We start from the raw sequence: 108824 nt of genomic DNA on the forward strand, positions 1-108824 counted from the left end.
TCACCTCAGACATATATTTTCTTTTATCATCTTCACTGTGAAATACAGGCATTTATGAAATTAGGCTTTTTATGCATCAATTTTTTGTTTTCAGACTTTCACTTAAGGAATCGGATAACAACGTTTGCCTAGTATTTTTGGGACATAGAGCACATCAGACATATCGAACTGCATTCTGAATACGAGGTCCTTCTGATATCAAATAATTTTGATTTTTTTTTTAATCGCAATATAGGCCTAATACCAATTTTATGGCAGTTATTAAAAATTGATATTTTGTTATATTGTTGATATTTGACAGTCCTCGAAGTAAACTTAACAAATCTAATGACATGTAATTAAAGGTTATGTAGCTGGAAGCAAAAGCCGATTATCAATTAAAAATTTTGACCTTTCGTATTGTAGATATACATAAAGTTTCCCAAAAGACCTAACAATTTTACTTTGGGAATAAGATAATTATACATCTTCAATACGAAAGGTCAAAATTTTCAAATGATGGACGGCTTTTTCTCCCAGCTTATACTTCGAGGACTGTTAAATGTCAAAATATCAATTATGAATAATTGTCCATAAAAGTTTGTATTATATCGCGAATTTCAAACAATCTAAATCATTTGATATCAGAAGGACATTCCTCGATCGTATTCAGAATGCAATTCGATATGTCTGATATTCTCGAGAGCTCTCATGTCCCAAAAAAATCATGTGCAAATGTTGCTATCCACTACAACAACTTAAGTTACGATGTTCATGTTCACACTTTGCAATGTTTTATGGTTCAGCGAGCATGGTGAGAAATATAAACATGAAATTTCATGCATAACAAAAGTTGCACTTTTCTCACTTTTCTACTGACATTGGTTTTTTGTATGCATTAGGCTATCATTCGTAAATTTAACATGTTTTTAATTAAGACTCAACTTGCTGCAAGCGGAGAAGTAAGGGGCCACACCTGCACACCACTTCACAGAAATTTGCAACAAATCCTGCAGCATACCAGCTTGCCCAACCGTAGAGAAGAACTTCGGAGAAGAACTCTTGTCAACAGAATGCGGAAGAGATGCTTGGAGGCCATATCATATCGTACATGAAGGAGGACCTATTAAACAGTTAATTTCGGGTTAAAAGACATTTATAATCTGCAGCATTCATTAATTCCGGGATTAATTCATTCACTGAACCATAAAAAGTATTTAAAAATGCTTCTTTTTGATGAATTCGACTCAAGTTTTGTGTGTGTCCGTTTTTAAATCAGCATGATAAATTTAAAAGTTACGGGCAGCTGAAAATAGCTGAAAATATTGGAGTTTTTCAGTAGCTTTGTGTTTGATACATGATGAATAAAGACTAATAAAGCAACATAGCAAGTACGCTGAAGTGAGTAATTATCATTTATACATTGAATTCGGTGTGTGACGTGTGTGTGGGGGGGGGGGCCGTGAAAAGGGGGAGGGAAGGAGCCATTTACGGCCAAAAATAAGGTTGTCTCAAAAGCTCCTCTGTTGTTAATGCATGTGCAGAACGTGTGTTTTTGTTTTGTTTTCTTTTCTTTTTGTTTATTTGTTATTATTAGCTATTATTTTCATATGAACTGATGAAATATTATTTGACCCGATACAATTGGTTTGTATCAATGTTGTATATTTACACAAAATAAATCACAAATACAAAATGTATGATTTGAGTCATATCTTCTTTTATTTTATACTGTTCTCCAACGGTGTTATTTATACAAATTTAGAATGCAATTTGGTGTGTCTGATGCGCTCTCAGGTCCCACAAAAACACTGTGGCCAAAATGTTTTTCTTTCAAAACTGGTTTACTCACCTGCTCAAAGTGGAAATGGTGTTGAAACGCCCCCACATAGAAGGAATATGGTGACGCCATTATGTAACAAAATACGGTAGGCCTACACACCGAATTACTAAGCCTTATTTGGCACTTTTAGCCCATTAAGGGATGAACGTTTGGACAGTATTTATTGTGGGACATTAGAGCACATCAGACATATCGAATTGCATTCTGAATACGAAGAATGTCATTCTGATATCAAATAATTTTGATTTTTTGAAATTCGTAATGCAGGCCTAATACACATTTTATGGCAAATGGTTAAAATTTATATTTTTGATATTTAACAGTACTCGAAGTAAACTTTATAAATCTGATGATTTATACTTAAAGTGTATGTAGGTGGGATGAAAAGCCGACGATCAATTGAAAATTTTGATCTTTCGTATTGAAGATTTGTCCCAAAACACCAAAAAAAAAAGGTCTTTTGGGGAAAAAATCCATATCTTCAATATGAAAGGTCAAAATTTTCAATTGATCGTCGACTTTCCCCCCAGCTACATACCGGTACACTTTAAGAATATATCATTAGATTTATAAAATTTACTTCGAGGACTATTATATCAAAAATGTGAAAAATATAAAATTTTAATAATTTGTCATAAAATTTCTATTATATCGTGAATTTCAAAAAATGAAAATTATTTGATATCAGAAAGACATTCTTTATATTTAGAATGCGATTCGATATGTCTGATGTGCTCTCATGTCCCACACAAAATACTGTCGAAACGCTCAAAACGCTCATTCCAGATCCCTTAAGTTGACCATTTTCGTCAAAGTTTGCTCCCCCGAAAGTTGTGCATGCCTCCTCCCCACCCCTCAGAAAAAGTCCTGTCTACGCCACTGCCTCACTGCAAAAACAGCAGAGCAACCCTTAATAAACAATTGAACACTTTTAAATGGCTAAGCTTTCTACAGTGAAGGTAGGCCTATATAGGGCCTATGGATGTTAATTTATAACACGCATGGAAAATATGAAGTTGTTTATGTTAAGCCTATTATTAACACAAGATAGTGTTAAACTGCACACTTTTAACACCATATTGTTTTAGTGTTTATAAATTGACCCTATAGGCCTATCCGCCTATGCATACCTTCACTGTACAAACCTTAGCCATTAGGCCTAAAGTATTCAAGCGCAATAATTAGGCCTATATGTGTGTGCTTTATTATAGACTGTTGTTTTCTCGTTTACGGAAATTTAGAATTTTAGGCAGGCCTATTGGTCATTTCAATCAAAAGATATTTTTAAACAGACAATTTAGACAATTTTAATCCATTTTCATGTCAATAGGGCTTAGCCCTAAGCCTATTATGCCGTTGGTCTAGGCCTACACTCACGCCACTGCCTGTTGAGGCGACCGGGGCGGGGACACCGAGAACCAACAAATTAGGGACGGTAAATTGGGGTAAATGGAACGCTTAAGCAATAATTCACTTTCTGTGGTCGGGAGGGTATCCATATATGATTTTTGTTTGTTTCAATAAGTAGATAATATGTTTTTACAACTTGTTTTAACAGATAAACTCCCATTTTGAGTTCATTTCTTATACTCGGTCCAAATACATACATCGTCATGGTGTTCCAGTTACCCCAACAAATTGGGGTAAATGGAACAGTGGGGTGGGTAGTTGGAACATGGGGCATTACTTGCAAGGAGCCTACATTCATAGCTATATTTACATTGAAAAGACATCAGAATATTTTATTTAACATATATTTTGTGACTAAACAAAAGAATAACAACAATAATTTTGTTTTCATGTGTTTTTTTTTATAAACATGGTAAAATACCACGTAAAATACACTTTCTTATGGTAGGGCCTATACATAACAAACAAAAATGTTTTTCAGATTTTTAAAAAACAATAGGGAGCCTAAATCTACCATGAATTAGTTATTTGTAGTATACATGTATAATTTCATAATATTTAAACCAATTAGTAAAAAAATATTAATATATTATGATATTTGAAGTCAGTCAACCGTGTTCCATTTACCTCAAGTGGATCTGTTGTGGGGTAAATGGAACACCAAACTAATTAATTAGCTAATTAGCATATTAATTTGCATAATTTCATCATTCAAATCTGATATTTTATTGTTTAAAACATTTATGTTATTGTAGATAACAAACATATTGCCAATATTGTATGACAACTCTCAGCACAACATTCAAATATTTAGGAATCAATACCCTTAAATTAGTAATGTTCACTGAACCGTAGCACCACTTCAAGGTCAGTGACAACATTTGAGATTTTTTTTCCACTCAAATACCGAGTAAACCCAAGTTTGGGGTATGAAACAAAAGCAGAACGTATGGCGTTGGGGTAAATGGAACACTTGGTATGATGTTGCCCAATTTTATTCTTGATTGAGGAAATTGTATTTTCAGCGTTCCATTTACCCCACCGTTCCATTTACCCCCAATTTACCCTAATTCATATGACCATGCCAGGAAGTAAAAACAAAACAAAATTGTAACTATACATAAAAATATTAAATTACTCGATTTTCTCGAAATCCAGGCGAAATCCATTTTCATTTCACCCCCTCCCTGTTCATTCCACACCCCCCTATCGACTCGCTGACAAGCAGACGGGCTGTAAATAGCATACCGGGTTGGGTGAAGGTACGTAAACACCGAATTCACGAATTTCCGGAAAATATTTCCTTTAAATATCACGTATTTGTGCGAATCTTAGTTTTACAGATGACAATTTATTGTAAATTTGTGTTAATTAAGTAGGCTGGAAATATATTATGCTTATATAACGTTGTAGTTTGCCGTAGGAAAGTAGCCTGAGTCCCTCGGCCCCGATCTCGAAACAATTCAAAATGGCGGAATAAAATGGCCGTTTCTCGTTCGGGGCCTGAGAACGAAACGTGTAAAAAAGTGGGGCGATTAATTCTTTTGTATTGTATTGTTTTTACGCAGGATCCTGCGTGCATGCGCAGTAGCTCAATATGGTTGACGCCTGCGCAATACTTGTTGTACGGCCATATATGGCAGCTGATACATGATGAATATTCATGAAATAACATTTTTTTGTGAGAAATCAGAGCAGAGACAGATCATCAGCTTGTCTGTGTAACCGTCCATAGGAAAAACATCAAAATATGTTTAATTTCAAACCAAGTTGTCAATGCTGAAACTTTGGCTGGAGAAGTTGAAGGTGACGTTGCTGGTGATCTTTTAGACTGTTTATTTGAAGTCATCGGTTGTTTTAGAGCAAAATAGGAGGCATTTTTGTGCCATGTATTCGGCGATCGGCATTTTCTTGATTTCAATTCACACCGGCATAGGCCTACCATGTTCATGAATTGGATGTGCACTTTCAACAAACAGCCTGATTCAACTACATGGATTGTACACCGTGATTTGTATGTTATTCATTGTCAGTGCAGCCTAGGCACGGGCTATTAAAGCATGTAAGTACTACAGATTCCAGAAAGCTACTCAGTCATGCACGGTCTCAAAGTCAAGACAGACAAAGAAATTCAACGGCAATGCCCACTGTGATGATCTGACTGGTACTGTCCAACACTCCTTGGTTGCTTGGCAATAGTAGAACCGTAGAAGTAGAAGTACAATGAAATAAGCCGGACTGTCGGTCATGTCAGTAGGCCTGTGCTGCACTCAAATGGCACAGCCACTTGACTGCTGAACATGTGAAAGTTCAGTACCAACCTGTCAATACACGGTAACTTGCCTCACCGAGAACTGCTGTGCAACTGCACGAGTCCTAGTCCTACATCATGTACATCAGACGCTGCACTGCACTTGAAATCGAATGGATGGTATTCTTCATGTTAAAAAGGTAAGTTCATGTCTTCATGCCAAATCATGGGTTGGATCTCACTCAATTTTACAAGACGAGACTCGATCCAAAAACGGAGTCCCAAAATTATGACTAGGCATAGCATGCCTAGGCTCGGGCTTCATGGCAAGCCTTAGGCTTAGCACCAAGTAGTATTCAAATGTGAGTAGGATAGGCCTAGCCTGTCATGATATGTTTTGCATGAATGTAGGACAAAATACTGGTCATGCTAGGCCTAACAGTAGTAGTAGTACCATGACTATGTACGGTACATGTAATCCTATTTACCTAACCTTTTCCAAGTCTACGGCTGGGCCTTGCATGCATTTCTCCATTTAGGCATTACACTTACCGTAGTCTATGGCTGGGCCCTCATGCATCGCATACACACATTAGTCTAAGACTGGACCTATTATACACACATCGTATCGTTATGTATGCATGGTGTTACACTTGCATGACTTGCTGTAGTCTACAGCCTAGCCGTGTACTATAGAGCGTAAGTTGCGTAACATTGTGACGTAAGTTACAAGCGTAAGTTACGTTTGTAAGTTACGTTGGGTAACTTAACAATGCAATGCAATGTAAGTTACGCATAGCGAAGTTACGTATGCTAGCGTGAAAGTTATGTTGCGTAAATTAACAACATAGCGTAAGTTATGTTGCATAACGTAAGTTACATTGCATAACTTAACAGCGCAATGCAACGTAAGTTACTCACCGTAAGTTGCGCAAAGCACCGTAAGTTACGTTACGTTTCGTAACGTAAGTTGCGTAAATTGACAATGCTGCGCATAGCGTAAGTTACGTCACATAAGTTGTGTGGCGTGAAGTTGCGTAACTTAGGTTACGCAACTTAAGTTATTCAACGTAAGTTACGTTGCGTAACTTAACAACGCAACGCAAGCGTAAATTGCGCAGCGCAACATAAGTTACGCATAGCGTAAAGGGGTGTCACGTTGCGTAAATTAACAACGCAATCTAAGTTACGCCAATGTAAGTTACGCCACGTAAGTTGTGTGACGTATGTTGCGTAACATTGTGACTACCGTACCGTTACACTATACTGACTACCAATCCCGAACCGCCCTGGGCCCACTCCAGACTGCACATTTATACATGACTTACAAACAGTATAATCTAAGTAAATTTTTATGACCCCCTATTGCGGGCTAATTTTTTTACGACTCCCTTATTTGAAGTCGAAAAGTTTTATGACCCCCTCCCGCCTACACAGACTGACAACAAATTATTCATCACCGCAACTAGTAAGGCGCGAGGCATGCAAAACTTAAATGTGAAGTGTGTGGAGCATGTTAAAATTTTGATCATAGGGTTAAAAAAGCGTAAAGAAGGTGCGCGGAGCGGGCAAAAAATTTGAATTATATATTATTTTGAATTAACTAAAGATTGTACGTACATTTTGAGCGTAAATTGAAAGAATGCACGCGCAGCTTGGGCAACTTTTGTGTCATCAGCCTTCTATTCTATTTTGGGGTAAAAATTATAACCCCCTCTATTTTTGGTCTAAAAATTCTATGATCCCCAGTATATTCATGACCCACCCCCTTTCGAAGAAAATGACAGCCCCCTAATATAAACAAACACACTGGTCATATCATAGAAACAAAATACACGTGAATCAAGACAGTTGAACAATTAATAAAATAAACAGTAAAAAAAAGTGAAATATTGTATTACAATCAATATTTTTTTTTTTTTTTTTTCCCACGTTCGTATTAAATGATGAAGGAAAAAAGGAAAAACAATGCATATTTTGCAAAGAGCTAAAGCATGAGGAGACAAGTGACAACTCAAAAATGCATGGAAAACGGCCTGGAAAATGATGTGTGAAATTAGAATGAATAAATATTCAGGCAATACAAATTTGTTTATTTATTTATAATTTCATGTCAAATGTCATGATTATAGTAAACAATGCAAATATTTCATTCATAATAAATTATAACATCCTTAAAAGGAAATGCTGTGACCACGTGATAAGAACTAATTAATTATTCATGAGCTAATAAATGCTCCAATTTTCGAACGCAATCGTTACCAGTCCTCACCTGCAAGCACAACCCGATGACCGTGCGTAAGCAGTTGAAGGACTGGTGGATCAAGTCTAGTAGGAAAGCGTCAATATGTCGCATTTTTTAACCGTGTAAACCTCATTCATCATTGTAGTATTCATGTATCATAACATGTATTAGGCCTACTATATAGTGTATAGTGAATCATGACAGTGTGATACGCGAATAATAGTATTAGTATTAGTACTCAGCATACTCTACACATTGTATAGTCTAACTCTAAGTAATAGTCTAAGGCTAAGTGGAGTGGTATACTGTTACTGACTTACAATGTTAAAATGTAATCTTAAAATTAAAGAAAGCCTAACCAAAAGTCCTGACTCCACCATCATGATGACCATGTTTGTGCACATGCTCATGTCCCGGGGAGGGGCTGGAAGGGAACAGGGCGTTGCTAGACCAATATGATTGGGGGGTGTACAGTATGTTTTGCTGACGGAAATATTTTGTGAATTGTTGAGCCAATTTTGTTTATAGCCAGGACAGGAATCTAAAAAGTGGGGGAGTCAAAAAAAATGTCAACGAATTTTCTTAATTAGTAACTATTATAACATTCACAATAGCTCTATAATATGTAACAACAGCACAATTTCGTAACACATTAAAGGGGCACTTCGTGATCCACAGCCTCATCCCCCCACTTTTCTCAAAAAAAGTTGAGATTTTTATATCACTGGAAACCTCTGGCTACATAATGTTTATATACAAAATATTTCTTGCAGATTAATTCGTTTTGCAAAGATATCGTGAAATTTGAATTTCGTTCTGGTGCACCAGAACGAAATTACAACGCATTGTCTATGGAGCAGTATAATACACATAATCATGCATAACTCGCATAAGCATAAAATCGGAATCAACTGAAATTTTGGGAATAGGCTTTTTTCGTGGATATGTACTGAAAAATGTCATAAAAAGAGGATGCTAGGATCACGAAATACTCCTTTAATTAATCTTAGGCCTATATATATATATATGGAAACAGGACGGTTCGCACCCTTTCAATTTCGGACCCGTGCACTTTCGCCCCCTTTCAATTTCGCACCCGTGCACTTTCGCCCCCTTTTTAAACCGCGGGTAATGTGCTGCTGTTGATTGATGATGCACGATCGATCGCTTCAGCTCGCGGCGGTACAGTGGGGTGTTGTATGTGTATAATATTGGTTGACTTTTGAGTGTTGATTGTCTGTCTGTGTTTGCAGTACCGGTACTGGGTCCAGCGTGTACAAAAGCAAATAGTATGTTGATGGACTCTCCGGTTCGATTGAATTTAATAGGCCTATATTATTACGATATATTAATGTGCTTCGACTAAAGATTGGTATTCATTATGTTTTTGATTTGTTATTTTGTTTTACTTAGGGACCGCTCATTATTTACAGGGGAGGGGGGGCCGGGAAAAATGTAGGGGGGGCTATGTGATTTTCACTTTAACAAACAGGGGGGGTTATGTGATTTTATATTTCCTGACAGGGGGGGTCAGGTGAAATTTAATATTAAATTATTTACTATGATTATGATTCACTACAATTTTTACCTCATATTTGGCCATTTTAGCCAGAAAAATGTCTACACCATATTTTGAGTTTAGCTTCAATTCGGCAACATTTTTGTGCGCTTCGCACGCATTTGTGTCATAAACTTATTCTCTCACCAAAAGGTGCTGGATTCACATAATACTTCAAGAAATCTTTCCAACCACCTCATGTCAAAAAAGAAATCTACGCCACTGTTCATCAGCACATTAGCCATATGGCAGAGTGGCAAGTCAGTTCCTCCCCTGCTCAGGCGACAGATGTATTGTGACAAAACTTATGATTGCATCTTCCTTTGGTCTAATTTAGACCCTAAATTAACCCCATTTTTTTAGTATCAAAATGCCAAATTGCCGCGCGCTTCGCGCGCATTTATCTCAGAAAAACCATTCTGTGAGTAGATCTGCGAGACACGAATCTCAAAAATGAGAGTTATAATTCCATCCATTCTTTAATGTAAATCATAAATATGAGTGCTAGGGCAGCTCCTCTGATGCTTGGAAAGTGCATAAAACTTGTATACTGTGAAAGCCCTATATGCATCATCCTTTGGAATGATTTCAGGGCACATTTTGTCCTCAATTTTGTTCATTTTAGCATTTTTGTTTTCGCGCATATTTGTCCAGGTAATGTTCTTTTAGTATCAGATCAGTGGGACGATTAGGAAATTCATTGCCCGGAAATTTTGGCTCGGTGACTCCGATACATCTCTCTTTGAATTTTAGCATTGAAATAGCATATTTTCTGGGGACAGCTTGGAAAAAACTTGGATTACAATTGTGGGGAGAGGGGTGTCTTCTATACGAAGAGCCAGAGGTAGCAATCATGTTGCCATGCCCAGGGGCCATCAAAAGGTGAACCGGCCATGGTATACCAGTACCAGCAAAATGTATTTCTTGATGTGTGTGGGGGGGTTACGTTTTATTTTTGGTGGCAATAGGGGGGTTATGTAATTTTAGATGCTGCTAATAGGGGGGTTGTGTAACTTTATGAACTCAATTTTGAAATCCTCCCGGCCCCCCCTCCCCTATAAATAATGAACGGTCCCTTAGGCCTATTTTATTTTATTTTATTTCATTTCTATTTTATTTTATTTTAAGCCTATTAATTATTTTTATTATATTATTATTATTATTATTATTATTATTATTATTATTATTATTATTATATTAATTATTATTATATTATTGTTATTAGAATTATGTTACCTTATTAGTACTTTATAATAGGCTATATAATTTAGTATTCAATTATTTATGGCCTATAAAGTATAAAATTTATATAGGGCCTAATATTGATATGGCCAAAAATATGATGGCTTATAATTTATAATTTTATCCCATCTTTATGTTGCGAATTGATCTTCTTTGACATGACACTAATGGAAAAAAAATATTTAGCAAATTTCTCAAAGACAAATGCGCACAAGCAAAACAAATGCCTGCAGCAGCTTTGCGATAATGCTGTGCCGACTTTCACCACCTTTCTTCACATGAGTATTAGCTGTCACTAGTCTGTGAAAGCGCCGGGCGTGACATGGGTTCAATCAATGCAATGGTAGCCTCACGGTGACTAGGCAGTAGCACGCATATATTAGTCCCAGAACACACCCGTGCGGATCGATTGCTTGACAAGTCTCCGGCCCGCGCGGCAGCGTGAATGTATAAAGTGTGACTCCTTCAACCCATTATGTAATGAATGACTTACGCGAAAGCGCCGGGTATGGTGTGGGTCCAATCAATGGTAGGGTACCGTAAACAGACACGCAAAAGTGCCATATGCCTCTTGACGTACTATCGTAATTATTCAGGAAAGTTTTCTGTTCGTTTTAATGAGAAATGTAAATAATGAACCAAATGTTTTAACTTTTATGTCTTTTAATGAATGATGTATTTTGTCTGTGTTCTTAATTAATTTAATATATATATTTCTACAAGTGTTACGTAAATTGTATAAAACAAAGAAATGTAAATACTTTTAATGAATTTTGATATATTTGATGTATGATTTTTTGATGTTTATGCATTTTTATGTTTTTAAAAAAATCCTTACATAATAGGGCTTATGTATAATTCTACAAATTGTTGTGTATATTGTTTTTATGACACAGAGCCCCTGTAATAGCAGATTTATCTGATAGGTAGCCCTGTATAAATATGGTTTTAATAAATAACATAAAGTAAATAAACAAATTTGTGGAAAAAATGCTATCAATTCTGCATTGTAAATGATTGACATTTATGTGTTCATGATTCATTTTGTTTACTGGCCTGTCAATCACGGACTCATTATGACGTTGCTTTATTAACACCACGGCACATCTTATATCTTAATCTGCTAAATATGCCGACAATTTTAAGGCGGGATGTTTGAACTTCGAAGATGTCAATAATGTAATATAGCATCTATTTCTTAGATAATAAAGATCGTGTAAAGGAGATGAATTTCTTTCTTTATTTTTCTTTTCTTTTTCCTTTTTTTTCGTTTTTATAGTGCATTTTTTCTTCTTTTTTTTAATCAAGAAAGCTGCTTTGTCTTTTGAACCCTGTTTTGTTTTTGGATGTTGCTGCACATAATAAACAGTTTTAAACAATCAATTTATTTCTATCAATTAGATTTGTTCAGTTCATCTTAATTTCTTTGGATTTCGTTTTTTTCTTTCCCTTTCTTTCTTTATTTCCTTTCTTTCTTTTTTCGTTTGCATGATCAGGCTATAAGGGTCCGACGCATAAATGACATCTATCTTAAAGGAGTATTTCGTGATCCTAGTATCATCTTTTTATGACATATTTTAGTAGACATGGTAGATATGCTTGAAAAAATCTTATTCCCAAAATTTCAGTTGATTCCGATTTTGCATTATGCGAGTTATGCATGACTATGTGTATTACACTGCTCCATAGGCCACTGTTGTAATTTCGTTCTGGTACACCAGAGCGTAATTCAAATTGACGATATTTTGCTAGACTAATTAAATCTGCAAGAATTATTTTTGGACATAAACATTATGTAGCCAGAGGTTTCAGTGGTATAAAAATCTCAATTTTTTTGAGAAAAGTGAGGGGATAATAATAATAATAATAATAATAATAATAATAATAATAATAATAACTTTATTTATACACGGTAAAACATGTTCAATACAATATTGATCTTCCACATGTCCGTGTGGATATTAAAACATTACTAAAATATAAAATATAAAAGTTTGTTAAAAGATAATTATAATGCAAAAATGTACATAGACTAATACAATATTTCACTAAGAGACAAAAAATTTATAATAAATGAATATGATAAAAATAATCTGCATTCATCCTCATATCATTGTTATCCTTCTTCTTCTTATTATTATTATCATTATATTATATTATTAAATAAACTTTGTTTATATTATTAACATTGTTATTATTATTATCATATTATTATTATTATCATCATATTATATTATTAAATTAACTTTGTTTATATGTTTTGTGTTCCTCCCCCATTGGATGTTGTGTCATACTTTCATTGTTTTTAATTTTATCCATTGCTTGTTGACACTTGTATCCTTTTGGATCCATCCTTTGGTCGTCAGTTGGAACAAATTTTCACTGTTTTTATACATATTATAAATTTATAATTAATAATTAAATATAAATTTATCATTATTATTACTATTTATTATTATTACTATTTTTATCATTGAATTCTAATTATTTCATTATTTTGGGTAAGCCTGCTGCTAAAATATCTGGCCTGTAATATATAGTGTGAAAAAAAAATCGTTTCTCTATTTTGTTATACAATATCCTTTCTTTCCTTCCTTCCCGGGTTTATAATGACTTAATAAGTGCATGCCCGACGGCCCCATACTACGCCGCACCGCCGGGAGTTCAAGCAATCGATCGTGCATCAATCAACAGCAGCACAATACCAGCGGTATAAAAGAAGGCGAAAGTGCACGGGTGCGAAATAGAAAGGGGGCGAAAGTGCACGGGTCCGAAATTGAAAGGGTGCGAACCGTCCAGCATTCATATATATATATCTAGCAATTTGCCAACAATCACATAGCGGGTCACATAGCTTTGACTACATTTGCCGACAATCACATGGTTTCGATGACAACAGTCAATTTTTGCTGACAAAATTGTGTATTGGGGGGTGTCCACCCCCCATCCCCCCCCCCCCCCCACTGAGGGGGAATGGTTCACTCACATACTAAAGTGGTACCCATGCTTATCACAGCATCTCAAAATTCGACCCTAAATGGCATATTCAGGGGTAGCAAATTTCCCCCTCCCCTTATTGGGATAAGATATTTAGAAATTTCCCCCCTAAATGGTAACATACTAAAACGGACCCCTAAATGACGGAATGTGCCGGAATGTGTAATTTTCTCACTAAATATGAGTACTAATAATGAGAATACACAGGAACTACATTGATTCCTTTCCTTTGTTTTGGTTTTACAATATGTAAATAAAAAAGTGACCCTTAACATTGAAGCAGAGATGGTAACAATTTTTGTAAGTCAAGTTCAAGTCACAAGTCTTATGTCCTTGTTGTCCACAACTTGTGAAGAATAAGCTAGAAGTTGGTACTACTTCATCATCCAAAATACTCCAGACATGCCAGACGAGTTTCGCTGGGGTTGGTAGAGAAAAAAGTAGAGTGAATGGTATAGAACTAAAAGAATATTTGAGAAGGTTCAGTTAAGTAGCTTTGTATTTGGTTGGATTTGAATACTGGGTAAGACCACTAAAGTTTGGCCATAGATAAATCATACATAAAAAGAACCCACCATAAAACCTGGAGATATTACTATACAACTTACATATTTTTCTTCCAGATACATCATCAATATCATTATGACTAGCCAGGTGCAACCAGCAACTAAAGTTTCTAATGTGGACATTGAAAGTCTTGAAAGTCTGTGTTTGCAACAAATTGCTAGAAATTTGAAAACTTACTGCTTAGAAGGTTAGTATAATATGCATTAGCCACCTTTATCTTGTATTTGTTTTGTTTCTTTGTTTCTTTAGACTTTCTTTTTTGTCTATTATTTATTTTTGGTTGTTAAGTTTTGTTTTGAGGGGCACCAGGTCGGTAAAATGGCTCCAGACTAAGGTCCATTAAAACCATTCAAAATTTGTTTGCAGTGGTAATTTTTCAAATGTTGACAATGTAATGGGGATAGGCATAGTATGAGAATAAACCATAATATTTCTTGACTAATATGCAAGAAATACTGTCTAAATCATTGGGTTGCAAAGAAAGATACATCTCTTTGAGTTGAAAGAAAAGATTTTTGACAACTCTGATCACGCAAGCATCAAGGATTTCGAGAGCCAATTTAGATAGTTTATACCATCTGTGAAGAATGTGTCTAAAGACTGACATACACGAGGCAATTTTCCAAGCAATTGCCAATTGCACACACCTTGCAACAAGATTGCTCCGTGTATTTTGGATTTGCAAGGAATTAATCCCCAGAGCATCAGGAAAATTAATCCCCCGAGAAACAGGCAAAAAAGCTGAGTGGACACCAGCTGGTCACTGCATTAATTTGGGAATGTGTAGGGACCAGCTTGATTCACCATCCACAACATGATAATGTGTGCACATGCTACATTATAATACAATTGTAGGCCTATGTTGTTGTTGTTGTTGGTGTTTAGCCCTTTTGATCTTAGGTTTCCTTAGCCTTTTCTTTATGGAAAATTGTATAGATATACAGGAGAGGATGGCAATCTTTTGCTTTCAGGACAACACATGAGCCATTTTGATATGATTATGAAAATCATTAACCACTACTTAAGTTTTGAGTATATCCCCAAACCTATGACCACGCTCAAGGAATTGCAAGGCCTCGCATTGCTTCGTGTATTTTGATCAATTGCTCAGCTTCATGGTCAGTGAGCACATAACTCAACCCCTAAGTAATGGGCCTTGCAATTGAAATTGCCTCGTGTATGTCCTTCTTCAGAGTAGTCAAACAAGTTTTCCTAATTTAACGTGTCAAATTTGAATTCTGAACTTTCTATGTACAGGTTTGCCTACCCTGTTTCTTCAGAAGCTGTTACCAGTCTTATCTGTCCATGACTTACATAGCTTACATCATGTCATCAAAAGTAAAGGTGAGAAAACAAAGGTAGCTGGGTTTAACACAAGGATCATTTGAGCAAATAGAATGATGAGAACAAGTTTGGTTCAAGTAATTCTTCATTCAGAATCACCATATATCCTACTACATATAGTTTCTTCCTGTTCTAGTTGATTTGAGATAGTGATGTTGGTATTGATGGTAGCTACCCTAGGCCCATATTGAGTGTTACACCAGTTTTCTTATTATTCACATGGCTTATATTTGTTGGATATATTGGGCTATTCCAGCTGAAATCCATACACCCCTATGGAAGACATGACCTTAATCTTCCACACAGGGAGTGTGAATTTCAAATGGGGTTTCATGAATGGGTGACTCAAATTGAAATCGATGCTAAAGTAATGGTAATAACTAAATATCAAAATGTCTGACTTCAGTGTGCGTGATTCTGATCATGTCACATATTTGACACAATCTTTTTGTGTGTGTGTGTGTGTTTACTGTCTTTATTAAGAAGACAAATTCTAGAAACCTTTCTGGTTCAAAAACAATGTAATCATACAACTACATTCAACTGCAGTAAGTAAAAATCTAAATATTTGCACACAGCGAAGCTTACTCCCGATTACAGAAAAATCTCATCCAACCATTACTCATCTTGCTTTCCTGTCAATAGGCCTAGATTCACAGCCATTCTGGTACAAATACTACACTGAAGCATTTGAGAAAGGATGGCAAGGGAAGAAGTGTTACTGTATCCCACAAGAGGGTCACCCAACACCAGACTGGAGACAATGTTATCTGGATCAACGATGCAGTATGCTACTCAACACACAGTTTATCACACTACTTATGCCAGGTGCTCAGCCTGTGACTCCTTCATGTAAGTTGAAGGGAAATGGCTGATTCACAGTAATAGACTTTGTAGTAAAAATATTTTGTAAGCTCAGTTTTGTATTATTAAATGCTGATTTTATGTGTATTTCCAGCTTAACTAATTAATTAGCAATTCCTCAAGGAGAGATACAATAGTAACATGTAATTGACCATTTCAGTTTTTTGATATTTAGTAGGTTGTATAAGAGTCATGTAAGGCAACCAGCAACTCATTTACTGTGCTTTGTGAGCAGGGTCTTAGCTAGAAATTGAGGGTTGCCCGTCATTTGAATAATTTTGCCTGTCCTAATTTGACCTTCAAAATATTTGCCAGACATCTATAGCCCATTGGGGTTCAAAGAGTTCAAATATGTGCTGATATGGCCTTGTGCTACAAATTGGGTCTACTAAAAAGGGCAATTAGCTTTTCAAAACATAAAATTTATGATATAGCATCTGTCAAAGGCATTAATTTTGCCCGTCCCAGGAACAAACTGGCCATCTAAAATGACTGCCAGACGGGTGGCTAGCTAAGACCCTGTTTGTGAGGGTCATTTTGCTTTACAAAATATAGAAATGAGAGTAAATGTTGCAGGAAATTTGGTTTTTAACTTCTCTTGGGAAATGAACTTGTCCAGTCCTGATAGTCTCAATGCTTATAAATTATAAATTTACATAAGCTGAGTTAAGTTAGGACTTCACTCATGCAAGCTGTAACAAAAAATAAAAGTTTATGCCATGGTATTATATTATGGTATGCCAGACTAGAATTTCAGCACAAAATATAATTCACTTAAAGATTCTTGTGAACAGGGAGGGGTGATGAAAATTCTTTCTCAAAAACACAGCAGTAAATCTGTAAGAAGCAAATGACTGCATCTTTCAGGGTCTTAGCTAGATATTGAGGGTTGCCTGTCATTTGAATAAAATTGCCTGTCCTAATTTGACCTTTAAAACATTTACCGGTACTGGACATCTATAGCCCATTGGGGGTTCAAAGAGTTCAAATATGTGCTGATATGTCCTTGTTCTACAAATTGGGTCTACTAAAAAGGTCAATTAGCTTCTCAAACATAAAATTTATAATATAGCATCTGTCAAAGGCATTAATTTTGCCCGTCCCAAGAACAAACTGGCCGTCTAAAATGACAGCCAGACGGGTGGCTAGCTAAGACACTGTCAACAATGATATTTTACCCCTGGTATGCTATATTTTGTTATCACTCTAAGTGCTACAAACATGCTGGGTAAGAGGCCACTAGCTACCACTACTGCCTGGGAGATAACAGATAGTTGCTTTGCCATACCATATGCTAAATGTGTGCTGCATGTTTGCATTACAGATTCCCAGAAGTTGACATCTCAAGCTCTCAAGCATCCCATGATAGACCCACAACAAATGAGATCCCAGAAAACAGTGCAACCAAATCCTGTAATACATCATCCAGAGTGTCTCAGTCTCCGTGCAGGCTCGTGTTCATTCCTATTGGATGTCCAAGATGTACAAAGCCACTTGTGTGCTTCTGTGAAAGAGCTTCAGATAGATCACCTGCAGGAAAAGTACACAGAGCAGGTAAGAGATGCAGAGAAGTGGATAGAAAAAAACCCCACAATATAACATGAGGAAATGGTCCTTTATTTCCCTCGCACTCCTTGCAGTTTTCAATCCAGGTTGAGTGCTGCAAAATAATATACTCCTGTTTTCTATTCACACTCTTAAACTATACTTTGTTCAGCTTATAGTTATAATTGGCGAAAAGAATGAGACTTGTGTCCGAGATCCTGTTTACCCAAGGGAAACCCCTGGTCTACCACAGTCTCAGTCCAAGTCCTGAAGACTATGTTTTCACTATCCTAGCTGCTATATATGCTAGTGTTTTCCAAATGGTCTTCTATGTTTACCATAAACTCCTCTGTTGGAGATCTTTTGAGCAAGCTACCTGCTCTACTTGACAGTCAGATAACACACTATTATGTATTGATATAGGATGGCTTTCACTCAGTTGGGTACAGCAGCTATGCGTCTAAAGTTTGTTTGGCTTATATAAGGTGGAAATTATTCGGCTTTTGTTAATGCGCACATCAATAAAGTCCCAACTCACGCTCGCGTATATTCACATAAACGTGCGCCAGTCACGCATTACGCAATGCACAACTAGCGTAAGCATTGCGCCCAACTGCGTGCTTACCATTATATATCAATACATAGTGTTATGAGTCTTATTTTTTCTGCCTTATATAAGCCGAACAAACTTTGGTGTAATGAGTAACTGCCACACGTTTATGAAAATTTACACAAGCATAATTTTGGACTCTATTGATACAAGTAACACTTTGGGTTGGTAAACTATTCTTTCTTTCTTTCTTAAAAAACAATAGTTTTTACCAGTTATAAGCTGAACAAAGTATAACAGATTTGGTTTTTTTAAAGTCTGCCATAATCTCATGCAGCTATGACAGTCTGTGTTGTCAGGGAGTGCAGCCAATCTGCCATCTGTATGTTGTACAGACAACTGACATGGGATAAATGCACCCCACACCCAGACACCCCCACCCCTATACCTGTGTATGACTACACCTATGTGTAACTACTGAAAACAAGAATGTGAAATACACAGTTATTATCCAACTGTGGACCAACATGTTTCATTTTTTTTTTTTTCATTTTAAAATGAACGTGGTTAAGTTTTTACTATTCAAGTGCAGACTCACCAAATGGCAGCAACTATGTTCATTTCTTATAGTGATTTACATCTAGGAACTCTAGTCGTGCGCAGTGCCTGTGTGTGAATTGTAATTGATTTCTTATGTGTGAGCCTTTGTTTGCCGGTGTTTACAAACCACTACCCCACTCCCACATACTCCCAGTCTCCCACCCCACCCCACCCACACAAATACACACATCAAAACATATTGACTGCAAACACTGGTGTTTATAGGGTTAGTGTTAGGGGATGTGATGGTTTAGTTTCAAAATAAGGAAAGATGGTATATCACATAATATATGATGTGAAGATGAATTTTGTTCCTTTTGTTTTTCAGGTTGGGCTACTTTTAACCATTCTACTAGGACATGGCATGATTGACAAATTAACTCTACGACACTCCAGGCTAGCACAAGTCGCACAACTCAAAGAAATATTACAGATATGCGCAGGACCACCGGAGGAAGCCACAGAAGCAATGGATACACAAGAATTAGTGGGAGAAGTGAAAAGTGAAAGCTCAGGCTTTGAAGGTCAATTCTCACAGGTCTCTAGGTGCAATGAAGATCCGTCAGGTAGTCTTCCGTTGAAGATTGCCAAAACTGATATGGAGATGCAAAAGTCCAATGCAAGTGATCACATGACACATGTTCAACAAGGTGTAGCGTTGCATCATGGGGCATGGCAGTCTTGTGCATCCACTGTGAATCAAAGCTCTGCTGGAAACTTGGAGGACTCAATGCCTGGTGTATGTGAAACTGGCAAGACTAAGCCAGAAGAAGATCTCTTTGATTATTGCTTCACAGAGCCAATCAAGGCACATGATGGCCATGGTGCACCACTCAAATGCCCATCTAAGCGACAGCCTCACTTCAGCATGCAAATCCCAAAGAAGAAGTATGATATGAGAAGCACACAGGACAGGACTAGACAGGGTATGCGTACAGGGTCTGCATTGATAGAGTGTCAGCTATGCCGGGCATTGCAATATAAAGCAATGCATACTATGAGAGCTATAACACATGTTGTGTTGTTGGGATTTACATTGGATGTAAGGGATTGCATTGCTATAGGCGATGTGCTGGCGTGGTGGGCGGTGCTCAAAGCGAGTAGAATTGGTGGATAACCGTAAGTAATTTAGATTCTTATTGGTCATTATGTATCAATAGTTTCGGTATCTAGCTTGCTGTGCAAATATACTATATTTTGGCCACCCTAAATCTTGAAGACAACCTTACATTTTTGCCTTGCTATGACCTGACCATGATGTACATGTACATGCCATAGTGGTTCAACGCATTTAATTATCATCAATTCATTGTGACTTTAATTATTATATTCAGTTTCCTTTTGAAGCGAGCAATCATTCCCCATTGTGTTTATTTGTTCTTGTGCAGGATGCATATAGCCCCATTATCTACTTTACACCAAGTATAAGAAATTTCACATATTCTTTTAATTTCAAATATTGTATTATTTTGGAGTTGAATCTGGGACCTTTCAGAAGCTCTTCCACCAGAGGCTAGTACTTAAAACCATGTCACCCAGCTTTAGGCTTTCTTTTTCTGTTTATTTGTTTGCTTGTTTTTATATGCTCTTTTACCATAATTTCCTATAAAATATATTTCAGTACTTAGTCCAGAAGCAACCAATGAAATTCTTCAAGGCTTAAAGAAAGGGGGCCAGAGAGGGCAGGCTCTGACTCATCTTATCATTGAAGATAATTGTGTGTGTGATATCAATGCTCCAGTATTGCTGCAGCTATTGGAAACATATCAGAGGTAAATATGTGTGGGGGTGTGGGGTGGGTAATCTGAGTATGTGTGTGATATCAATGCTCCAGTGTTGCTGCAACTATTGGAAACATATCAGAGGTAAATATGTGTGGTGGTGTGGGGGTGGGTAATCTGGGTACATTGCTGCAGCTATTGGAAACATCAGAGGTAAATATGTGTTTATGGGTAGTGAGGAAAGGGGTATAAACAAAAATAACAACTATTCTACACAGGTACACACCATCAGAAGATATTTCAATTCATTTGTGCAAAAAAATGCACACAAGAAAAATGGAAATATTGTGGAAAATTTCCTTGTTGTGTCGATAATAATTGACTATACACAGCAAGTACATAGTACCGCATAGACAGCATTTACATGTAGATGTATGTATGGGTTTGTTTCTGTTTGTGTGTATGTCTGTCTGTCTGTCTGCCTTCTGTAATGTGCAGAGTATATAAAACAACCATCGTAGAATTGTTTAGCCTGCGTAACATTTTTTATATTTGGTTTGCTTTTCTTAAGGAATGAGAGCAATAAGCTGCATACATTGAAGGTGCGTACAGCAGATCTTTTCTTGGAACCGCCGTTGTCTAGTTGGGATGGATCCAGCTATCCTACACCCCAGTCAATCATCTCACTACCATCTGGTAAGCAATGTGATCAGTATGTAAGGAGCAAAATTAGTATGATATTATTTGCATGATAGTTCATCAGTACAGTATTGGTAATCCATAAAGTAAGATTTTAACTCTTGATCTCAATACAAAAATATTTACCTCTGTAATTTCAGCTATTACTACTACAGCCTTCGTCAGCGGAATGACCCGATCTATGGGTCTATGACCCGGTCATTACGTCATACATCAAGAGTAAAAGAATAATTCTTTCTTTCTTTTTATTTGTATGAGATTGTTATGGTATACTCATCCTGATGATATCTAGTTAACTATCAACCATTGCTTTATATTATACTGACTCCCAGTATTGACTGTAGAGGTCAATATGATCAAATTGTGTGCAGTGTAAAGCTGTGTTTGCCACAGTCACTACCTGCACTCATCAAATTGCATAAGGCACTTACATGTTGTGGGGGTAGTTTATAGTTCTCATGGTATTCAGTGTGTGCAAATTACTATTACTGTAAAAATGGAAATATTTGCGGTACATTAAAATTTTTGAGCTTTTCACGCTCAATGCAGCTACCGCGAACTTGAAAATAAACACATGCAAATATTTTCTTTTTATGTATAGGTCTAAATCACAAATTTGAAAACAAGTGATATGGTTAAAAATCGGCAAAGCTTGAAAATTTACACACACGAAAATAACCACCTTTACAGTATGTGGGAATATAATGGAAGATGTTGAAAGCAAACTGATATTGAATCTCATTTGTCAGCTTGCTAACATCATAAGTAGCAAACTCTCTACCATTGGGTCAAAATAAGATTAGAAATAAGTTAAAGATTTAATTCTACCTCCAAAACAAATAGAGATAACATTACAATTTGTAGTTTGTTTGGATTTATTGAGAAACCTTCACTTGCAGCTAATTTTGATCATTATGTGAGCTTTCAATGCAACAAATCTGTGTCTTTGTCTGATGCTACTGACCGGGGCTACTGATATTGATACTTTGATTTGATATCAAAAGTCTTTATCTTTTTTCAATTGCTTTCTGACATGTTTTAATGCCCATACTTGTATATCTTTATTGGAACTTATCATATAATTATGTAGATAAAAACTAATTACTCAAAGCTTTACTATTGTTGTGTAAGTCATCAGGGTTAGTGGTATACCATTACCGTAAATGTTCGCCCAATGGCACACCTGGGCTCCTTTGCCTTGGGGTAAATTTCATGTACAAATAGAGATCCCTCCGCAAAAAATCCCAACAAGAATTATGAGGATGTGCCCTTATTTTCTGGTGGGATTTTTGATGGGAGGGCACTTTTAGTTTGTGTCGAAAATTCCAGTTGTGTCAAGGGAGCCCATAGCGCCATTAGGCGAAAATTTATGGTACATATCATTACTTTGTTTCACCTTACATATGGAGCGATCAAAATGCCAAAACTTTTGCATCTTTTTATTTTCAGCTTTGCAGCAAATCTTTCAAGGCATCCTTGTCCTGGACCTGAGTCATCAGAGCCTGTCTCAGGTAGCAGTATATGCTATCATCAATGCTCTATCACATTATCAATCCAAGATTGCACATCTCAAACTTGAGTCTTGTGACCTGAGAACAGACTCACTGGATCAAATCTTCCTCACTGCAAAATGTAAGTCACATGGGATCACATAGTTGAGATTACACTATTTAGAGAATAAACGATAGAAATTTTTGTTTTTACTATCCTCTACCGTGTGATAGACGACAGGCAGGTCCAATTTTGAGTAGTGTATGCCAGTGCAGCGTGATACATATGCGCACCTCTACATTACAAGTGTGTTACATGTTATCAACACTCATGATGGCGTGGGGTCGTCTACTGCCTGATAGATAGCACCCAAAATCATGCGATTGTTCAATAAGATTATGTGTCTAGACCAATCCAACTGACTTAAAGAATTGTTGTTATTGTCTGTTTTGTGCTTTTGGTTGCTTGTCAAGGCTACCAAGAACTGGATTTCACTGATACCAAGTGATAGAGACACATTCTCCAAGCACAAGTTAGTTGCGCATATAAATTCTTTTACAGTTGGAAATGTAGGGAGAAAAGATCACATTTTGCTTGTCATATGTACCCCTTTCCATTTAAAATATATGAAGACCACCTACATGAGAGGTTGTTTTCTAGATTTCCTGTCTACAAGCAGTAATGGCAGCATCCAGTGCCAGTATTAACACATTTACTAATTTAAACCTTTTAATATTTGATATACCTACTGGAAAGGAGAGAGAGTAACTATTTCCATTGATGTTGTTTGTTTTCTCTCTGGACAGCTTCTTCAAGTATGGAGACATTGAATGTATCAGGCAATATGTACACAGCTAACTCCCATACAGGACTGGTAGAGCTGCTACGAGATGGACGTCTCATCAGCTTGAACATTGCCAACTGCAAATTCAGTCTGCATGGTGAGTGTACAGATTACTCTTTTATATGAATCTGTAACTTTATCCCAATACTGTTTCTTCTTTCAAATATGGAAGGGATCAAATGTAAGCAATCACTGTAAAGCACCATGTGAAACCTAGTGTAAATGTGCATAGAACCGTATCACAGAAAATATCATTACTGAATCTATTTTGATGAAGTTGTTGACACAATTTAGTGTATAAACTGTGTAAATGATAAAACTATTATGGTTGTCATCTATGTTGCTTGATCACATCATATGTGACTGTCCACCTGGGCTACAACAGCAGCAATGTCAAGCTTTACAATATATTGCAGGTCTCTGTTACCTGTTACCAAGGTACCGGTAATTAAAAAATTGATTGAGAAATCTTTCATTGCAAGGTTCAATGGACCATGTCTCACAAACTTTGCCACTGTTTTGGCCCAAGTGTATATTGGACAGCCACATTTCTACAGGGATCTAAACTTCTCACGACATGATATGAATGATGGCAAGGAAACAGTCTCTGTTCAACCAGGACCTTCAGTTTGACAGGTGCTCTGCATCCTGAGCTTATAGTTGGATGAGGAAGAGCATGAGATAAATGGAAGCAAAAATGATGTGTACATTTGTGTTTTTTCCATTCTTTTTTATTATTCAGGATGGCAAGAGCATCTAGTCAATGAATTTGTGAGTGCATTGAAGAATACAACTCATCTACAGCAATTGCAACTCTCAGGAAACCAATTCAGTAAGTATCCAATCAGACTATATGTAGAAGTAAGCATTGGTGTAAGAAATCACCATAACTGATGAGAAATCTCTTAATTCTATTACTGCCGCAAGTGGTTGACTGTTAATTTCTTTTGCCACCTTTTATGCTATCATATAATCAAAAACTAACAAGAATTTTATCACATGGTGCATTAATTCACCATTTGCATCTCAAAATGAGGTTCTACTAGCAAAGTGCATGTTATTTGTTTGTACGCCTGAGTGTTTGCTTGTATGCCTGAGTGTTTGTTTGTATGCCTGAGTGTTTGTTTGTACGCCTTTCATACCCATGCTTTGATTACCACATACACCATGTGATAAAATTCTGCCATGCTGCAAGAAAAGTGTAAAAAGCTAAAATATCCTTTTGCACATGCATTTGCACGGAGAACCTTGTTTTGGTAGCATGAGGGCAGATCCATGCAAAAGATGTATAGAGTGCACTCTTTGTGAATACACAGTTAATGCTGCAACTTTATGCAATCTGTAAGATTCTGTATTGTTATAAAATGAAATAAATTATATTCATATTCATAATTGCAAGGTAATGACAAACACTAGCTGTGTAATTATCTTATAGACCAACATGTTGGTTTATTAAATTGTAATTAATACTGTAAATTAAACAGGAATCTTTTTGTGTTGCAGATGAGAATGATTTGAGAGTGCTTGCTCGCATCTTTGTAGAGCCCAGTGCAAAACCAAGGTCAAAAGGTCACAACCTTTGCCTAGATCTCAGGTAAGTCTAGAAATCAGACTTTTACCCCTTTGAAATGGATCAAACATGGTCAGAGTGAAATGGCAAAATTTGATCCTTTCTTCATCACTGCCTCTACATGTGAAGTGAATTGAGTAAGGTGTACCAATGTTTTTATTCATAAACATAAAAATCTTTAAAATATTAAAATAATGGCGCATTGTTTTCTGCTGTAGATCAAAATAGTAGTACATTGTTTCTATCTTGACATTCCAAAAGTGCCATCATAACATAGTTCATAAACCTGTAACAAAATTGAGGCTCACTATGTTATTAATACAACTTACTTTTATGTTGGAGTAACTGTTTCCCTCCACCACCCACGACCAATATTTGGCTTCAGTTTGAAAGTTATCAGGCCACCACTGATGGTTAGGTGTGGTGGTGCTTTTTGGTGAATCATTTGACCTAATATTTTCATACCTTGTTACTTTTCCTTCCTATAGCTTCAATCATGCTCTCAGTCCACAAGCCATGATTAAGTTTGCCAATACACTGAGATCTTCTAGAAACACTCCCAATCACATGACCTTGGAGCATCTTCGTTTTCATGCCAGTAATGACGGGGTACAGAATCAGGAGTTGCTGCGTGAGCTGCGACTAGCCATACCATCTGTGGATCTGTGGTCTCTGCATAGTGCATCTGACTATGATACATTCATAGCTGAACAACAATCACAAATGTGAACAGCCAGACCTCTAATAGGGAGCTCTATGGGAAAGTACAAGAGAAGATCAGACAGCTGTAGTAAGTCTGACGTCTAAATATAAATATATATATATATATCCTGTCAGATTTTTTATTATGATTCCCCTTGAGAAAACATGTGCAAATATGTTCCAAGTGATTTTAATGTTGTTTAATTGGCTCTTAACACTTGGATTTCATAACCATGGGCCATTGTATTGCAATCCTGCTTTGCTCCAATTCTAGTAAACATTTGTTTACAACATTTTACTTGTGCAAATGAAATGACAAGAGTTACTTGTGCAAATGAAATGACAAGAGTTTCAGAAAATATTTGCATACACCTCGCCATTATATTGTATTTGATTAATTTTGAGGCTTACTTGTTCAGTTGACGATTATGTAGGGTATCATGAAAGAAAAGCTCTTGATATTTTTGAACAGGTTTCTTGCAAAGGAATTCTGAATACATACATTAAAATCTTTTGTAATTTGGGTAAAATTTGAAATAGCCCCACAATATTAGGCACCTACTACCTTGGTTGTATAACACTGCTGTCACATGAATGAGCAAATTTGAATAGAAATGCCTTTTATAGAGATAATAAATTATTTTTGTATTAAGAATCCTATTATTTTTTTTTTTTTTTTTTTGGTGATAGCCAGTTTTCATTTAAACAATTAAAGATCAGTCTCTTAGATGATTGAACACATAGAATCAAATTTGGTGCAATGCTGTCAAAAAGGAAAGTGTACTGTGTTTGTCACATAAAATCAATGTCTACTTTACTCAAGCAATATATTGAGATGTATTTTACGTTTTTGCACTATATAAGCGTGACTTGATAATAATAATAATAATAATGATAATATATGTGAGATGTCTTTTACAGGCTGGGAAAATTGATATACATTTTTGATGACAATTACCATATTAAGACAACCACTCAATCCTTGAAAATGGCAAATTTGATGAATAAATATACTAATATTAGGGATATGCACTGTCAATACATTTGCCACTATAACGGTTTCCCATTTACTGTTGTGTGCACTCACACATGTATTGTCAATGCAGACACAAATCAATGCCGTAAGTCACATGGTATGCAGTACTTCCATTGTCCCGATTTAAACCTAAAACAGGTTGTTTCAAGAAATTCCTGATTCCACCAGAAAGCATTAACCAAACTCTCTCCTAATTGGTCAGTAAATAGAGAAGACTTTCCTTTATCAAGAGATCAACTTTTTTTAAAGAAAAATTTAATGAGATAAGAACTACAACATGTTGAAGTGACGCCATTCTGTGCATCAGGTCTTGAAACACAATTATTGATTCAGACAAGCAAACTTACATACTCATAAAATTGAACTATTTTTGAAGACCAAATGTGCAGGATGTTAAGAAATTAAAGAATGTTTAAGGTTGGTCTGAACCCTGGAATTATGGAAACTTTCGGGCCTCATAACTTCTAAATTGTTGGTCTAAAGTATATAAAAGTATACATATTTAAAATTGGCAAAGACTTGATAAGTTCATCTGTGAGGTCAAATTTGGGCCAAAATGGCACTTTGGCCCAAAATCTAAAAATAACGGTTTTGGCCCACTTCTTTTTGTGCACCGTAACAAAAAAATTCTTGAGCCAAAAGTTTTTTGAAACTAATTTTTGAAAACTAGATCAAAATATCTAGGACCCGTTTTTTCATTTTTTTGAATTTTGACCAATTTCACCAAAAATATTTGAAATTTGTGCCAAAATCGGGCTTTTTTATGATTTTTTTGAAAAATCAGCATTTTTTGACCATTTTTGGTGCAAATTTCTCAAAGTTAGTCGAAATTTAAAAAATGAAAAAGCGGGTCCCAGATATTTTGATCTAGTTTTAAAAATTAGTTTCAAAAAATTTTGGCCCAAGAATTTTTTGTTACGGTGCACAAAAAGAAGTGGGCCAAAAACCGTTATTTTTGGGATTTTGGGCCAAAAGTGCCATTTTGGCCCAAATTTGACCTCTCAGATGAACTTATCAAGTCTTTGCCATTCTAAATATGTATATTAGTTTGTAAATTAAATCTAATACTGGAACTAATTTTCAACTCACTTTGCTACGTTGCGTCCGAAAACATCGGACTTCGTCAGGCATCTGATCTGACTGGATGAATAATCTACACCAAGATCTAAATATGTATACTTTTATATACTTTAGACCAACAATTTAGAAGTTATGAGGCTCGAAAGTTTCCATAATTCCAGGGTTCAGACCAACCTTAAGCCTGCCAAAACCCATCTCAAATTATGCACTTTTGACCACCATGTGCATTTTAGATATGCTACCCATCATGGCTTCCATGCACACACAGTATATTGCTCAATGTAGTAAAGATAACCTTTGTGTTGGAGCAAATTTCTCAAAATTGGTAGTGATTAATGTTACCAAACTTATGTCATGATGAAATATAATCATATTTGAAGATAAAATGTGCTGAACTTAAAAGATTGAACAATGTTTAAGACTACCGCTATTCATTTGAAATAATGCACTTATTGTTCAGGATAGGAAGCTTCTTAGCCTTATATAAACTCCTCAACACAAGTAATCTATATCTCAGATTATTTGTGACATATTCATATCGTGTTGCAAATCAATGGATAGCTACATTATTTCCTTTTGCAATGACACCACATTTAAAACAATCACCCTTTTCACGGTTGAGTACACGTCTTCTGAATGTAGTGGGAACTCAAACAGAATGTGCCAAATTGACCATTATTCTGTGCTCAAACAACACTAGTCACAAACCTCAATACCGGGTGGAAAACCATACACAGCCACAACAGCCAAGCACCTCCTCCCATGCATGCTGCTCACCAACCTGGTCACACGTTGCTGTAGAATGGCATTCCATTCTTCAACCAGGATTCGTTGCAGGTCATTCAATGTTGTTGCATTGGCTACTCTGGCACATACAGCAAGACCAAGCTGGTCTCGCTAGTATTCATCGGGTAGAGGCCTGGGCTGATGGCAGGCTATTCCATTCTCTCGGCTCCCATATTCTGTAGGTAGTCGTTGACTACCCTGGCTCTGCGGGGGCAAGCGTTGTTATCTTGGAGGATTGCATTGGGTCTCAGATTGTGAAAATATGTGACGTGTCATGTCAAAAGGAGGCACTTTTGGGCAGGATCGTAAATGGAGAAATAGCCAAAAAGCTGCCCGGGAGTGATTTTTTCACAATTTGGGTTTGTTGCGAATTTGTGATGTTATTAATGTTTAAAATATTGTCTGACAGTTTCAGACCGGAATATAAACTGGCATCTTGTATTTTTTGAGACATTTTTCAAGGTGATTCCTACTCTCAACATTGCCAATAATATTTTTGTTTTTTTTTTTCTCAATTTCCAATTTTATAATACCATAACTTCGGAACAAAATATCTTCGCTTAGGAATGTCCGATTTCATTGGGAAAAACGACGTTGTGGAGCAAAATATCTCTATATTTAATATATGTAAAAACATCAAAGTTGATAACCTGCCCAAAAGTGTCTCCTTTTGACATGACACGTCACATACAGGCTGAGTCAAAAAGAAGTAAACTCATGTTTGAGGGGCTGTAACTCGAGATCTGTAAGGCATCTGCTAAAAATGAAAATACCACTGGAAAGAGCAAATTCTACACGTCTAAATTAAAAAAAGAATTGTTGCAATTGCTCACAGAAAACTAAAGTTATACTCATTTGAATACAACCACCCAACTTTCCAAACTTTTGTTGAGGAGTTTATATAAAATATGTCCCAGGTCTTATTAATAGGGCTTGAAATAAGTTCATACTTGCATAATTTTGAATATCATAAGGCCTGTATATTGTCCAACATCTATATTGTCCAGTGTGTAAATGTAATAGACAAAAAATACAGCATATTCAGCAACAGGCAAATATATGTTCTTTGTGTGCACTGAGAAATCTTGCATATTCTTGATGGCCAACAGTTTCAATGCATGTTTTGGTGCACGTGCTTCATGGATTGATTGACCCTCATTTACAGATGAGGCTGGACTTGGCCTGTTAGTGATTGGTCTGTATTTTTTAATTTATGGTAATGTATGAAAACATCCTACATTCTTCAGTCCACATTGTACTGTCCAGTGAAATAATAATGTATGCAATTTAATGTGCTGGAACCGGCATACGCAAAAAGTTTAACAATGCACTGGCTGTTATAAGACTAGCCAAGATACTTACCACTCAAAGAGTGCAGGCTGTGGTCTTTAAGATTATAAGTTAATGTCTAGCAATACTCTCTGCCTAGCAATACTCATACATGTTCTGTTTAATTATCTGCAGGAATTCACTCTTTGTGTTAGCAAGCAAGTAAGCATTGCACGGATTTATTCAAATAATTATGCACTGTACAGTCCAGTGGAATAATTATGTATGCATTTTCATGTGCTGGAACATTCTAATAATTATAACAGATTATAATTTAAGTTTTATCAAAAAACAGGGGTGGATTTCTCTTAACAGTTGCAACACAACAAAATATTGTATGTACATAACTAAAACTTGAGATTCTGTCAACAACCTGTCCCTGGCTGCACAATTTGTTTCCTCACCTCATAATGGCATTTATTCTGTTACTGTACCCATTTAATTATGTGTGGTCTTTCGTACAGTATCCATTTAAGATTGGGTATTAAATTGAGGAACAGGCAAGCTTTTTTACCAGTTTGAATTGCATGGTTCAGTGATAGAGGCATTCACCACATCAATCACTAAATTGTTGGTTCCTTTATATATTTTCATTTTTAAGGTAGGTAGGGTAATGTGTATAGGGTTAGGTTATAGAGGGACCGGGAAAACACCTGGGAAAGCATAATTTTAAATAGGAGGATCAGTGTCACATTAAGATACGAAGTTGTGTTCCAGAGACAGGTTGTTGACGGAAGCTCAGTATGCAAATTGTACTGAAAAGCCCATAACGTCATAACTCTTGATACTGACAAATAAGATATATGAATTTTCTTTTGAGAAAAGGATTGAATCCTTAACTAAGAGGGCAGCATATCAATTAAATAACAGTGTACTTATTGAGAATTTAGAGGGGTGGCATTGTACAGGGTTACCTGACAGAGCCATCTGATCCTCATCGTCTAACTCAAAATTACTTGTAACATGATATTCACAGATAAATAGCTGTAGAGTTCAAATATGATCAGGGTTGTCCTAACAGGTCAAGAATTCTGGAAAGTTGCCGGTCTAATGACAAAGTTGATAGCTCAGACATTTTTATTGTTCACTACTGATATAAAATGGTTTCATACTGGTAACTCAACAGTGTACTTACCTACCCAGGCATGTGGGCAGGTATGGGGTTACAGCCTTGCATATTATGATTTTAGCAAAATGCCAAATTACGGTTTACTATAAACCATCCATCTTTTGGTGATTCACCAAGTATGAGTAGGGCGGGGGTACTTGATTCAAGATGGGGTACAGATGAACTGCCAGTAGGTAAAAAAGATCAATGCAGAAATAATTTTTCACTCTTAAAAATTCACTGTTGACAGAATAAAACAATATCTGGGATTGTATGTGGATTCTATTTGGCAATATGCTGTGATCACGAATACCATAAATGTTCACCTAATGGCACACATGGGCTCCTCTGCCTTGGGGTAAATTTCATGTACAAAAAGAGCTGCCTCTAAAAATCCCAACAAGAATTAAGGGTACATGCCCTTACTTGCTGGTGGGATTTTTTATGTCTAAAATTCCAGTTATGTCAAGCAAGCCCATAGCGCCATTAGGCAAACGTTTACGGTATTATAACCATTTGCAATATCAGCTCTGGCAGAACTATATTGGCACATTATGTAATTATTTTGTAGAGGAGATTCAAAGTTATTAGAAAAAGTTATCTTGAGCACATCCTCTGCATCAGAGGAGAAGGATTTGTGAAGTAAGGAATAATGCATATGTGCAATCCTTAAGATTCTTTGTTTATAATATTTAATCATGTAAATCATATTAATAATTGCAACACAAAAACAAAAACATGTTGTATAATAATTTTATTGACCACCATGTTGGTTTATGTTATTACAAATAAAACTTGTATACACAGTTAAAATTAATATATGAATCTTGTTGTTTATTATTATACCTCAACCACTTCTATCAATATATAAAATAGATATACCATATTTCCTTGAATAAACGCCCCGGGGCATTGCATTTTCCAAACGGGGTGTTTATTTGAGGTCATTTTGAGAACAATAATTCCTGTTAAAATCATTAAGTAAGCTTAAAACTTGCGCTGAAATGACTATGAACTAGAAACACAGACTTCTGGTTCACTTCCGGTTTTCCGACCATGATTTTTGCTGATTATTGATGCTATTATCCACCATGTGAGCAAATTGGTAAGCTTACTACACAATAAAGCATGAAAATGTCGGCATTTTTTAAACATCTTGGTTGAAAAAAGTGGTGGGGGCATTTATTTGAGGGGGGCGACTATTCAAGGAAATACAGTATTTGCAAATATTTAAAAACGGAAGAAATGCTAAGCACGCCCACAATTCTTGGCATCTTTACTTTGCTTTCCAACATTTGTCGAGTTATAAACATGGTTTGCGAACAGTATTATTGGCATAATTTTTCTCTCACTCATCTCTCAACATACACACACACACTCGCGCTGAAAAAAATTAAAAATATAAATTGTGTTAATTAATATACATGTTAAACATAATTATTATGATACCATAGAATTTCATCTACAAGCATATATGCCTATATCCGAGTTTTTTCTTGGAAAAAATATATAAAAAGCAGACACCCTCCACAAAAACAATACAATAGATTGGTCTTACAAAAATACATGTTTGTACAGCCACCTATATCAGTAATATTTTTGCTCAAACTAAAAATAATGCTTGCCTTTCGTTACTCTCATATAAAAAAAACACCTCCTGTAGCAGCATATCGAGGGCTCAGAGCAAGAGTATCTTAACGCCAAAATTGCCATTTTGAGAAAAACCACGTTCTTGTAACTCTGTGGCGATAAGATTTTGTGGTGCCGAGTGCAAAAGCTAATGCAAACTCTATGGAACTCCACTGGAGGTAAGATGTTGCTCGGACACATTCGTTAGCCTAATTTTCAATTGTGTACTGTTTGAATATATACCATGGTGGAGTCAAGATTTTGTGGCTGTCAAATGGATGGTGTTGCAAGCTACATTTTCATACCAAAATCTCATTTTTGCCAAGAGTTATATTGTTGCACTGAGCCCTCGATATATACCTGTAGCAGGCACATTGGTGAAGGAAAGTATAATACCAAATAGTGAAATGCTGCATTTACAAGAATTTCAAATATTAATAATGAAATTATATAACTGACTGATTGAAACATATTCAGGCACTGATAAACAAAATTGTAGAATTAAACACAAATGAAATATTGCTACCATTATCTTGCAAAAATAACATAATACAAAAAAAGGCCACTTGTATGGAAGCCCAATAATATAATACCATTGGTTGTTAATACATATTGCTGGATTTGGAATATGGTTAGTTGGTTTGCATTTGTCCATATTAGTTAGCAATATTTACATCGGTTATACCTGTACATACTATCCCACATATAAATAACATTCAAATACTGTTAACATTTCGGCTAATCCTAGCATTGTGTAATACGTTACATATATTTGGTTTAATGCTAATATTCTTATACAAACCTTTGCACCATACCTCATTTCTGCAAAATGATGAATACCAGGTTACTATAAACTGTTCCTCTATCATCTTTGTTTCAGATGGACATTTTTGAAAAGACCATACATACCAGTCACATACAATACCTACATATTTTGTATAGCCCCTTCTCAAAAACTAGTGTATTGCATATATGTACTCACTCAATTAGCATTTTGTGCACATTTTATTACATTATTATGTTTAATGAATCCACGCGTGTGAAAATATTGGATCCAAAACATAATAATGATAAAATTGGATTCTTTACGCCCAATATTTATTGGTCTCGCTAAGAACTGTAAAATACTGGACTCGACTACATCTCATCCAATATTGTTAAACCATGGAGGTATATAAATAAATGGAGAATGATCGCCAGAATTCTAATCTCTTAAGTGGAGATTATCCGATTACCTCTATTCAATGAGTCACCAAACTTGAATGACTAGCCACTTCAGCCAAGCTATTGATCTCCACGATGGTTATGAGACTCTACCATGGTTCATTGATCGTCACTCCCAAAATTTCCTCATAGGAATTGACCCTACATTGACCCGTGCGGAAGGCTTGTAAAAGAGACTGTATAATGGCGTCAGCTAGTCAATTAGCTGTTCAAAGTCGCCAGTTTTGATAGCTTATAGTTTCAATGTATGATTGTGCGAAAACCCGATGAAATTTGGATGTTCTGTTCTCAAGTTATGAAACTGTTTTCAACACTAGTTGTGCCGTAACTTGACAAATATACTTAGTTTTCATGTTCATATATTAAGCTTTGAAGGGGGTCTGAGGGAGTTCAAATATAGTGCAAATGAAAGCAAAACGTTTTTACCTTCCGATTGTGAAAAAATTATGTTGGGCCAATTTGGGCCAATTGAGTTAAGAGCGAGTAAAATTTACGGAAGTACTTGAATTCAGCTAAAATCTTTTCATCATCATTAAACTTCTCATTTTATAATAAATAATTATCAGTATTTAGGCCTAAATGATTATTAATATTATTAGGGGCCATCATTTTCTTTGGAGGGGGGTTCCAAATAGGCCTATACGGGGGTCATAACTTTTGGAAAGAAAAATAGGGGTCATAGCCTAATTTAATTTTTCAAGAGTCATGACCAAAATGTAGGGGGTCACAATATAACAGGTATAGGCCTACAGATAGGGTGTTTATTTTATTCAAAAAAACTGATTTCAATGCAATTTTTTGGCGAAAATGACATTTTGATATTAAATTTTCTGAAACATGAGCACTTTCCAATAAACATTATAAGTAACTGCATTTAGCACCCCATTGAAATAAATGACCAGTGAAACAGACTTAACAATGTAATCAGCTTAGCATAATCAATATCCCCTGAAATTGCCTATTCAACAATAATTGGTCATAACCAACGTAGTACAAAAGATGCTTGGCTAGATCATTCTCCATTTATTTATATACCTCCATGGTTAAACTCATAGCTCAACCAGTAAATATAGGCTTAATTGATCCAATTTTATATCAAACTTGTGTGGTTTTTTGTGTGGACTTTTTTCATTTTACATGCAACGTCTATGGAGAATGAAGATTAGAGAATGCTGGAAAGGGCATTAGAGCCTCATATCATTTTAGGCACTTAAATGCCCATAAAAATAACCCCATACAACTATGTAACAAAATTTGCATCAGATGCTACTTGAGTTAAGTTCAAATATAAGTAAATACTTCTGCAGAGGGGGCTATGGCTAAAACAAAAAATGTCCTCCTATACCTTAGTGGTTATGAAACAAAGGTGCTATCACCCTATGCAAATCACCAAAAATGGTGAATATGTCACCCCCTATCATGTCTATAGTCATAATACAAAAGGACCCGTTTACATTTATCTTGAATTCATCATTATGCAGTGATCATGATGATACGATTGTTATGTAACTTTAGGCACAGCTAATTAGTATTCTCTGAAATAATCTATTACTAGCTTCAATACTGATGTATACAAATATATATGATTACTTGAACCTTGTACCTTCAGTCTTCAGTGGATAACTTCCTACAGCAGCTCATGGAACTAAACTGGAAGAGGGATACTGTGACCTCACAGTCGGTGCGGTGCGAAAAACTTAGATTTGGTGCTGTACATCAGGAAGGTGCAAGTAAAAAGTATGCTGAATGGTTTAGAGTGTCTTCATGCTGACCCTAGCACTGATTGAACTCTATTACCTCTGCTGGACGTACACAAGTTGTTCCAGGAGTGTTTTGGTTACAGTAAAATATGTATTTCAATTAAGGGAGTCTTTATGTCAATGTACCGTTTTTATAATTGGCAGCATATTGCAGATTAGGAGTAAATGGATGATGTCATATATTTATGAAGTTTGCAAAAGCTGAAAACATGCCAAATAGTGTATATGAAGCATCTGAGGTGTTACCAAATTCAATAGCCCTAACATTTTTAGATATGTCAACAATAATTGGTAAAATATTACAATCGACAAGACCATTGAACCATATTCAGCCTGGCTTGCAGATTTTATGAACTGTTCTTAATAATGTTATCCACTTACCACCTGATTGGCAATAGGCTGCCAATTATAAGAATAGTCTTAACATTTTCTGTAGTGATGTATCCCAGTCTAAAATAGAGGAAACGTTTGTTCCAACCAGATTCACTAAAAGTTGTCACTAAAAATGTTCATATGTGATATTTCAACAAGCAGTAACAGGGTTGTGTGGACAACTAGGGTCTTTCAATGAGAAGATTGACACCAAAAAGGGGTCATTGGGTGAAAAGGTCTGAAAAGGGGATTCGTTCAGTGAGACTTGGACAATTCTTTTGGATCATAATGATGATGAACTATAAAATTTGGCACATTTTTGATTTGAAAATTTCAAATAATCTTAAAATGTCATATATATTGCATATTTGAAAAAAAATATGTAACTTTTTTTTTGAAAATTGGGCCATTGGATGACAGTGAAACAAAAACAACATTGGGTGGAATGGATTCGAAAAAGGGGTAAGTGTGCCTGCACACCCTGTCATCCATTTTCAGTGAGTGCCCCCTCCCCCAGGACAAGAACTTTCAAGCTGATGGGAATTGCTTTTCTTTTTGCAATGAAATGTTGCCCTTGTTTGGGGATGTAATCATATCATGCAATGATTTGGCAACTGATGCTTAAAATGTTTTGTGACTTCTCTCTAGTTCGAAGGTTCTCTAGTCTGAAGGGTCGCTGGTCCGAAAACCAAATTAAGTTCGCTAATCTGAATGTTCTCTAGTCCGAATATAGAAAAAGGCTTAGGGTTAGTGTTAGGGTTAGCGAGCCTTATTCTATATTCGGACTAGAGAACCCTATTATAATTCAGACTAGCGAACCTTCGGAATGAGAGAACCCGATATTCGGACTAGCAAACCTTTCTCAGAATTCGGACTAGCGACTGGTAAATTACGTGTTCGGACTAGCGAACCTTCGGACTAAGGTTAGAGTTGTCAGCAAAATGTTTTGCATGACTTAACATGCAATGCTATGAAACATTAATTTGTTGTAGTAATTGGCAACATTGGACGAGTTGCAAGCATAAAACGATGCCTGTAACCTTTTTTCACTCTTTTGATCTAAACCAAGGCTTCTGGCACTTGGTGGCACAAAGGCAAACTGGAGTTCAATTAAACAAATGAGTCATTCATGTTATCATCTTCTAAGTCTTCTGGAAGCTTGACAGGAACATACATTTGGAATGTGTAGTCTTTCAAGTTGATTTGCTTCTGCAGGGGTAAAAAGAAAAATGATTTAGTGCATTTGTCCAAAAAATGACTTCATTTTCAAATAAATGTATTCTATATCAAATAATAACTTTAAATATGGCTAGGATTGCATGTTTTTACTTTTTGGGGATTTATGTGGTATTTTGTTTTAAATACATTACTACTTATCTGCTACTGTATAGTAGGATATTTTCGCTTTGTAAATTTTTTTGTGATTTTATCAATTCTGGACAGTTTAGTGGGTCTTTAATTTTGTGTTTCCAAATATATTCACATTAAATTATATGTGTAATAAACATTTTTGCTGGGTTAAAAATTTGCGGCTACCTGTTGGACCACGAAAAGCAAAAAAAATTAAACCCCCTATTAAACTCGCTATACAGTATTTAAAAAGTGTGATAAATTAAAGCAAATTGGGTGTTTGCAATGATAACCAGTCTATTTCTTACAAAATTAGATGCCGTTTACAAGCAGTTTCTGAACAACAATGTAAAGATTCGTGAAAACAATGTCATGATGCAACTGCACACAAAACCGTGTAATGCAATGAACATGGTCTGGGGTGTAGGCTGTTGTAAATACAGTACATTTGTTAAGTCAACTTAGGATTGAAAAGCTGTTGAATTGAATTTAGAATGTGTTTATTATCTTTTTTAAATTTAAATTTTAGCCAGTCATAAAAATCGGACAAAATGAAGCATAACCCTATGATAACTTATGGTTGGAAAAAAAGAGCTTTGCACCATGAAAGAAGTTGATAATGTCACCATCTATGGTCATCATAATACAAAAGGACCTGTTTATTGTCTCGCCTGAATGTTCAGGGAGAGACTTAGTAATCACTATGGTGTGTGTGTGTCCGTGTGGGGGTGCGTGTGTGCGTTCGGAAAAAGCTTGTGAACAGCGTTATCTTGAGAACCGTAAGTGCTATGATGATGAAACTTTATAGGGGTAGCATGACCAGAGGGTGTCGACCTGATTAGATTTTGGCGCAAAATATGGTAATTAAGTACCTAATTTGCATAATTTATGCGTAATAAGCAAAATACCTTGTGAACAGATTATCTGGAGATCCGTATGGGGTACAGTGGCGTAACTTGGTGGGGAGTAAGCGTGGCCAGATGTTCTCGACCTGATTAGATTTTCAGCGCAAAATATGCTAATTAAGTACCTAATTTGCATAATTTATGCGTATTTGATGCGTATCAAGCAAAAAAAAACCTTGTGAACAGCTTATCTGGAGATCCGTATGGGGTACAGTGATGTAACTTGGTGGGGAGTAGCGTGGGCAGATGTTCTCGACCTGATTAGATTTTCAGCGCAAAATATGCTAATTATGTACCTAATTTGCATAATTTATGCGTATCAAGCAAAAAACCCTTGTGAACAGCTTATCTGGAGATCCGTATGGGGTACAGTGACGTAACTTGGTGAGGAGTAAGCGGGGCCAGAGGTTCTCGACCTGATTAGATTTTGAGCGTAAAATATGGTAATTAAGTACCTAATTTGCATAATATATGCGTAATAAGCAAAATACCTTGTGAACAGATTATCTGGAGATCCGTATGGGGTACAGTGGCGTAACTTGGTGAGGAGAAGCGGTGCCAGAGGTTCTCGACCGATTAGATTTTCATGAGGTCAAAGGTCACATACAAGGTCAACTGAGGTCACCAAATCTTTTAATAATTAATTTTCAACTGTGCATCACATATCCCAATAACAGCTTGATCGGTCATGTAATTAAGGAAATATGACGACTTTAAGATAGTCGCTTTCTTTGTAAAGTGTAGCAAAGTAGCACTTTCAATGAGTGATAACTCGTAAAGGAAGCATCTTTCTGTTTTGATTTATTTGATGAAATAGTTCTTTGGTATTGCCAAATTTGATTTTTCAGCGCAACATACTTTTTCCAATTTCGTGAGGTCAAAGGTCACATACAAGGTCAAAGGTCAACTGAGGTCACCAAATCTTTTAATAATTAATTTTCAACTGTGCATCACATATCCCAATAACAGCTTGATCGGTCATGTAATTAAGGAAATATGACGACTTTAAGATAGTCGCTTTCCATGTAAAGTATAGCAAAGTAGCACTTTCAATGAGTGATAACTCGTAAAGGAAGCATCTTTCTGTTTTGATTTATTACTTTGATGAAATAGTTCTTTGGTTTTGCCAAATTTTTGGAAGGTCATTACGGGGTCATCCGAGGTCACTCAGGGGTCATCTGAGGTCAAGTTATTAAAAACTCGTATGGGCATGAAACTTGGTGGGTACAGTCATCATTTAAAGCCAAATTTTTGGAAGGTCATTTTGGGGTCACCAGGGGTCATCTGAGGTCAAATTAGTAAAAACTGTCGTATGGACATGAAACTTGGTGGGTACAGTCAACATTTAAAGCCAAATTTTTGGAAGGTCATTTTGGGGTCACCAGGGGTCATCTGAGGTCAAATTAGTAAAACTGTCGTATGGACATGAAACTTGGTGGGTACAGTCAACATTTCAAGCCAAATTTTGGAAGGTCATTTCGGGGTCATCTGAGGTCAAATTAGTAAAAACTGTTGGATGGACATGGAACTTGGTGGGTACAGTCAACATTTAAAGCCAAATATTTGGAAGGTAATTTCGAGTCACCAGGGGTCATCTGAGGACAAATTAGTAAAAACTTCGTATGGGCATGAAACTTGATGGGTACAGTCAACATTTAAAGCCAAATTTTTGGAAGGTCATTTCGAGGCCACCAGGGGTCATCTGAGGTCAAATTAGTAAAAACTGTCTTATGGGCATGAAACTTAGCACGAGGGGTACAGTCAACATTTAGAGCCAAAATTTTAGAAGGTCATTTCAGGGCCACCAGGGGTCATCTGAGGTCATATTAGTAAAAACTGTTGCATGGGCATGAAACTTGGTGGGTACAGTTACCATCGGCCAGATAATCGTGCCCAGCCGATAACCGCCAAATTCATTTACCTCTCTACCAACAGTTATCGCAAAAGCAGGCGGTCACAAAAGCAGGCGAGACTCGTGGTTCGAGAACCGCCTTGTAGTTATCTATGATTCATCAGTATGCAGTGATCACAATGATATGACAACTCACCTTGCCTGATCCTTTGAGTTTCTTCATCTCCTGCACCAGCAAATCAAATGTAGGTCTACTCTCTGGTCGTCGATGCCAGCATCTCAACATCAGATCATACAGCTCCGTTGTACAATGTTTGGGCCAATCCATACGGTGATGAGCTTTTAGTTCACCAGTGAGATCAGTTGTCTTCATATTTGGGTAGGGCATTCCACCTGCATTAAGATTTTCATCAAATTAATAAATAGGTCAGCAGATCTACCAGTGTGATGGGCTTGGGTGATTTCAATGTCAATGTACACAAGTCATGTAATCTTCAAATGCTAACAGGGGTAATGTTGAAAAGTTGAGTATTGTTTCCTTAGCAAGGGTATCATGTGTTTATTTTAGGGTAGGTAGCTAGTAACTTCCTCTCTCTCCAAGCAGTGCCGCCGACAAGGGGGGTTAAGGAGTGCGTTACCCCTGGACCCGGGGTCCTAGGGGGCACGTAAAAATAAAGAAAACATACCTTAATGGGCCATTAAAAGCAAAGAAAAGAGACCTCAGTGGGCCTGTGCGTTCATTTTACCCCCGGGCCCGTAATGGCTCTCGGCGGCACTGTCTCCAAGGAAATGTTTGCATAGTTAATGCGTACCAATCAATTGACCACATTTGATCAAAAAACATAAAAGACCAGTTTGCAATATATGGTATCTAAAATGCACCAATGACAGGGGTATACTCAGGACTGGTGGACCTGGGGTGGAGTGACTCCTAATAGACAAAAAATAGGCTGATTTTGAATTTTTTTTTGCCTAAAAACCTGGGTCTAGCTCATACTCTTGATTATACAATGTTAAATTTGACTAAGTTACTTCTGGTTTCATTTCAGGGGTCATTTGAAATAAACATATGTGACGTGATCAAGGGAAATGAGTCACATGTCGACCCTGGTCGAAAATGAGTTTTACATAGGATTCTAAAGAGGACATTTAGAGCTTTCAGAAACTGAAAACCCCATGTTGATATGATTTTTCTTTGCAAAGTTACATTAATTTATCAATCGCTGAAAACAATATAAAACAAAAGAATTTAAACACTTTCTTTGCCAATATCTCAAAATCAATATTAGCGACATCCGACTCATTTCCCTTGATCGTGTCACATATGGAGATTCATAATATCTGGTGTGCCCCTCCCTCACACTTTTGTTGACTCTGTTGACTTACCTAAAGTGGCGATTTCCCAAAGGACTACTCCAAAGGACCACCTGTATGGTAGAGAAAAGGAAAAAAAGTCATTTGAATAATTATTTACATTATTTATCTAAAGAGAATAATAATAATAATTTATGTCACTCAGTCAATACAATAGACCACCTGTTCAGATGAGTTTGAGAAAACATCCTGAAAGGATGTGAAACGTCACTGATATCACATATAAAAATAGTAAGTTAACATTTTATATGATAACTTTTACTACTACTACTAATAATACTAATAATTTAGCTCCTATCTTTAGCAGTAATCCTATATGGGATATATCCATCTTACTGTACTGTCACAATGAGGACCAGGACCAGATTAATGCACAACTATAATGAAAGACAAAGATAAAGAGAATTTATCGCGTCTGGCGTCATCTGTCAATCAAACTCGAGCACGGTTTGTTTACAAGTGTCGTGATGATGACTTGCTGAACAGCGGATTTATAACCGGGCGCCTTATTGTTAATTTTGTACCTTTCGACATGCAAACCATCTCAAAAGTTAGGTCTTTATAGTAGGAAACCTTCTTAACCGAAGGCACCATGTCCACAATGCCTAGAAAAGCTGCTTTTTGCCTTGTAAAAGTCACGTAATTTTTAGCCATTTGCTGCTATTCCTTTTCTCCGATCAGCACCAGATAGATCGGTCTTCCTTTCTGGCGCTGATTAACCTGTGTAAACCAATCAAGGATCGTAATTGACAGTGACATCAGACGCGATAAATTCTTTTTATCTCTGTCTTTAATTATAATTTCAGACACATGCAAGTACAATTGTAACATGATTTGGTCCATGTAGGCCAAAGGCGGCAAATTTGAAATTGAGATAAAGGCAAAAATACAGAGTTAAAAAACAATAAGCTACATAAAATAGACATCACAAAACTTGATAACTTTAGATCCTAGACCTTTGGTGTTTCCTGTATATGATAGCTTAATGTTTATATGAGCTAATAATTATAGTAACTCAATTGTCAAAAATACCTCCTTTGGCCTTTGTGGACCAGATCGTGTCATAATGAAAATATAAATAGTTTTACAGCATACCCGATACATGAAAGTTGCTGGGCAACAATCCCAATGTACAATAAAGTAGGCCACCCCTGTGCACCATATATCGTTTATGTTCTATTTTTATTAACAATACACAATGAAGCAAATCAATAAGACCCCATCCCTATATATATATGTTGTTACATGCATATGTGGTTAGCAGCTGCGTGATATTGATGTACTTACACATCACTCTTGTAGGTGTAGATCCCTTCTAATAAAGCCTCATATGCCATCCACCTGATCTGGTGTTTCTGTACAAAATAAACACATAATGTATTATAGATGTTGTGGCCACAGGAAACAGCTGTGCAATTTTCATGTTAATTATGATAATTGCATGCAACACTCAAACTGATTTTTTTAGTACTTCCATGGTCCAGGTATAATACATGTACACTGGTGATCGGCGATCTCTTCCCTTTTTTCTACGTGCCAATGACCAATGAGTCAACCGTCTTGTTGTCAAGGGTGTTGATCAGCCAATCAGCATGATTGCTTATCACTTCTGTGTTTACTCTTGTGTACGCTTGGTGCACAATACAGACCACAGAAGTAATAAAAAATTAACTTAAAGCAATAATGTGTGATTTGCATAAAAGAATAGATTCTTATTTAAATGTTTAACTGATCACATTATCCCCTTTTAATTTCGAGCCAAACAAATGAGGTATAATGAAGAAAATTGCGATTCATTCTATGCCTACAATGCATGTACTACACTCGCCGATCGTATTACATGTAACTGCACGGAGCATCGCACTCGACATGTGTACATACAAGCTGACATCCACGGTACATGTTAGCAAGTACTCGATCGTTGAACTCTGAATAAAACCAGGTCGACCCGGTTTTAATACAAAAAGTTACATTTTACTGTTATTAAAGCACCTCAGGCTTAGTCTTTTACGTGGTATTTTAGTATACCACTGGGCATTATAATTATGCAAAAAGTAGAAATCCAAGTAAAATTGAGGGCGTCGCTGTGAAGCAAATCACACATGGCTTTAAGGCCTATTTAAAAAACATTTGTATTACATTATTTTAAGCTCTGGAAAACTTCACTCATAACGTTATCAGCATTACTCATTTGGCCTACTGCTTTTTTTCAATAGTTTTAGTAATATTACAATGATTTTAAGTAGCCTAAACCTTTTTTAGAGTATTTTGTGGACATAAACTGTGTTAAATAGCTTCTGTTTTCAAGTATATTTTGAAGCTGTTTGCAGCTATAACTGCAAGAATTACTTGCTTCAATACAGTCATTGTGGGTTTAAGAGCAAACTGCTTACTCAATATACAACAAAACAGGTTCAATTGTTGAATTAACTTGCTCCTTGGGTTTTCCCCACCCATTGGGATCCTCCAAGTTCTCAAAAAGATTGACAGTTCACATGTTTATACTGTCAGCTGTAGTTGACAGGGTGCGGCCCTGGGTGTGGCTATGATTAAGCAGTAAAACCAAACAAACAAAAACCTGTTTATAACATCAAAGTATTAAACCGTCTTAAAATGTGTTACTTACATTTCGTGGTGCCCTAAATATAGCATAGTCTTGATATATTGGCACGTCTGTAGCAGCTCCAAAATCTCCTATCTTGGCTTTATTATTGAATGTTATTAACACATTCTTTGCACACAGGTTTCTGTGTACATACTGCAAAAAGAAATATATATGATGGTACCAATATTAAACCAGGTGTTGATACAATTTTAAAGTATGCATGGCCAAAAGAAAGAGGGATCAATTTCTTCTGTTATATTGTTTTCTGCAACATGAAAATGTTCAGATTTCAGGAAAGGTTTGGGAATGTACTCTCAAGATTCCTATTTCAGTCTTGGTTTTCATCCCCGTGGTGTGGTATCGAATATGTTTTAATGGGCTAACCCAGGCATGTGGCCTAGACTGCTGCCCTCAGTCGTCAACCGTCTGGATTGACGACTGAGAAAACTACTTGGAAAAAAAGTGACGGATTTTGCAACAGGATTCCTGTGGCATAGAGCATCTTGCAGTTGTGTCCAAATTGACCTTTTGACCGAGTTTGTTGTTTTTAGAAGTTCAGAGCGCGATCTTGTCACAGGGCGCGGTACAGCTGACACGCTTGATGCACGCTGGCGTCGCTAGTCAATCGCTTCTGGCGCACAACTGAAGTCGCATTGAATAGTTTTCAGAAGTCCGTCATGATATTGGCTGTAAGATAATCAGTCGTCACTACGAAGCATACACAGTACATGCGAAGTGTAGAAGGCTGATTGGAATTAGTCTACATGTGGCCATGGGAGCAGGGGTACACAGGATATGTGCTTCGAGCTTCCAAAATTTCAAAGGGTAATTTTACTGAAATCTAGGGATTTACCTAAAATAGGAAACCATATATCTGAGAATTTTTTCTTCAAAACATAGACCCATGTTTCATGGTCTTTTATTGTGTTTATACCCTTTCACAAGTTCCCTTTTGGAAAGAAATTTGTTACTGAATGTAAAATGCCATTCCTCTCAACTCATAATTACTAACACATTAATTGCATCCTAACAGCTATTGCACATATGCAAAACTGAGCATTTTTTAAACTTTTTCCTTATAGGGACAACAGCTTCCTTGAGATGAAACTCTTACCTTGAGTGCAGCCATATGTCGCATGCCTGCAGCTATATCGCATGCAAAATTGAGTAGTTCTTCTTGTGGTAAAGGTGCAAATGGTTCTTGGTCTCGGCGGCGAGCCCTGCAGCGGCGTAAGATGCGTAACAAGTCTCCACGAGATGCGTACTGTGTTATGAGACAAGATTGAGCTAAAAAGAACAAATGACAACATATTATTAGTGTTGCCATGATGTTACCATACTGTCTATGTATGTGCAGGAAATAATGCCTGGGATTTTTGTTCCTTTGTTTTTAATTATATGCCAGTGTCTGTTGCACTGTTGAAACACATATTGGTTATTATCGGGATAGATGTTTCACTAATAACTTATTATTTCTTGAAACTATTGTTGCAAAGTAGTCATGATTGGACATGTTTCCTATCAAAATCATTGTGGGCTGATAGGAATTTTCCTTACCCTGAACTTGGTTGAAATATTGTTATTTTTCTTGGATTCTGCATCAGATCCATCCCAATATATTTATGTTTGAATGTTAATCAAGATTTGATACGTTCATATACACTGGACCCTTCCCTAATTAGCCTACATTGTACTATCTATACACTTCCCTCACCACATGGGTATTCCAGTTGAAATCCATACACCCCCTATGGAAAACATGACCTTTAATCTCCCACACTGGGGGTGTCAATTTCAAATCTGCTACCTGAATGGATGACTATATTTGACATCTACACTTCCTGTGTTGAATATTAAGGTCATGTCTTCCATAGGGGGTGTATGGATTTCAACTGAAATAGTCCCATGACAGGGGGCCACTGCCCAAACACTTTCAATCCACCTTAAGATTGATTTATTATAGGGGTTTATCAATCAATTTTAAGATCAATGGAGTAAGGCTTTGTGAAACAGACCCCTGCAATTATAACTTACTTGCACTTTCTTCATTATTTGGTTCTTGGGTTCTATTACACATTCCCATTAGCCATAAGATGTTTGGATGTCGACCAAGATTAGCCATGACTTCAAACTCCGTTTTCAGCTCATCTACCGAATCGTTGTCATCTTCATCTGAAAGACAATCATAACATGTACATGTTAATTCAGCATGGATTTGCATATGTGACACAATCTGATCCATTCATACCAAAGTTGGACATCATTGAATATTAGAGTTATTACCCTCACTAACTTACTCAGTACCAAAGCTTTAATACTGATGTTGAAATCCATAAGTTTAGTTTCTAGCATACTTAGTTGAAGGTATGAACTTTTTATGTATCCATTTTCGTATGTGTTGCATTGTTTTGCTCCTTATTTTTGTCTCTATCTCAATTTCATTATTTGGTCTGATCAAGTCACATGATGCGTATTGCATTGCATGTAGTGATGCCACCAGACATCAGTTACGCTGTAGTACACTTTTCATGTAAAAGAGAGACGTAATGACCATCTAAACACTTTATTTGAGAGACTTGTAACCAGTGTATTGCTTTTTCCTCCTCACATTGTTCAATATGCATTATATAAATATGTAAATCAGTTTGGCCAGATAAATATGTGTGTATCCTGAAAAAGTTTAAAAGTTACACCTAACTGCAATGTTACTGATCTATTCCTTTGGTACTGTTGCTAGCCAGGTATATATCACATGTATATATCATGTTTGTGTGATGTGATCATTTATTAATGTTTCTATTGCTTTGGTACTGTAGCTAGCAAAGTACAAGTATACATGTATGCATGTATTGTAATATATATATTTTTTCACATGTTTTCTACCAAACACCATGTAATGGTGAGTAACTAAATGGTACATTGTGAACATGGATATTTATTATGGAGATGATAGCTGTGGCTTAAAATCTCGAACATTAGCTTTTATACAGAGAAAATCAATCAGTTGCAGGGGAAAGTTTTAACTTGTCATGCCTACCTCTCAATAATTTCACAATAACCTTTTGTTCCCCATCATTTTTAGATTTCAGCAACCCTTCACAGATGTAAGAAAACTGTCCACTATGCAGTAATTTGCCAATATTTAGGTCCTCCTCAGCAACCATCCACCCCTCTCTAGCATAGCGAACTTTCATGGAACTCACACCATCGGGAACAAGGAAAGATTCCTGGTTGAACTGAAATGAAAGATACAAAAATGTACATTAGACAAGGTAAAATAAATGTGTTATGTTCACTGCTCATAGCTAGGTCCTTTTTGGGGGTGCAGTGGCTCAATATCTTTGATAAATTATTCTTCTTATTGAGTCTTATTTCTCCATTATTCTGATCTTTAAATGAGAAAGTGTCTCCTCTATTAAAAAGCTTGTTCAAGCGCACCAGGGTCCAGCATTGTCACCGGTGTGTCCAGGATCTTTTCCTGCGGGGGGCTCAGTGGGGCTTTCAGAGTTATGCGGGGGGCTTAATGGCTAAAATCACCAAAAAACGGCTGATTTTACATGATTTTTAACAAAGTGCGGGGGCATCAGCACCTAAAGCCCCCTCCCCCACCCCCCGGACACGCCACTGATTGTGGTGCAAAAATCACACCCACCCTTGTTCTCATTCAATTATTGTTTTAGCACATTATTGCAACCTTTATAGTACAGTACTTTAGAGAACATGATACACTTTTACTTCTCCAGTTATGTTTATTGTTTATGAAAGGAGGATTTCGTGATCCTAGCATCTTTTTATGACATTTTTCAGTAGATATCCATGCTTATTCCCCAAATTTGAGTTGATTCTGATTTTGCGTTTGCGAGTTATGCATGATTATGTGTATCACCGCCCATGGCTACTTTTCAAATTTGCCGGTAGGCCTATATTTGCTAAACAAATTAATCTGCAAGAAAATTTTGGTACATAAACATTATGTAGCCAGAGGTTTCCAGTGGGTATAAAAATCTCAACTTTTTTTGAAAAAAGTGTGGGGATGAGGCTGTGGATCACGAAATGCCCTTTTAAGATGATCATTACTAATCAGTGTGTCCAGGATTAAAACTTGCCAAGGGGATTTGCAAGTTTTACTTGTTGTATTTTTTTATTTTACATACCTTCTATAACTCCAATTGAAGTAATTCACATTTTGACAGAAATTTGCATACAATGGGTCTTTAGAACATGTAAAGCGACGTAGGATAACAATAATAATAATAATAATAATAATAATAATAATAATAATAATTTAATTCTTATATAGCGCAGTACAATATAATATCTCAAAGCGCTTTAAAATAAACATGATAATAACACATGATACAAATTTAAACATGGAAAGCAAATATATAAAATGCACTGTTTAAAAACTATGCACATATAAAACCAATTAAGAACAAGATTAAAACCTATACCAAAACAATGCATAAAGATAAGCTAACATGACACATTTAAACGAGCGCAAGTACAGTAAAAAAAAAAAAAAAAAAAATTATGTGCAAGGTAAAGCTTAAGTAATCATTTAAAAATACAACATAATTACACAGGAAAATACAGTATCGAAATGCAGGGAACCAAACTGCGGGATCATAACACATTGAAAGGCTTTCTAATGTTGAGGCAGTCAGAACATTATTTAGCCTTAACAGCATGCACATAATGTGATGGTGCAAGTGTGCATTTCATTGCATAATAGCATCTAAAGCATACAAGTCTATGGCTGAAGAATGTAGCCCTACACTACGAAGGCAATTTGGAGCCACTCTTAATTAGTAGTATGCATACATGTATCTATGTTTGCCGCAGGACATACATGTAGCCTATAGCTCAGGATGTTAACATATATTGACAAATGGGTGGGTGATTTGATAATGCTAATTTTGGGGAAATAGTTCTTGCATAAGTTTAACTTTTACTTCAGAGAGACTTTTAGGTCTGGGTGGGAGGGAGGGTGGGAGGGAGGGAGGGTAGGAGGTAGGGAGGGTAGGAGGGAGGGAGGGCAGGTATAGTCTGACACAATGACCCCAATTTTGCCCAGTTCAAACCCTGTACAATTCACAGAAAGCAAGGCTTTAAGGGGTACTACCCCTGCCCAATTTTGGGCCTAGTTTTGCATTTTCTCAAAAATTAAAAGCGCATCGGTGACAAGTAAGATATGTATTTTATAGGGGCAAGGACTACAACTACTGCACTGGAAATTTTATTTCAGCACAGACAACAGTCGTGGAGTTACAGCCAAAAATGAGGAAAACCAATATTTGATCAATAAATCAATAACTACTTGCCTTGAGTTGCTGAATTTTCAGTGCAGTAGTTGCAGTCCTTGCCCCTATAATATACATATCTTACTTGTCACCAATGCGCTATAATTTGTGAGAAAAATGCAAAAATAGGCACAAAATTGGTCAGGGGTGTAGTACCCCCTTAAAACCACTGCACTAACAATATCAAGCAGTAGTATAGTTGATTCTATAACATATCTGGTTCTCAGTGTGTAGACTATCTACTGGTTCCATTTCTCACAAAAAATCTACAATTTTATTACCATCTGCATAATAATTGATGGCTGTGTGTTATATTAAAAAGTGGTTTCATATTTTGGGTGTAATTCTCTTATGAACTACTAAACCAATGAAACTACAAATGGGATATTATCAGAAATAATGGAATATACCCATACAACTTTGGTGTAAAAAGTGTTTAAAGTTTTAGATTATGTCAAAAAGCTTTCAAAGAGCACTGCAATATGGAAAACTGGTTGAACCTGACAATTTGCAAACAACCTACTGGAATCTCCCATTTATTGCAATATATGTGGGGAAACATTGACAAATTGGGGCCATCCAGTCAGACATGGGTGGGGTAAACACAGACATACATTGATCCTGGACTTGGAAGCTGTTGGATCTTTTGGGCAAAAGCGACAAAACTTTTCTATACCTGACGTAAATCTCTTTCATCAATAACTTGCGAAACCACCTAGGAAACAATTATACAAATCATGCCTTCATAAACAGTAATTATATAACAGTTACAATAACATATTAACTATGCCATGCATGTTTAATCACAAACAAAAGTACTGGTTTGGATAACTACACATATCAATAACAAAGTGTATATACACTGTACAACCCCATACAACTAATAAAAGCACTGGGCATAAAACTAAGGCACAAGGCATCACAACTTTATGTCATGACTTTATCATGACAACTTTCACTATTTTTTTTATATGCAGAGCAACTCAGATTTACTCTACCATCCCTGTAAAGGTTTATTAACCCTAATCCCTGTTAATAAATATAAGTCTATATTGAGTTTCCATAGTGGTTACTTAACCCTAACCCCCGAAGGGCTTTTTTGGCGACTGGAAGGGAAAGAATGGATGATAAAGACAGAAAACAAACAAAGAAGTTGTTTGCTCTGGGTGGGATTCAAACCCGAGACCCCTCGCATGCCAAGCACTAGGTCGCTGATGCTTAGCCACGGGTCTTACGCTGGCTGGGCCAGCAAAATCGTGCCCATATTAGACCAATTCCGTCATCACATCCTGTGGGATGCACGCAGGCGCGGTGAAGTTGTTTGTAGAGTTTTGTAGTACTCAGGTTTGTTAGGGTTAAATAAAACTGCACGCTTTCTAGGATTTGTACCTTTAATCAAAAGTTTGAATATGAAATATTGTTATTTTTCCATTGTCCTATACTTAATCAAACTCCTGCAAAATGTGCTATTTTTTTCTTCTCAATACAACAATTTGCTACTCAGTTTGCCATGATGTGTCATGGGCCCTGCCTACATGTACAACCAATAAATATACTCCAACACAAACATTCAACACAAAAATAACTATATATTTTATAGCCGGCTTCTGTAACACCTGGATATCCACATCGTTAAATTGTGGAATATGCATAAGTGCTTTGAATACTCTCTCCCTCTATCAACATGAATTTCTGTATTAAATATAGAATTCAGTGATGGATGGCAAGACAAAACATGCATAAAAAAAATGACCAATAAAAAACAAACAATCAAGCAAACGACAAGCATAAAATCTGCATATATCTGTTCCATAGTTATGTACCATGTCAGGATCATAAATCCATTGTTATAGTGTGCTTAATTATCTGTATCAAAACAGTAGTAAAGAGTAATAATACTTGTCAAATCTGACTAGCTTCTACTAATATTTTATAGCCGACATACATAATTATTGACAGGATTTGCAAAACAAATCAAATAAAGATGGGGTGCTAGTTTTGTGCAGAAGTCCCAAGGCATGCTAATGATGTCATTGCTAAATGTAATATTATGTGCAAGATTATTGGTGGAATATCTTAGATCATCATATACAGGTATTGGTAGAATATCTTAGATCATCATACTGGTATTGGTAGAATATCTTAGATCATCATACTGGTATTGTTGGAATATCTTAGATCATCATTCAGGTATTGGTAGAATATCTTAGATCATCATTCAGGTATTGGTGGAAATCTTAGATCATCATTCAGGTATTGGTAGAATATCTTAGATCATCTTACCGGTATTGGTAGGATATCATAGATCATCATACAGGTATTGGTAGAATATCTTAGATCATCATACAGGTATTGGTAGAATATCATAGATCATCATACAGGTATTGGTAGAATATCTTAGATCATCATACAGGTATTGGTAGGATATCATAGATCATCATACAGGTATTGGTAGAATATCTTAGATCATCATACAGGTATTGGTAGGATATCATAGATCATCATACAGGTATTGGTAGAATATCTTAGATCATCATACAGGTATTGGTAGAATATCTTCGATCATCATACAGGTATTGGTAGAATATCTTCGATCATCATACAGGTATTGGTAGAATATCATAGATCATCATACAGGTATTGGTAGAATATCATAGATCATCATACAGGTATTTGTGGAATATCTTAGATCATCATACAGGTATTGGTGGAATATCTTATATCATCATACAGGTATTGGTGGAATATCTTAGATCATCATACAGGTATTGTTGGAATATCTTAGATCATCATACAGGTATTGGTGGAATATCTTATATCATCATACAGGTATTGGTGGAATATCTTAGATCATCATACAGGTATTGTTGGAATATCTTGGATCATCATACAGGTATTGGTGGAATATCTTAGATCATCATACAGGTATTGGTAGAATATCTTAGATCATCATACAGGTATTATTGGAATATCTTAGATCACCATACAGGTATTGGTAGAATATCTTCGATCATCATACAGGTATTGGTAGAATATCATAGATCATCATACAGGTATTGGTAGAATATCTTAGATCATCATACAGGTATTGGTAGGATATCATAGATCATCATACAGGTATTGGTAGAATATCTTAGATCATCATACAGGTATTGGTAGGATATCATAGATCATCATACAGGTATTGGTAGAATATCTTAGATCATCATACAGGTATTGGTAGAATATCTTAGATCATCATACAGGTATTGGTAGAATATCTTCGATCATCATACAGGTATTGGTAGAATATCATAGATCATCATACAGGTATTGGTAGAATATCATAGATCATCATACAGGTATTTGTGGAATATCTTAGATCATCATACAGGTATTGGTAGAATATCTTAGATCATCATACAGGTATTGTTGGAATATCTTAGATCATCATACAGGTATTGGTGGAATATCTTATATCATCATACAGGTATTGGTGGAATATCTTAGATCATCATACAGGTATTGGTAGAATATCTTAGATCATCATACAGGTATTGGTAGAATATCTTAGATCATCATACAGGTATTGGTAGAATATCATAGATCATCATACAGGTATTGGTAGAATATCATAGATCATCATACAGGTATTTGTGGAATATCTTAGATCATCATACAGGTATTGGTAGAATATCTTAGATCATCATACAGGTATTGGTGGAATATCTTAGATCATCATACAGGTATTGGTGGAATATCTTAGATCATTATACAGGTATTGTTGGAATATCTTAGATCATCATACAGGTATTGGTGGAATATCTTAGATCATCATACAGGTATTGTTGGAATATCTTCGATCATCATACAGGTATTGGTGGAATATCTTAGATCATCATACAGGTATTGGTGGAATATCTTAGATCATCATTCAGGTATTGTTGGAATATCTTCGATCATCATACAGGTATTGTTGGAATATCTTAGATCATCATACAGGTATTGGTGGACTATCTTAGATCATCTTACAGGTATTGGTGGAATATCTTAGATCATCACACAGGTATTGTTGGAATATCTTAGATCATCATACAGGTATTGTTGGAATATCTTAGATCATCATACAGGTATTGGTGGAATATCTTAGATCATCATTCAGGTATTGGTAGAATATCTTAGATCATCATACAGGTATTATTGGAATATCTTAGATCATCATACAGGTATTGGTGGAATATCTTAGATCATCATACAGGTATTGGTGGAATATCTTAGATCATCATACAGGTATTGGTGGAATATCTTAGATCATCATACAGGTATTGGTGGAATATCTTAGATCATCATACTGGTATTGGTGGAATATCTTAGATCATCATACTGGTATTGGTGGAATATCTTAGATCATCATACAGGTATTGGTGGAATATCTTAGATCATCATACAGGTATTGTTGGAATATCTTAGATCATCATACAGGTATTGGTGGAATATCTTAGATCATCATACTGGTATTGGTGGAATGTCTTAGATCATCATACTGGTATTGGTGGAATATCTTAGATCATCATACAGGTATTGGTGGAATATCTTAGATCATCATTCAGGTATTGTTGGAATATCTTGATCATCATACCAGTATTGGTGGAATATCTTAGATCATCATACCGGTATTGGTGGACTATCTTAGATCATCTTACAGGTATTGGTGGAATATCTTAGATCATCATACAGGTATTGGTGGAATATCTTAGATCATCATTCAGGTATTGTTGGAATATCTTAGATCATCATACTGGTATTGTTGGAATATCTTCGATCATCATACCAGTATTGGTGGAATATCTTAGATCATCATACAGGTATTGGTAGAATATCTTAGATCATCATACAGGTATTGGTAGAATATCTTAGATCATCATATAGGTATTGGTAGAATATCTTAGATCATCATACAGGTATTGGTAGAATATCTTAGATCATCATACAGGTATTGGGCCGGTGGAATATCGTAGATCATCATACAGGTATTGGTGGAATTATCTTAGATCATCATACAGGTATTGGTAGAATATCTTAGATCATCATACAGGTATTGGTGGAATATCTTAGATCATCATACAGGTATTGGTGGAATATCTTAGATCATCATACAGGTATTGTTGGAATATCTTAGATCATCATACAGGTATTGGTTGAATATCTTAGACCTTCATTCAGGTATTGGGTGGAATATCTTATATCATCATACAGGTATTGTTGGAATATCTTAGATCATCATACAGGTATTAGTGGAAAATCTTAGATCATCATACAGGTATTGTTGGAATATCTTAGATCATCATACAGGTATTGGTAGAATATCTTAGATCATCATACAGGTATTGGTGGAATATCTTAGATCATCATACAGGTATTGGTAGAATATCTTAGATCATCATACAGGTATTGTTGGAATATCTTAGATCATCATACTGGTATTGGTGGAATATCTTACATGTAGATCATCATACAGGTATTGGTAGAATATCTTAGATCATCATACAAGTATTGGTAGAATATCTTAGATCATCATACAGGTATTGGTAGAATATCTTAGATCATCATACAGGTATTGGTAGAATATCTTAGATCATCATACAGGTATTGGTAGAATATCATAGATTATCATACAGGTATTGTTGGAATATCTTAGATCATCATACTGGTATTGTTGGAACATCTTAGATCATCATACAGGTATTGTTGGAATATTTTAGATCATCATACAGGTATTGTTGGAATATCTTCGATCATCTTACAGGTATTGGTAGAATATCTTAGATCATCATACTGGTATTGTTGGAATATCTTAGATCATCATACAGGTATTGGTGGAATATCTTAGATCATCATTCAGGTATTGGTGGAATATCTTAGATCATCATACAGGTATTGGTAGAATATCTTAGATTATCATACAGGTATTGTTGGAATATCTTAGATCATCATACAGGTATTGGTAGAATATCTTAGATCATCATACAGGTATTGTTGGAATATCTTAGATCATCATACAGGTATTGTTGGAATATCTTAGATCATCATACAGGTATTGGTGGAATATCTTAGATCATCATATAGGTATTGGTAGAATATCTTAGATCATCATACAGGTATTGGTGGAATATCTTAGATCATCATACAGGTATTGTTGGAATATCTTAGATCATCATACAGGTATTGTTGGAATATCTTAGATCATCATACAGGTATTGTTGGAATATCTTAGATCATCATACAGGTATTGTTGGAATATCTTCGATCATCATACCAGTATTGTTGGAATATCTTAGATCATCATACAGGTATTGTTGGAATATCTTAGATCATCATACAGGTATTGTTGGAATATCTTAGATCATCATACAGGTATTGTTGGAATATCTTAGATCATCATACTGGTATTGGTGGAATATCTTAGATCATCATACAGGTATTGGTGGCATATCTTAGATCATCATACTGGTATTGGTGGAATATCTTGGATCATCATACAGGTATTGTTGGAATATCTTAGATCATCATACAGGTATTGGTAGAATATCTTAGATCATCATACAGGTATTGTTGGAATATCTTAGATCATCATACAGGTATTGTTGGAATATCTTAGATCATCATACAGGTATTGGTGGAATATCTTAGATCATCATATAGGTATTGGTAGAATATCTTAGATCATCATACAGGTATTGGTGGAATATCTTAGATCATCATACAGGTATTGTTGGAATATCTTAGATCATCATACAGGTATTGTTGGAATATCTTAGATCATCATACAGGTATTGTTGGAATATCTTAGATCATCATACAGGTATTGTTGGAATATCTTCGATCATCATACCAGTATTGTTGGAATATCTTAGATCATCATACAGGTATTGTTGGAATATCTTAGATCATCATACAGGTATTGTTGGAATATCTTAGATCATCATACAGGTATTGTTGGAATATCTTAGATCATCATACTGGTATTGGTGGAATATCTTAGATCATCATACAGGTATTGGTGGCATATCTTAGATCATCATACTGGTATTGGTGGAATATCTTGGATCATCATACAGGTATTGTTGGAATATCTTAGATCATCATACAGGTATTGGTAGAATATCTTAGATCATCATACAGGTATTGGTAGAATATCTTAGATCATCATACAGGTATTGGTGGAATATCTTAGATCATCATACAGGTATTGTTGGAATATCTTAGATCATCATACAGGTATTGGTAGAATATCTTAGATCATCATACAGGTATTGGTAGCATATCTTAGATCATCATACAGGTATTGGTAGAATATCTTAGATCATCATACAGGTATTGGTGGACTATCTTAGATCATCATACAGGTATTGGTGGAATATCTTAGATCATCATACAGGTATTGGTGGAATATCTTAGATCATCATACTGGTATTGTTGGAATATCTTAGATCATCATACTGGTATTGTTGGAATATCTTAGATCATCATACAGGTATTGGTGGAATATCTTAGATCATCATACAGGTATTGGTAGAATATCTTAGATCATCATACAGGTATTGGTAGAATATCTTAGATCATCTTACAGGTATTGGTGGAATATCTTAGATCATCATACTGGTATTGGTGGAATATCTTAGATCATCATACAGGTATTGGTAGAATATCTTAGATCATCATTCAGGTATTGGTGGAATATCTTAGATCATCATACCAGTATTGGTGGAATATCTTAGATCATCATACAGGTATTGGTGGAATATCTTAGATCATCATACAGGTATTGGTGGAATATCTTAGATCATCATACAGGTATTGTTGGAATATCTTAGATCATCATACAGGTATTGTTGGAATATCTTAGATCATCATACTGGTATTGGTGGAATGTCTTAGATCATCATACTGGTATTGGTGGAATATCTTAGATCATCATACAGGTATTGGTGGAATATCTTAGATCATCATTCAGGTATTGTTGGAATATCTTCGATCATCATACCAGTATTGGTGGAATATCTTAGATCATCATACCGGTATTGGTGGACTATCTTAGATCATCTTACAGGTATTGGTGGAATATCTTAGATCATCATACAGGTATTGGTAGAATATCTTAGATCATCATACAGGTATTGTTGGAATATCTTAGATCATCATACTGGTATTGGTGGAATATCTTACATGTAGATCATCATACAGGTATTGGTAGAATATCTTAGATCATCATACAAGTATTGGTAGAATATCTTAGATCATCATACAGGTATTGGTAGAATATCTTAGATCATCATACAGGTATTGGTAGAATATCTTAGATCATCATACAGGTATTGGTAGAATATCATAGATTATCATACAGGTATTGTTGGAATATCTTAGATCATCATACTGGTATTGTTGGAATATCTTAGATCATCATACAGGTATTGTTGGAATATTTTAGATCATCATACAGGTATTGTTGGAATATCTTCGATCATCTTACAGGTATTGGTAGAATATCTTAGATCATCATACTGGTATTGTTGGAATATCTTAGATCATCATACAGGTATTGGTGGAATATCTTAGATCATCATTCAGGTATTGGTGGAATATCTTAGATCATCATACAGGTATTGGTAGAATATCTTAGATTATCATACAGGTATTGTTGGAATATCTTAGATCATCATACAGGTATTGTTGGAATATCTTAGATCATCATACAGGTATTGTTGGAATATCTTAGATCATCATACAGGTATTGTTGGAATATCTTCGATCATCATACCAGTATTGTTGGAATATCTTAGATCATCATACAGGTATTGTTGGAATATCTTAGATCATCATACAGGTATTGTTGGAATATCTTAGATCATCATACAGGTATTGTTGGAATATCTTAGATCATCATACTGGTATTGGTGGAATATCTTAGATCATCATACAGGTATTGGTGGCATATCTTAGATCATCATACTGGTATTGGTGGAATATCTTGGATCATCATACAGGTATTGTTGGAATATCTTAGATCATCATACAGGTATTGGTAGAATATCTTAGATCATCATACAGGTATTGTTGGAATATCTTAGATCATCATACAGGTATTGTTGGAATATCTTAGATCATCATACAGGTATTGGTGGAATATCTTAGATCATCATATAGGTATTGGTAGAATATCTTAGATCATCATACAGGTATTGGTGGAATATCTTAGATCATCATACAGGTATTGTTGGAATATCTTAGATCATCATACAGGTATTGTTGGAATATCTTAGATCATCATACAGGTATTGTTGGAATATCTTAGATCATCATACAGGTATTGTTGGAATATCTTCGATCATCATACCAGTATTGTTGGAATATCTTAGATCATCATACAGGTATTGTTGGAATATCTTAGATCATCATACAGGTATTGTTGGAATATCTTAGATCATCATACAGGTATTGTTGGAATATCTTAGATCATCATACTGGTATTGGTGGAATATCTTAGATCATCATACAGGTATTGGTGGCATATCTTAGATCATCATACTGGTATTGGTGGAATATCTTGGATCATCATACAGGTATTGTTGGAATATCTTAGATCATCATACAGGTATTGGTAGAATATCTTAGATCATCATACAGGTATTGGTAGAATATCTTAGATCATCATACAGGTATTGGTGGACTATCTTAGATCATCATACAGGTATTGTTGGAATATCTTAGATCATCATACAGGTATTGGTAGAATATCTTAGATCATCATACAGGTATTGGTAGCATATCTTAGATCATCATACAGGTATTGGTAGAATATCTTAGATCATCATACAGGTATTGGTGGACTATCTTAGATCATCATACAGGTATTGGTGGAATATCTTAGATCATCATACAGGTATTGGTGGAATATCTTAGATCATCATACTGGTATTGTTGGAATATCTTAGATCATCATACTGGTATTGTTGGAATATCTTAGATCATCATACAGGTATTGGTGGAATATCTTAGATCATCATACAGGTATTGGTAGAATATCTTAGATCATCATACAGGTATTGGTAGAATATCTTAGATCATCTTACAGGTATTGGTGGAATATCTTAGATCATCATACTGGTATTGGTGGAATATCTTAGATCATCATACAGGTATTGGTAGAATATCTTAGATCATCATTCAGGTATTGGTGGAATATCTTAGATCATCATACCAGTATTGGTGGAATATCTTAGATCATCATACAGGTATTGGTGGAATATCTTAGATCATCATACAGGTATTGGTGGAATATCTTAGATCATCATACAGGTATTGTTGGAATATCTTAGATCATCATACAGGTATTGTTGGAATATCTTAGATCATCATACTGGTATTGGTGGAATGTCTTAGATCATCATACTGGTATTGGTGGAATATCTTAGATCATCATACAGGTATTGGTGGAATATCTTAGATCATCATTCAGGTATTGTTGGAATATCTTCGATCATCATACCAGTATTGGTGGAATATCTTAGATCATCATACCGGTATTGGTGGACTATCTTAGATCATCTTACAGGTATTGGTGGAATATCTTAGATCATCATACAGGTATTGGTGGAATATCTTAGATCATCATTCAGGTATTGTTGGAATATCTTAGATCATCATACTGGTATTGTTGGAATATCTTCGATCATCATACCAGTATTGGTGGAATATCTTAGATCATCATACCGGTATTGGTAGAATATCTTAGATCATCATACAGGTATTGGTAGAATATCTTAGATCATCATATAGGTATTGGTAGAATATCTTAGATCATCATACAGGTATTGGTAGAATATCTTAGATCATCATACAGGTATTGGGCCGGTGGAATATCGTAGATCATCATACAGGTATTGGTGGAATTATCTTAGATCATCATACAGGTATTGGTAGAATATCTTAGATCATCATACAGGTATTGGTGGAATATCTTAGATCATCATACACGTATTGGTGGAATATCTTAGATCATCATACAGGTATTGTTGGAATATCTTAGATCATCATACAGGTATTGGTTGAATATCTTAGACCTTCATTCAGGTATTGGGTGGAATATCTTATATCATCATACAGGTATTGTTGGAATATCTTAGATCATCATACAGGTATTAGTGGAAAATCTTAGATCATCATACAGGTATTGTTGGAATATCTTAGATCATCATACAGGTATTGGTAGAATATCTTAGATCATCATACAGGTATTGGTGGAATATCTTAGATCATCATACAGGTATTGGTAGAATATCTTAGATCATCATACAGGTATTGTTGGAATATCTTAGATCATCATACTGGTATTGGTGGAATATCTTACATGTAGATCATCATACAGGTATTGGTAGAATATCTTAGATCATCATACAAGTATTGGTAGAATATCTTAGATCATCATACAGGTATTGGTAGAATATCTTAGATCATCATACAGGTATTGGTAGAATATCTTAGATCATCATACAGGTATTGGTAGAATATCATAGATTATCATACAGGTATTGTTGGAATATCTTAGATCATCATACTGGTATTGTTGGAATATCTTAGATCATCATACAGGTATTGTTGGAATATTTTAGATCATCATACATGTATTGTTGGAATATCTTCGATCATCTTACAGGTATTGGTAGAATATCTTAGATCATCATACTGGTATTGTTGGAATATCTTAGATCATCATACAGGTATTGGTGGAATATCTTAGATCATCATTCAGGTATTGGTGGAATATCTTAGATCATCATACAGGTATTGGTAGAATATCTTAGATTATCATACAGGTATTGTTGGAATATCTTAGATCATCATACAGGTATTGGTAGAATATCTTAGATCATCATACAGGTATTGTTGGAATATCTTAGATCATCATACAGGTATTGTTGGAATATCTTAGATCATCATACAGGTATTGGTGGAATATCTTAGATCATCATATAGGTATTGGTGGAATATCTTAGATCATCATACAGGTATTGGTGGAATATCTTAGATCATCATACAGGTATTGTTGGAATATCTTAGATCATCATACAGGTATTGTTGGAATATCTTAGATCATCATACAGGTATTGTTGGAATATCTTAGATCATCATACAGGTATTGTTGGAATATCTTAGATCATCATACCAGTATTGTTGGAATATCTTAGATCATCATACAGGTATTGTTGGAATATCTTAGATCATCATACAGGTATTGTTGGAATATCTTAGATCATCATACAGGTATTGTTGGAATATCTTAGATCATCATACTGGTATTGGTGGAATATCTTAGATCATCATACAGGTATTGGTGGCATATCTTAGATCATACTGGTATTGGTGGAATATCTTGGATCATCATACAGGTATTGTTGGAATATCTTAGATCATCATACAGGTATTGGTAGAATATCTTAGATCATCATACAGGTATTGTTGGAATATCTTAGATCATCATACAGGTATTGTTGGAATATCTTAGATCATCATACAGGTATTGGTGGAATATCTTAGATCATCATATAGGTATTGGTAGAATATCTTAGATCATCATACAGGTATTGGTGGAATATCTTAGATCATCATACAGGTATTGTTGGAATATCTTAGATCATCATACAGGTATTGTTGGAATATCTTAGATCATCATACAGGTATTGTTGGAATATCTTAGATCATATACAGGTATTGTTGGAATATCTTCGATCATCATACCAGTATTGTTGGAATATCTTAGATCATCATACAGGTATTGTTGGAATATCTTAGATCATCATACAGGTATTGTTGGAATATCTTAGATCATCATACAGGTATTGTTGGAATATCTTAGATCATCATACTGGTATTGGTGGAATATCTTAGATCATCATACAGGTATTGGTGGCATATCTTAGATCATCATACTGGTATTGGTGGAATATCTTGGATCATCATACAGGTATTGTTGGAATATCTTAGATCATCATACAGGTATTGGTAGAATATCTTAGATCATCATACAGGTATTGGTAGAATATCTTAGATCATCATACAGGTATTGGTGGACTATCTTAGATCATACAGGTATTGTTGGAATATCTTAGATCATCATACAGGTATTGGTAGAATATCTTAGATCATCATACAGGTATTGGTAGCATATCTTAGATCATCATACAGGTATTGGTAGAATATCTTAGATCATCATACAGGTATTGGTGGACTATCTTAGATCATCATACAGGTATTGGTGGAATATCTTAGATCATCATACAGGTATTGGTGGAATATCTTAGATCATCATACTGGTATTGTTGGAATATCTTAGATCATCATACTGGTATTGTTGGAATATCTTAGATCATCATACAGGTATTGGTGGAATATCTTAGATCATCATACAGGTATTGGTAGAATATCTTAGATCATCATACAGGTATTGGTAGAATATCTTAGATCATCTTACAGGTATTGGTGGAATATCTTAGATCATCATACTGGTATTGGTGGAATATCTTAGATCATCATACAGGTATTGGTAGAATATCTTAGATCATCATTCAGGTATTGGTGGAATATCTTAGATCATCATACCAGTATTGATGGAATATCTTAGATCATCATACAGGTATTGGTGGAATATCTTAGATCATCATACAGGTATTGGTGGAATATCTTAGATCATCATACAGGTATTGTTGGAATATCTTAGATCATCATACAGGTATTGTTGGAATATCTTAGATCATCATACAGGTATTGTTGGAATATCTTAGATCATCATACAGGTATTGGTGGAATATCTTAGATCATCATACAGGTATTGGTGGAATATCTTAGATCATCATACAGGTATTGGTGGAATATCTTAGATCATCATACAGGTATTGGTGGAATATCTTAGATCATCATACAGGTATTGGTAGAATATCTTAGATCATCTTACAGGTATTGGTAGAATATCTTCGATCATCATACTGGTATTGGTGGAATATCTTAGATCACCATTCAGGTATTGTTGGAATATCTTAGATCATCATACTGGTATTGTTGAAATATCTTCGATCATCATACCGGTATTGGTGGAATATCTTAGATCATCATACAGGTATTGGTGGAATATCTTATATCATCATACAGGTATTGTTGGAATATCTTCGATCATCATACACGTATTGGTGGAATATCTTAGATCATCATACAGGTATTGGTTGAATATCTTAGACCTTCATTCAGGTATTGGGTGGAATATCTTATATCATCATACAGGTATTGTTGGAATATCTTAGATCATCATACAGGTATTGTTGGAATATCTTCGATCATCATACAGGTATTGGTGGAATATCTTAGATCATCATACAGGTATTGTTGGAATATCTTCGATCATCATACCAGTATTGGTGGAATATCTTAGATCATCATACAGGTATTGTTGGAATATCTTAGATCATCAAACTGGTATTGGTGGAATATCTTGGATCATCATACAGGTATTGTTGGAATATCTTAGATCATCATACCGGTATTGGTGGAATATCTTAGATCATCATACAGGTATTGTTGGAATATCTTAGATCATCATACAGGTATTGGTGGAATATCTTAGATCATCATACAGGTATTGGTGGAATATCTTCGATCATCTTACCTGTATTGGTGGAATATCTTAGATCATCATACAGGTATTGGTGGAATATCTTAGATCATCATACTGGTATTGGTGGAATATCTTAGATCATCATACAGGTATTGGTAGGATATCATAGATCATCATACAGGTATTGGTAGAATATCTTAGATCATCATACAGGTATTGTTGGAATATCTTAGATCATCATACAGGTATTGGTGGAATATCTTAGATCATCATACTGGTATTGGTGGAATATCTTAGATCATCATACAGGTATTGGTAGGATATCATAGATCATCATACAGGTATTGGTAGAATATCTTAGATCATCTTACAGGTATTGTTGGAATATCTTAGATCATCATACATGTATTGGTGGAATATCTTAGATCATCATACAGGTATTGTTGGAATATCTTCGATCATCTTACAGGTATTGGTAGAATATCTTAGATCATCATACAGGTATTGGTGGAATATCTTAGATCATCATACAGGTATTGGTGGAATATCTTAGATCATCATACAGGTATTGGTGGAATATCTTAGATCATCATACAGGTATTGGTGGAATATCTTAGATCATCATACAGGTATTGGTGGAATATCTTAGATCATCATACAGGTATTGGTGGAATATCTTAGATCATCATACAGGTATTGTTGGAATATCTTCGATCATCTTACAGGTATTGGGAGAATATCTTAGATCATCATACAGGTATTGGTGGAATATCTTAGATCATCATACAGGTATTGTTGGAATATCTTCGATCATCTTACAGGTATTGTTGGAATATCTTCGATCATCTTACAGGTATTGGTAGAATATCTTAGATCATCATACAGGTATTGGTGGAATATCTTAGATCATCATACTGGTATTGTTGGAATATCTTAGATCATCATACAGGTATTGTTGGAATATCTTAGATCATCATACAGGTATTGGTGGAATATCTTGGATCATCATACAGGTATTATTGGAATATCTTAGATCATCATTCAGGTATTGGTAGAATATCTTAGATCATCATCCTGGTATTGTTGGAATATCTTAGATCATCATACAGGTATTGTTGGAATATCTTAGATCATCATACTGGTATTGGTGGAATATCTTGGATCATCATACAGGTATTGTTGGAATATCTTAGATCATCATACCGGTATTGGTGGAATATCTTAGATCATCATACAGGTATTGTTGGAATATCTTAGATCATCATACTGGTATTGGTGGAATATCTTGGATCATCATACAGGTATTGGTGGAATATCTTAGATCATCATACAGGTATTGTTGGAATATCTTGGATCTTTATACAGGTATCAGAGTCCATTCACAGAGCCCGTGGTAGGAAAGATGTGTGATGTGCAGTTGGGTGTGATCCCAGCTCCCAAGAACATGACGTTCTTTCAATAACATCATTAGCATATGGCTAGGGCCATCTATATGAAAACCATCCCCAAAATGAACATGTAATCTACAACTACTTTATGGTTGTATGGAAAAACAGTTGACATAAAAATATGTATAGGAAAATGTTTCTTGAACACCAAACACCAAACACAATACCAATACAATATAATGCAAAATGACAAATGAACACACAATACAAAACATTGCCAACTTACTCCATATCCCTTATTGGTGAACCATATAGCTGCATCGTTAAGCTCAGAATCATCATGGTCAATATCCTTTGAGGTTTCCATTGTAGCACAGTTAACAAAATACAGACAAGCACATAAACACACAAATTGTACATTTACTTGGTGTTAAACTTTACAACAAAAATGTACTCGTTTTTGAGATGCAGACCTGTATGACTGGCCAGTTCATCCTAATGGAACAGAACAGCTACAAATTAATATTGCCTCGGGCAAGGGGAAAACTGCTCCCTTCTGAATCAAATCTAATCTTGTGCATTGCATCTTGTAGTCCTACTCTAGACCAAAATTTACTTTATCATATGGGCATTAGTGCAAAAATGGACATTTTCATTCACTCTGTCAGATCAGAGGAGATGTTTCTTCTCATCTTCTCTGGTCAGATTGAAGTCATTTTGTGCAGGTCTATGTAATAACTTTGCCATTTTAATGTCAGAAAACAGGGAGATAATAGAAATAAATTGGATATAAAACCTACCCCATATCCATTATTTGTGAAGCCATTATCAACACCATTCAGCTCAGGATCATACATGTATTTAACGGTATTGTTCTTGATAGTTGGATGAAGATGGGTCCATGTTGTACACCACAACAGTATAATGATGAATACAAAGAATGCTGGTATAGTGAGGCTCATAACAATGATGATGCTTATGGTAGTGCTAGACAGCGGCCCAAGCTGAAAGAGTAAATTTGAGAAAAACATGATATTGTTTTCTCTTTATATCTTCACATTATAACTTTGAAAACAAGATTTTAATCTTGTTTTCAAAAATATTTATTCATATCTGAGACAGGTATTTAAGGGATTTGTTGTACATTAACACCAACAATTACATTAAATGCCAAAGAAGTCCCACATGGGGAGCTGGCATTTTCTTGTTCACTTCAGTGGATCAAACCTCCTATTATGCATGTACGAAATGTTCCAATGAATCCACACAAACTGCGCTGCTTTATCAAAGTGCCTGATTTGGTAATCATGTACATTGTATGGTCTGAAGGAATAGGAACCAAATAAGCTAAACTGTATAACAAACAAATAAACAAAAAGAGCTAATTTTCACCAACACTGGAACTTGTAATACCTTAGGATGTGGTGTTGTCGAAGCCACTTGGTTTGGTAGAGTGGCATTAGGTGGGAAGCACTTGTTGAGTAAGCCTCCATCAGAATAGCATTGGTACTGTGGTGGACATGGATCATTGTCACATGGATCACTGTATATTTCACATCTATCACCTGTAAACCAAAGAAAGAAAAACACACTAATCGGGTCATACACCTTTAAAAGTAGTTTTATGTTATACATTTATATTTACACATGATTTGGATAGGAAGGTTGGTAAAGCAGTTTCACCAGCATAAAGGAAATTATTTCCCTTAAGAAGGATCTACATGCATAAAAGTATGATAAAAATAGCAAAATTCAAATGACGATACACAACTTACAAGGAAAATTAAACAAGGGTAAGAATGTTCAAGTGACAATCAGATATATTCTGTTCAAAATATTAGTTTTGCTTTTAAAACTGTTCCACCAAATGATCACAGGTAAACAGGCCAATTTTGTCAGGAATTAATCTATTGCAAATATAACTCATTCTGTAATAATTATTGTTTATGGCTGTTAACTGCTTGCAATTACATATTTACATCAGTGGTTACATATTTGACACTCTCACTTGGGTGTGCACTAAAGTTTGCTGTATGCATCCAAACTTCATTGTCAAATTTTGTTTTTTATTTTGTTTTCATATTTACCATTTACAATTACACAGCTTATTGTGCTTGTTCCAAAAATCTGAATGTTGGGTTTTCTGGCCCAGCAAATCATGTAGTGTCCCTTTAAGGTGGTACTACACCCCCTGATAAATTTTGTGACTAATTTTGCATTTTTCTAAAAATATAACTACACACTGGTAACAAAAGTTATGTATATTATAAGGGCAAGGAATCCAATTACTTCACTGAAATTTCAGTGATTCAAGACAAGTGGTTCATTATATACATTGTATGTTAAGAAATGAGGTACATTATAGCGGTACCTCTTTTCTTATCATAACTTTTGTTACCAACTTACATGTACCAGTGTGTTATTATTTTTTGAGAAAAATGCAAAAATAGTCACAAATTTATCAAGGGGTGTATTACCACCTTAAACTAGCCTTAATCAATGTTTGTGACACTGTCCTCATTTGCCTGATAGTCTCACCTTTGTAACCCAAATTGCATTCACATCTAAACCCAAGTCCTGTATCTTCCAAGATACACACTCCTCTACTCCTGCATGGGTTATCTTCACATGCTCGGGCATCTAATATTGGCTCACTTGTTGCCTCTAGAGTTGTGGCATCAGAGTCGGTAGTGAAGCCTTCTTCAAGACTTTTAGTTGTTTCCAAATTTTGTGTTGGAGATTCTGTGGTGAATCCTGGTTGAACTACAAGGTAAGAAACAAAATCAAAATACCTAATTGTAAGTAAGTTGTCAAATATGTTGTGGTGTAGTTTTCAATTTTGTCAAAGAAAAAGTGCAGGAGCGTAGCCAGCCCCCTTAGTGTGGCGGGGGAGGGGAGGGGGCAAAGCTGAATTTGTTGTCCTCACTTTAACAGAGGATTTATGTTGAATTAACACTTGTCTGTGACATAGATTACTTTTGCATATGGATGGAGAGCTATGGAGGTTGGTGTAAAATCTGTTTAACAGAGACAGCGTGAATGGAACATCTATCGCTCCCAAAATAAGTGAAGTGAAAATTTGCAATTTTAAAGCTAAAATGGACAAATATGAATTATGATGTTAAATCATTAAAACTAATTTACTAATTTTTTCCCTGAAGCTGGGTAAAGTTGTACATGTGAACTTTGCTTCTATTGAACAGCTACAATGTAGCAATGCATACTAATTCATCATCCAATAAGTTGTACTGAATTAAGTTTTAAAGGCCAGGTGCTACTTGAACTATAATGGAATAATTTTGATCTCCTGCACAGTGCTCTGCGAGTCTTGCTTCCTTCAACAGACTGTCAGTGATAACAATTTTTTATGATCAAAATTTTACCCAATTAGTTTGCATTATAATGTATATATATTTTGTTCTAGCTGCTTCTGATAATGTATTGTTGGTGTTTCGGTATAAGCTATTTGTTGTAAAAACATGGCCCAGGGAAGACCAGCTCAAGGGCTGGTCTGTGCCTTTCTGTGTAGGGGTGTACATGTACGTGTAGACTTAAATACATTTTCAAATATGAAAAGGCATTTATTGGTAGATTTTACTTAACATTTTAACATAAATAATATGCATAATTTACATGTTTATCATCACTTTAATTATACATTTTCCTTATTTTTGTCCCACATTTATTTTCTTGTCTGTTTCGTGTTGAACACAAATAAAAATCTACCTTGGTTTGATCACATTTACAAGAAAATGTCATGTGATGAATTTATATTTTGAAAAAAAAATTGCCCACTAGTAGTGAGACCAAAAAAAAATATTTTCCCCACCCAACTCTGTAGGTATATACATTAAAATTGAAAAAACAAATTGCTGCCAACAAAAAAAATCCACCTGCAAAACTCCCCCCCCCCCAAGAATAAAATGGTACATCCCTAAGGTTGCCTAAGAACCATCATGCAAGAAATTACATGTACTTCTTTCCAAGTGTGTGTCCTTGTTTATTTGAACCTTTAAAAAGTTTTATGTACGGTATTTTGTTTTATTTTATGTAAAATAAATGATATCAAAATATCATTTAATTGACATAAATGATATAAATTAAAATATCATTTAATGAACATAAATGATATTAAAATATCATTTAATTGACATAAATGATATTAAAATATCATTTAGGTAATTTACATAAAATGAAACAAAAATCAAAATCAACCTTGCTTTTAAAAGTTTGATCACATATTTCAAGGTGACATTGTAAGATAAATAATGTAAGGTATAAAGAACAATAAATGCAAGACTTATTTTCCTTATTGTCCAAGATGCGTGTCCTTGTTTATGATGAACCATTGCAACTTATCATAAATTTACATAAAATTAAATATGAATAGAAATAGACCTTGGTTTGATCCAATTCATGAATTAGTTTTAAAGTCAGGTTGGTTAAAATTCACATGATATATAAAAAGAAATCAAAGCTGCCCAGTGGGCACAATCGGGAAAAACTACGTTGTATGGACGTTGTAATCAGATCGGACGTCGGGCAACCAAATTCCAACGTTAACGCAAGTAATAATCTAAGACGTCAGTACACCTATTAGTGACGACGTCTCACAAACGTTGTGGTAATGTCGGCCGTAAGACGATCATTGTACGACTTCAATACAACGTTGAGGCAACACTTCATTGCCGACATCAGTACAACTGACAATAAACATGTTGCATTAACGTCACCTGTTGACTACCCTGCGACAGTTGTCGTACGACTTCAATATAACGTTGAGGCAACACTTCATTGCCGACATCAGTACAACTGACAATAAAGATGTTGCATTAACGTCACCTGTTGACTACCCTGCGACAGTTGTCGTACGACTTCAATATAACGTTGAGGTAACACTTCATTGACAACATTGGTACACCAATGATTGAAGACGCCGCAACAACGTCTGCCGTCAGACGATGGTTGTCGTATGACCTCAATACTAACGTGGAAGCAACACTTTATTGACGACATCGGTACAACTGCGATAAAGACGCGTTGTATTAAGGTCACATAATGACTGCCGTGCAATGGTTGTTGTACGATCTCAATATAACGTTGAGGTAACACTTCTTTGACGACATCGTCTGCCATACGCTGGTTGTCGTATGACCTCAATACTAACGTTGAAGTACGGTAACACTTCATTGACGACATCGTTACGACCGACGATAAATATGTTGCATTTGGCTTATATTGTCTTCAAATGACAGTTTCTTACGCCGAGATTGGGGAAACGTCGTCGCACAAACCTTAATATGACGGTCAGAATGCCGTCCGCGATATCGGACCAACGTTGGTAAACAGCATGACAGTTGACAGGCCTACTGTTTCCAAGTCATCGGAATGGTCAAGTTGGTCCAAAATTTTCTATTTACTAGGCGTATTAAAGTGTAACATTAAATAAAGACTATAAAAGCCCACTAGATAAACTAATAATAATAATAATAATAATGATGATGATGATGATGATGTTGCAACTCATGATGATGATGATGATGATGATGATGATGATGATGATGATGGTGATGAATATAATGCTTAGTGATAATGTAATATATAAACCTAATAAATATATTATTATATTTATATTAACAATAAAACTTTGGAATTCAATCGTCAGTAAGATTTTTTATTTTAAAAAAGAAGAAAAAAAATCAACAAATTTAGTAAATGTTATCAATATTTACAGTAAATTTGATCAATATCCTTTAAATAATGCACTTTAGCAGGTTTAGCCATCAAAATATTGCTTATATTAACTTCAAACACTTCATTGAATATGTAAACCCCGTTAGCTCAGTCAGTAGGGCATCAGTCTCATAATCCAAAGGTCATGGGTTCGAATCCCGGAAGGTACATCAAGGTAAGTGTTATGTATAAAATTAAGCTAGGAAATTTGCTTCCGTTGTAATATAGACAGTATTAAGTGTAAGACTCTGTGTAAGCAGAGTATATGCTACTAAATAATATTCTTCTTTCTTTTCTCATGATTTTTCGTCTCTTTGGGGTACTTGCCAATGGTTGGATTAATGGTTGGTTTAACGTTGGTCAATAGATGGATTAATAACATTGGCCCAACATCAACGATATTATGTTAGCCCAACGTCACAAATTACATCTTTATTAGGGTTGGGTCAATGTTGGATCGACGTTGGCTAACGTCTGCACAACGCTGAATGTGGACGTCGCACCAACGTTCTATTTTGCGTCAAAAAAACTTTCATATCCATCCTCCAGGCAACCGTCGTCCAACGTTAGATATTGACGTTGACACAACATAGTAGCAACCAATTGTGCCCACTGGGTGATAATGCAGGTAAAATAAGGCCTAAAACAGATTTGTATTGCCCTTTTCGACCAATCCTAAAATCTGAGATATAAAATAGGGTTGCCTTTTTGGTTAAATTGTTTGTTTGTTTTTCATATTGAATGTTGATGTCATATTTTGGTATAAAAATACACAAGATGTTTAGGCTGTTTGAAATTTGTACTGCACATACAAATGTAAAAAAACAAGCCTGACAAACCTGATAAATAATTAGTACCATCGCATATATTGTGGTGAACTTCCATTTTTTTAAATATACTATGTGCTAAAATATCTATACTAATAAAATAATAAGCGGTCTCTATCTGTCTATCTATCTATCTATCTACATTTTTTTGTATCTAGATCTATCTATCTGTCTGTCTGTCTGTCCGGCTATGCATTTCGCCGCACTTCGACGCATCATGCTGACATTTTGGATATAGATAGGTATTGGGAAAAGCATGTTGGCCATGTGGTTTTGAAGGTCATCTGAGGTCAAGGTCAAAGGTCAAAATTTCAAAGTTTGTCCGATCGGGCCCAAACTTGGTGGGTGGAATCCTTGATAGGAGGGGAATATAATGCGTAAAATAAAATCCAGGTCAACCGAGGTCAAAGGTCATTACGGAGGGGTCAAATTTCAAACTTTGTTCGATCAGGCTCAAACTTGGTGGGTCGAAACCTTCGTATGAGGGGAGCATGAAAAACATTATATGGAGGTCATCCGAGGTCAAAGGTCACAGATTTAAAACTTTGTCCTATCGGGCTCAAACTTGGTAGGTGGAATCCTTGATGCGAGGGGAATATGTGCGCAAAACAAAATTGAGGTCAACCAAGGTCAAAGGTCATGTAGGGGCTAAATTTAAACTTTGCCCTATTGGGCGTAAACTTGATAGGTGGAATCCTTCGTATGAGGGGGCATGAAAAAAATTACACCGAGGTCAACGGTCATCTGGGGTCAAACAGTATTGCTATCATGCAAGTGCTCTCACAGCTGCAGGTGCACTAGTTTAAAATAAAAAGTGCACCCAATATGCTTAGGGAGCTGTCACTTTCTTCACCCCCCCCCTGGGATTGTTACCCATGAATGTAACTTGTAAGGTATTCCAGTAATAGATATGATATATAGGCTAATATTTTAAATAAATATTTAGCAGTTTTGTCAGAAACACTTTTCATGCATTTTAATCCTGAACAAGTCATTGCTTATTAAAATGGTCAAAATTACTATTTTTTAAAGCATGTTTTTACAATTACAACTTAGAAAAATGAAAAAATAATAGGTCCTATTAGAATAAGAATGAACTATCATATAAATTGTACAGTACATGAACAATATAATTGAATGTCCAATACAAACTATGTACCAGCAATTTATCACACATTTAGGCAGTAACAGCTGTTACCACTGCATATTTGTACTATTTGGACAAGTTGAAATGCAAATATCTTTTTAATTAAATTCAGGATATGATGATGTCACAGTTGATGTCAAATTGGATATTCAAACACCAAATTCGTTTAATTACAGATTTTAAATTAATTTTTATAAACAGTGGAATAAATTGTGTACCATACTTCAATTTAAGGGGCCCGGGGGGGGCACATCAAAAAAATTTGGTGGGTATGCTCCCGAATTTTGAGGTGGTGGGTCTTTGGGAGCTGACGGCGTACCGGTAAGGGGTCTTTCGGAGCTGCGAACTGGGTTGTGAACAAGAAAAATGGGGTCTTTTGGAGCTGCGAACAGTAAAAATCAAGGGCTTTTTGGTTGAAAATCGCCTGAAAAAACAAGAAATATGAGGAATGAGAAATTTTTGGGTCTTTTAGAGCTGAAATTATCAAAATCAAGGGTCTTCAGAGCTTTATTTTGGTCAAATATATGGGGTCTTTCGAGACTGCTGAAACCCAAAAGGGGGGTCTTTCGGGGAGCATACCCGTATGGTCATTTGTGTTGAGTGCCCCCCCGGGTTAAGGGGGGTACTGCACCCCTAGATAAATTTGTGTCTATTTTTGCATTTTACTTGAAAACTAATAACACACTGACAACAAAAGTTGTTCGTTATTTATAATAAGAAAAAAGGTACCGCTAGGATGTACCTCATTTCCTATCATATACATTGTATACTGAACCGCTTGTCTTGAGTCACTGAAATTTCAGTGTAGTAATTGGATTCCTTGCCCCAACAATATACATAATTTTTGTTACCAGCGTGTCATTATTTTTTGAGAAAAAATGCAAAAATAGTCACAAATTTACCACAGGGGTGTAGTACCCCCTTAAAAGAATTTATTTAAATTTGATTTTAATACAGTAGACCCATTTTCATACTCACCTTCATCGTTTGTGACATTTTGACAGGTTATACTTCCAATCCATAAGACTACTACAGCAAAAACCACTGCTTTAGGATGAAAACTACTACCAAATTTTATTTCCAGCATGGTGCAGTGCAATTTTATATATCAGTTTTTAGTTGGTCACTCATTGACGTAACTTAGCAATTCTAGTGGACTCACATCATCATGCAAGCGTATGGCAGATCAAGTGAAAGTTAGTTTTACAAATCATCCGGATCAGCATTTTGTAACAATCCACTCCATAACTTCAACTGCAAGGTAGCCTTTAACACACTTACATGTAGTACTGAATTGGCAACCATGTAATGTATTATTTATTATCCCGTTGAATAATGTCCTGGAATAGTTATCAACAACAACCCAAGCAGCATGACTCGCGATTGGTATGTATGCCCTAAAGTTGTTTCCACGATCTCAGTACAACCCCAACTCCATTTATCATGTTTATTTATACAAAAGTGGTACCTCTTGTCGTGTTGTGATCAAAACACACAATTTTGAGAGATATAGGCTAAAATATTGTCTGTCGCATAAAACACTGGCCTACCTACACATGTACGTTGACATCAGTATTCATGATTCTGCCGGTTCCATGCACAAATATAAAACTGAAATTTTAATGCCAGTTTTCTATTGAATAGTGAGTACACCTGGTATTATTATGCTAATTAGATTCAACAGTTGGTATTACAAGCTCTACACCAGACTCAAAAGGGTCACTTTATCTTTGTTAGGATCGGTATCAGCTGAGTTTTTAAAGAAATGATGCAGAGATCATGGTCACAGATCGAACTTCCCGGAAATGTCAGTGGAGTATATTGGAAATATAAATAATTATAATAATAATAATATAATAATAATAATAATAATAATAATAATAATAATAATAATAATAATAATAATAATAATAACACTAATAATAATAATACTAAATAACAACAATAAGGCCAAGTAAAAATAAAAATATGTTTCTCGTCCGGGTTTTTAAAAATTAGGAGGATGAGGGGCTTTTTATTTTCTATTTTTTATTGGAAAACGACGCTAAATACCTGTATTTGGCACCATATTTTGGGTATTCGACATACAGATTGATATCTGAGAAAAAGGAGGAAGCCCTTTTTATTTTATTGTTTTGAGAGGTAGGCCCCTCTAGTGATCACAAAACTCTTCTCAAATGACGTATTATGCAATTACAAAGCCGTAAAATAAGTTTCAACTTCTGAAACATCTTTTTCAACAAGTTATATTAACTGAAAGTTTACAAAATAAAAAGAAAATTGAAAAATCTTCAAAAAAGGAGGAGGGTGCGGACGAGAAACATGTTTTTTTTTACTCGGCCTAATAATAACTATACATTTTGTTGTAATAATAATAATAATAATGATAATAACCATAATAAATAAGTTTAGTTTCATCGTTTCAATTTTATTCATAATACACATAAAAACAGATATTGAAAAGAATACATTTAAGGCCAAACAGGAGGGTTGAGAAGGTACATGACCAGGCTCAGGCATATTAAACAACAGGACAATACAACATATAAATACTTTACTACTACATAATAATAGGCCCTAATAGTATTAACGCCTTAATGTACGATTTCCGCTAAATTTTGATTTTGTTATTCTTTATTCAAAATGTTGAAATAATATTAGTAATAACTGACAAGAATGGTTGCTATCCATTTTAAGTTGAAATAACAAGGTAAAGTGAAAGAAACCCCACTGGTTATTTTGGCCATTTAACACGCAGTTCTATGGGAGGACATTTATTATCATAATTTTTAAATTATGATAATATGTCGAACTTTGCTCTGTTGACCTACAAAGACAACAGATTTGGCCGATTCCATTTAGGTGCAAGTTGGGACACGTGTAAATATGCACAAAAAAAATCAGGTTTGAAAAAATTCAACCAATTTCATATTATAAGATCGTATTTATGGTTTTAAATGAAAATATTATTATTGAAATTGAAAAAGCACATAAGGCAAAAGATCGCCGCGCCACCAAAGCGATAAAAATAACATTCAGAGGTAAAAGATAGCCTACTTTTAAATGATATTTAACGTGATTGTATAGGCCTAAATTTATTTCTGTATTGTATTATTTCTGTATTGTCATTCTTAGGTTTAATAACTGCTGTACTATACGCCAGCTTTTTGTATAATTATTTGCTTTCTTTGAGGGGGTACTATACCCCTGTGGTAAATTTGTGACTATTTTTGCATTTTTTTCAAAAAATAATAACACACTGGTAACAAAAGTTTTGTATATTATTGGGGCAAGGAATCCAATTACTACACTGACATTTCAGTGACTCAAGACAAGCGGTTCAGTATATATGATAGGAAATGAGGTACATCCTAGCGGTACCTTATTTCTTATCATAAATAACAAACCGCTTGTCTTGGGTCACTGAAATTCCAGTAGTAATTGGATTCCTTGCCCCAATAATATACATAACTGTTGTTACCAGCGTGTTATTAGTTTTGAGAAAAATGCAAAAATAGACACAAATTTATCGAGGGTGTAGTACCCCTTAAGAAAAAAACAGGCTAAAAACACCCTTTCTGATAGGTTTAGTTTATTTTTCCTTTAACTTTTATATTATTATTATTATTATATAGGCCTATATATGTGTTTTGTTTGCTTTATGCCCAGGGAGGGCACTCAACTTTTGACGGGTATGTCACGCATACCGATGATGAGGGGCCTATCGAGAAGCAAAAACCACACTTAAATTCTTTAATAAATATCCAAAACTTTGAGGTTCACGATCTAAATCGATCGACAAATCAATTGTTCAATCAAATAAATCAATCAACACAACGATCTGCCAATCAATCAGTTAATCCAAAAGTCAGTCAATCAATCAATCAATCAATCAACCAATCGATCAATCAATCAATTAAATGTCTTATTCTTACCTATACACTCATTAGCTGTCCCATCTGGAAATGGTAAATAAGACGCTGGTTGCCATGGCGATCCACTACGGCAACGCTCACAACTTTTTCCAACAGTATGATGATGACAATTACACACAACTTTGCCAGAGACAAGAGAGCAGTAGTCACCGTGGAGGTTACACTCACAACTGTCGATAAAAAAAAGTGTTTAAAATGGCAATCAGATCACCGTATCCACTCTGAGAATGATATGCAAAGACAAGTTAATTATATCAGCAACCAAAATATTTTGAGACGATGTAATTGGACAGTCAGGTAGATTATAGCAGCCAATCAGCAGTAATTAATCTGTTTCAAATCAGGACGTTTGAGATGCCTACCTCATCATATATTTCACATTGAACTCATGATCAAGAGCAAGATCATTTGAAATGCTTCAGTTAGGTAATTTTTAATTATCATATGTTTTAAACATAGCCTGAAAGTTTTATTATGCCGACAACGTAACATCAACAGTAATCTCCAAGTAAACGTTTAAGTTTTTTTTTTTTAAATGACATTTAATAATGACACAAACACAAAAGTCCCCTTTCCCGTTGGAAATAAGGATATGGATTTAAGGTAGCGATTAAAGGCCCATTCAGTGATCCCAGCAAAAGTGTAAACGTTGTATATAAATTAGGGCCTATATATAAAGAAAGGTGACCTGATTGAAAATCAAATTCTTTAAAACTTATGTATAACATAAACTGTTGTCCCTTTCAATCATTCATGCAAAAAGATCATGTAAATGTTCATTGTAAATGCGACTAAAAATTCTTCATGGAATTACTGACATTTAATACAGCGTAAAACTGGTAGTCTACAGTGTTTTTATTAAAGATAATCATCATGATCATGTAATAAATTGATATCAAATGAAAGATTCTATTTTTCTCATTAACATACTGAAATTATGAGTTCCAAATCAAATATTCTAAGATTTCATTGGTCAACATGGTCAATAATTGAATACGCCTAAGATGATTGGTTGTTTGGGATTTCTGGTCCTGTGATTCGTTGATTTAAGTCCATACCGCGAAATTCTTAAACGCCTAAGATTGCATCTTAGACGCTAGACTTGCTCCAAGTCCTCAGGCTATATAGACTGATGCATTTTTCTATCAATTGTTCATTTATATCCATTGGTATATAAACCTATTTAAAACCATGGCCACACAACATGCATCATCCAGCCATGCTTCTGCTAAAACTGGAGGGAATGTCCTTTAGTGTGAGAATACCCTGTCTCTTGTATACAGTGTGCTTGATGCTATTGTAAGCAGCCAGCAGGGATTTCCAGGTTAGATCAGGGAAGGCAGACCCCCGGGGGCAGACCATGGTCAGACACATGAACATCCAAGAATGATTTGGAAATACTTCAGAAAAAACATTGATCTATAAGCAATATAGGCCTTTTATAGTCAATTGGGTATTTAAAGGTTTCATGTTCAATTTCGAGCAAAAGTAAAGAAATTTTTAAAAAAGGAAGAAAGAAGAGGAAAAAGGCAGAAGCCTTGAATCAAGGCTACTTAGACGCCTAAGAATGCATCTTAGACGTCTAAGATTGCATCTTAGACGCCTAAGGTTAGACGTATTATCTTAGGCGTATTTTGAAGGTATCCGCCATCCATAAATATACCGATTTGGAACGCCAAATTTCAGTATGTTAATGAGAAAAATATGAGCTTTCACCTGATACCAAAATCTGCATTTTGATGGGGTAAAGTTGGGGATGAGGCAGTCAATCAGGTCACCACCCTTAAGTGAAGGATAAGTCATTAAAACTGTCATTAAATATTTTTATTTATTTATTTATTTATTTATTTGGCTTCATACACTGGTTACAATATCAAATAACAAAATTAGATAAAAGATGGATAAATATATTGCACAAAGTAAAAGTATAAAAGACATATATATATACCGGGTGTCCCAAAAAAAGGTTACATGTAGGTTTTGGGAAATAATCTGAGTTAACGTCAACCAATTTAAATGGCCTTTTCATGACATAATCTATATACCCTTTACTAGTACTCCTGTGAATGTCAAGTTCACAACATGCATATTTATCCCGCATTCCACACATTCCTGAGCACGCTGTTTACCATGTGTACGTGACGTGACATAAAGCAACACGAGGTTCGCAATTCATTTGGCGGGTCATTTGAATAGGGCCAGCAGTAACATGGAAGAAGATGCAGTATTTTATTCTGTTGAACAGAGAATTAAACTTGTTCAATTTTATTTCGAGAGTATATGCTAAGATCGTTATTAATTTTATCATGATGATGACGGGAGATACAGCGTGCAGAATTTGCCTTCACAAAAAATGTGCTGTAACATGTTTAAGGACCATTTTCCTTTGTTGTTCAGTTATTTGTTACCACTAAAAGTGAAGAAGCTCTTGAACTGATTTAATTTCAGATGTGCAATATTTAATTTGTCAATGTGTTTCTTTAGTGCAATAAGTTTATCAGCCATTAAGAAAACAAGAGAATGCTTGTGTTCAACTTTCGTTTGATCATGTTGATGGTTAGCCACTCTTGACACCCCTGTCATCTTGCTCTCATAAGTTAAGTTTCTTTTAAGATACGGAGTTGAAACTTCGCAAACACTTGCAAGAAGGATTAATTAATAATACCTAAGAAAATTACATCTTTTTGTTGTACCATCGCAAAATACGGTCCATTTTCTACATGTAACCTTTTTATGGGACACCTTGTACATGTGAATAAAACGCACCACGGATCCAGCACATGTAGGAGAGATACCAGTGTAGAGGATTGGGATGAACAGGTGCATATCACCTCTAAGACCATCCCACCTCAAGATCAAAAATTTAATTAAGACACCCTACAAATTGTAGTAGTTGTAGTTCATTTTGAAATGAACAAAAAAATGGCAAAAACAAAACAAAACAAAACAAAGCAAAACGAGGAAAACAGCAGTATTGACGAAGTTGAAGCCCTATTCAATAATGCATAGACCTATGTATCTAACTTCTCTACTACTTGAGGTTAATATCTGTTTCATGTAAAATGTCCTATTTTGATATAAAATTGGATCGGTTGAGCCCATATTTATTGGTCGAGCTATGAGTTTTAAAATATTGGACGAGACGTAGTCGAGTCCAATATTTTACAACTCGTCAAGTGAGACCAATAAATATTGGGCGTAAAGCATCAATTTTATCATTATTATTTTTGGATCCAATATTATCACAACTTGGATCCATCAAAACATAATAATGTCTTTACACGGGTTTTGGCTTTAACTACAACAAGTATTAGCAGCTAATAGCACTTCTACGATATAAATGCTACTTAAGAGGTGCAACAAACAGGAGTTTTATAATTTTTTACCATTTTCCAAATGAGCAACTTCGCTGAATAGGCCTTTAAGTTTAAATAACAATGGTTGAACCATGCAAAATAAGACATTCTCAAAACTATCTCGAAAATGTATTAGAAATCTCAAATATTGATAAGACGCGTATTTGTCAGAAATCTTACCTTAATAGAGTGTCAATATCATAGATGCCATAATGATGTCTATTCAACTCAGGCTCTTGACTACTTCCTTCTACTCTTGCTGGACGCATCAACCGCACCCTTAAATCAGTCAACTTTAAATAGTTCCTTAATGTCTCGTTCCGATCTAACTCCCGATACAAATTCTCTGTATTAACTCCATTATCACTCAGTAATTCCATCCTCTTCACAAGTGGCCACGTCACTCTGCTCGCCAAATCACCTATGCTTACCGAGTCTTTATAAGGATTCGAACACAAGACCTCTGTCTCAGAAGTAAACCCCAACGTTTTCTTTGTTACCATCCCAAAATCTTCACTACAGTTTGTGGAATAATACTCGAGTGTATCCCAAGATAAACCATAATCTGTAGATTTTTCAAGAATCATCGTTTCAGGAAGAGGATTTTTGAAGAGGATGGTGATGTCCTCTTCCATGCGGTAGTCTTTAAGTAGAGACATGGTGATATTGATGAGATGATAAGATGGGTATGAGTACCAGCCACTGGATTGCCAATAAGTAGTATTTCCATCTTTGTTGTCTATCATGTCTATCATGAATTCAGGAGGATGGTCTGTGGCAAGACATTGTTGGCAAGTGGTTCCATCCTACGGAACAAAAACAAATGTGTTGTATAAGGTATAAGACCTAAATGCGTAAGTCATTACAACTTATAAAATAATTATCAGTAAAGCTAATTGAAGATTGTTGTCTTCAGTAGATAGCAATTCATGGTGATTAAATTAACGGACCTAAAGACTGTTGTCTTCAGTAAATAGTAATTCATAGTGATTAAGGGATCTGGAATGAGCGTTTTGAGCGTTTCGACAGTATTTTTTGTCAGACATATCGAATTGCATTCTGAATACGAAGAATGTCTTTCTGATATCAAATAATTTTCATTTTTTGAAATTCACGTTATAATACAAATTTTATGACAAATTAGTAAAATTTTGATATATAACAGTCCTCGAAGTAAATTTTATAAATTTAATGATATATTCATAAAGCGTATGTAGCTGGGAGGGAAAGCCGACGATCGATTGAAAATTTTGACCTTTCATATTGAAAATATGGATTTTTTCCCCAAAAGTACCTAATTATTTTTGGTGTTTTGGGAATAAAAATCCATATCTTTAATACGAAAGATCAAAATTTTCAATTGATCGTCGGCTTTTCATCCCACCTACATACACTTTAAGTATTCACTCTGACTCTGAAACTATAGTCTGAAGAGCTTCGGATCTGAAGATTGCTGTCTTCAGTAGATAGAAATGCATAGTGATTAAAGCAACGTGTCTGAAGACTGCTGTCTTCAGTAGATAGCAATGCATAGTGATTAAAGCAACGTGTCTGAAGACTGCTGTCTTCAGTAGATAGCAATGCATAGTGATTAAAACAACGTGTCTGAAGACTGCTGTCTTCAGTAGATAGAAATGCATAGTGATTAAAGCAACGTGTCTGAAGACTGCTGTCTTCAGTAGATAGCAATGCATAGTAATTAAAGCAACGTGTCTGAAGACTGCTGTCTTCAGTAGATAGCAATGCATAGTGATTAAAGCAACGTGTCTGAAGACTGCTGTCTTCAGTAGATAGCAATGCATAGTGATTAAAGCAACGTGTCTGAAGACTGCTGTCTTCAGTAGATAGCAATGCATAGTGATTAAAGCAACGTGTCTGAAGACTGCTGTCTTCAGTAGATAGCAATGCATAGTGATTAAAGCAACGTGTCTGAAGACTGCTGTCTTCAGTAGATAGCAATGCATAGTGATTAAAGCAACGTGTCTGAAGACTGCTGTCTTCAGTAGATAGCAATGCATAGTCATTAAAACAACGTGTTTGAAGATTGCTGTCTTCAGTAGATAGCAATGCATAGTGATTAAAGCAACGTGTCTGAAGACGGCTGTCTTCAGTAGATAGCAATGCATAGTGATTAAAGCAACGTGTCTGAAGACTGCTGTCTTCAGTAGATAGCAATGCATAGTCATTAAAGCAACGGGTCTGAAGACTGCTGTCTGAAGACTGCTGTCTTCAGTAGATAGAAATGCATAGTGATTAAAGCAACGTGTCTGAAGACTGCTATCTTCAGTAGATAGCAATGCATAATGATTAAAGCAACGTGTCTGAAGATTGCTGTCTTCAGTAGAGAGCAATGCATAGTGATTAAAGCAACGTGCCTGAAGACTGCTGTCTTCAGCAGATAGCAATGCATAGTGATTAAAGCAACGTGTCTGATGACTGCTGTCTTCAGTAGATATCAATGCACAGTGATTAAAGCAACGTGTCTGAAGACTGCTGTCTTCAGTAGATATCAATGCACAGTGATTAAAGCAACGTGTCTGAAGACTGCTGTCTTCAGTAGATAGCAATGCATATTGATTAAAGCAACGTGTCTGAAGACTGCTGTCTTCAGTAGATAGCAATGCATAATCATTAAAGCAACGTGTCTGAAGATTGCTGTCTTCAGTAGATAGCAATGCATAGTGATTAAAGCAACGTGTCTGAAGACTGTTGTCTTCAGTAGATAGCAATGCATAGTGATTAAAGCAACGTGTCTGAAGACTGCTGTCTTCAGTAGATAGCAATGCATAGTCATTAAAGCAACGGGTCTGAAGACTGCTGTCTTCAGTAGATAGAAATGCATAGTGATTAAAGCAACGTGTCTTAAGTAATTTATTTTGTCATTTCCATTTCAACTCCATTGATTTATTGTTCATTAATTCACATTTTCAGTCCTAATATCGGAATGAAAATGAATGCTTAGTAAAATGGTTACATGCAAAAGACATTTTGTCTGATTCAGAAAATGTACGTCACTGCTAAATATGTAGACCTTTAAAAATAGAAAACAAATATTAAATACTGAAAATGGCCAACTCAATACAGTTGTTTGAGCATCTACCATCTGTTGCTGGTTATGGTGCTAAAATAACAATCCCGACATGCATTGCACGATACAATATCCGTCGCAGTGTCATTTGATGGTGTATGCAAAATGCATTGCATGAATTAATATACGTGAAACCACGCGTATTTTGCTGTAGGTTAAATGCAGCGAATCAAATATATTTACAAAAGGTGGCTGTGTTAATCATCACTAGTCTGCCATATGGCATCTGTTTATCCTGATTCAAGCGTCGTCATATCTATTAATATTATACAAGGACATGGTTGTAATCAATTGTATGCAAAGATGCAGATTTGTATTACTAAACCAAAAGTATTACTTTTTAATCCATATGCATAGCATACTACAAACAGACAAAATTAGTAACGCAAATTATTACAACAAGTATCTCATCTATTAAAATATTAGGATATAATTATCTAAAATAAACTATAACATGGAAATGGTATTCGATTTATAAGCAAGCCAATAATGTATATAATGAAGTTTTACTTTCATTATACTTATCGAATTTTATGTATATCAGAGGCAGGTAGCATACTTTACCAATGTGCAATGGGCCTATGGAAAGAAGGAAGGTTACTTTATCAGGATAACAGAAAACATGTCCGAGCCTACGTAATAAATGACTTCATCAGGGGTAGATAGCAAATTTAAAGGTAGCGAGTTTATCAATGATAATATCAGGGGTAGATAGCAAACTTATGTGTAGCGAGTTTATCAATGATAATATCAGGGGTAGATAGCAAACTTATGTGTAGCGAGTTTATCAATGATAATATATGGGGTAGATAGCAAACTTATGTGTAGCGAGTTTATCAACGATAATATCAGGGGTAGATAGCAAACTTATGTGTAGCGAGTTTATCAATGATAATATCAGGGGTAGATAGCAAACTTATGTGTAGCGAGTTTATCAATGATAATATATGGGGTAGATAGCAAACTTATGTGTAGCGAGTTTATCAACGATAATATCAGGGGTAGATAGCAAACTTATGTGTAGCGAGTTTATCAACGATAATATCAGGGGTAGATAGCAAACTTATGTGTAGCGAGTTTATCAATGATAATATCAGTGGTAGATAGCAAACTTATATGTAGCAAGTTTATGAATGATAATATCAGGAGTAGATAGCAAACGTATGTGTAGCGAGTTTATCAACGATAATATCAGTGGTAGATAGCAAACTTATATGTAGCAAGTTTATCAACGATAATATCAGGGGTAGATAGCAAACTTATGTGTAGCAAGTTTATCAACGATAATATCAGGGGTAGATAGCAAACTTATGTGTAGCGAGTTTATCAACGATAATATCAGTGGTAGATAGCAAACTTATATGTAGCAAGTTTATCAACGATAATATCAGGGGTAGATAGCAAACTTATGTGTAGCATGTTTATCAACGATAATATCAGGGTAGATAGCAAACTTATGTGTAGCGAGTTTATCAACGATAATATCAGTGGTAGATAGCAAACTTATATGTAGCAAGTTTATCAACGATAATATCAGGGGTATATAGCAAACTTATGTGTAGCGAGTTTATCAACGATAATATCAGTGGTAGATAGCAAACTTATGTGTAGCGAGTTTATCAATGATAATATCACGGGTAGATAGCAAACGTGTGTGTAGCGAGTTTATCAATGCCAATATCACTGGTAGATATTACGTTGAAAAAATATTTTGCGAAAAATGTTTGCCCAAAATATTTTCAATAACGTTTTAAAAACGTTTTCATGACCTTTATATAACCCGACATTTAAATGTTATTAAAAGGTTTTGAAAAAACATTTTAAGAACGTTTCTGTGTTTGCTGGGTTCAAACATTTTGACATAATGTTATTTAAGTATTGACACAATATTTGGCAAAAATGTTTGCAAAAATAGTTTACAATAACATTTTTAGAAAACATTTAAAAATATTGTTGTAGTGTGTTTTCATACAAAACGTTTTAAAACGTTACCATGACCTTTATATAACCCGACATTTTAATGTTATTAAAACGTTTTTACCTAAACCAAAAGCCAAAATATAACTTATTTAAAACGTTTTTAAAACGTTTTTGTGTTTGCTGGGTATATTGATAGCCGGGGTAGATAGCTAACTTATCACAATATCAGTGCTTATAACTATCGATGGTAATATCAGGGGCATATAGCAGATTTATAGTTTGTAAAGGTACGTGTAGCGAATTTTTTTTATCAGGGGTAGATAGCAAAGGTATGTGTAGCGAGTTTATCAATGATAATATCAGATCAGAGGTAGATAGCAAACTTATCTGTAGCGAGTTTATTAATGATAATGTTTGAAGAAGATAGCAAACTATATGGAGTGAGTTTATCGATGATAATATCAGGAGTAGATCAACGATAATATAATAGCGAGTCTATCAATGATAATATCGGGGTGGATAGCAAACTTATGTGTAGCGAGTTTATCAACGATAATATCAGGGGTAGATAGCAAACTTAGGTGTAGCGAGTTTATTAATGATAATATCAGGGGTAGATAGCAATACTTATGTGTAGCGAGTTTATCAACGATAATATCAGGGGCAGATAGCAATCATATGTGCAGTGAGTTTATCAACGACTCTGTCAGGGGTAGATAGCAAACGTATGTGTAGCGAGTTTATCAATGACTCTATCAGGGGTAGATAGCAAACTTATGTGTAGCGAGTTTAACGACGATAATATCAGGGGTAGATAGCAAACTTAGGTGTAGCGAGTTTATCAACGATAATATCAGGGGCAGATAGCAATCATATGTGCAGTGAGTTTATCAATGACAGGTAGATAGCAAACGTAGGCCTACGTGTAGCGAGATTATCAATGATAATATTAGGGTAGATCACAAACTTACGTGTAGTGAAGTTATCAATGATAATGATAATAGATAGCAAACGTATGTGTAGAGGCGAGTTTATCAATGATAATATCAGGGGTAGATAGCAAACGTATGTGTAGCAAGGTTATCAACGATAATATCAGGGGTAGATAGCAAATGCAGGTGTAGCGTAGTGTCAGGGGTAGATAGCAAAGTTATGTATAGCGATAATACGATAATATCAGGGGTAGATAGCAAACCTATGTGTAGCGAGTTTATCAACGATAATATCAGGGGTAGATAGCAAACCTATGTGTAGCGAGTTTGTCAACGATAATATCAGGGGTAGATAGCAAACTTATGTGTAGCGAGTTTATCAACGATAATATCAGGGGTAGATAGCAAACTTAGGTGTAGCGAGTTTATTAATGATAATATCAGGGGTAGATAGCAAACTTATGTGTAGCGAATTTATCAACGATAATATCAGAGGCATATACCAAACTTATGTGTAGCGAGTTTATCAACGATAATATTAGGGGTAGATAGCAAACTTAGGTGCACCGAGTTTATCAACGATAATATTAGGGGTAGATAGCAAACTTATGTGTAGCGAGTTTATCAATGGTATCGATAATATCACAAACTTACGTGTAGTAGTGAAATTATCAATGATAATATCAGGGGTTTATAGCAAACTGAATAGGCGTAGCGAGCTTATCAATGATATTATCAGGGGCAGATAGCAAACCTATGTGTAGCGAGTTTATCAATGATAATATCAGGGTAGATCACAAACTTACGTGTAGTAGTGAAATTATCAATGATAATATCAGGGGTTTATAGCAAACTTATGTGTAGCGTGTTTATCAACGATAATATCAGGGGTAGATAACAAACTTATGTATAGCGAGTTTATCAACGATAATATCAGGGGTAGATAACAAACTTATGTGTAGCGAGTTTATCAACGATAATATCAGGGGTAGATAGCAAACTTATGTGTAGCGAGTTTATCAATGATAATATCAGGGGTAAATAGCAAACATATGTGTAGCGAGTTTATCACTGATAATATCAGGGGTAGATAGCAAACTTATGTGTAGCGTGTTTATCAACGATAATATCAGGGGTAGATAACAAACTTATGTGTAGCGAGTTTATCAACGATAATATCAGGGGTTTATAGCAAACTTATGTGTAGCGAGTTTATCAATGATAATATCAGGGGTAAATAGCAAACTTATGTGTAGTAGTGAAATTATCAATGATAATATCAGGGGTTTATAGCAAACGTATGTGTAGCGAGTTTATCAACGATAATATCAGGGGTAGATAGCAAACGTATGTGTAGCGAGTTTATCAACGATAATGTCAGGGGTAGATAGCAAACTTATGTGTAGCGAGTTTATCAACGATAATATCAGGGGTTTATAGCAAACGTATGTGCAGCGAGTTTATCAATGATAATATCAGGGGTAGATAACAAACTTATGTGTAGCGAGTTTATCAACGATAATATCAGGGGTAGATAACAAACTTATGTGTAGCGAGTTTATCAACGATAATATCAGGGGTTTATAGCAAACTTATGTGTAGCGAGTTTATCAATGATAATATCAGGGGTAAATAGCAAACTTATGTGTAGTAGTGAAATTATCAATGATAATATCAGGGGTTTATAGCAAACGTATGTGTAGCGAGTTTATCAACGATAATGTCAGGGGTAGATAGCAAACTTATGTGTAGCGAGTTTATCAACGATAATGTCAGGGGTAGATAGCAAACTTATGTGTAGCGAGTTTATCAACGGGGTTTATAGCAAACGTATGTGTAGCGAGTTTATCAACGATAATGTCAGGGGTAGATAGCAAACGTATGTGAAGCGAGTTTATCAACGATAATGTCAGGGGTAGATAGCAAACGTATGTGAAGCGAGTTTATCAACGATAATATCAGGGGTAGATAGCAAACGTATGTGAAGCGAGTTTATCAACGATAATGTCAGGGGTAGATAACAAACTTATGTATAGCGAGTTTATCAACGATAATATCAGGGGTAGATAGCAAACGTATGTGAAGCGAGTTTATTAATGATAATATCAGGGGTAGATAGCAAACGTATGTGAAGCGAGTTTATCAATGATAATATCAGGGGTAGATAGCAAACGTATGTGAAGCGAGTTTATCAATGATAATATCAGGGGTAGATAGCAAACGTATGTGTAGCGAGTTTATCAATGATAATATCAGGGGTAGATAGCAAACGTATGTGTAGCGAGTTTATCAATGATAATATCAGGGGTAGATAGCAAACGTATGTGAAGCGAGCAAACTTAGCAAACGTATGTGTAGCGAGTTTATCAACGATAATATCAGGGGTAGATAGCAAACTTATGTGTAGCGAGTTTATCAATGATAATATCAGGGGTAGATAGCAAACGTATGTGTAGCGAGTTTATCAACGATAATATCTGGGGTAGATAGCAAACTTATGTGTAGCGAGTTTATCAACGATAATATCTGGGGTAGATAGCAAACCTATGTGCAGCGAGTTTATCAATGATAATATCAGGGGTACATAGCAAACGTATGTGTAGCGAGTTTATCAATGATAATATCAGGGGTAGATAGCAAACGTATGTGTAGCGAGTTTATCAATGATAATATCAGGGGTAGATAGCAAACGTATGTGTAGCGAGTTTATCAATGATAATATCAGGGGTAGATAGCAAACGTATGTGAAGCGAGTTTATCAACGATAAGCAATAGCAAACGTATGTGTAGCGAGTTTATCAACGATAATATCAGGGGTAGATAGCAAACGTATGTGAAGCGAGTTTATCAATGATAATATCAGGGGTAGATAGCAAACGTATGTGTAGCGAGTTTATCAACGATAATATCTGGGGTAGATAGCAAACTTATGTGTAGCGAGTTTATCAACGATAATATCTGGGGTAGATAGCAAACCTATGTGCAGCGAGTTTATCAATGATAATATCAGGAGTAGATAGCAAACGTATGTGTAGCGAGTTTATCAACGATAATACCAGGTGTAGATAGCAAACTTATGTGCAGCGAGTTTATCAACGATAATATCTGGGGTAGATAGCAAACTTATGTGCAGCGAGTTTATCAATGATAATATCAGGGGTAGATAGCAAACTTATGTGTAGCGAGTTTATCAACGATAATATCTGGGGTAGATAGCAAACTTATGTGCAGCGAGTTTATCAATGATAATATCAGGGGTAGATAGCAAACGTATGTGTAGCGAGTTATGTACGTAGCGTATGTGTGCAGCGAGTTTATCAACGATAATATCAGGGGTAGATAGCAAACGTATGTGTAGCGAGTTATGTACGATAATATCAGGGGTATATAGCAAACGTATGTGCAGCGAGTTTATCAACGATAATATCAGGGGTAGATAGCAAACGTATGTGTAGCGAGTTATCTACGATAATATCAGGGGTAGATAGCAAACGTATGTGCAGCGAGTTTATCAATGATAATATCAGGGGTAGATAGCAAACGTATGTGTAGCGAGTTTATCAATGATAATATCAGGGGTAGATAGCAAACGTATGTGCAGCGAGTTTATCAATGATAATATCTGGCGTAGATAGCAAACGTATGTGTAGCGAGTTTATCAATGATAATATCAGGGGTAGATATCAAACGTATGTGCAGCGAGTTTATCAATGATAATATATGGGGTAGATAGCAAACGTATGTGTAGTAGTGAAATTATCAATGATAATATCAGGGGTTTATAGCAAACGTATGTGTAGCGAGTTTATCAACGATAATATCAGGGGTAGATAGCAAACGTATGTGTAGCGAGTTTATCAACGATAATGTCAGGGGTAGATAGCAAACTTATGTGTAGCGAGTTTATCAACGATAATATCAGGGGTTTATAGCAAACGTATGTGCAGCGAGTTTATCAATGATAATATCAGGGGTAGATAACAAACTTATGTGTAGCGAGTTTATCAACGATAATATCAGGGGTAGATAACAAACTTATGTGTAGCGAGTTTATCAACGATAATATCAGGGTTTATAGCAAACTTATGTGTAGCGAGTTTATCAATGATAATATCAGGGGTAAATAGCAAACTTATGTAGTAGTGAAATTATCAATGATAATATCAGGGGTTTATAGCAAACGTATGTGTAGCGAGTTTATCAACGATAATGTCAGGGGTAGATAGCAAACTTATGTGTAGCGAGTTTATCAACGATAATGTCAGGGGTAGATAGCAAACTTATGTGTAGCGAGTTTATCAACGATAATATCAGGGGTTTATAGCAAACGTATGTGTAGCGAGTTTATCAACGATAATGTCAGGGGTAGATAGCAAACGTATGTGAAGCGAGTTTATCAACGATAATGTCAGGGGTAGATAGCAAACGTATGTGAAGCGAGTTTATCAACGATAATATCAGGGGTAGATAGCAAACGTATGTGAAGCGAGTTTATCAACGATAATGTCAGGGGTAGATAACAAACTTATGTATAGCGAGTTTATCAACGATAATATCAGGGGTAGATAGCAAACGTATGTGAAGCGAGTTTATTAATGATTATCAATGATAATATCAGGGGTAGATAGCAAACGTATGTGAAGCGAGTTTATCAATGATAATATCAGGGGTAGATAGCAAACGTATGTGTAGCGAGTTTATCAATGATAATATCAGGGTAGATAGCAAACGTATGTGTAGCGAGTTTATCAATGATAATATCAGGGGTAGATAGCAAACGTATGTGAAGCGAGTTTATCAACGATAATGTCAGGGGTAGATAGCAAACGTATGTGTAGCGAGTTTATCAACGATAATATCAGGGGTAGATAGCAAACGTATGTGTAGCGAGTTTATCAATGATAATATCAGGGGTAGATAGCAAACGTATGTGTAGCGAGTTTATCAACGATAATATCTGGGGTAGATAGCAAACTTATGTGTAGCGAGTTTATCAACGATAATATCTGGGGTAGATAGCAAACCTATGTGCAGCGAGTTTATCAATGATAATATCAGGGGTACATAGCAAACGTATGTGTAGCGAGTTTATCAATGATAATATCAGGGGTAGATAGCAAACGTATGTGTAGCGAGTTTATCAATGATAATATCAGGGGTAGATAGCAAACGTATGTGTAGCGAGTTTATCAATGATAATATCAGGGGTAGATAGCAAACGTATGTGAAGCGAGTTTATCAACGATAATGTCAGGGGTAGATAGCAAACGTATGTGTAGCGAGTTTATCAACGATAATATCAGGGGTAGATAGCAAACGTATGTGAAGCGAGTTTATCAATGATAATATCAGGGGTAGATAGCAAACGTATGTGTAGCGAGTTTATCAACGATAATATCTGGGGTAGATAGCAAACTTATGTGTAGCGAGTTTATCAACGATAATATCTGGGGTAGATAGCAAACCTATGTGCAGCGAGTTTATCAATGATAATATCAGGAGTAGATAGCAAACGTATGTGTAGCGAGTTTATCAACGATAATACCAGGTGTAGATAGCAAACTTATGTGCAGCGAGTTTATCAACGATAATATCTGGGGTAGATAGCAAACTTATGTGCAGCGAGTTTATCAATGATAATATCAGGGGTAGATAGCAAACTTATGTGTAGCGAGTTTATCAACGATAATATCTGGGGTAGATAGCAAACTTATGTGCAGCGAGTTTATCAATGATAATATCAGGGGTAGATAGCAAACGTATGTGTAGCGAGTTATGTACGATAATATCAGGGGTATATAGCAAACGTATGTGCAGCGAGTTTATCAACGATAATATCAGGGGTAGATAGCAAACGTATGTGTAGCGAGTTATGTACGATAATATCAGGGGTATATAGCAAACGTATGTGCAGCGAGTTTATCAACGATAATATCAGGGGTAGATAGCAAACGTATGTGTAGCGAGTTATCTACGATAATATCAGGGGTATATAGCAAACGTATGTGCAGCGAGTTTATCAATGATAATATCAGGGGTAGCAAATATGTGTAGCGAGTTTATCAATGATAATATCAATACAAACGTATGTGCAGCGAGTTTATCAATGATAATATCTGGCGTAGATAGCAAACGTATGTGTAGCGAGTTTATCAATGATAATATCAGGGGTAGATATCAAACGTATGTGCAGCGAGTTTATCAATGATAATATATGGGGTAGATAGCAAACGTATGTGTAGCGAGTTTATCAATGATAATATCAGGGGGAAGATAGAAAACGTATGTGTAGCGAGTTTATCAATGATAATATCAGGGGTAGATAGCAAACGTATGTGCAGCGAGTTTATCAATGATAATATCAGGGGTAGATAGCAAACGTATGTGTAGCGAGTTAATCAACGATAATGAGGGGTAGATAAGATAGCAAACTTATGTTACGAGTATGTGTAGCGAGTTTATCAGTGACTACGTAAGGGGTAAATAGCAAACTTATGTGTAGTAAGCTAGTTACAAGTAATCAGTGACCTTTTCTTTCCAGAGAAGATAACATTTTTATGTGCAGTGTGTTTGTCAGTGACGTATTTGTACATAAAGAATTTATCACTGTCTGCATTAGGGGCAGATAAAAAACGTATGTGAAGTAAGTTACTTGCGCAAGCGTAATCTGTAACTTTGTCCAGAATATATAGCATTTTTGTATGTTGTGTTTATCAGTGAGTTTATCAGGGATATTTTGGTAGCTAGCAAGCTTATGTCTAGAGAGTTTATCAGTTATTATATCGGGTTATTATATCAGTTAAGGGATATATAGCAAACTCATGCGAATCAAGTTCAAATTAAGTGATTTTACACATACTACACATAAGTCTGCTATCTACCCCTGATAGAGTCATTGATAAACTCGTTACACATAATAGGTTTCCTATCTACTCCTGATATTACTATTGCTGTATAGATGAGTTGAACTCAATGTTTATCAACAAAGGCAAGGGACTGGTATATCTTTTTGCTTGAATGAACACCATGCAACCACTACACTGCTCAATAGTCTTATTGTGATGTGGCGGGAGTTTTAAAAACACGAGCCCTGAACAGAATATGATGCGCGCGCATACTGCCAGGCAAAATACAATGGAAATTGTGATGATGCGTGCGCATACTGCCAGGCATTGACGTCAGAAGCCAACTCATCTATACAATAAATACAATCAAAATGTATGTTAGGTTTATAGATAAGGGTGAAATTAGAGATGGGATCAGTTATAGGGCTTGGGATTAGGATTAGGCATGTTGGGATTAATTGGACCATATGCTGCAGTTTAGTGATATAGTTTAGAGTTCAACAATGGATGAATTTTGGGAGATTAAGTTAAAGTCTATTCTATAATTTGGAAATAAGAAACATACTGCAGTTACTGTCCGTTTTCCTATACACAATACACAGTGCTCTTTCCCATTGACGCGTGACCTCTACAAATAGCCCTACGTTAAAAGTTTGGGGATATGACTAGTTAACGTCGCTGTGTGAAAAATAACCGGCCAATATTAAAAGTACTCTTCTAAAGTTCTAGAAAATATAGTTTTTAACATGTCCTAAATTTTAGCTAATTTAGATGTTTGGAAATATTCGTACTTTAGTGTTTTAGTTAATGTTATAGGTAATAGTACATTGCCTAGTTAACGTCGCTGTGTGAAAAATAACCGGCCAATATTAAAAGTACTCTTCTAAAATTCTAGACAATATAGTTTTGTAACATGTCCTAAATTTTTAGCTAATTTAGGTGTTTGGAGAGGGTCGTACTTTTGTGTTTTAGGAAGGATATGTAAACGACAGATAACACCAAAAATATGAAGAAATTATTTCCAAACCGTGTTAAGTCAACAATCATTATGTTGCTCATTTTCAAGAATGCTGGTTTACAAAAAGCAGGCAATTGTCTCATTTCGTGAACAAAGGTACACATACCATTGTTTCCGTTCGTTTCTTTTATAATCGGTTACCCAACTGAAGCTATAATACCAGCTTTATTGCGATATCGCACATGAAAACAGACACTTGTGCACAACCAGAGAAGATCCGATTTAATCAGTTGAGCTGTTTCAATGAGTGTTATCTTGGTTTCATAGGGCCTGCACTTTGGCTCGACATTTGAAAGGGGTGTGAATTCATTTTTGGATACGCCCCTATTATAATTAGGTAATACTCGAACACATTCCCTATATGTATATACATGTACCACATGTAGTAAATCTGTCTGCTTTATCTGTATTGTGCCTTTCTTAAGCAAATAGTTAAACACGATTTCATCAAACATTATAACAATAGCTCTTTTACAGTGTGCAATCATCCCGGGCAATAATTGGGCAATAATAGAGGATGTGCGTGAAATTATTGATTAGCTCCATACAAAGGATTTGAACCGGTGTCCTTCACCGTAATCATGGCGCAATGCAGTGCTACACCACATTTCGCCATAAAACATTCTAGAAACGCTTGCTGTTAGAATAAGAAAAATTTTAATGCTAATTTATTGCACATTCTAGGGAAGCGTGGTTACCTTTTTAAAATAACCGAGTGAGAGGGTTTTCAAGAAAATATTTTTCCTGTCAAAACTGAAGCATCCTCTGTATAAAAGAAAATATGAATATTAACTGCACATCATATATAACGATTCGTGATACCCAATTGTGGCATATTTGATGTCGTTTAAGAAGCAGAGAATTTTATTTCAATTTTATATACGCCAAAATATTTTTTAATTGAGCAAGAATAAGGATAGAAAAAACGTTGAAAATCCTATGTGAATATTACATTAGACCCGGCAAAAGATTACTGTTTCGTTTTTATGGTAATCTAATCTTTTATTTCCTGAAAAAACATTTGGGGTCTAAAATGGACTTTTTATGTAATTGATAAAACATCGAACGTGTATACAAGAAAATGGTAGGTTTTCCTCTATAGTATTTTACTGACCATGGAAATGTACTGAGACACAAGCACGTGTCAAAATCGATATAATGTATTGTCCATACAGACGCCCAGTTATGTTTATTATTGGATTTTTTTTGTATAAAACACACAGTTAACAATAATTGAGCGCTAATAATACACATAAATGTTTTTAGGCAAATAAAATTCCAAAATATGGTACGTTTTCTGCCTTTGGTTGGCCTATGTTGAAGTTGCGATTATATGTTCAAATAAGTTTCAAATGAATTACAAGAAGACAAGTGGCCGAGTGGTCTAAGGCGCTGGGTTCATAGTGTATCCAAAGCAGTCCGCCGACGTGAGTTCGAACCCCGCCTCCGCCAAACTTTAATGAAGTAAAATTAAAATTAAAATTTTACTTTAAAAAAATTTCATATTGGGGAAATGTGACTGGCAGAATTTATGTATGGCGTGGAGTGGTGTGATGCAGTGCATTCAATCAAACGTTGTCGTCAACCTATTTGATCCTATAGTGCATTTGTTATGTGTGTGAGACGAGCTGTCGCGGTAATCATGCTTTTGTTGAATGAATTTGAGTACTCCGCCATATTTACGGTATGAACGTCATAATCTAGGTGATTATTTGCATTGGATGTCTTGAATACGCTGGCGAAGTTGTGTAATAATCGGATTAATGCTATAACAGTAGGTGAATACAAGTTTTGAATATATCGCGTTGCAAAGCCCCATTCAGTGATCCCAAAAAAGTGAAAAAAAAATCAAATTGTTACTTTTTTTAAAAATGGCAAAAACCCAAGAAAACGGCAGTATCGACGAAGTTGAAGCCCCATTCAAATAGGCCTACATGTAGCTAATTTATATATACTGTCAGTATATAAATTAAATCAGTTCAATTCACGCCGAGTGTCCTTGACAGGTTTGACTCTGCTTCAGCGGTCATGAAAGAATTCAAAAGATAACCTCTGCCCCAACAATCCCAAGCAATTGTCTGAAACTGCTCTTCGGATGATGATTAGACGTTCGCCTTTCGTATCTCTTTCCTTGTTGGAAAGGTATAACGTTGAGGAGATAGGAACATGTACCGTCATCCGGGACCTACTCTGCCATGTTTGGCTGAGTAACGGTACATGAACACGGTCTTTTGTGCCTATGTAAATTAGTCATTGTGTAAGGCTGTGTTTATACCCATGGGTTGCTCATCATCAGACTGAATCCTTGACCAACAGAGGGTGTCAATATAGGCCTACGTGTCGCTTTTGAAAACAGCGATTCATGCGCATGCTCAGCAGGCAAATACGACGGCGATTTAGTACACTGATCATGCGTGCGATTCAGATTTCTGCAAAAGCGATTGAGTATAAATGAGTCTTTAGAAATGACTGGCGATTGTGTGTTCTCAAGTGGGTTTTATCATGTTAATTAGTGACCTGACACACATTTGTATTGGTTCGATCAAGCATTGAATTTTTGTACTGGATCGTTCAAGCATCTCCAACAAATTTTTCAATGTAAGTGCCTCTGGCCCTAGTGGAAGTAAAAACGGATACTATGGCCAGAGTTCTAGGGCTAATGATGATAGTCATAATGATCAAAAGATTATTACTGACTATATCATTGTACAAAATCTGAATTTTGATGATTTTTACGATCGTCCAGATGAAAAAATCACTGAATGGGCCGTTAGTTCCCTCCACTCCTTACCCTGGCAATATGAATCAAAGAAAAATAAAGAAAAAAATAAATAAAACAAGAAAAAAAAGACAAAGAAAAAGAAACAATAAAAGAAAAACAAATATGAAAAGTTCGAACAATATTTGGTTTATAAAATTAATGTGACCGTGATGAGACTCGAACTCACCACCTTCCGATTTAAAGTTCGAAGCGCTCGTGTACCAAATTCTGACGCCTTACCAAGTGAGCTGTGCTCCTGAGATACGAAATAAAAATAAAATAATACACTGTATACCTGCTTGTGTCGGTAATTGATTTGCTCAAATTCCATAATGGTACAGTGCAACAGAGCAAAAATGCCCAAAATTTAAAAGCTATATAATTTATGAACAATATACACTACACATAAAAATACTAATACAAGGGAATTTCAACATAAGAATCCAAACAATTAAGTACCAACATGCACAGCTTTGTCCTTATATCACATTTGGGTTTTTAACAAAATGTTATCAAACCTCTACTGTGATTGGCAGCTGCACAAGGCATCTCTTTGATAGCTGATAATGGCCATCCATTCAGCAAGTGGCTACTAACTGACCTTCGTCAATACTGTTGTTTTCCTGTTTTGTTTTTTTGCCATTTGTTTTTCATTTAAAAATTTATACACGTAACAATTTGATTTTTTTTTTTCACTTTCGCTGGGATCACTGAATGGGACTTTGTAGCGCGGATTATTCAAAACTTGTTTTTACCTGCTGCTATATAGTATTAATCCGATTATTACATAACGTTGCCAGCGTATTCAAGACATAGGTTATGTAAGGGATAAACTGTACATGGGTATAGACGAATCCAACCAGCCAAGTCATGGTCAGGATTTGGTCGGCCATGACGGGTCCCCGCATGCACCACACTGGTGTAGTGACTGCCCAATTGGGTGGATTAAAGCCGCTTAAAATTCGATGTTAGATTCTTTTGTGTTGTATTCTGTCATTATTCTTTTGTCTACGTGTAACACAGGTGATAGGATGCAGTTTAAAATACCCTCCAAGGCCGCATTATTTCACATTTTATGTGAGATTGAGCCGACGGGGACCCAACTTTGGCAGCCATTAAGGTATAGGAATGTGTGAATTTGGATTCGTCTATAGGGTATAGAGGCCCTGCATGCTTTTATCGATTGGCTCCAAACAAAAGATTTGAACCGGTGTCCTTCACCGTAATCACGGCGCAGTCCATTCAATCAAATGTCGTCAGTGTGAGAGACGAACGATGTATAAATCTGGAGGTCACATCATCACTTATCATGCTTATTGTAAAAAGTTTGTCCAATGCATACACTGTGTGTATTGTTCCCGGTATTGTCAATGCAGTCAAGCAAACAGGTATTATATTTTGAAAAGGCCGCTATAGTATATTCACAGGGGTGTCTTGAATGGCCAATCATATGGGACATAATCAAATTGCAGTGACTGCTTCCTTTGTTACCACATGTCAGTCATCTTGTGATTATTGGACCATGTAAACCTGCAAAAAACGAGCCAAAGTGCAGGCCCTATGAATAGCTTTTTATGGGGTTAAGTCCTGCAAAGGTCGAGATGAATTCTACTGTAGACATGACTGCATCATGAGATGTTTACACAACGATACTATTGCTAAAATTAAACAAGATATACCTACCACAGAACATAATGATTCTGCACGATTCGTACCACATGTTGCATTAGCAGGGCTAACCATTAGTGTACCAGTCCCGTCAGGCTGCACCAATTTGTTCAATGCAACAGGTTGCGGCTCGATATATTCCGTAAAACTTGATGTCGTCGTAAAACACAGATTTATTGTTACTAAAAACACGTACATTGCAATTGAGCTAATCGCGAGCATCATGCCTCTTATAATAATGAGCTTTTCTCTGGTATTATTCAAAAAGGTTTGTGACCTATATAGCATTAAGCATGCACACGGTCCCGGCAAATTCTATAGGCCAACCAGTCTGTAATCGCTGCAACCCAGGAGAACATCGTCTACAGTGCCCGTCTAGCACCTACATATAGATGAAACTCTATCATAGTTCAGCCCTGCTGCAGTTGAACGTCAAAGTATTTCTTCTTTGATATTTGAAAGAGATTCATGTTCTACAAGAATGATGAGTACTTGTTAGTATTATACTGGAAAATGAATGTAATGTTGTTATATCTCAAGTGCAATCATTTGTTTTGTTGCTTAAAACGCCGCATTCTCAAAATTTCAGTCGGTTACGTTACCCATCGTTCACTAATAATCCGTTACCCACGCCATACATGACGGGCTTGATAGCCATTCTCACCTGTCCAGATGACGAGATCCTTGTGTATGAGGTTATTTCATTTATTACAAAATTTGATATCCGTGTCGTACTGCATCAACGAAGGGTTAAATAACACATTAATATGTTCCAAATCCTGTTGATGGGGCAATTACTATTATTAATGCTTTCAGTACGTCTATGCCCATTTAAGGACTGTATCGATAAATGCTAAACCAATTTAACCAAAAAGTGTAATAAATTGATTAAAATTGTTACATATTTCAAAATGATCAGAAATACTAGTTGTGTTTGTTTTTGGTTTTTGTAAATTTTGGAACGTTTGGTAAAACATGGCAAAATAGTGACATTTGGAGTGCTTTTGATATTGGCATTCGTGGGTTAATGCTGTGTCGACGTCGTCACGTGCCATTATATACAACAAAAGCATTGTATTGTTTGTTGATAGAGGTTAACTTCATATCTTCCCGTGATGCTTTGCGGAATATGTGGCGCAAACATGGGCGTTACCGAAACCGTCGAATGTCGATAATAGCAATATTTGGGTAGAGGGGTAGATGTCAATAATGGCTATGAATTTGGCAGCTTGGTGGAAATTTTTCACAAATTCCCATCCCTGAAGTTTATTGTTAATTTAGAAGAGTGGAAATAATTATTTGTAGCCAATCAGAGGAATTTTAGCAGGAGCGAGGAATGGTTGGGGTTTTGGCAAAAGTCCGAAAGGATTTGGGCACAGTTTTTGACTATATAGCCCTGCACTACAACGTTCACGTGGTACCTATATGCATTGAACCATATCATGCTGATCACTCGCACAGGTCTGTAAGATTAGTATCTTTGAAAAGAGCGGTATTGTATTCAATCTATGATTGCAGACATACACAGGTGATGAGTGTAACCTACTTGTAGTGCAGGGCGATACAGTCAAAATTGTATTCATGTAATTGCTATGGTAGTTAATCCGATTTATTATACGTCACGTTTTTCTACAGAGCGTAAAAACTAGGTCTCAATGTGTTGTAAAATATGATCAGATAGCTAAAACATTAACTATAAATTTTGTTACACTATAGACGAATCAAATTTCAGGCATTCCTACACCTCAATGGCAGCCATAGCTGGGTCCCCGCTGAGTCTATTCCACCTGAAATGTGAAAGTATGCGCCCTTGGCGGAAATTTTAAACTGCATTACATGCATCACTCGTGTTACACGTAGACAAAAGAATGTTGAAAGTGTACAACACAAAACAACATAACTTTTAGCGGCTTTTTAAGCGGCTTTAATCCAACCAATTGGGCAGTCACAGCACCAGTTTGGTGCGCCGGGGACCCAGTAATGGCCGACTGAATTCTGACCATCACTTGGCTCGTTGGATTCGTCTATACAGATAAAAGCACATCTTTGAGGAGCACGTGTGGCCGAGTGGATAAGGCGCCCGACTCATAATACATAAGTTGTGAGTTCGAGCCCCGCTCGTGCCAACGTGTTGTGTCCTTGGGCAAGGCACTTTATCCTCATTGCCTACTTGGGGGATGTGGTTGGGATGGATTGGATGTTTGTTTGTTTCAATGTTGCAATATTGGCGCTGATTAAGCTGCTGCCTGCAAATTGCTTTGTGTCTGTTTAGGTGTGTTTAATGTACAATTCTAGCAATTTGACCTGCGGGTCACGATTAGAGTTTGAAATAAAAACCTTCCTCTTTTTTTCCAAGCTCATGTCAGCTAGCTATCATGAGATATAAATAGTTACGCTACATATGAAAGCTTTTGGAACTTGTTTTCTTCTTCAGTGAAAACATATATCGTTATGTTATAGTGACAATCAAAAACATATCCGCATACAATCGATGCAATATGACGTCATCAACTTTCCTATCTTAAAATGTATTTAAGCACCATTATGCGATGAGGGTCAGGAATAAAAATGTATGCACAATACAACTAAAATGAAAATCCTGTTTTGTGAGTGTAATGTAAAAAGCAATTTTATACAGAAATAAAGAAGCTAATTTATTACAATTTATTCCTTTCCTTAAGGCGTGGGATATGGGCGAACTTGAAGTACAGATATATGGAGAGGGGAAGCAACGAGTTACCCCAAATCACAGCGGCAAGTAACCACTGGGCCGCCGAGTGCGAATATGTATTTATTTTGGAAGGTTCGTGTTTTTTGTTTTTTTAATTTTGGGGCGTTTTTCCTAAATTTGATATTTTTGGTGATATTTCAAAAAAGCGACATACCAAAGACAACTTTTTGGACACATAGTCTGTTACTGTTATTGCAGTTCTTTTCCACATACCTACGTTACCATTTGCTCTGGTGATTTGCTAATATTATATATTTTGTGACTGCAGTTTTCAGTGCGTTTTAAGCTTATCATGAAATTAACGCGAATATTTAGTCACGCTACTTATAGAATTTTTACCTGATCGCAGGCAACAGAATGCAGATGTCGTATTCCTCTATGTGGGTCACTTGATGATAAAAATTATTTTGAATTCCTTGTAACAACATACAAATTTGCGTCTGGAAACCGGGTCTGGAACTGATTTTGGAATAGCTATAGACTTCAGCGCCGTATCAAATCTCATAAAAAGGCCACGACTGGCGAGTATGTTTTTATGTTTCCCGCACGAAAGCTTGCGTCAACATCTATACTATACTTCTTTGGAAACGTTGACCTTTGACCATTCTTTGTAAATGCCCTGCTATAATTAAAGACAGAGATAAAAAGATTTTATCGCGTCTGACGTCATCTGTCAATCAATTTCGAGCACGGTTTGTTTACAAGTGTCGTGATGACGACTTGCTGAACGCGGCGGTATAACCGGGCACCTTATTGTTAATTTTGCACCTTCAAACATGCAAACCATCTCAAAAGTTAGGTCTTTATAGTAGGAAACTTTCTTTCGCGAAGGCACGATGTCAACAATGCCTAAAAAAGCTGCTTTTTGCCTTGTAAAAGTACCTAATTTTTCGCCATTTGCTGCTATTCCTTTTCTCCGATCAGCACCAGATAGATCGGTCTTCCTTTTACGCGCTATTAACCTGTGTAAACCAATCAAGGATCGTAATTGACAGTGACATCAGACGCGATAAATTCTTTTTATCTCTGTCTTTAATTATAAGACCTTGATATGTAGACTTAATTGGGTACTGTAAAAGCATCCACTTTACTGAGTTGTTTAGCACCTGGTCAGTAGATAATCCTACAGGGATACAGTCAGTAGTTTAACATGGTGTGAGCATGTTGAAAGACCTGTTATCAATTAGGCGCGGATATTAAAAGCACATGTCCTTTGCGTGCATAGCAGAAATTTATAACAGCATGTTTGGAATTTTAAACTAAAATACTAACTGCATTCTGCATTCTGTATTTATTTATTTATTTAGGCCTATGCCTATTTATTTACTGATTTATTTATTTGGTAGATTAGTAAGTAATTAGTAATTTTCCATGATTCATCGGTTTATTATTGATTGTTGATAACTTGAAAACTTGATTGATTGATCGATTGATAGTCATTTCACATTATATTCCTAGTTTATAGGCCCCATGGAACGTCTATTAATTCTGAATAGCATCGTACATTAGATAAATAGGCCTATCAGTATTGATTTATTCTATTCAGCAATATCAAGGATTACTATCAAACTTCGCACAGCTGATGGTCAGTTGGCTTAGTGGTAACGCACTGAGTTTTATAAATTGGAGGTCCCGGGTTCGATTCCCAGATCTGCCTATTTTTTTTCAAGGCTGGGAAAAATGCAATTTCTGAACTGCAAACTTATTTGGTGCGCGATCTGAGCTGGTCCTTTTCTGGTGGCTGTGTCTGTTACAGGCACACTCCCTCTGGAATCCAAACTAGGTTCCTGCCATTACACTTCCCTTAAATCATGCCGTATTTGCACGTGAACCATAAAAACATCAAAGCAATTTAATTTCCGGCATGATCAAATCTAGTTCAGGAAAATGATCTGGTATGTTTTTGCCAAATGCAGATATTATATTGAGCATCAAAAATCAAGCGAGCCCTCAGAATAATTATACTATATCTGTCTATGCCCCGTGATAGCTAGGAGGCCGTTGGGATGACGTAGTGATGGCTTAATAGATGCGCAATTTCCACAGTTCTCTGTCTTCAGATGTTCGTATGAGATGGTCAAAGTTCAATAGTCTTATGTTATAAATCCACGTCTTCTTTGGTCTTTAACTTATCCCATCTGTACTTTCCTGCAGAATTGTGTTTACTAGACTGTTTTTCCACGTGATCATATGGCTAAACCACTGGAGTTATATTCTTTTCACAATGAAGATCAGATGTTCGTTCTGTCCAATGAAACTTTCCATCATTGCCCTTACTTGTTTGTTGGTAGTAGAGCGTAGAGTAGTGGACCTTAAGGAGCCTTCTCATACAATTCATTAATGTGTTAATCTTTTTTTCCATATCTGCATTTAGCGTCCAGGTTTCGCACCCGCACAGGAAGATGGAAACTACAAGTGCTCATAGGATGCTCATTTTTGCTGCCATTGAGATGTTCTTGTCTCTCCAAATGGGTTTCAGATTGGCTAATGAGCAATTATGTTTTTGCCTTATATTATCTAGTCATTAAAAAGTCCAAAGACCGTTGCTAGTTGTTGATCCAAAAATAAAGCCACAAAATGTTCAACTTTTGAAATAAAGTATGCAAAGAATGCTTAAATTTTAGTTCTAAGTAATGAGGAAACACTTTTTTGGGGGAGAATCTTTTTTTTTTATTTAACGTTGTGTTTAAAGTATTTTAGATCTGAATAGTAATGCTGTTTTAGCTTTCTTTTCGCGCTTTAAAAAATTATATCTGCTATCGTATATAGGTATGGATTAATTGCAGAATTGATGGGCAAAATAAAGGTTACTGATAGCATAAACTCTGACTTGTTTGTACAAGTATTCCGAGTAAAATATCGGAGACCAACAGAGGAAATCTGTGGCCACAAATACAACGGTTGTTACTTTAGTTGTAAGTTTAATTTGCTCTTTCATTTCGCGAGTTACCAGATCGTTTTGACGAAGCTTGGATGACTCGCACAATAAGAACATAACAACCAAGAATGATCAGATAACAGATACAATAGGAGGGGGGGGGGGTTGGTAACCCTATCGGTTTAGGATATGGATTCTCTTCAAACTTACATACAATGTCAAATATTGTCCCCTTTATCCATCTATGTGAGAAAACGGGAACAATTTCAGCATAAATGTGAATAATTAGCATATTAGCAAGCCAATACACTGGTACGCGTGAATTGCATTCTGGTCAGGCATCCCGAAACAACGGCCGAGCGCATGTCCCGGTGGAAACAGGAAGTGTTCGCCTTGGCACTGAAAACCGGCTCGCCCCTGTACACTTTTATACCCTCTATTCATACTGATTAATCTTAAAAAACATTACATATCACTGCGCTCATTGTCATTCTTGACAAGATAGCCCATGCTGTATTTACTTCGCTTAATTATTTCTTTATTTTTAGCTATATGATGCACATTTTCACATATTTATGATTTTCCTTTGTTTTATTTTTTAACTAATTTTTTTAATGGGGAGGTGCTCTCATAATTTTTTTCATATTCCTCGTATCATGCTTGATAATATAGGTCATGTTTCCTTATTTATTTCGCCTCTTATGTATTTCTTTATTTTTTTTTTTTGTTTATATCATTATAGCGCCATCTATAGTTTGACATTAGGGGCATATTTGATGTATTTTTGCGGACGAATTGGTACTGGGGTGAAGTCTTCCGAATCTATTCCGATTTCATTCTATATGACTACCCAAATCTCCTGTGTCGTGTAAAATGCGAACAACTGGTAACCTGTAAAACCCGCTGTGTTTCATGATTTCTCCGGAAATACATCGACTTGGAGCGTCAAATTTCAGGATAGTAATGAGAAAAATAGTATCTATTATGTGATACCAAAACCTCATCAACAATGAAAAAAATCGGGGGATGATGCTGTCGATCGGGTTACGGACCTTTAATGCCAAGGAATACCGCAGTAGAAAAATACATACCAGTTATGAGACCTTCATATTCAGTTACGTACGTGTATTTTATGTACGAAAGTGTCCAAATCTTGGAATGTAGATTGCTTCTTCAATTTTGGTATTGTTATATGATTTAGTCAAAGCCAATGGGCATGATGGGAGACTAATGCATACATGAGAGTTGTCATAGAATTTGCTGCTGAAAATATCCGTGTTATGCATATTGCAAATAATGCCAGATTTGTTCCAATTTTGTGAGTTAAGATAGGGAATCTTAATTTATGCTTATGAATCTATCAATGCTTATAAGTAAATAAAGAAATGGAGCTCGGACAAACTGGCATTATAATAAAGGAGAGGAAAAATCAGAACCGTTCGGATTCGATTACGACCGTGAGTGCGCGCTGGTTCGAATCCGAACGGTTCTGATTTTTTCCTCTCCTTTATTATAATGCCAGTTTGTCTGAGCTCCATTTCTTTATTTATTATATACTGCGTCAATAAAGTATCCTTACACTTGGAAAAATAATCACAATTTCCAAACTGAACAATATTGGGGTAAATTTGTTTTTTAATAGATGCACTATCAAATCCTGCACATTATGACACCACATTGAATCCAATGTGACTTTAAGTAGCAAAGTTACAAGCATTTGATTAGACGAAGGTCCCGTTTTAAAAGTGACAAACTGGCCTATTCAAAACTCCACAGAAGGAACAAAAGAAAATTGAAACAAAAGAACTGACAAATAAAATGAAAGTTATGAAAAATATAGAGAAGTAAAAACTGAAATAAAATCTGCTTTAAATCACGCTTCATTGAAGAAACTGTGTTGTCTCTTTGTTTCGCTTGTTGGAATCGTTTTGCGCCTTGTATAGGCCAGTTTGTCAACAAAAATTTCCAAGTGTAAGGATACTTTATTGGCGCAGTTAGGCATGTGTCCTTTGGATCCTCGCATTTAATATTTAATGTCTCATATAGACTGATGTCCTGCTAGGACACAGCAGATAGACCGCCCTCTCTAACTATAATGCTTACAAAGAACACTGAAGCTTCACTTGATATTATGGATATTGCACCTGTAACACGACAGGATATACCAGATCGCCATCTTTCTGATTGCATGGGAAAATTCTCCCCAAAGTAGATATCTGCAGATGCAATGGTTTATGGTTATCATGTATACACCCATAAGAAAATCTGACAGCGCAAGGTTGGTTAAAAGAAAATCTTGAACTTTACTTTTCTTGGTAGTTTTCTTTCTCCAAAAGAGTACAAAGATATTTCCGCACAGCGCGTTTAAACCAATAGTAGCACACCGTACCCTTTTCCAGCAGTGCTATAATTTCCCATATTTAAATTGTACAATGCAATATGAAATGTGCATTGTGTCTTTTTAGAAGAGAACTTTCTATAGGAGAACACTTTCAATTAAATAGTAGTAAGTGACAACAGATATGTGACATACTTGACCGATAACAGATTTTTGAGACAGATTGATGTTGTAAACATAGGTAGGTGTAAAACCAATACCCTTATTTTGTATTTGCAAAAACTCTGACCTTCACCTCACATACAAAACTAAACCAGATCATTCTTGTTAAGAGACCACCTTTTAATTAGAAGTAGTGACAACAGATACCATATTTGACTGATGTTTGAAACATCATAATATGAAGTTGGTTAAAGCTAAGATACTCTTCCTATAGTTTGGATTTTCAAGAAAGAAAGAATGAAAGAAAGAAAGAAAGAAAGAAAGAAAGAAAGAAAGAAAGAAAGAAAGAAAGAAAGAAAGAAAGAAAGAAAGAAAGAAAGAAAGAAAAGAAAGAAAGAAAGAAAGAAAGAAAGAAAGAAAGAAAGAAAGAAAGAAAGAAAGAAAGAAAGAAAGGAAGAAAGAAAGAAAATTGAAAAGAAGGAAAATGTAAAGGAAGAAGGAAAAAAGAAAGATAACAGAAACGAAGGATGAAAGGAAAGAAAAACGATATGCATAGGAAGAAGGAAAGAAAGAAAGATATGTATAGGAAGAAGGAAAGAAAGAATCATAAGAATGAAAGTAAGAAAGAAAGAAGGAAAGCAAATAATGAAGGAAGAAATATGGAAGAAGGAAAAGAAAGCAAGGCAAAAATGAAAAATCAATGTATAGGAAGGAATCCAGGCTGTCACACAACAACAAACTGTCAAACCCAGTCCAGAGACATACAATGACCATCTTCTACCTTGCTCCCTCAGACCCATGCAATAAATTACCCAATTATCTGCCTTGTCCCTACATGTATAGATCACCCCATCCCTTAATAAAATCAAACTCATGATTGTGTACAAATACAATCTGTTTAATAAATGGTAGGTATCAAAATACCAGGTAATACTTTTACTTTCTTTTTTTCACATTACAGCACACTACACCGCTCCAACTCCATACACACCATACCAGCATGACCAGTGACATTTGTTTCACCTAAAATCCGGGAAAATCCAAAAGCTTTACAATTAGGTACCTCTCTGCAGCCAATCTGATTATGATTCAATAGTCAGTTCAACTATAGGCATGTGCCCATCATTTAGTGGATGTGTATTTGCACCGTTTGGAAAATTTTCTGAATATGGTATTGATGTGAGGTGAGTACGTATTTTTTGTGGTAATGGGGGGGGGTAATTTTAGATGCTGCTAATAGGGGGTTGTGTAACTTTATGAACTCTATTTTTAAATCCTCCTGGTCCCCTTTAAATAATGAACTGTCCCTTAATATTGAACGAATACTTTAAATGCAATTAATAGTTCTGAAGCTATAACATATTGTGAGATCTTTAGAATGTACATTAGACCTATTATATGGTCGTAGAGATTAAAGTTAGAAACAGTGCAAAATATATATATACCAAGAGGTATAGATAAACACAACGTTTCGGGTTGGACCCTTTAACAAGTGTGAGGCCAACCAGAGAAAAAACTTACACTACAATGCATCACAAACTAAAGTACAATTACACAACAAAAAGAAAAAATCTATACCAGAAAGCTGAAGTAAACAAACCCCTTAAGCAACTAAGAAAAATACAGGGTGAACAGGGTGGAACAAGAAAATTACAAATTGAATGTACAAAACTTAATATTGAGTCCACGAGGTTGCATAGTGCCGAGTTTGAATATCAGGCGGT

The 108824-nt window shown here is 35.6% G+C and overlaps 2 protein-coding genes across 4 annotated transcripts; one reads left to right on the top strand and one right to left on the bottom strand.

Annotated features, from left to right (window-relative positions):
- The first annotated feature begins 13947 nt into the window (after positions 1 to 13947).
- On the top strand, positions 13948 to 26340 carry LOC140149422 (uncharacterized). Of its 2 annotated transcripts, XM_072171600.1 has the most exons (8): positions 19924 to 20114; positions 20617 to 20767; positions 21288 to 21412; positions 22865 to 23047; positions 23713 to 23847; positions 24493 to 24582; positions 25254 to 25344; positions 25809 to 26340. In XM_072171600.1, the coding sequence occupies exons 1-8, from the start codon at positions 20063 to 20065 to the stop codon at positions 26047 to 26049; spliced, it is 1068 nt and encodes a 355-aa protein (XP_072027701.1). In that variant the 5' UTR covers positions 19924 to 20062; the 3' UTR covers positions 26050 to 26340. The 2 variants fall into 2 exon arrangements, with proteins under 2 accessions (XP_072027700.1, XP_072027701.1); XM_072171599.1 differs by lacking the exons at positions 21288 to 21412; positions 22865 to 23047; positions 23713 to 23847; ... (1 more) ...; positions 25254 to 25344; positions 25809 to 26340 and adding exons at positions 13948 to 14279; positions 15350 to 15436; positions 16082 to 16288; positions 17625 to 17854 and having other exon boundaries at positions 19324 to 20114; positions 20617 to 20745.
- Positions 26341 to 36457: 10117 nt separating this feature from the next.
- On the bottom strand, positions 36458 to 99228 carry LOC140149513 (fibroblast growth factor receptor 4-like). Of its 2 annotated transcripts, XM_072171604.1 has the most exons (14): positions 99007 to 99228; positions 80940 to 81565; positions 77404 to 77573; positions 68300 to 68524; positions 67175 to 67326; positions 66562 to 66765; positions 47470 to 47668; positions 46467 to 46604; positions 45547 to 45719; positions 44454 to 44585; positions 43115 to 43182; positions 41840 to 41880; positions 40650 to 40846; positions 36458 to 37555 (listed from the first exon to the last, which is right to left on the bottom strand). In XM_072171604.1, exons 1-14 carry the CDS (start codon positions 99214 to 99216, stop codon positions 37457 to 37459), a joined length of 2634 nt encoding a protein of 877 aa, XP_072027705.1. In that variant the 5' UTR covers positions 99217 to 99228; the 3' UTR covers positions 36458 to 37456. The 2 variants fall into 2 exon arrangements, with proteins under 2 accessions (XP_072027705.1, XP_072027707.1); XM_072171606.1 differs by lacking the exons at positions 77404 to 77573; positions 80940 to 81565; positions 99007 to 99228 and adding an exon at positions 74447 to 75062 and having other exon boundaries at positions 36462 to 37555.
- Positions 99229 to 108824: the final 9596 nt, after the last annotated feature.

The sequence above is a fragment of the Amphiura filiformis genome, chromosome 1, assembly GCF_039555335.1.
Source record: "Amphiura filiformis chromosome 1, Afil_fr2py, whole genome shotgun sequence".
Taxonomy (NCBI): domain Eukaryota; kingdom Metazoa; phylum Echinodermata; class Ophiuroidea; order Amphilepidida; family Amphiuridae; genus Amphiura; species Amphiura filiformis.

Excerpts from the sequence above, each read along its gene's own strand:
- LOC140149422 (XM_072171599.1), top strand. The coding sequence starts at position 14,168 with ATGACTAGCCAGGTGCAACCAGCAACTAAAGTTTCTAATGTGGACATT. Across the intron at positions 15,437-16,081 it reads TCATGTCATCAAAAGTAAAG|GCCTAGATTCACAGCCATTC; the intron begins GTGAGAAAACAA and ends TCCTGTCAATAG. Across the intron at positions 16,289-17,624 it reads TCAGCCTGTGACTCCTTCAT|ATTCCCAGAAGTTGACATCT; the intron begins GTAAGTTGAAGG and ends TTTGCATTACAG.
- LOC140149513 (XM_072171604.1), bottom strand. The coding sequence starts at position 99,216 with ATGATGCTCGCGATTAGCTCAATTGCAATGTACGTGTTTTTAGTAACA. Across the intron at positions 67,327-68,299 it reads ATGCAATTTGGGTTACAAAG|GTGATAGATGTGAAATATAC; the intron begins GTGAGACTATCA and ends TTTGGTTTACAG. Across the intron at positions 47,669-66,561 it reads TCACAAATAATGGATATGGG|TTCAACCAGGAATCTTTCCT; the intron begins GTAGGTTTTATA and ends CTTTCATTTCAG.